This window comes from Nicotiana attenuata, chromosome 6, assembly GCF_001879085.1.
Source record: "Nicotiana attenuata strain UT chromosome 6, NIATTr2, whole genome shotgun sequence".
In the NCBI taxonomy this organism is placed as follows: domain Eukaryota; kingdom Viridiplantae; phylum Streptophyta; class Magnoliopsida; order Solanales; family Solanaceae; genus Nicotiana; species Nicotiana attenuata.
In genome coordinates, this window is record NC_031994.1 from 84474526 (window position 1) to 84618704 (window position 144179).

The following is a 144179-nucleotide window of genomic DNA, read 5'->3' on the forward strand; positions in this document are numbered from 1 at the left end:
GCGTCACAGATAGATCTCGGATGGGGGCTTTCCCAGGTTTAGATAGTACCTTGAGGCCAAGCCCATATGAGTAGGTTTTTAGAGCTTATCTTCTTTTGAGAGAGGTCCTCGAGATCAGGTACCATCTCGAGGCCTAGGATTATGCCAATGGCTCCTTGGAGCGTCTCCCTTTCTTGGTGGAGATCTTCGAGATCGGGTACCATCTCGAGGCTTAGGATTATATCAATGGCTCCTTGGAGTGTATCTTCCTTTTGACGGAGGTCCTCGAGAACGGGTACCATCTCGGGACTTGCAATGATGCCAATGGCTTCCCGGAGCCTATCTTCTTTCTGACGGTGGTCCTCGAGATCGGGTACCATCTCGAGACTTTGGTTGATGCGGCGGTCTCTGGCCCTAAAACGCCGTATGGCGGCGTCAAGTGTATGACATGGTTACGAAATGACCGAGGCGATTCTGTTGACACATTTTCCTAAGGCGAGAAATGTTTCATCCAATATTTTTAATCGACCTTTGAGGTAGGCGGATAGTCGCTGCTTTTTCCATATATAGGGTTGCCTTCCCCCTTTTGAAGATTCTGTTTATTCTGAGTAGTTATCCTCCTTTGTGGAGCTTTTTCTTCTTGTGTCAAGGCTTTTACTACTTCGATTCCGAGGGCTTTGCTCGGATTTTCTAGTTTTATCACAGTTATGGCTGCCACATCAAGGTCCGCTCGGCGGGGAGAGGGGAGTTCTGCCCTTGAAGGCCTTTTGAACCAAAATGCTTGGGGTCGTAGGAAGTATGTTTCGAAGTTTATTTCCTTAGTAGGAGAGGAGCATCTTGAGTCAGTGAGGAAAGACTGTGGATAGGGGGAAAAGGTAGTACTGTGGGTACTTTCCCCGGGAGAGAGCATTATGGATCATGCTGAGGGTTTTTTGAATGTATACACGTACCCCTTTACGCTAGGCCCTCCTGATAGGGTTGTGCTTGATTTCTGTCGGAAATACCGGGTCACCTTGGCGCAGGTTCACTCGTCATTCTGGCGGATAGTATTGACGATGAGGTTCTTTGCGGAGGAAGCAGGGCTTGAATTCATGCTCAGTCATCTTATCAGGTTGTACCGGCCTTTTCACCATAGAGGTCTGCTAACCTTACGATGCCGATCCACCGCACCTCTCGTTGTTGATGATGAAGAAGATGGAGATCGGGAGTGGATGAGCCGATTCGTCCGAGAACGGGTCGTTGATATTATCCCCGTGGAGTTTATGCCATTCCTTGAGGAATGGAATTTTACACGTAAGTGATATACTTGTGCCTTCGTAGTTTTTCATGTGGCGTAGGCAGGTTCCGTAAATGCGCCTTCCTTTACCTTTCTACAGCAATTTCATGGACGCCGTGCGAGGTTCCCGACCTGACGGACTGGGCTTGGAAGCTGGCAAATTGCTCGACTCATAACGAGAGTAAGTGGCTAGTTTTGTCTAAGGGCAAATGGGAGGCCAACACCACGGTAAGCACTGCATGATTTGCTCCTTTAAGGGCGCTTTCTTTTTACGCGTACTAACCTCATCACCCTACATCGGGGAATCCTTTGGGGAGAGACCGTGTCCTCTTGGAGGGGGAGAAGAATCGCCAACTTCTGGCCTACGGAGCAATAATAATGAGCAAAAGGGGCTTTCACAGGGTGACGGCGCTTTCAGCAAGACGAGTCCATGCCGGAGGCTCGGCGAGAATGAGTCTTCCCCCCTCAAAGGCACTTCGAGGGATGTTTGAAATTAGGAACCGCATACGCTGAGCGATCATGTCCCCATCGGGTGGGGTTCTTCCGGGATAGATGGAGCCGGACTAGTAGATTTGCGCTCAACGTTCGATGAAGCTCAGCGGCTCTATTCCGAGGTGAGTTTTTTGCCATCCGTGTTGGTTTTATAGTCTTGTAGTTTTTATTCTCTTGTCGAGTTTCTCTTTCATAGGCTTTTGACAAGCTCAAGTCCGAGTTGCTTCGTCGTGAGGCCATGCTGTGAAAAGCCTTGGAAGGGGAGAAGTCCCTTAGGCTTCTTTGTGATGAGAGAGAAGGCGAGTTGGCGCACTTGCGGTGCGAGGCGAGTCGAAGCCTGAACTATGAAACCTACCTCGAGGAACAGGTACTTATTGCTCTAGATGTGGCGCATGTTACCTTTCTATTCCTAAGGCTGACGTTTCATTTATTTTAGCTGCAGAAGAAGACTGGAGACCTTGAACGCCTTAGGAGTGAAGTTGGCCAAGCCAAACGTGAGTATGATGAGTTAAAGGCTCGGGCGGACGCTCATACTATAGCCATAAAAAGGTGCTCTGGCTAAAGCTTCCGCCCTCGAGGTTCGACTTCGCTTAGCTCGCGAGAATAATTTGGTCGAAACAGATATGATTACGGAGCTTGAGTCTGAGCTTTTAAAGATAAAAGCCGAAGTTGTGGATGCCCGGGCCGAAGCCGTAATGAGCCAAACTAAGGCTGATAAGAAAGTGGCGGTCTGTTTGAAGGACGCTGTCGATGCTCGAGCTGAGCTGAGAAGGGTTCTCGACCGCGAGAGCAGGAGCTTGGAGTATACCCAATGCAAATCTCGAAGGGAAACCCTCGAGGAGATCAATGTTAGGGTTTTTGACCTCTCGGAAGAGGTGAAACAGGCAAAGGCGGATGAGCATGATGCTAAGTCCCTTCTGTCTGATGCCGAGGATGGCGAGAAGCAAGCCGACGGGCCGTAGTCCTCGAGGGGGGGGGGGCGTAGATTAGGCCTTTCCTTTTCTGATTTTGTATGTAGTGTTCTCAGAGAACTTTGTAAATGAAGTTGGTATTCCCTTGCATACATGTATGAAAGGAAGCATCGTATTTTTGTTTTTCACGCATTTCTTTTGCCTTGATATTTGTTAGTTGTTAGCCGGATGAATTAGTCTTTGGTTTGAAAGGAATTCTTAGATCCACAGTATGGCCCTGGAGCTCATTGGGCTAGCCCGTAGGCTCTTACGCGCTTCGATCGGAACGACCCTTTAATATAAGCTGGCATTTGAGCTCTTATGCTTTTGCCCTTAGGCATATTTAGTTAACTGTTTTGGGTTCAGTCTCCGAGCCGGGTTTCGACTCGAGCTCATTTGACCCTCAAGTTTTTGAGTTTAAAGCCGGCCCTTAGGCTCTTACGTGTTTTGGTCGGTACGACCTTTTGTATGGGTTGGCGACAGTGGCTCTTACGCTTTAGGTCGGTACGACCTTTCATGTGAGCTGGCGATAGTGACTCTTACGCTTTGGGTCGATGTGACCTCTAATATAGGCTTTATTTTTCCCTCGATAAGGATTTTCTTTGGAATTGTGTTTGCCTGACTCTTCGACGGTTCGATAAAACCTTGATTGTGAGTCGTTATATGGCGATGATCGAGCACCTCAGGAGGTTTGGCTCGGTGGCTGAGTATCTCGAAGCCTGTATTTAAGAGCTGACATGGTTGGTGGTCTAAGTTCAGGTGAAGTTTTGAAGAATGACAAATGCACTCAGTCATGGAATAGGTCCATCATGTGAGACACAGTGTTTATCAACCTATACATGTGAGATGCACGTGAAGGAGATAAGTCTCAAGGATAAAGCAGCAATATCTCCTGAACTGATCGAAAAGGTTGCATATTGGATAAGGAGAGGAAGTCTCCTTATGTGAAGAGAACACAATCCGGATCAAGGATAGGGTTGGAGTTTGTATTGTTCAAGGACTCAATTTCGATGGAAGATCAGCAATTAAGTCTCAATCAAACTCTGATTACTAACTCTTTAAATAACAGTGATTGTTCTCTTTTACAGGAAATTGCACAAACACAGAAGTTAAACTAAATTGAAAGCAAAAGAGCGAGGCAATTTTGCAAGCAATTTATGTGAGATTCAAGTGTGTTCCTGAAGCTACTTGGACAAGATAGAAGAACAAATTCCATTGTGTTTATTCTTATTCTTGTTCAATTGTAGTAGGTGGTTTAAAGTTGTACCTTTCCAGCTTTTGTAGAAGCAATTGTAATAGGTACTTTGAGTATTCAAGTTATAGGCTAACTTGAAGGTGTCACAACAGTTGAGGTTGTGTGCCACACTGGGATTAAATCCTTAGGTTTACAAGAGTTTTGTAAATGTTGTTTCGGCTCAGTGATTTTAGTGGAAGTTTGGGAAAATCCTACTGAGTAGTAGTTCGTGGTTTTTTCACCTTTTGAGCTAGGTGTTTTCCACGTAAAAATTTCTGTGTTCTTTATTTTATGCACTCTTAATTCCGCAAACAGTAGTAGTAAGTACACCTAGAAGAACCAGGTTCTTCTAGAGCGAAAATTGGGTACCACACAAATCACCCCCTCCCTCTTGTGTGGTATTGACGTTTAGAACATCTATTGGTATCAGAGCAGGTTATCCTTGAAGAGGCTAACACCTTAGGAGAAGACATGAGTGCACCACCTGGGAACTGGGAAGGGCAATCCACTGCTAGGCCTCCACTTTTCAATGGTCAGTACTATTCTTGGTGGAAGAACAGGATGAGAGATCATATCATAGGGGAAGACTATGAACTCTGGGACATAGTCGCTGATGGTCCCCTAGCAACCACAAAGAAGAATGCTAAAGGAGTTGATGTGCCAAAGACAAGGGCTGACTGCACTGCTGAAGACCTGAGGAAGTGGGAGAAAAATGCTAAGGCCAAGAAATGGCTTGTGTGTGGACTAGGTCCAGATGAGTACAGTAGGATCCAAAGCTGTACTACTACTAAGGAGATATGGGACACTTTGCAAGTGCCCCTTGAAGGAACACCTCAAGTGAAAAGATCAAGAGGAACATTGTTGTATTCTTAATATGTGAATTTTACTATGAAGGAAGGAGAAACTATCCAGGAGATGTATACTAGGTTCACAACACTGACAAATGAACTTATGTCTCTTGGAAGGGTTATTCTTGAAGAAGACAAGGTTGAGAAAATTCTGACAAGGGTTCTGCCAGTCACATGGGAAAGCAAAATCACTGTTATTCAGGAATCCAAGAATATTGCTACTCTCAGACTGGATGAACTGATTGGAAATCTGACTGCTTATGAAATGAGAAGGCAAACCATGAAGATGGATACACCCAAGAAGGAGAGAAGCTTAGCTCTCAGAATTTTTGAAGGTTTAGATCTGGAAGATGATGAGATGGCTATGATCACTAGGGATTTCAAAAAGTACCTGATGAGAGGAAAGGGTTCTTCAAGAGGTACAACCTTCAAACAAGCAAGAGCTCCTAAGAAACAGACCAATGAGGGTTGCTACAAGTGTGGTAAGACTTATCACATGATCAAAAACTGCCCTCAATGGGAAATTGAGTGGAAGAAAGAAAGAGCTGAACGAAGGAACAGGAAGAAGGAACAGGTTCAACCTAAAAGAAACAAAGGTTCAACTAAGGCTATGGTTGCTGCTTGGGGAGAAACCTGAGATGAAGACTTAGAAGGTGAAGCTGAAGAAGAGCAAGCACTGATGGCCATCGGAGAATCAAATGATGAACAAGAGGTAAGTATTCTTCATCTCAAAGACAAGATTAAATTCTTGTCTAAAGAAAGGTTGGCTAAGCTATTACTAGACTTCATTGATGAGTCTGAGATAATTAATAATGAGAAGGAAGTTCTGTCTAGGGAATGTGTGATCCTAAAAGAAAAATGCAAAAGTTTAGAGTCTAGGGCAAATGAGAGTGATAACAAAAATGCTGAGTTGAAGAACCAGGTTCTTGAACTTGACAACAGTGTCCTAGAACTTAGGTCTGAAAACTTAAAACTGAAATTAGGAACAGGAAAGAAGAAAGCTGATCACACATATCTCACTCTAGAAGAAAATTTGGGAAAAATGAAAGAAGAATTGTATAAGAAAGATGAATTCATCAAAGTCTTAAAGGAAGATCTAGGAAAGGTGAAACATGAACTAGACAGAACTTGCAAGTGGAACAAGGCTTCTGATGCACTTTCCTGGCTGCAAGAGCATCACAGTAGCAACAAAAGAGGACTTGGCTATGGGACTCAAGTCTCAAAATGGGATCCTAAAAGCAAGTACCTCACTCCTTGAAAATAAAATCTGCACACACTGTGGTAAAACTGGCCATTACAAATATGAATGTAATGCAAAAGAAAAAGTCAGTCAAAAGAACAAAGCCTTTGTTCAAGAAAAAAGTAAGCTGCCTGGATGGGCAAGAAGGAATTTGATTCACCCTTTTGCTTATAGAAAGGGACCCAAACTAGTTTGGGTTCCTAAGACTAACCCCTGATTTCCTTTTGCAGGTCCAAGTGAAAGGGAGGAGCCAAATATGGTATATGGATAGTGGCTGCTCAAAACATATGACTGGGGACAAGGACTAGTACCTTTCACTTGAGGACTTAAAATGAGGTAATGTCTCCTTTGGTAATGGAAACAAAGGTGAGATCATTGGGGTTGGAAAGGTAGGCAAAACAGATTCTCATTCCATAGAGAATGTCTACCTGATAGATGGCCTGAAATATAGCCTAATAAGTGTGTCGCAATTGTGTGACAGAGGTAACCTTGTGGCTTTTACCTCCACCAAATGCTTTGTGATTAACCTTACCACTGACAAGATTGTTTTGCAGGGAAAAAGAGTTAACAATATTAACATTGTAGATTTGTCCACTCTTTCAGAAAATGAACTCACTTGTTTAAGTGTGTTGGTTAATAATCCCCTCCTGTGGCACAAAAGACTTGGTCATACAAGTCTAAATTAGCTTAACAAATTAGTCTCTAAAGACTTGGTGACAGGGTTACCTAATATCAAGTTCAAGGGAAGACAAAGTTTGTGAGGCATGTGTAAGGGGGAAGCAGGTAAGGTCATCCTTCAAAAGAAAGAAAATGGTAAGTACAACCAAGTCGTTGGAACTGGTCCATATGGATCTATGTGGTCCAATGAGAACCATGAGCAGAGGTGGAAAGAAATATGTAATGGTGCTAGTCGATGATTACTCTAGATTTACCTGGGTTCTATTTCTAACCTCCAAAGATGAAGCACTTGACATGTTTTCTGCATTTGTTAGAAAAACTCAGAAGCAATTAGGAAATCGACTTGCCTCCATTAGGTCTGATCATGGAACTGAATTTGAAAATTCCAAGTTTTCTGAGTTCTGTGATGAAAATGGTATAGATCATAATTTCTCTGCCCCTAGGACCCCTCAGCAAAATGGAGTAGTTGAAAGAAAGAATAGAACTTTTGAGGATATGGCTAGAACCATGCTACTTTCTAGTAAATTGCCTCACAGCTTCTGGGCAGAGGCTGTAAACACTGCATGTTACATAATAAATAGATGCATGACCAGACCTCTAGTAGAGAAGACTCACTATGAGTTACTTAAAGGGAGAAAACCAAACATATCCCATCTTAGGGCATTTGGTTGCAAGTGCTATGTGCACAATAATGGGAAAGACTCCCTAGGAAAGTTTGATCCCAGAAGTGATGAGGGAGTATTCTTGGGATATTCTTCACATAGCAAAGCATATAAAGTGTTTAACAAAAGAACTTTGTGTGTAGAAGAAAGTGTGCATGTAGTATTTGATGAAACTAACATTCTTTCTGAGAGACAGGAACATGAAGATGAAGCCATTGGATTGGCAAAAGACTTGACTGAAGCATCAGCTCAGGTCAAAGTGGCACCAACAGAAGGAACAGGTGATGGAACAGGTTCTTCCATACAGGGAAACCTGACAGGGGGAAGAAATCAAAGAGGAATTGAAATAAACTCCTTGAAGGAACCTGTTCATGATCCTGTTCCTCAGCAAATGGCAGAAACATCTAGCAGAAGCCATTTTGTAGTGAAACCTCACAAGTATCAAAGTTCTCATCCCATTGAGAACATTCTCACTGATCCAACATCTAGAGTTAAAACCAGATCACAATTAAAGAATATGTGTGCTTTTGATGCTTTTCTATCTATCATTGAACCTACAAATATTGTTGAGGCTTTGCAGGATGCAGAATGGGTGAATGCAATGCAGGATGAGCTTAACCAGTTTGAAAGGAGTCAAGTCTGGCACCTAGTACCAAGACCCAAGGACAGATCAGTCATTGGTACAAAATGGGTCTTCAGGAACAAACTTGATGAAGATGGAACAGTTACAAGGAACAAGGCAAGATTGGTGGTCCAAGGTTACAGCCAGGAGGAGGGCATAGACTATGATGAGACTTTTGCTCCAGTTGCAAGACTAGAGGCAATGAGGCTTCTCATAGCCTTTGCAGCACATATGGAATTGACTCTTCATCAGATGGATGTCAAAAGTACCTTCCTAAATGGCTACCTAAAAGAAGAAGTGTTTGTGAAACAACCTCCAGGGTTTGAGAGTAAGGAATGTCCTGAGCATGTGTACAAGCTGGACAAGGATCTCTATGGACTCAAGCAGGCCCCAAGAGCATGGTATGAACGACTATCAAAATTCCTACTGGAGCATGGTTACAAGAGAGGTAAAATAGATAGTACCTTATTCTTAAGGGAAAAGGTAAGGATCTCCTTGTTGTGCAAATTTATGTTGATGACATAATCTTTGGGGCCACCACTGACAAGCTAAGTAAGGACTTTGCAAAATTAATGGTGAGTGAGTTTGAAATGAGCATGATGGGTGAGCTTAATTTCTTCTTAGGCTTACAAATTAAACAAAGTCCAAATGGAACCATGATCCATCAGCAGAAGTATACAAAAGAGCTAATCAAAAAGTTTAAAATGGAGGATTCTAAAGAAATAGACACACCCATTGCAACTGCCACTAAATTAGATGTTGATGAACCTGGTTCATCAGTTGATCAAAAGTTGTATAGGGGTATGATTGGTTCACTCTTGTATCTCACTGCTAACAGACTTGACATTGTTTTCAGTGTAGGACTTTGTGCTCGTTTTCAGGCAAATCCAAAAGAGTCTCACTTGACTGCTGTCAAGAGAATACTGAGATATTTGAAAGGAACCACTGATCTGTACCTTTGGTATCCTAAAGGTAGTAATTTTGATCTAGTAGGATATGCTGATGCTGATTATGCAGGTTTCCTAGTGGATAGGAAGAGCACCTCAGGTATGGCACACTTCCTTGATTCATGTCCTGTGTCATGGGCTACTAAAAAGCAAAACTCTGTGGCCCTATCTACTGCTGAAGCTGAGTATGCTGCTGCTGCTTCTTGTTGTGCTCAATTACTATGGATCAAACAACAGTTGGTAGACTTTGGAATAGAAGTGGGATGTATTCCAATATTCTATGATAACACTAGTGCTATAAGTATGACAAAGAACCCTGTTCATCATAAGAGGACTAAGCACATAGATGTTAGACACCACTTCTTAAGAGATAACTATGAGAAAGGATTAATTTCAATAGAATTCTGTGCTACTGATAAACAAATAGCTGACATCTTCACTAAAGCACTGAGTAGAGAAAACCTTGAGAGGAACGGGTTGGAATTAGGGCTGATTAAGATCACCTAAAAGGTCCAATTCAGAATGCAATAAAAAAAAATCTTTTTTTTGGTTAGGAGTTTCAAATTTGTGTAAATATCTAGATTAATTCTTACTCAGTCTCATACTTTAATCAGTATACTCCTGTGACATGTGTATATATGACTCACTGATCTCTTACAAAGTTTTTTTTTTCTATTATGACATTTGAGGCATGTTCAAGAGAGTTCTACTTGAAGAACCTGGTTCATCAGTATATGCTTATGAGAAAGTTCAGGTATGTTTTCTATACTTTGCACAATTAGAAAGATTAATTTTTCAATCATGAGCAGAAGTCCTACATTCATCAAACTCCAAAAAATTCTATCCGTTGAGCATTGAACCAGTTTCATTCTCCTAGAACTCTAAATAAAACGGGATTTTTTCCTAAAATCTAGCGTCGCTTATTAATCACTAAGAGACCAGAATTTAAAAGTGATTAGACTTCTAATTGACTCCTGCAAAAAGCTGCCGTTACTGCAATTACTTATAATTATCTTTAAATACTCACCACACCCCTCTTCATTATTTCATAACCGTAAAAAACCCCTTTCTAGTTCTGATTATCTTCTTCTCTCCAAAATTCCAAAATTTCCAAATTCTTCAAGAAACAATTCACCATGTCTAACCCCCAAGATAATCCTGGCATTCCCCCACCTGTATCTCCATCGAATACATCCTCATCTACTCCTCCTAGTGAAAACCCAAAACCTAAGTTTCGTAGGCAAAAAATGCTAGCTAGAAAATCTGTAGCTTCTGGTTCTCTGAGAAAAGCTATAAATGATAAATTGCGGGCTAGCCAGAAGAAGGAAAGTTCTGCTGAAGAATCTGACTCCAGCTCTGAGTCTGAAGCTTTTATCTCTGCCAGCGAAGGTGACGAACATGGTTCTTTTGACACTGACAAGAATCAAGAAACCCTTGGTGAGGTAAATACTTGTTTGGTATTTTTTGATGTAGTTGAAAAAATAGATAATAGGTTTGTTTTGGTTGGTTCTGTGAAAGATGTAAAGGGGGCTGAGTCAAGTAGGAAGGGTAGTAAAAAGAAAGAAAAGGTTCTTGCTATTGTGGGGGTGTGGAGGAGAGTGGCAACAACTCAGGGGGAAATAGTTCTGGGGAGGCGGCTGAAGGGCTATTAAATTTAAGCAAGCATCAAGATGAAACTGGTGCATCTAGGGAAGAAACACTGGCAGATATGCTGAAGAAAGTTGGGGCCAGTTATGATCCAAAGAAGCGCAAGGCTGCCTCACAAAAGGCTCCAACTACTTCTAAGCCACCCAAGAAAAGCAAAATATCATCTCCAAAATCTAGTGTACCTTCAGTACCTAAGGGAAGAGCTACCAGGAGCAGGGTGAAGCAAAGTCAAGCAGAATTGCAGAAAGCTCTGGAAGAGAGCAGGAAGAAAAAGAGAGAAAAAGGAAAGGCTAAGGTTATGGAGAGTGTTGAGATTGCAGAAGAAGAAGAAGAAGAGATGGACCTGGTCCATCAAGAAAGAGGAACAACTGAGGAGGTTCCTACTCCTAAACCAAAAAGATCCAAGACTTCTTCCAAGAAGTCTTCCTCTGAACCTGTATCTGTTGAACCCTCCTTAGCCAAAAGAACCAGATCTGCAGTGAAAGGGAAAAAAGTAAAAATTACTGAAGAAGAAAAAGAATGGAGTGGAGAAGAAGAAGAGGAGGAGTCTGAGAAAGAACAAGATAGACTTGCCATTTTTGGCAAGAGAAAAATTTTGAAAGGCAGGTTGTGGAAAGACCTGGAGGAGCCAGGAATGAGAAGATTGGTGGATACTCTAGCTGCACAAGGGTGGAAGGACATGGTCCTTGAAATGGATGGCAGACTGGCTAGAAATGAATTGATAGAGTTTATGGCCAATGCCACTGTGAAAAATGGGGTAGTCTCCAGCATGGTGAAGGGTGTAAAAGTAGAGTTTGATGCAACCAAGTTGGGTGAGATTCTGGACATACCTAGTGAAGGGTATGATGATTATACTAGGCAGAGGTGGCCTTGTCTGGATTCTCTCCCTACTGCTCTTTAAATCACTAGAAATTTTTGTGATGCTGCAAATGCTGAAGATGTACCTGAAGCCAGATTTGTTCAAAAGAGTGAGATGAGACATGTGCACAAGGTCTTATTTGAATTCGTGAATAAGTGCATGCTGCCTAGATAGGAGAGGAGGCATACTGCCAACTATATGGACCTGGTGCTTATGGAATGCCTTGAGAATGGAAAGCAGATAAATTGGCCTGCTTTTATTGTCAAACTACTGGACATGGTCATTAATGGATCCAAGGCACATGCAACTCCATATGGGTTCATACTTACAACGGTGCTGGACATGCTAAGGGTGCCTTTGAAGAAATGGGAGATGGCATCAAGCAAGGAGCACTTTGGTGTTAGGACCTTATTGGCTTGTGACTATTCTGTTAATGCCACCCCAGTTGAACCTGGTTCATCTATGAAGACACCAGTGAATAGCAAAGTTAGGGCTTTGGTTCTAGAGTGTGGAACTAAGGATGCTGAAATTGCTAGGCTTCAGGCTCGCGTTGCTGATTTGGAAGCTGAAAGAGATGGGCTTCGAGCTGAGCTAGCAAAAGAAAAGGAGAAAAGTGAAGGAATGCTTCAGAATATGCTCAACCTTCTCCAAACCCAGCCCTCTAGTTCTTATTTTTTGAACCTATCTAGAAACCCCAATGACCCAGATTCGGGACTTTTTCTGTTTTTGTTGCTCATGTTTGGAAGTTTGTCTTTCTCTTTGTGGCCTGTTTGTGAAAACATATCCTAATCAATGACAATTTGCCTTTTCTCTTGTTCTATGAAGATTCTGATCTTAATAGTTAATTTTGTTTGTTGGTTATTGATTAATTGAACCATGTTTTCACTTGCAGTTGCCCAGTGGCTAAGAGTAATTATTAACATCTGAGACTCACAATATTTGCAACTTTTTGATGATGCCAAAAGGGGAAAGAGATATTGTGCTTTACTTGTTATTCTGACTAATGTGATATTTATAACCTGATTAAACTTGGTCCTTGATGATAAGTTAAACTTTCTAAGTTAAAGTGTTGATGATTAAGCTAAGTTTCACAGGTTTTCTGATCAGTAAAAGCACAGAGTTTGTCATCATCAAAAAGGGGGAATTTGGTGGTCTAAGTTCAGGTGAAGTTTTGAAGAATAACAAATGCACTCAGTCATGGAACAGGTCCATCATGTGAGACACAGTGTTTATCAACCTATACATGTGAGATGCAAATGAAGGAGATAAGTCTCAAGGATAAAGCAGCAATATCTCCTGAACTGATCGAAAAGGTTGCATATTAGATAAGGAGAGGAAATCTCCTTATGTGAAGAGAACACAATCCGGATCAAGGATAGGGTTGGAGTTTGTATTGTTCAAGGACTCAACTTCGATGGAAGATCAACAATTAAGTCTCAATCAAACTCTAACTACTAACTCTTTAAATAACAGTGATTGTTCTCTTTTACAGGAAATTGCACAAACGCAGAAGTTAAACTAAATTGAAAGCAAAAGAGCGAGGCAATTTTGCAAGCAATTTATGTGAGATTCAAGTGTGCATTCCTAAAGCTACTTGGACAACATAGAAGAACAAATTCCATTGTGTTTATTCTTATTCTAGTTCAATTGTAGTAGGTGGTTTAAAATTGTACCTTTCCAGCTTTTGTAGAAGCAATTGTAATAGGTACTTTGAGTATTCAAGTTATAGGCTAACTTGAAGGTGTCGCAACAGTTGAGGCTGTGTGCCACACTGGGATTAGAGTTTAATCCTTAGGTTTACAAGAGTTTTGCAAATGCTGTTTTGGCTCAGTGATTTTAGTGGAAGTTTGGGAAAATCCTACTGAGTAGTAGGTCGTGGTTTTTTCACCTTTTGAGCCAGGTATTTTCCACGTAAAAATCTCTGTGTTCTTTATTTTATGCACTCTTAATTCCGCAAACAGTAGTAGTAAGTACACCTAGAAGAACCAGGTTCTTCTAGAGCGAAAATTGGGTACCACACAAATCACCCCCCCCCCCCTCTTGTGTGGTATTGACGTTTAGAACATCAATGTTCGAAGCTCTTTTGCCTATGTCGAGGGTAGCCTGGTTAACCGGTTCTTTTTGAAGTATATTCGAAGTAATTGAAGGCCTGTGATTTTATAGCGACGGTTGGGCATCCCCGAGTCGCGTTAGTTTGGCTGGTACAACCATGTGACCGTGGTCATTATGTTTGGTCGGAGCCTTTCAGTCCCTGAGTGAAGTAGTTTCGGCGTCTATATCGAGGGTATGCCTGTCTAGGGGTTTTACAAGTTCAATATATAGCCTTAACTTTAAGATCGGGTCTATGCCTTTAGTAAGGTCTTACAAGTTTTACATGCCTTTGAGGTCTTACAGTTATTGTCACTTGGTACAAGTGTGGTTCATGCCTTGCTTGAGGTCTTACAGATTTTACATGCCTTTGAGGTCTTACAGTTATTGTTGTTGCCTTATGTAGGTCTTACGAGACCGAGGCTGGCCGCATGTGGTCTTATGGCCTCGGGTTTTGGTAAGTCGATTGGGGGTGGTGATTTGGCGACAATCCTCGAGCCATCAAGGGTTTTTTGGCTCGGAAGCCATTACTTGTAAACTTGGTGTTGCCTCACTGAGGGCTTACGATTTCGGAGTTTTCCGACCCGGAGGTCATGTGGCCTTGAGTTTTTCGACGCCAGTCCCCGAGTGTTCGGGACTTTTTGGCTCTGGAGTTGTTCTGTGATCTTTGTGTTGCCTCATCGAGGGCTTACGAATTTGGAGTTCCGGCCTGGAGGTCGTACTGTTTCAAGTTGTTGATGCCAGTCCCCGAGTGGTAGGGGCATTTTTGATGGAGGAGCCATTTTTGCAAAAAATACCGAGCTTTGAAATGCAAAATGATTTTAGAAAGTATTCTTTGATTACTTGGTACAAGTATACGTGTCTTGGCTGTTAAGGGCTCAGTTATTCTATGCGGGCACGGTTTGTTCGACCGTTTGGCCCGGTATATTGTTTTCCTATGGAGACCCTCTTCAGCGCATCTTGGCTTCTTCGACTAAGTGACCTTCCAGGGGGATGCCCCCCCCCCCCCCCAGTATTCGAGGTTGATTGCAGAGAAGCCTCGAATACTTGCTGAGTTTTCCTTAGGTAGCATATAGATGTTGCCTCTTTAAAAACCTTTCCGGTAAAACCCTTCTTGGGATAAAAACCCGATCGAAGGAAAAGAGTGCAACGCATGCTTTTGAAACCTAAAGGCCTTCGAGTTGGGAAGCGCTTCAGCTGTTTCGATCGGATTCCCGCACTTAGGTTAGTGTAAGATGTAATTGAAAAAGGGAGGCGATCATACCTTAGTACTGATGGCGCTTCGGCCCCCGATTTGTCCCGATCGTTTGTCACGAGGACGCGGTACGGTCCTTTGCTTCGTTCGGTTCGGACTTAGCCAAGGGTGTAGCTTGTTTCCGCTATTTCACTATTTGCTTATCCTTTGGTTCTTTCGAAGGTGGGGGTACTGGTGTCGGTGCTACGTTGTGTACTGCGAACATTTCTCGTGCCACATGTTGTTCCTCGTAGACGGTTTTTATCCCATCCTTTGTTGGGAACATCATCATTTGATGAAGGGTTGATGGTACTATTCTCATGCAGTGTATCCATGGCCTTCTGAGCAAGGCATTATATCTCATGTCTCCTTCGATGATATGGAATTTGGCATTTTGGGTTGTGCGGCCACGTTGACTGGGAGGGTGATTCCCCTTTTGTTGTTTCGCTCGCCATGTTGAATCTGTTGAGGACTCGAGAGGTGGGCACGATTTGGTCAAGCAGCCCGAGCTGCTCTACCACCCTTGGCCTGATAATGTTGGCTGAACTACCTGGATCCACAAGTACACGTTTAATTTGAAATGTATTTACAAGGAAAGAGATTACCAGTGCGTCGTCGTGAGGTTTAGACAAGGTCTCGATGTCCTTATCGCTGAATGTGAGAGCATCCTCGGGTATGTAACCCCGACTCCGCTTTTCTCTGGTGATGGATATTTTTGTTCTTCTGATCATCGGTTCCTGTGGGGCATCAATTCCTCCCAAGATCATATGGGTGACATGCTGTGGCTCACTTGTTTCGTTCTTCTTGATCGCCTCTCTTTCCCGAAATTGGTTTTTGGCTCGATCACTGAGGAATTCTCGGAGGTGACCTTTGCTTAGTAGTCGGGATACTTCTTCCCGGAGCTGATGGCAATCTTCGGTTCTGTGGCCGTGCGTGTTGTGGAATTCACACACTAAGTTATGGTTCCTTTGTGAAGGGTCTGATTGTACAGGCCTTGGCCACCTGGTGTCTCTGATTTTACTGATGGCGAATACGATGTCCGAAACATCGACATTGAAGTTGTATTCCGACAAGCGGGGTGCCTCTACCGACCCTGCGCGCCTATCGAACCCGGCTCTATGGACGAGTCCCCGAGGGTTCTGCCCTCAGCCCGTTCTTTGATCATTCCGGGGTATGCCGCGCCTCGGGGCGTTCCTCCTGTCTTCAGTGTATGGCTGGAACCTTTCTTTGTTTGGCTTCGGCTCCTTCTCCAGGAGCATGCTTGGATATACCGAGCCCGATGGGGCTCCTAGTTGGTCGTCTTCGACCCTGATCTTTGATTGGTATCGGTTGTGGACATCCGACCAAGTCATGGCCGGGTATTCGACTAGGTTCTGTTTCAGCTATTTCGAAGCCACCGAGCTTCGTTCATTCAGACCTTGAGTGAAGGCCTGCACTGCCCAGTCGTCGGAGACCGGTGGTAGTTCTATCCGTTCCATTTGAAAGTGAGATTTGAACTCTAGAAGCATTTCATTCTCCCTTTGCTTGATCTTGAAGACGTCAGATTTCCTTGTTGGTACTTTGATGGCACTAGCATGTGCCTTTGTGAAAGAATCCGCCAGCATGGCAAATGAATCTATCGAGTTTGGGGCTAGATTGTGACACCACATCATTGCCCCCTTAGAAAGCGTTTCTCTAAACTTCTTCAGTAGGACGGACTCGATCTCGTCGTCCTTTAGGTCGTTGCCCTTCACTGCACAAGTGTAAGCAGTAACATGCTTATTGGGGTTTGAGGTTATGTTGTACTTCAGAAGGTCTGGCATTCTGAACTTCTTCGGTATGGGTTTCGGAGCCGCTTCCTGTGGGAATGGATTTTGCACGAACTTCTTTGAATCCACACCTTTCAGGATCGGGGGTGCGCCAAGAATCTGGTCGACCCTGGAATTGTAGGTCTCGATCTTTTTGTCGTTGGCTTCTATCTTCTTCTCGCCCGACTCGATCCTCTTTGTGAGGTCCTCTAGCATCTTTATGATGGCGGGGTCGACTGCCGACCCGTGTTGCTTGACCTCTCTGGTACCTACTCGGCTAGGGGAGTCGTCTCCGGTGCTACCGTGCTAGGAGTTTTTTGGTGACTTTGCAGCTGAGGGATTGCCAGCTATTGTGCCTGTAACATTTCAAAAATAACATGAAGGCTAACCTCTCATTCTCCCCTAGCTGGGGTTTTTTGAGCTTCTTATTGATCTTCTTGGTGTACGCTCATGTTGGTGTGGGAGCTTATTTCGACGTGTTGAGCGTTGCGTGAGACCACGTCCAGAGGAATTGGTTCTGGTGCATTCTCAGGGTTTTATGGTGGCACACCAACACTTGGGGCGTCAACACCATTTCCCCATGGTCTTCAAGGTCGATGTTATCACGTGCGTTTACTGAGTTAGACATTTTGACCTGAAATCAAAGATCTTGGACAAGAAAAAGTGTGAAAGATAACTTGCGTTACGTAGTTAAACCAACAAGAAAATAATCACTATTATTTTTAGCCCTATGGTGGGCGCCAAATGTTTACCGTGAAAATGGTAATTACAATTAAATTTGATTTTTTGGATACGTGATCTATTTTTATGCTGGTTGTTAAGAAATGGATGCTAAGTAAAAGATTAGAAATCAAGGTTACAGCTTAGAGAGGGTATGATAATTGAACTAAACAGTTAGAGATCGGGGCCTCGAGTTTGCTTATCCGGGGCCTCGAGGTCGAGTCTTATACTCTGCCGTGGGCAGTCAATGGAGGGATTAACAATTATGATAGATTCAATGATGGCTCTTTATGGCCAATAATAAGCAATAAATGGAGAATAATAAATAGAACACAATGAATGTAAGCAATAAATGGAAGTAAAGAGCTTAAGAGAATATATTAGAGAATAGAGAGAATATTCTTGTGTATTTTGTATTGAGCAACATATCCTGTGCAAGTGACAAGGATTCTCCTTTATATATGAGGGGGAACATAGTACAAAAGCATTAATTACAAAGATATGGGGCAGGTATAGCCACTTAACACCCTGATATGGGTCAGAGCTAGCCCTCTAGACTTTGTCAGCCCTAGTCGTGCACCTAGGGAACTTCTCACTTTTCTACCATAACCGTCGACTTGCGCTGCCTCGAGTTGGACACCGATGGCCCCTCGGGATAAATCTCGACCGTAGTCTCGAGCCTTTGGGAAGCTTGCTTACGAGGCGTTGTAATGGCCGAAAATCGGACCCTCTGATTTTACCACATACAATTTCTTATTGAGGTCTTATATGACATATATGAATAACTTCCTTTGTTATTAAGTGCCTTCTAGTTCACGAAAGGCAAATCATTCTAAGAATGTTGTGTTCGTTCCCTAAGGTTGGGCCTGACATTCATCTTAATATGAATCAGATGTTACATGAGCGGGTGAAGCATATTAAAGTTAGATATTATTTTACCATATCAAAGGGGATTACTGATGTGAAGGAAGTGGATACACATGAGAATCCAAATGATATGATGACCAAAATCAGTCCCGGCTAATAAGTTAGGGAATTTCCTAGACTTGATAGGTGTGTGATGTACTCAGTGGAGCCATTACGAGGGTTGAGAGCAAGGCAGAGAGACGTGATCTATTGATAAAGAGAATTCAAGATGCAAGGGAAGATTTATTGTTTAAGTCTTGAATTTATCTTTTTATATTTTTAGAAAACCCATTATCCCTACAGGTAGAGCCTAGGTTTGACGGGACAAGTATGGTGAAGGTAAAGTAATGATGTGTGGCTCGATTTACTTTCCCTTATGAGTTTAGAGATGCACATTGACAAGCAGAAGCTTGTAGCGGGGCTTCATTTGTTATAAATATTTTAATAACGTGGGTGACACACAGTTAATCTCAAAAATTAATACGTGGATCATGATAATGGGTCACATGAAATTTAGTTCGATGAGAGACTCTAGTGATTCTCAGAAATAGACCCGTGGATTATTGAGTGCACGAACAATGTCCCACATTTGCTGTTGAAACGATTGGGCTCTTACATATAAGGTGTAGGGATCACTTAATGGTCGGAGGGCTTTTGGGAAAAGTCACACGGCTTGGCCATAAAGCGGACAATATCACACCATATTAAGAGTATCTTTGGGTTGATTAAACACAAAGATTTTTATGGAGTAATATTATGAGAGGTAATGAAATGCATCCTCTTTTTAATTTCATAATATTGTATTTTAATATAGAAGGGATTAAATATAAGGATTGACGCAACCATAACGAAATTCATGCCATTTCACCGCATCTTTTTTCAGATTTGTGTTAGTTTGAGAGCCCTTATAAATTACTAAAGAACTTGGTTCTTTACCGTACTCCTTAGACGTAAAATAAATTAAGCAATAAAGTATAAAATAACGATTTTACGTAGAAAATCACCCGACTCAAAACGTGCAAAAACCACGACCTACTGTGTAAGATTTTCAACTTCAGCTCCACTAAAACAATGAGCCAAAATTTATCGATTACATGACTGTAACTCAATAATCTCCAGTACTTCTACTACGACTATTTGATTTACAAGTAACTCTAACCTGTAAAGCAAATACTCACTCCAACTCACTAATTATTTGTGACACTTTGATTATAACTCGATTTCCTAAAACACGTTCACTAGACTGACTCAAGAAGAACACAAAAGTAGTACTCGACTAGAGTGTGTAAAATGTAATTCGTCAGTTGATGTGTAAAAGGATAGGTTCGACAATCCAGATGGATAGTATTTAAATGTCTGGACTCCAAGATCTTCTAGGAGTTTTATGTGTAGTCAGCTTCTCGTTTGATAGGACTCCTACTGTTCCAAGGACTCCACTAGTCTTGAGAGTCTTGTCTCTCACTTATTTGTGCGTATCTTCTTGGGCAACAACCCTTATCATGTGAAACAACCTTCTTCCACCAAACTTGGACCTAGGTAACTTTGAGATAAAGTTAATGTCTTGCACAAACATACAATCATCAACCATGAGGAGCTGGTCCTTCACCATGAGGAGCTGGTTTTTAGAGTAGCTAAGCAACTATGTTGAGGACCTGGTTCTTCGAATATTTCATCAGAAAAAACTTTTTTAATCATCAAAAACTCAATACTCAACAAATTTTCCCTTTTTAATTATGACAAACTTTTTATATACTAGAACTAGGTAATCACACCAAATCATGATCAACAGGCATATCATACCACAGGTAGACATACCCACACAACACCCTTAACTCTATCTTCCCCCTTTTGAAATCATCGAAAAATACCAAAAGATGTTAGACATATTAAGCATAGTTAATGCAAGATTCAAAGCCATACAGCCTACAGTACAAGCTCAAGAATTATCAAAGAAAATAGACTAAGCTGACGATCTAACCAAGTACGAAGCATCAAAACATTATAAGAGAAGTCATGTAGCAGTGCCAAAACTAAGCCCATGGCCTTGTCCTAAACCATTAGAACAAAATAAACTAAAACTGCTGCAACATACTCAGACCAGAATAGAAAAAGACAGAAACTAAAGCATCACTGGGATAACAAAAGAAACTCGGGACTCTGGGGAAGGAACAAGTTCATGGGTGAGAGGTAGAGGGGGCCAATTCTTTCACAAGGGTGGAAATCTTTTGGGCATGAGCTTCCCTATCCCTTGTGATCTCTTCCCTAAGATTCTTGGTTTCGTTTCTCAACTCATCATTGTCTTCTCAAGGCTTGGCATTCCCCTCAACAACCAACTCCAACCTCTTAGTGAGCTCTGCTGCCCTGCTACTTCCAAGTAGAATAGCAAAACTTGTTGGTCCTCTAGCCTTGATCTCCTCATAGCCACACTGCTTGAGCGTAACAGCATCCAAGAGATCATTATGATTTCCATACTTAAGCTCATGCTAGGAAATGTTGAGCTTGTCAAACAACTCAGTCAACATGAAGTCATAAGGCATAGCATGCTTAGGGTTGGAAGTGTATGCAGCTCTTGCCATATGCTGAATCATCAGGCTAGGGAGATTGATAGTTCTACCAGTGTCAAGCAGTTCCATCATAGCCATGTCCAACATGGTAGCCTCATGCCTTATCTTAGACCTATGCAGAATGCATGAATTGACAAAGTGAAACAACAGCTTATGGATGGGGTCATATCAGTCTTGTACACCTTCTGGGGAGCATCCAGTTCAAACTTTTGAGAGAACTTCCTTGTGACCACAATTCCTGTATCCAAAGCTCCTTGGCATCAAAATCCACCTCAAATCCCCTTACCTTACTCTTGACCACCTTTCTATCAAACTGGAAGTTTGCATAGAACTCCACCACAGTAGGCACACACACATGAGGGAAAGCCTTGACAAACATGTGTTTCCATCCCTGTAGCTTAAGTTTTTCAACCAGTTGAGCCATCCCTTTTTTCGCCAGTGTTTGCAATAATCTTCCATAAGAACTTTTCTATTCCTGAACTCAATGAGTTTATCAACCATAGCTGGCACACTCTTTCTCTTTATTCCTCTACTAGCCTTTGCAGATGGGGTAGCAGTTTTTGTAGCTTTGACAACCTTTCTCTTTTGTGTTGATGACCTTTCTGGCAGAGTAGAATTAGACTCATCTTCTCCATCCAACTCAACTACAGGTTCTACAACTGAAACTTGCTTCCTTGACTTCTTGACACCTATGGACTCCTTAATGATTGTTCATCAACAACCTTCCTTTTACTCCTTGTGAGAGGAGTCCTGGTATGAGGAGCCACGTCTTTCCTTGCAGGGATGGCAGACTTTGTTGCTTTCATATGAGTATTCATGGGTTTCTTCCCCACTTCATACAAGGGCAAGTTATTTTCATCTTTACTGACCTCCTCATGTCTAGTGAAAGGAGTTAACACGAACCAAGGTTCTTCAGTCATTTTCTCTCTACTTGCTTCTTCTGAAGGGGCTATGACAGTGCTCCCAATAGCCATAGATCCTTCTATTCCCCACTCGTATTCTCATTATCTTCCTCACTTTCTTCATCCTCTCCTTCACTCTCACTTGCCTTTTCTTGATCCCCACCTTCACTCTCAGTCTCACCCTCTTCTTAACTGTTTTTTCCTTCTTCTATATAGTCATCCACTTGTTCATTTATCCTATCTTCTGTCTCACTCTCCTCTTCACCAAAATCCCCCTCCTTCTCACTCTTTTTCTCTTCATTAACAATGTCCTGAGTAGGATGTCGCTCATGACTGCCCATTACCCCTTCTTCATTTTCACCTCTATTATCATCCTCATCCTCCGTCCAACTAAAAGAAAGACCATCAGATGCCTCATTTTGTGCTGGTTCTTTACTGCCTTCCCCCTAAACCATAGGCATAATAGTAGTGGTATCTACCCCTTTCTTCAGTAATGCTACATTCTTTTCTACAGTGGGTTCCTCAACTTGTGGTTTATCACTTGTGGAGGGGCTAGTATCTAAGGTTGCAACATATATAGCAAATACCAAAATATCTAATTTTGAGGGGGGAGTTTTACCTAACTTGTAATAACTGGGACTGATTCCCCCTGAACCACAGCTTCATTAACCACTATATCTACTTTAGCAGCAGCATCAGGCACTACCCTATCACTCTTAACAGATTTTCTTGGAGTAGCCTTGATCTTGGTTGACTTGTTTTTTGAAGTAGTCCCAGATGCATTAGTTGTTGGCTTTGGAAGTGAAGGCCCGGTGAAGGTGGGGATGCTGAGAGCAGCAAGAACATGGGATGATGGTGTAGGTATAGTGGAAGATATCGATGGAGAAGGAGCAGGTGTGAGTGTGGGTTCACTTGAAGGTTTGACAATTTTCTTTGATTTGGGCTTCATGTTCTTGGATTTGGCTTTACTCTTGGATGATGATTTTGATTTAGAAGAGGTTTGGCTAGATTTAGGCATGGCGATAAGAGAGGAAAATCTATGAAGGGAAGAGAGAATTATTTCTTGATTCTTGCTTAAGGTTTGAGAGAAACAGTAATGTCTGAGAAACTGATCACGAGGGGTTTTTAAAGGCGTTACTCCTAATTTGGCAGGAAGAGAGAGAGACCAAATTTGAGTTCTAACAGGACTCTAATAATGGTTATTTTGACTATTAGAATTTCAGGAGTAATTAAACTTTAATTGCTCTAAGATTCCCCCTTATTCTTTGACAGGATGACAACTGGAAGTGATGTTAACATGATTAGAAAGTCTGAGCTCAGCAGTAATTTAGGATATTAAGTCCCAATGAATTAAGACAAGATGGTACGTACCTGAGTCAAAGAACCAACTCCTTAGTAACATCTTACTTATTTATACAATAAAGCTTCAGCACTACAGGTTTGTATCATACAACATAATTATCAGCTAGATTTTTTAGGCAAGTGTGTGTGCTTAATACAAGCACAAGACTAAATCAAATACATTGTACTTGACTATCTACTTCTAATTATATCTTTTCTAGCCAATCATTAGGGTGCAAATAGTTGGATATATTGATTAGTCCTAGTTCCAGTCTATTTCTTTCAAAGTGGTTCCTACTCAGAGCTTTAGTAAAGATATCTGCAATTTGATCTTCAGTTTTACAGAAGTTAATTGAGATGTTCCCTTTTTCAATATTGTCTCTGAGAAAGTGGTGTCTAATATCAATGTGCTTGGTTCTCTTGTGCTGACATGGATTTTTAGCAATGTTTACGGCACTAGTGTTGTCACAGAAAATAGGAACACAATCAACAAAAATACCATAGTCTCTTAGCTGTTGTCTTATCCACAACAATTGAGCACAGCAAGATGCTACTACCACATATTCAGCCTCAATTGTGGATAAAGCCGCTGAGTTCTACTTCTTTTTCCCCAAGAAACGAGAAAAAGACCCTACAAAATGTGTTGTTCCTGAAGTGCTTTTCCTGTCAACATGAAAACCTACATAGTCAGCATCTGCATAACCAACTAGATCAAAGCTATACCCTTTAGGATACCACAAGCATAGATGAGGAGTTCATTTTAGATATCTAAGTATCCTCTTGACAACCTTCAAATGAGACTCTTTACGATTTGCCTAAAATATTGTACACAGTCCCACAGTAAATACAATATCAAACCTGCTTGTTGCGAGATACAACAATGACCCGATCATTTCTTTATATAGCTTTTGTTCAACACTTTTCCCTTCTTCATCAAGGTCCAGCTTTGTTGTAATGGAAATGGGAGTGTATATGGACTTAGAGGAGTCCATGTTGAATTTCTTCAGCAGTTCCTTGATATATTTTTGTTGTTGTATCATGGTTCCAATAGGTATTTGCTTGATTTGCAACCCTAGGAAGAAGTTCAATTCACCCATCATGCCCATTTCATACTCATTCCCCATCATCTCAGCAAATTTCTTGCACATTGCTTCTAGATCCAAAGATAATGTCATCCACATATACTTGTACAATCAGAATATTCTTGCATTTGCTCCTCAGAAACTGAGTGTTGTCCATATTTCCTCTAACAAAGTTGTTAGTTAAGAGGAATTTTGAGAGTCTTTCATACCAAGTTCTTGGAGCCTGTTTCAATCCATACAGGGCTTTGTCTAACTTGAACACATAGTCAGAAAATTCTTCACTCTCAAACCTAGGAGGTTGTTTAACAAACACTTCCTCCTTCAGATAGCCGTTCAAGAATGCACTTTTTACATCCATCTTATACAAGGTGAACTCTATGTGCAGCAAAAGCTATTAGCATTCTTATAGCTTCCATTCTGGCTACGGGTGCAAAAGTCTAATCATAGTCAATGCATTCTTCTTGATTGTATCCCCGAACCACCAGTTTGGCCTTGTTCCTTGTGGTATTTTCTTCATGTTCTTAGGTTCAACCTGTGAGAGGAATATTGTGTGTGCACATAGATTTCTCAGAGATGAACTGGTTTGCACTCCTGCATTAGGATCACAGATGATATTCTCAAGAGGATGTGAGCTTTGATATTTCCATGGCCTAATCTGCATTCCCAGAGGTTGTTCACCTAAGGAGTGACCCAAAAGAACAGTTTCAGTAAGTATAGCTTCATCAGTCTGGTTAGTGGTCAGAGTAGTTCCCAAGTGTGTTATAGAACTCAAGGAATTTAGAATTTTTAAACTCAGTTCCATGGTTTGTTCTTATACTTAACACATTACAACCCAGTTTCTGTCAGATCATTCTGACAGAAACACAGAAAACATCAAAAGTTTCATCTTTACATCCAAAAAACAGAGTCCATGTATACCTGGAAAAGTCATCTATAATGACATAAACATACTTCTTACCTCCTCTGCTCCTTACTCTCATTGATCCACATGGTCCATGTGAAGGAGTTTCAGAGGTATGGAGGTGCTGAAAACCTTTTTAGATTTAAAAGGTGACTTTACATGTTTCCCTCTAACACAGGCATAACAAACCTTGTCTGAGGAGAACTCAATTTTTAGTAAGCCAAGGACTAAGTCCTTTGCTGCCACCTTGTTGAGTTGAGAAAGACTGCCATGACCTAGTCTTCTATGCCATAACAGTGGATCATCCTCCAGTACACTTAAGCATGTGTGCTCACTCTAAAGAAGATACATAATGGATAACTTGTAAACATTGTTATGTCTCTTACCTTTTAACACAACTTCATCAGTATCAAGCTTAGTGATAGTGCAAATTTCAGAATTGAATTTTACTTTATTTTCTTTATCACACATTTGAGAGATGCTAAGAAGATTGTGTTTGAGGCCTACGACATAATGAACATCTTCTATAGCATGAAAGAATGACTTATCGACCTTACCAATACATGTTATCTAGCCCTTTTTCCTATTTCCAAATGACACACTCCCTCCTTGGAAGGCTGTCAGTGAGAGGATGTTTTTCTTTTCTTCAGTCATATGAGCATCCACTGTCTAGATACCAGTCTTTATTGTTCCCTCTCACTTTAGCCTGCACCAAAAATCAGAGAAGCTTGGGTCCCTTTTGATTTGAAAAGGGATGAATCAGATCTCTTCTTGCCCAGAAGGGAAGAGGATTAATAGATATTTTCTTGTTAACCTTAATCCACCTAGTATGGACAAAAGGCTTGGCTTTTGGTTCCTATCCCTTCTTCACATTTTTAGCAAGGCCAAAGGTATTTTTTTAAACTGAGCATGAATTAAGGCAGGACAAGTATCTCTAAAGTGTCCTACCTTTCCACAATGAGTGCACATTTCCTTATCAGAAATTCCTACATACTTTGTATCAAATTCGGGAATATGATTTTTGTAACCAATTCCTGATTTGTTAGTGCAGCATAGAGACTTATGGAATCATCCTCCTTTTCTTCTTCTCTATCACTTCCGTTATCCTCATATGCTGCTAAAAAGGCCTGCTTCATTGCTTCAGTAAATCATTTACTAGGATTTTTCCTTTGTTGGAACCATTTTCTCTCATCTTCTCCCATTTCTCCTTTTCAACTCGTTCTTTCCTCCACTCAATTTCCCACATTGGGCAGTCCTTGACCATGTGGTCTAGCTTGATGCACTTGTAGGAACCCATCATAATACCGCCGGTCTCTCTCTTAGATGCATTTTTGGAGTTCTTCATGAACTTCTTGAACTTAGAAAACATTGCTAGGTCTGGATCATCACTGTCAGATTAATCTTCCTCAAACTCTTTAAGGACCAAGGCCTTAGCCCTCTTTGGTTCTTCCTTACACAGTTCTATCTTTCTCATTTCATGAGTCTTTAAGTTTCCAACCAACTCATCAAGTGAGATCTTGTCCAGCTCCTTGGCTTACTGAATAGTTGTGACTTTTGACTCCGATGAAGCTGGAAGGATCCTTAGAACTTTGCTAACCAACTCTTCTGAGCTAAACACATTTCCAAGTGACTTCAGTTCGTTAGTTATTATGGTAAACCTAGTCATCATCTCCTGGATGGGCTCAGACTCCTTCATGGAGAAGAGCTCATAGTTTCTCATAAGTAGTTCTCTCCTTGATCTCTTCAATCGGTTTGTTCCTTTATGAGCAGTTTGGAGTGCATCTCAGATCTCCTTTGCATTAGAGCAAGCAGATATTCTGTTGTACTCATCAGGACCAAGTCCATACATAAGGATTTTCTTAGTCTTTGTATTCTTCTTTATCATTCTGAAAACTGCTACCATAAATTCAGTGGGGTCCTTAGGAATTGTTTCATTTTGTGCATTTTGTTTAGTAGGAGTTAATGGACCTTGGTTTCACTATGGTCCATAGTTCATACTTTTCAGCTGTCAGGAAATCTTTCATTTTTGCTTTTCACCAACTGTAATATTTTCCATTGAACATGGGTGTTCTGGTAGTTGATTGTCCTTCATTAATTCCGGGTTGAGAACTCATTTTGCTTCAAAGATCTCTCTAGGTGTTAGCCGTGTGAGAGAGAGAACCCGCTCTGATACCAATTGTTAGGTTGAGTGCCCTTATAAATTACTAAAGAACTTGGTTCTATACCGTACTCCTTAGACGTGAAATAAAATAAGCAATAAAGTAAAAACAACAATTTTACGTGGAAAATCACCTGGCTCAAAAGGTGCAAAATCCACGACCTACTGTGTAGGATTTTCAACTTCAACTCCACTAGAACAATGAGCCAAAATGTATCGATTATAAGACTGTAACTCAATATTCTCCAGTACTCCTACTACGACTATTTGATTTACAAGTTACTCTAACCTATAAAGCAAACACTCACTCCAACTCGCTAATTGTTTGTGACACTTTGATTACAACTCGATTTCCTAAAACACATTTACTAGACTGACTCAAGAAGAACACAACACGGGTGCTCGACTAGAGTGTGTAAAATGTAGTTCTTCAGTTGATGTGTAAAAGAATAGTTTCAACAGTCCAGATGGATAGTATTTAAATCCATGGACTCCAGGATCTTCTAGGAGTCCTATGCGTAGTCAACTTCTTGTTTGATAGGACTCCTACTGTTCCAAGGACTCCACCAGTCTTGGGACTCTTGTCTCTCACTTATTTATGCGTATTTTCTTGGCCAACAACCCTTATCATGTGAAGCATCCTTCTTCCACCAAACTCAGACCTGAGTAACTTTGAGATTAAGTTACTGTCTTGCACAGACGTATAATCATCTGCCATGAGGAGCTAGTCCTTCAGCCCGAGGAGCTAGTTCTTAGAGCAGTTAAGCAACTATGTTGAGGACTTGGTTCTTCGAAAATTTCATCAGAACAAACTTTGTTAATCACTAAAATCTCAATACTCAACAATTTGCTTCTACCTTTTAACTGATACTATCAATCTTGGTTCTTCCCGTAGTCTGAGCAAACTTTTGCATAAAAGTTAAAACAATCCAATTAATTGACAGTCATGAAGTCATGATTCCAATGATATGCAAATACAAGAAGAAATAGATGTATAACTTCCTTTTTTTAACGAGTACCCTTGCCATTCTTATAAGGAGAGTACATGATTAATATTTAAAAAGTTGAAATCTTCTAATTAATGCTAAGTATAGCTGACATTAAATTAGCATCCCATTATACGCTTCTTGGTCTTAGGCTTCTCCACAACAGTGCCATCATTTCCAGCAAGTGCGCGATACTTATCCTTTCTTGTAAAAGTAGTACATTCATAACTAAGGGTTGCAGCAATGACCCTTTGTATGTAATTAGCCACTTCATGACTTGATTTTCGGCCAGAGTTGCAAGTTATCTCATAGGGCAACTTGTTCAAGAATGTAACTTCATAAGCCGGGCTAGGGTTCATGAAAAAGTAAAACGGGTCCATCCCTTTCCATCCTCTCGCCGTCGTACCATGAAACATGCTCATCTTATTCACCATGGCCACTGGCACGAGCTCATCGGTTAACTCAGCAAACAAGGCCGAAAACCTAAGAAGAAACGGTTCCCTACACGTAGTCCCCTCGGGGCAAATTGCAAGATCGCCTTCTTGTAGGAGTTTCTTGATCATGGAAGCATCCAAATCTCGATCACGATTCAGTCTAACCGTCTTAACCGGTGAAATGATCTCAGAGAGTCGTGAAACGGAGTATGTAACAGCTGGAATAGGTCGGCCAAGGGCGGTGGAGAGAAAGATAGGGTCAAGAAGAGTCCTGTGGGAACAAATAAAGAGGACACCCGATTTGTTATCGGATTTCCTCACAGGAGGTGTAGGGATACCCTTAACGGTTACACGAACGCCTAGTGCCCAAAATGCGTAGTAGACAATTGGCATAGGGAGGAGTGATCCAGCAGCAATGCGCAAGCAAGCAAGGATGAAACCAACGGGGATCCATAGAATGATGAGCAATGCCATGATTGGTGTTGGCTTTTGAACTAATCGGCCGTCGTGGAAAATGATGGGCTTGGGAAGTTTGTCTGTGGTTACTGCCTTAACTTTTGGCTTTAGTGGCACAATGTACCCCTCCTGCATTTTAAACTTTGTTACTTCATTGAGTTCCAACTTATATAATCCAAGATTATAATATTCACATAATAGAATACGAACATGAAGTTTTTCATTGATCTTATAAAACAGGTTTGTCGTCTTCCTTCTATATTTTGGTGCATATTCAAATGTCATACTTCCTATATTCCAATTTACGTGAAATGTTTGACTAGTCGCAAAATTTAAGAAGGAAATGAAAGACTTTTGAAACTCGCAGCTTTAAAGATGTTATAATATTTATGTTCGTTAAAGGAAAAACTTAAAAGTGTGAGGTTAAATATTACTATCAAACATAGAAATGTGAGTATTATTTTTAGAACGGACTAATTCGGAAATAGTGTCACCTAAATTGGAAGAAACGTTCATACATTTACTTCAACGTCAGATAGAATATACAACGTTTGTTGGACTATGCTGTGGTTCATCATAGAATTTTCATCATGTTGAACTACTTTGAGAGAGAGAGAGAGAGAGATTAATATGAGTAGTTAATGATGAATAAATATGGTAAATTAAGAACCTAACCTTGCACAAAGCCAAGAAAGGAATATCAGTATGACGATCACCCAATCCAATCTCAGGTTGAGTCTCTCCAAAAGTCTTTTTAAGAGCATCAGCTTTATTCTTCCCAACAAGGACTCCTGGCTTCTGAACAAAACCAGTAGCCCTACCTTTATAAATTCCAATTTCAGTCCCTAAAACTATATCAGTTCCTAAGAAATCTTTTAAGAATGCTTCCACCATAACCCTCGGATTAGCGGTCAAAACGTAACGTTTTCCACACGAAGAGAACACTTTCCAGGACTCGGGATGAAGATCCCCATAATAGAATTTTGGTAGCACTGCACGTGCTACCGATTCTATATCAGATACCTTCATTCCTACAAACGTCGTGAAAATAAGAACTTGGATTCCTACAGACTCCGAGACGAAATAGTACAGGAGTCCAGCCAGTGGCGAAGCCAAGATAAGGAAAAGTAACCTTAAAACCCCTCCAACTTCAAAAGCAACTAAGGCAAAATAAGGGAAAGAGCTTCGGCCTCGAAGCAAAGTTCCGTCCATGTCCGCCACCACCGTGTCCTTTTCGCGCCCTATCGATGCACATTTATCGACAGTTGGAAACGTTGTTATCGCCATTTTTGACAGCTTCTAAAGTTAACAACTATAGCAGTTTCCTCTTTCTTTTAGTTACTGCTTGAAGTTAATTTTGTCCAAAGTTTGAGAATATATAATATATAGATTAAGAAAGATGACAAATAAGGAAAACATAGGGAAGATTGTCACTAAGATAAATGTCCAAAATGGTTGGCGTTAATTAAAGAGGTTAAAGCTATTGGAATTTGCCTGAAATTGTCATTTTCTTGTTTCTCTAGATGGGAAAAAGCATAATTCTTCTTAGTTCGAATCGCCATTGCTTGTCTTTGTGCATTCACCTCGATCTCAATATATTTTCTTACTTTTTCACTCATAATAATGTATGTTACGTGCAGTTTATGTCTTTGAATTCCATTAATTAAATTCTAATTAGTGGTCAGCAAATACATATTGGATTTCACAAAACATATTGTCTTTGTTTAATATCATATTAAAATGCTTCTTTGTTCAAACCGCCAATTTCTAAACACAGCTTGAAGTACTTATAGATGGATTATTGTTAGAAAACAAAACTTCAAATGATAGTGTAGATGGATGGCAGAATATAATATACAAGACCAGAAAAATTATAATTTGCTCCACCTTCAGTTTTGAAATTATTTTGGTTCTCACAGTTCAAACAATTGCTGGTTTTAATCTTGTGGCTGTTGATAGAGTAGATGGATGGCAGAATTTTCTTGTGCTAATGTTTCGAAAGATATGAAAAGGGACATGGACCATTGTTAGCCAGATATAAAACAGCCATTGTCATAGGCGATACCAATTAGCTGAGATCAAGTTTTGGTCATGATACTACCGCTTAATTTGGGTTCAATGTTTGTTAGGTGTCTTTTAGTCTTGTTAAAGATTTATATGACATTTGAAAATGCAGAGAACTTCGAATTATAGAGAAACTAAATTCTTATAATTTTTTCTACAATCGTGGTGTCAGGGTTAGCTTGCTCGCACCTCAACTAATTTCACGGGATACTTATTACCTCCCACTAGCAATAGGTACCAGGTAACATTGTCCATTAAAGCTTGAAACTGAAAATGTGAAGAACATCGAATGATAGAGAAACAAATCTTTCATAATAACTTTTTTTATAACCGTGGTGCTGGGTCAGCTTGCGCACGTAGGCCTCCGCATCGGTCGAATCGGATCGGATTTAGGCATTGTCAGATTACTATTTCGGATTTCCTAAATGTAATCCGCATTCGAATTGAATTAGACTCGGATCGATTCGGATTTTGCTGTTCAGGTCGGATAATTATATTGGTTTTCAGTTTGGATTGTGAGCCTTATCAGACCTTCAAAACCATGTGATCTTGAGCTCCTTAATAGCAAAAAAAATGTTATTGACACACCAGACTGATAAACATAATAATTGCTGCGCATATCATCTGCATTTTTCAGATGATAAACATGCATAAACAATCTTAACTGGTGCAAAAACATCATCAACATATAGTCAATAGGTTGAAGTCCATAGTAAAAACTTAATATTAATAGTTGCTTGCAGCCCATAACAGTTGCTGCCCATAATAGAAACCAATGTCTAGATAATAGATAGTTCCACCATTTAGCAGTACCCTAGGCCAGCTTTTATATGTATATACATATACTTCGGATTTCGGATCGGATTGGCTTAAAATTTTGCCAAACCGCACCTGCACGTATATCCAAAAAATTTAAATCCTGTTCCCATATCTGAACCATATAACCGAAATTCTGACTATCAGAATAGCATAAATCAGTTCGGATTCTCGAATATATCCGAATTGAGCACAACCCTAATTCCACGGGGTACTTGCTACCCCACACCATGTAACTTTGTCCACCAAGCTTGGACAACTAGTTTTTTATAATATTGGATCGAGACTAGCATAAATGGAGCAACATGGACAGTGAGAACTCATATTGCCGACTCCAATTTGCTTGGATTTGAGGCCTAGCTATTGTAATTGTACCCTTGGCAGGGCTGGCTTCTATTTCGAACTATAAGCTGGATAATCATGCCTGAAAATTCAATTTGTAAGTTAGTTGGATAAGGTAGATGATGATGGCAGGATCTGTTTTTTTGCTAAAAAAAACTTCTGACATAAGTGACTCTTAATCTCTAACATGCACGCAGAATAAAGAAACGTTGGTGTATGCGTGATCGATATAGTTGTGTACCAGTAGAGCAGTGCTGGATGCAATTAAGATTTAGTCCTCTGTTTTCCATCTCTCAATTACAACCTGTAATTGCTGAGTTCTCCTCCTAACCTGTGAAACAAAGATTGTCAGTAAGTCGGCACCAATTAGATATTTAGCTGCACTCAAAAGAAAAATATGTAATTGTCTGTAACTTTGCTGCTTCTTTCTGTATGCTCTTTCACAAGTTGATGCTTTCAAAAGTTAAAACAGTATCGTATTACATACTTCATCTTAGTCATTTATGTAGAGAAAATGTAACAACATTTTTTGTTGAAGATTTAGAAGTTGCCTTCTTTCCTTCCCTCTAATGGCCCCACCAGCAATCCCCAAAAAGTGGAAAAGAATGAAATTAATCAAAGTGGTGTTGATATTTGGGAAAACGATCTGACTTGCCCCTGTCGTTTGTGATTTGATTTAAATATATCCTTAGTTAACCTATCTGCTCATACATTCCCTCGCCGTTACAAATCGGCGCATTTACGCCCGTCACCAATGGCCCTCCAAAATGGGCTGACGGGGCTAATTTGTCATTGATATTTTACCACATCGGAGTCCACGTGGCTTCCACATAGACAAGATTTACAAAACCCATATCTTTTCTTCCTCCCCCACTTCCTCCCCTTCCCCCTCCAGCCCTTCTTCCACCACCACCTACCTCACCACTATCACCACCACCATAATATACATAGGGATGATCATTGTTAAAGAAATGGACCTTGGGCTTAACTCAACCCCAAAAACTAGTTCATGAGATGAGGAATGTCCAAATTATATTAAGGAAACCACCCATTCCTTAAAGCACCAATGTGGGACTCTTTACACTACCCCTCACGCCCAGGGCTGGACATCCGGAGCGTGGGCAACTTAATATGGGGGCCCAACATTGGGAAACGAGAATTTGGATGGGTCTTGCTCTGATACGCTGTTAAAGAAATGGACCTTGGGCCTAACTTAACCCCAAAAGCTAGCTCATGAGGTGAGGATTGCCCAAGTCATCTTAAGGAGATCACTCATCCCTTAAAGCACCAATGTGGAGCTCTTCACAATCATCATCCATCCCCTCCGTCTATTCTTCATGAGATACACTGCCACAATAATTAACACCAGCATCCTCCTTGCCCTTACTAGTTACGATCACACTACTACCACCTCCATTAACACACGAAAATAAATACCCCAATGAATGCCCAAACAACATGTCCTACCAAAAACATCCTTTGCATAAAGATACCATTTTTTTAATTAAAGGTAGTGCCCGAACTAGCTTGCGCACATTTCGACTAATTCCACCGGGTACCTACTACCTCCCACTAGCACATGTACCGGGTAATTCTATCCACCAAAGCTTAGACATATAAGAGAAATACCATATCACGAAAAATTAAAATAAAATAAAATAAATTGGTGGAAGAATTCAAAGATCTGTCTCTCAACATAAAATTACATTAGCAAAAGGGTGTTGTATCCACCTCACCATAAGATCCATCCACATCAAGGAAAGGGGGTCAAATCCATCAATTTGTGTAGGGATCTCTTAGTAAGAATTTGATGGTTGATTTTGTGGTGCATGAATGCGGGTTTCTATTTTCACGACAAGCTCGTTCTTTTTACAGATAATTGTTGGGTTTTCTGTAGAAGTAGATGAACTAAAAAATATAATTGGGGGACATATCTTGTGAATGGGTGTGAAAGAGTAAGGATTGCGGTGTAACGTGAGGATCATGGTTTTAGGTGGCGTTTGTTGAATAGGGTAAGAGAGGGGATGATGATAGAGGAGGGAGATGAGGAAGGGCTAGTGATGATGGAGGGGGGAGGAAATGGTGGTAGCGGTCGTAACAATAGTAAAGGGGAGGAGGAAGAGGAGCGGTAGGAGAGGGGAGGATAGTGGGACAAGGGGATAAATGGAAATTGTTTCCACCGTGTAAAAATTATTCCCACATGGAAGCCACGTGGTATGTCATCAGATCCATGTCAACCCCCACTAGTCCACCTAGGAGGGTCACTAGTGACAGGGACATAAATTATTGGAACAACAGTTGTAACTAGTTGTTTATCCCTTTGGATTAGTTCTTAGCTGTCATGCTTATCCTTAGATTAGATATAGATTTAGAGTTATCCTTTTAGTTCATACTTATCATTCAGTTAGTTAGCTCTAGATAGTGTTTTGATTTGAATAAGTCTCCTAATTCAAGGAGTACTCTTAGGAAGACTTGTATTTAAACTGAGCTTAGCATTCAATACAGATACAGTTTTCCATCATATTCTTGAGTGTTTTTATGGTATCTGAGCCCATACAACTCTAATGAGCACGATCCAATATTTTTTTTCTTTTCCACACCAAACCCTCCAATGACGAAAGATGGAAACACTACCAGAGTTGTCAATGCCGACAACACTACCGGCACCACAACCATCATCCAATTCAACCCCGCTTCCCAACTACTTATCAAACTTAGTGGCAGTCACAATTTTGCCACTTGGAAAGCTCAGTTCTCCATGCTTATGCACGGCCATGACCTCTATGGTCACCTTGATGGGTCTACCCTGATTCCCACACCGACCACTACTTTTGGCACCAATACAACTCCTAATCCTGCTTATACGCTTTGGTTCCGTCAGGATCAACTCATCCAGAACGCTCTTATGGCATCTGTTGACCCTACCATTGCTTTCACAGTTGCTGCTGCCAACACATCCAAACATGGTTGGGACTCCTTGCACACTGCTTATGCAAACAAGTCCCAGACTCGGATCTTCAGCCTTCGTGACCAACTTGCACGAATCACAAAAGACAACATTCCTATTACTGAGTACCTTCAGCGCATTCGGTCCCTCTCTGATGAACTTGCCACTACAGGTGCTCCGGTCACTAACTCTGAACTTATCGTCAAGATTCTTAGTGGACTTGGCCCTGAGTTTCGTGAGATATCGGCTGCCATACGAGCACGTGACACCACCGTCACCTATGAGGAATTTTATGAAAAATTGCTCGATCACGAGCTCTTTATCTAACATGAGGAAGCTAAGAAAACTCTTAGTCCTATCACAGCGGCAGTTGCTACTCACAACAAACAGAACAACAATGCCAACAATCGCAACAATCGCCGCCAATCCTACAACAACTCTCAACCATGGCGACAGAATACTCGCTCCAATACATCCATCTAGTGGCAACCCCAAAACAATAACCCAATGGGTGTTGTTCGTTGCCAATTATGCAACAAGATTGGCCATACTGCAAATGTATGTCGATCCAAGTCACATAATCATTTTGAGGCCAAAGCCAATTATATCACAGGCTTCACACTACTGCTAACCCGTGGATAGTGGACTCTGGTGCCACACACCATGTCACAACCGAACCTCATAACCTACAACCATACCACGGCAACCAGGATGTCTCCATGGGTGATGGTAACAAAATTCCCATCTCACATATTGGTTCTACTCAGTTAAATGCATCAAATAATGTTTTTAAGCTAACTCACACTCTATGTGCTCCAGCTATCAAACGTAATCTTATTTCTGTTTCTAAATTTTGTCAGGACAATCTAACATCTGTTTATTCTTTCCTTTTTCTTTTCTTGTGAAGGATCTGAAAACGCGGACACCGTTGGCACGAGGCCGGACCAAAGATGGACTGTATGAGTGGCCCACTTCACATCCACAAGCTCACATATCTACCACTTCAACTTCCCTGACCACTTGGTACCAAAGATTGGGTCACCCGCATTCTACAGTTCTTGCATATGTCTTGAATAAATTCTCGCTCCCATTTGTTGAGCGAGACAAGTTTCTTTATTGTAATTCTTGTCTGTCTAATAAAGCCCATCGGCATCCGTTTCACACATTAACTCTAGAAAGCTCTAAACCTCTTCAAATTATTTCAGTGATTTATGGGGACCCTCTCCTGTGTTATCTCTTGATAAAAAATTATATTACTGCATTTTTGTTGATCAATACACAAGATACACTTGGCTCTACACACTTAAAAATAAATCTGAAGTTAGAGAAATTTTTCAAAAATTCCATCCTTTGATAGAAAAACATTTTGATACCAAAATTCTATTGCTTTATACTGATGGTGGAGGAGAGTATAAAAGTCTTGACCCTTATCTCTCGCTTCACGGTATCGAACACCTTTCCACCCCACCCTATATGCCTCAAAGAGCTGCTCTTGCTGAGCGCAGGCATCGTCACATTATTGAAACTGCACGAACACTCTTACATAGGCGTCTCTCCCATCACCTTTTTGGTCATTTGCTTGGCACCATGCGGTCTATCTCATTAACCGACTCCCACCACACTTTTAAATAATAATTCTCCTTTTGAAAAATTATTTGGTAGAACACCTGATTATGCTTCTCTAAGAATTTTGGGTGTTTATGTTATCCATGGCTTAAACCATACTCTAAAAATAAACTTGAACCAAAATCTACCCCATGTGTTTATCTCGGTTTTTCATTGTCCCATCACTGCCACCAATGCTTTGATCCAATCTCATCAAAAAATTATTTATCCCGTGATGTACATTTTGTTGAAAATAACTTTCCTTTCAAAGATTTGTTCTCTAATATTACAATTCAAAAAAGGCACCTGGAATGGACAACTAGTGCAATTGCTAATACACCCAATCTCACCCCTAATGTCTCTAATATTTCAGATTTGCCCCACCACATTGAAATACAAATTCTAGTGGCAGAACCCCAATCCCAAACGACATCTCCTTCCCCAAACCAAATTGACCCACCACTACAATCCTCCATTTCCGGCGTGCCAGCGGCAGAAGCAGATTCGGACTCTTCAAAGACTTCTACTCCAGGTAATCCTCTCTCCTCCTTCTATAATTCCCATTGCCCAGGAATCTCATTGTCCATGCCCATCTTCTCTGAAGCCTTCGAGCACTGCCCGTCAACCGCCAAACCCCAACACACCTATAAATTCACCATCTTCTACATCTAAAACTTCACAAATCTCTCCACCACTTCTAGTGTATCGAAAACCCCAATCCAAAACCATGGCACCTCCTCCTACTGTCTCTATTCGAGCCGGCGGTAACCAAGCGGCACCACCAGTCGAACCCATACTTTCCTGCTGCCCTTCCCCTCCCAATCGTATTATCACTCGTTCACAGAATAACATTCAAAAACCAAAGCAAATTTTTGACTACCTTGCTCATTTAGAAACCTCACTTGTACCACATACCTTCAAACAACCGAGAAACACCCTGAGTGGAGAAAAGCTATGGAATCAGAATTTGATGCTTTGCTGAATAACCGTACTTGGGAACTAGTTCCAAATGATCCTTCTAAAAATGTTGTTTCATGTAAGTGGCTTTTCAGGATTAAGAGGAAAGCAGACGGTTCGGTTGATCGCTACAAAGCGAGACTAGTTGCCAAAGGATTTACTCAGAGGCCGGGTGTTGATTTTCACTCGACTTTCAGTCCGGTAGTCAAACCCACCACTGTCCGAATCATTCTTGTTGTTGCTCTCCGGTTTCACTGGCCCCTTCGTCAGCTTGACGTCACCAATGCATTTCTTCAAGGTGATCTTGAAGAGGAGGTTTACATGATGCAACCTCCGGGGTTTACTTGTGCCAACAACTCGACTCATATCTGTAAGTTGCGCAAGGCAATTTATGGCCTGAAGCAAGCACCTCGGGCTTGGTACAATGCACTCAAAAGGTCATCTTCTGTACATGGGATTTGTCAAGACTGAATCGGACCACTCTCTATTCGTTAGGATCAGCAACGCTGGTTTCATGTTCATTCTGGTATATATTGACGACATCATCGTCACCGGCAGCAATCCTATCACTGTGAATGAGGTTATAGCTTCCCTTGCTTTTTTTTTTTTTGAGATGGTAACAGATCCAATATATTAATAAATCATCAGCACAAATTTTGTACTGGAACCAAGATTACATCAAGAGGAGCTAGGACAAAACAAAAATTAAACTTCCTTTTTCTTCTTACAAGGAGCCTAAGACTTCTATGATTGAATCATGGTCATCTATATATTCTGCTTTACAACAAAAACTAAAAAGAAGAATGCAATTCATTTTGATCTTCTGTACAGGGCTACTTATATCTTCAAAACACCTTGCATTCCTCTCCTTCCAAATTGTCCACCAAATGGTTGCTGGGACAATTTTCCATCTATCTTTGTTAGATGTAGAGCTCCCCCCGTGTTCCAGCTAGACAAAAGTTCATAGGTTCTTCCTGGCATTGTCCATCGGATGCCCCTGATGTTAATGAACAACTCCCACAGTTGTCTTGTCATTCTACAATGTAGAAATAGATGGCTAATTGTCTCTGCATCTTGGCCACACAAATAACATCTAGAGCAGATTGATAAACCTCTTTTCATGAGGTTTTCTTGAGTGAGTACTGCTTCTTTAGCCACCAACCAAGTAAAGCATGCCACTTTATATGGTATTTTGACTTTCCAGATATGCTTCCAAGGCCATAGGCTGAGTTGAGATCCTACCCGATTCAGATTTTTATAGGCTGATCCTACTGTAAACCTCCCGCTGCTATGTTTCTGCCATACTAAAGTGTCTTCCCCTTCTTGTAATCCTCTGCATTGCTCCAAAGTATTGTAAAATTCAGTTATTGTTGTTAGTTCCCAGTCTTGTAACAATCTTCTGAATGTCAAGTTCCATCCTTCAATACCCCATACCTCCTTAACTGTTGCCCCTTGTTGCTGATTCAAAGTAAAAATATCAGGGAACAAATTCTTCAAACTTCCAATTCCTAACCAGTTGTCCTCCCAAAATAACGTTTTCCTTCCATCCCTCACATTAAGACTTAAGTCATGAAAAAGGTTTGGCCATAAGTTCCGGATTGATCTCCATAGACTAATTCCATAAGGGTTCTTCACCTCTTTGGTCATCCAAAACCCTTCTTTTCCATATTTTGCCTTTATCACCTTGCCCCATAGTGTTTGTTCTTCCTTAGGAAACCTCCATAACCACTTCATCAACAGACATTTGTTCTGCTTCCTAAGGTTTTTGATTCCTAATCCACCTTCTCGTTTACTAATAGTCAGCTTCTTCCAGTTAACTAGGTGAAATCCTTTTTTTTCTTTATTTCCATGCCATAAAAAGTTCCTTCTCAGAGTTTCCAATCTATTTTCTACACTTGCAGGTAGAGGAAATAAAGACATCATGTAGGTAGGGAGAGCATCTAGCACAGAGTTAATAAGTACTAGTCTACCTCCCAAAGAGATATACTGTGTTTTCCATCTAGCTAGCTTTTTCTCACATCTTTCCAAAACTCCATTCCAAATTTCTTTGGATTTGCTTTTTGCTCCCAAAGGCATTCCCAGATAGATAGTTGGAGTTGTGCCTATTTCTCCTCCCAAGATGTTTGCCAGCATCTGAATATTAGGCACCTCATTAACTGGGAAAATCTGACTTTTTCTCCAGTTAATGTGAAGACCAGAGACAGCTTCAAAGAGGATGAGGATAATCCTGAGGTACTTTACTTGACTCTCTTCTGTTCCACAAAAAATAAGGGTATCATCTGCATATTGTAAGCGAGTTATTTCTAACCTCTCATCTTGATTATTTGCTACGTTGAATCCCTTAATCCACCCATTATAGTGAGCAGTCTTCAACATATTGTTCAAACCTTCCATAGCTAGTATGAAAAGGAAAGGTGAAAGGGGGTCACCTTGTCTCAAGCCCCTTTGAGAAGGGAAAAACCCTACTGGAGATCCATTAATCAAAATAGAGAACCTAACAGTACTAATGCAAAATTTCATCTAACTGATCCACTTCCTTCCAAACCCCATCTTGTGGAGAATTCCTAGGAGGAAATTCCAGTTGACATGATCATACGCTTTCTCGATATCTAGCTTGCACATTATTCCTGGCTCCTTCTCCTTAATCCTAGAGTGTATACATTCATTAGCAATCAATACAGCATCTGTGATTTGTCTCCCTTTAATGAAAGTCATCTGGTGTGAGTCAACTAGTTTGTGCATCACTTTCTTAAGTCTTTCAGTGAGAATTTTAGAAATCAACTTGTATATGCTTCCTATTAAGCTAATAGGCTTGAAATCTCTTAGCTCCTTTGCTCCATTCTTTTTAGGAATCAGAGTCACATAGGTTGCATTAAAGCTTTTCTCAAACATCTCCTGAGAATGGAAGTTCTGAATAGTTGCCATGATGTCTGTCTTCACCACCTCCCAGCATTTGATGAAGAATCCCATAGTGTACCCATCTGGTCCAGGGGCTTTGTCTATTGCACACAATTTCAAACAGTGTAAGACCTCTTCTTCTTCAAAATGATTCTGCAAAGCTTGTTGTTCTTCTTCGGAGATTGTAGGGCAATTGGTCATGCTGCAGGTAGGTCTCCAACCCTCAGTCTCTGAATACAACTTAAGATAAAAGTCAGTAATCTCTTTTTTAATAGCTTCAGGCTCTTCAATGATCTGCCCTTCCACTATCAGGTTGTCAATAGTATTGTTCCTCTTGTGCGCATTAGCGATTTTTTGGAAAAACTTAGTGTTCTTGTCTCCTGTTTGAGCCATAATACTCTGGATCTTTGCCTCCATGCTATTTCTTCCTTTATGGCATACTCTTCAAATTCCATGAAGAGTCTAGCTTTCTTGGCTCTTTCCTCCTGATTTAGGTCCCTTTGTTGCTGAATAGCATCCAGTTTAGTTATTTGATTCAGTATAACAGCTTTCTCCCTCTCCAGATTGCCATAGCTACTAAGACTCCACTCTTTCAGCTTTCCTTTAAGAGCTTTAAGTTTGCAGGCAAGGATATAGTCGGGTCTTCCTTCTATCTCAAGAGAAGTCCACCAATCTTGAACTCTGGCAGTGAAACCTGCAGTCTCCAGCCACCAATTTTCAAACTTGAAATAGGATTTAGTTTGCTCCCAATTCCCACATTGCAAGACTAAAGGGGTGTGATCTGAGCAAACTCTAGGAAGAATCTCCTGCCTGATGTTCCTGAAACACTCACTCCATTCCACTGATATGAGAAATCTATCAATTCTAGAGGATGTCTCTTGTGTGCTCCCGCTGGCCCATGTGTAATTTCCCCCTTCCATCTGAGGGTCAATCAGCTCCATATCCTCAATAAAATCTGAAAATTCTATCATTGCTCTAGTGAATCTAGTGCAATTTCTTTTTTCAGAGGGAAATCTAATTATGTTGAAATCTCCGGCAACCACCCAGGGTCCAAGAAAGAGACCCCTTACAGCCCCAATCTCCCACCACACTTTCTGCCTTTCTATATCACAATTTGGAGCATATACCCCTGTCATATGCCAGCTAAAATCTTGGGTTTGTGACTCAAACCTGCAGGTTAGAGAATAAGAGCCTGTAGTTATCACCTCCCCCTTCCATACTCTACTATCCCATAACATTAAGATACCCCCTCTAGTACCACTAGCCTCCAATTGCATAAACCTAATTCCCCTGTTACCCCATAGTTGGTAAACCACCTCTTCTATATCTCCTTCTAATTTTGTCTCCTGGAAGCAGAAAATATCGGCTTTCCATTTGGTAATCAGACTACCCACCACCCTCCTCTTCTTTCTACGGTTCAATCCCCTCACATTCCAAGAAATAATCTTGATATTCATGGATCCACAATTAAGGTTTCTTTCCCCCTGTTCCTTGCCCCAGTGCTTTTGAATTTCATGTCAGAGATCAAACCTTTGAGCTCATTATTGCATTTTCTCTTGGGAATCTCCATGTTACTGACTTCTGCTTGTTGTCTCTTATTTTGCCTGCATCTGTCAATTTTCATGAATAGGGCCAAAGCTTCCTTTTCGCATCCTTGAAATTCAACTCCAAATTGCTTGCTAAGTTTCAAAATGTTTTGATGGACCCATAAAGATGCATCCATCTCCCCCTCTATCTCCTCTTCTTGCACATGTATCTTTAAAGGTTCTGCCTCCTCAACAGACCAAAGATTAGTCTCTGTTGTATCAAACATTTGCATGTTGCTTCTATCTTCCCCCGCCTCAAATTGAGTGGCCTCACCTTCAATGTTGGTCATAGCATCTTCAAAATCATCAGCCTCTTCGTGAATGACCATCTGATTAAGTGACTGAAGTTGAGATGGAGCAGTTTCTCTCTCTTCGTTTACTGATTCTGCAGAGGTTGGAGAAATATCAGGAGTATAAGTGTTTGCCTCTATTTCCACCAATATTGGGTCTAATGTATTAGAGGAAGGCATAATGTTCTGGGCTATTAGTAAAATTTGGGCCTCATTAAATAAAAATGAGCCCAAATTTTTAACTTGCTCCTTGACTTTTTTTAAGTGTTGTTGGGCTGGTCCATGACCCATATTCTTCCTGGCCTTATTCTCAGGCCCACATACACCCTTTCCCAGATCACTTATACAATTTAAAATGGGCACAGTAATAGAGGTTCCCATGTGCCCTTCCCTATCTAAAGTACAGCTGTGGCTATCACCTCTGTCAGAATAGGGCTCTTTTGCCCACTGGTTTGAACCAAACCCCCTCCCTTCATCTTCTCCGGCTGAAACCCTCGTCGGCGATTCACACCAAATGGGGATAGTAAAATCTAAACCCTTATCTGATATCGTCACCTCCTTTGGAACATCACCCCCATCTCCTTTGATTTTGATTCTCGCCCATTTCAAATGATTTTTAAGAGAAGTTTCCTCCTCTGTTTCCAGCCAACCTCCACAGTGATCTCCGATGGCTCTGAAAATTTTTTCAGTCCAGAAGTGCAACGGCAGACCCATGGCTCTAATCCATGTCCATTCTCTTTTTTTCTGGAAGGAGCAGCAGCCGGCAGTCGACGACCACCATTCTAGAAGGATTTTTGCTTGCTTCCATCTCCATTCTCCTTGAAGAATGTGTTCCGCCATGTGTTTGTTTGGAAACTGGAAGAGAAATCTGGATTCACCCATCTCGTACACATCGATTCCAAAAGCATTTTTCCAGGAACTTACCGACCACCTTCGAATATCAGTGAGAGTACGTTTCTCAGCCAGTCCTACGTCGAAGCTACCAACAACACATCTGCCCAATAGACCTTCATCATCATTTACAGCACCACCAGAAATCGAAATTTTGTTGTTAGGGCCCTTTGTAATATGAACTTCATTGGACTCCTTCGTCTGCCATTTGCTGGCTTTGACAGACTCTGTATATGAATATTTGGGATCTATCTTCCTGGCCCCATTTGTCATAAAGGCTCCTCTATCTGCATTAATGAATCTCCTGATCTTTAATGCAATATCATGCCATCCCGAATTTAATGCAACTTCAGGAATAATAGTTACGGATCTTTTGTCGCCTTGGACTGAAACAATGCTTATAAATCTTCCAAACTTGTTGTTCTTCCGGGAGCCAAAAAGGATTGAATATTGCTCTTTGAATTTCCATTTCCTTACATGTGTACCAGCATCTCTGGAAGCCTCCTGAAGAACAAAACATAGCCATTCCATGGATTTCCAGCTGAAGGTTGCTCTACGCATCAGATTACGGCTCCTTTCCACCCATTCGAACCAAGTTTCTGCCCTAGACTTGAGTCTTGTGACATCATAAGATTTAAAACCTGCAGCAAAATAAATCCTATTTTCCCCCATACAGAAACAAAAGAAGTTTTAGGATTAATCACTGATGAAACAATTTTGTATATAAATTGAGTCAAAGCACTACTTTGCAGGGAGCAGAGAGAGAGAGAATGCAAATGGAGAGCAAAAGAATTCCATTGAACTCATGCTCCTTTTTTTGGGGTGTTTTTTAAAGAGGAAATATTTTTTTTATTTGATTTAACCCTCCCCTCCCCTCCTCATCCCTCTTCCCAGGGGCCAATAGAGACTTATGCCCACTTTCCCTCCTTGATGCGAACTCGAAACCTCTTGGTTGAAAGTGGAGCGCTCTCACCACTAGAGAAACCTCTCTTGTTGGTCCACGTGTATTATTTTCTGCTTCTGACAGAAATTATCTCCTCAGATTCTTCATCCGCTACAGAAAAACATTTGCAAACCTCTTCTTCGATGGTTCTTAAGCGTCTTACTTCAGAGCGACGCAAGTCTTTTAATGAGAAGGAGTTAACAAATCCTCCAACTTCAAATCATCTCAAGTCGTTCAATGATAAAGAGTTTGCAAATCCTCTGAGTGTGAAGAGAAGCAGTTCAGTGCACTTAGCCTACTATCCGTTAGCTGATTTGCAGAATGCAACTGGTAACTTTGCAAGTTCTCGCCTTCTTGGTGAGGGATCAATTGGTCGAGTATACAGGGCAAAATATCCAGATGGCAGGGTAAGCTTGACCTGATTTACAATACTGCTTAGTTTTATGGTATATTTGTTGGCAATTGGTTCATGCATTGGTCATGTATCCTCCATTATACATCATGAGAGATAGGATACATAGATTAGTCGAGAGCTAATTCTGTTGAGAACATGACCAATTCATGAGTAGTTGAAGATCTATAGTACTCCCTCAGTTTCAATTTAGATGATGTAGTTTAACTTGGCACAAAGTTTAAGAAAAAAAGTAGACTTTTGAAACATGTGGTCCTAAAAACTCAAGGGGCAAATGCTTTGTGGGGCCATGACTTTTATGTGTCTATAAAAGCTTCTCATTAAGGGTAAAACTGGTAATATAAAAAGCTTAAAGTTAAATTGTTTTCAATTATAGAATGTGTCATTTTTTTGGAACGGACTAATAAGGAAAGTGTATCATTTAAATTGAAACGAAGGGAGTAATATTTAAGCTTTTCTCTCAGCTTTGAAGGGCTCATACTGATGAAATACATAACATCATGTACATTCTTTTTCACCCAGCTTTGACATTCAAAAAAATTGTTCTCTATGGTCATTTCAAGTGAAAATTCTGTCTCAAGACTCCTTTTAAAAAATTGAAACAAAGACGTAATCCCTTGTCTTTATAATTCTTGAAACCCTTATGGTAGTCCTTATGGCTAATCACACAAATGATCTTCTACTGATGCATGGGAGCTATAGTAAATTGACTTCCATTTATTGTGAGTGCATAATGCTTGAACCCGCTACGTCGTCCTTATCAATCATTACATAGATGATCGTGTTCTGCTACATGTTAACCGTAGTAAACTGACTTAAAATTCCTGGTTTGAGAAATAACCTTTCTGTAGCTAACATTTGACCTATTCTTTGTTTCCTCATAACACGATAGAGAGGTTCTGTTTCAAAAAGAACGAATTTCTTCCAGACCTTTAGTAGATTACTTGCATGATAAAGTTTGTTCGGGAATATGCTTAGAGGTACTGGAAGCATAATTGTTGACCGCAGAAATTATTCTATAATGATAGATGGATGAGAGGTCACTTCCTGTCATCAAATTACTTTTTGAATTTCTTGTATCAAGCATGGGAATTTTACATACTGGATTTCTGTTTTTGGAACCTTTAAGCACTACTCCATTTAACATTGCAATTTCATTAGTTGCTTTTTTCTTCTTTTGTCAGCTTACTATTTCTACGTCCCTCGAGAGACAGGTTATCTAGCTTTTCTATTCCTTGTAGCAGATAATTGCAATGTGAAAGTGTAATGTAGATGTCTCATGCTTCATAATACTTTAACCTGCAAAATACTTCTGGTGCTACTTATTGCTTGGGTACCATTTCTAGGGAGGTTCAGCTGATGTTTATATAGTCTAGAAGTATTCATTTAGATTTATACTGTATGATAACATAAGGGAGAAACCTTACTTTTGATTTATCAGGTTCTGGCGGTAAAGAAAATAGACTCCTCTTTTTTCCAAGATGGGCAGTGCACAGAATTGGCAGACATTGCTTCCAAAGTTTCCAAGCTTCACCACCCAAATATTGCTGAAGTGCTTGGTTATTGTTCAGAACAGGGACAGAATATGTTAATCTATGAGTATTTTAGGAATGGTTCACTTCATGAATTCCTACATGTGTCAGATGACTTCAGCAAACCGCTTACATGGAATACAAGAGTCAGAATCACTCTAGGTGCCGCTCGTGCTATTGAGTAAGTCAAACTCTTTCTGTTGTTTCTCTTGCGGTTCCGTTAATGCTGGTGTTGGTAATCAGTATGATTGGCACAGATTAACTGCAATGTCTTTAATGTTGACTGACAATTTAAGGTTTCCACCCACTGGGTGCAAATAATTTCTGAGGGCCATCGGACTGGGTAAAACCTGAATTAACCGTGGTGCACTTGCGGGAAACTCCTTGCCGAGAGCTTGTGCACCCCCGGGATTAGTCGGGACTCTTAGAGACTCGGACACCCGGTGCAAATCAAAAAACAAAAAAAATATTTAAGGTTTCCACTGTAACTGATAATCCATCAAGTACGACATGCTCTTGATTTATATGAAACACTTTCTGAACCATTCTCTTCTCATATTTCAGTTACAGTTATAACACAAGCTGGTAATTAAGGATTTTTAGTTGTGTATAAACTGACCAAAAACTGCATGATTGACTGTTCATTAAGTACATCACATCAAAATTTAGATTTAACTATTAAAACCTAAATGTGGCATGTTAATACACTAACTCAAATTTAGAATTAAACCCTGATAAAATGTGGTTCTCCTAATTGATCCTATGACATGATTTTAATTTGTGTATAGGTACCTGCATGAGGTTTGTTCTCCATCCTGTCTCCACAGGAATATAAAAACTTCGAACATCTTGCTAGACGCTGAACTGAATCCTCGTCTCTGTGAGTGTGGCTTGGAAATGTTTCATGAGGTATGTGATAATAGACCTTTGAAACAGGAACCTGCTAACTTGCAAATGTCACCACTTGAAACAGGAAAAGGATAAAGTTCTTTCATAAAAGAAAAGCGGGTCATGTAACTTTTTAAATCACATTATATGTAGTCTATTGAAATGCCATACTGATGCTCTCAGTACCTAGGCTTAATCCGGATTGGTCCACGTTTGCTAACTTATGCTTTCGATATTTCACTTGGTGTTTTGGTGTCTACTAGAGAAACATCATGCTTAAATAATGTTATTTAACTTTTTCGTTTCTTGTACTTTTGTAATTTCAGCGTGCAAGTAGAAACTTGGATGCTGGATACACTGCTCCAGAATGCACAAAACCTTCTGCTTATACTTTGAAGAGTGATGTTTACAGCTTCGGAGTTGTCATGTTGGAATTATTGACAGGGCGAAAGCCTTTTGACAGGTGCATGATATCCCTTGCATGTGTTAGCTTTATGGTTATCCATCAAAACATTTATCTAACCTATTCCAGATCGATTTTCCAGTTCAAAGCCAAGATTAGAGCAGTATCTGGTCCAATGGGCATCGCCCCAACTACATGATCTAGATGCCTTGGAAAAAATGGCTGATCCTGCTCTGCGTGGACTTTATCCTCCTAAATCCCTCTCTCGATTTGCCGATGTTACTGCTTTGTGTGTGCAGGTTAGTTTCTTTAATTGAGAGAGTTCAACCTAGTATCTTTCTAGTTAGTTATAACCAATATATAGCCCAAAAAAGAAAAAAGATTTTGATTAATTTGTGATGACTAATGTTGTCAGTCGGAGCCAGAATTCCGACCACACATGTCTGAGGTGGTGCAGGCACTAGTCCGTTTAGTGCAAAGATCGAGCTTGAGCCAGAGAGAGGATCTAAGTGCATCTCGGCGGATAGATGATGACTACTGATACTGAGAAAACCAGTTCTCGGCCAAAAGTGAAGGAGCCACACTTCCTTACCAAGTGGGGAAGAGGATAAGTGTACTTATGTTTCTTTACGTTACAAGGATGAGGCAAACCAGGGACACTCTAGAATAGGGACCAATCCCCCCGACCCCCCCTTCCCCTCCAAAAAAACAAATTCCCAATCTATTCAGACATACAAAAAAGTGGCAACATTTTTTGCTTATATCGTCTTCTCCTTTACGAAAATATAGTGTTAAGAGCATAGTGGATTTACCCATCAAAGGACCGAAGACTCTTGTACGTGAGGTGCGTACTTTGAATATCCAAACCGCTTTACAGTATACTATTCTTGATTTCGTATAATTCTTTTGAAGTTTAGTTCAATGATCGGTTTGTCATGGCACATCCCTTCAATAGCAGTCTCTTATCTTGAACTGACAGGCATGTAATTGTGGCTAACTTAATACGCCCTCTGCGTCATGTTATGTTGCGGGTTCGCAGTACAAGGGGCAAACTGCTTAATTTTCTGTGTAAGTTCAGACCTAGAATCTTCAATCTTTTTCAACTGCTTTTTGCGGTGATGCAAGAGGGAAAAGTCTGTAATTTTCTGCTTCAAATGTGAAAGAAAAATTAAGGAGAAGGAACCAAAGGTTCTCGTGAAATCTCTTCAAAGAATCTCGTTGGAGCAATCAATTCTTAAGAATGGATTTGTCTTGTTCAAAATTCTAGGATCAACACAAGAATGCAGCAGTTGTTAACTAGTATTATTCAAGATGTTAAATACAAACAATTTTCATCAATGTCCTTGGTGAATTTACAGAAGCTCTCTTGTTCCTTCAGCATCAAGTATGATCTAAGTAAAAGCTAAATATTTGCCAACTAAAAAGCATTGTTACCAGATTATATCACTTATCCTTGTTACCTGTGAGGAAATCACAAAGCTACACAGAAAATTCATATTTTGCAAAAATACACTCAGCTACTCGCCCTGAGCTGTGTTTGTGCACTCCCTTCTCCTTGGCTGACTCGACAAACATGCGCCGATCAGTTGCGATTTCTTGGCAAGCATGTAAACGCAAAGAAAGCAGAGTCCTGCATAAAGAGTAATATAACAGTACCAAATTAGAACAAATTACTGATATTTTCAACATTAGATCAGGGAAAAAGAGTACACACTCTCCTACTACAACTCGCCATCGATCACACAAGTTTTTCGCATACTGTGAGGGAAACTGTATAATAGAAGTAGAGGAAATAGGAGAAGACTTGACTTTACCGGCATATGCAATGGTAACACCTGACGCTATCCTTCCCAAAACTGATAGCACATAAAGAATAACCACAACCTGGAAAGGTATGTAGGATCATTAATAACATTACACCAATCCATTTTCTACATTAATTATATCTGGCTGAACCTATAACTTTCGTCACGAGCATAAATTTATATTCTATGATAATAATCTTAAAAACTAACAAGTAGACGAGAAGCATAAATATATACTATCAGAAAAAACAGGCGAAGCAGTGTGGAACCTTAAGGAACAAGCGCTTATCATGGCCCGTAGCAGCAACACGGAGAACAGACTCAGCGGCGCCGATAGTATTAGCGAGGCAGGCGAAGACGCAGTTTGCAGTGTCCTGAGAGATCTGCCACTCTATCGGATCCACAGGAACAGAGATGTTCATCTGGCGAAATAGGAGGCCGAGAATTGCAAGAGAGCAAAGGAGTACAATAAAGACGTCGGAGATGAGAGAGACGATACTGGAATTCCGATAAGCACAGTGGTAGTAAACGAGACTGCCGCAGATTATTAGTATGAAGGGCACCGGAGCCGCCACTTCCTTCTTCTTACTAGGGTTCTCATTCCTTGCTGTAGTAACCTCCTCGTTAGCGTTCAATTCCATTTCCATGGCGTACGCGCTTATTCTTCGTTAGCCAATATGGACGATTTATTTGAATGGGTCAAATTCCGAACGCTTCTTTTTTTTTTAATTCTTCAAAACTAACTCCTGTATTACGGTTGCGACTACTTTATTCCAAGTGTTGTATTCAAACAGAACCTTCTTCAGGAAAAAACTGTCAATATATGGATTTATACCCCTACAAAAATGTTGGTGGACTATAAAATGTTCTACTCGTTTCCATAGAAAGTCGTTACGAAATCAGGAGCCAACATGTCCTTTCCGTTTTTACTAGGGCGGTGCATAATTTGGTATTATTGGAGGGCGGTGCATAATTTGGTAAATACCAAATTATCCTATCGAAATCGAAAATTTTAGTGTTTGATATTCGATATTTTGGTATTCGGTATTTTAGAATGAAATATCGATCCCGTACCGAAATATATATTATATTACATAATCCACATTATTAATTATAACATAAGTATAAAAATCTAAAATTTTACTTTCCTTTATTTTTTAAGTTCATCAATTAACTGTAAGCAAGTAACAAGACATTTCTAATGATCAAATTTATTCCTTTTATGTACAGTTTTCTCTCTCTGGGTTGATATTGGCTAGTTTTGAACGAAAATTTTGTCAATAAACGTTTTTAGTTTTGTACTTTCAAGTACTTTAATTAAAAATATTACAGTCTATGACTCTATGCACTAGTTAGTATTCAACCGAAGTTACCGAACCGAATAAATCGAAACCGAAAGGAGAAAATCGAACCATACCGAATTAAATTAGGTACGGTATTGGTATAGCATTCTAAGAAACCGATTACCGAAAATACCAAACCGGAATGTCTAAATATCATACCGTATCAACCGACGAACACCCTAATTTTTACCCCGCTCTGTTTTTATATTGCCAATACCTTTCTACCTATTAGGCGCATTAGTATTATTCTTGTATTATCCTATTATGTAAATTTCTATATTAGCTGTTATTTCCTTTGCTCCGGCTATCTTATTATTTTGTTGTCATTTTTTTTTTCTAAAGTATTTCCAACATAGCCTCTTCATTATTATTTTTTTCTCAAACTTGCTTTGTTTTTCTTTGAACTGAGAGTCTATCGGGAACAATCTCTAGCTCAGACAAGGTAGGGGTAAGATGGGTAAGATCTGCGTACAAATTATCTCTAGCTCAGACAAGGTAGGGGTAAGATGGGTAAGATCTGCTACAAATTATCCTTCTTAGACCCCACTTGTAAACCCTACTTGTAAAATTACACTGGATATTGTTGTTGAATACTTGTCTTCTTTTCTCAAGATCTAAAACTATTCTAGTTTACTTATTGCGGAATTATTATAATTCCATTTTTACTCTTTTTCATTTTTATTTTTAACCGAGCCAAAAGGAAAGATGGATTAGGTTTTTTTAGTTTCCATGTGAAGAAACAGGCTTTGAAACGATAAAATTAAAATATCGGTCCCACAATGACAAAATATTCATAGATTATCTGATGTTGAAGAATTGAGGGTTGTAATTGGCATAATCATAAGACTTGCAAGAAACGAACACAAGTATTGGCATTAGAAAAATTAGGAAAGCCCAAAATTGTTAGGCGACACAAATATTTACCCACACGAAACTTAACCACTACAGGTTTCGCCCAGAGACTAACGCAGCCCCCTCACCCTCAGCCAACTGATCAACGATATTATATATACTGACCATGGATAGACTTAGAATGTTGGCACCACAGACAAGCAAATGCCAGGTTTCTTTCCTAGGTTTGGTTAAAAAGCAACAGCAAAACTATCATCATGCTTTGGGGGAGGGGCGAAGGAGCTATTAGACCACGTGGAACGCATTGCTTAATGTCTTTTCAACTAGAAAACCACCATCACTAAGCAGTTGATGAAGAATGTCCACCCTATTATACAGCCAATACAGAGGAAAAAAAGAGGATAGTGGTTTTTCTAGCAACTCGAGAGTGTTCCTGATCGCCTGCTAACAAGGAAATAAGATGATAGAGGGGTCTCTCTGCAGCTTGCCGTCATTTATATCTAGCTTCTTCATCTTTTCTTCACACCAGAATAACTGCTCCTTACTAATTCTTTCCATTCTTAGGACCCTATTCATGACTTTAACATCAATTAGACCAAGCAACAAGTCCACATCCCCTGGCACGGTAGGCCATGATTTCTTCTTCAAGTTTTTCTTTCTCTTCCTTAGTTCCTTCAGTTTCACCTTTTTCTGCATTTGAGAGACTCAGAAGTTATTCACAAAGAAGATCGACAAAGCAACATCCAATTGTCTCAAAGTAGCCCTTGCTAGCCAAAACAGAGTGAATGAGCAAAAATACATTATAACCTACTAGTGAAAATAGAAAATGGATATCAATTTAACGATATCAGTTCAACATTCAATAGATAGGAATCAGAGGAAACGTAGGATTTTCCAAGCCAGACTTCTGACACTGTAAAGAAACTATGGGTTTGTGGCCCAAGACATCCTCCTGTTTTATTAATTAGCAATCTTTCAGAAGATAACCTTTTACTTTCATATTAATTTATGGTTCAGAAATTCTGTTAGGAGAAAAGCAAGAAAAACTTTCCTCTTGACCTCTTCGCAAGAGCTGAACTAGAATGAATACAACAGCAAAGAGTCAAGAAAAGGCTTCTGACAGAAAAAATATATATATAATTGATGATATGGACTTTGTTCTTCCTCTTCATCACAATTTGAGAGACGTAATCACATGCCGTATCCCAGAAACTGCTGCTTCAGTTCCTTGCGCAAAATATGTAAAGAATCCACAGGTAAGAGAGATGGGAAGAGAGAGAATTAAGTCGAGAAATTTGACTAGACAGATTCGAATGCAAAACCTCATTGACTGATGGTGTTACCCATCTTTTCATCTCAAGTGTACAATGTCGGAAACAAGTTCAAAGCCTTCCCTAAATCTGCTCCAATTTGGATATTTTTCTGAGTGGGTCTCAACCATTTTAAGCAATCACACTTATTTTCTATATTTCCTTTATTTTCTGGAGTATTAAAAGGAAAATATCTTGAAATTCTTCTAACACAAACATTAACAATATTTCCTCATAAAATGTACAGTGACAAAAGTAAGGTACAGAGCATAGGATAGTCAAACAGAGAATATCAAACCAATGCCTCACCTTTTCAAGAGAACATTGAATCTGATGAAGGGGCGTTGACATCTGGTTCTGGCTTCCGAAAAGATTGCGTACACTGCCAGACTTCTTGTCCATCTTCAAAAATAAACGAAAAGTGAAGATTGAGCTTTCAATCACTTCAAGTAGATCTGGAGCAAGAACTGGCAACTCATCATCTTCCAATTTCTGTTGATCAGAACCTAAATATGAGAGATTAGATTTGTTAGCCAGATCAAGAGGAAATCAACTTTACAAACTCCAATAGATCAATATGCATTAAACTTCAAATATGACGCAAACTTTTGCAAAATGCATATTTTTAACAAGTCCAAGTCTTTCGCACTAAAAGAAAAAAAATGTCTTTTACCATTAGGAAAATCAAATAAAAACATTAATAGGAAATCAAACATTATCAGATATCAGTACTACCTTGGACTTTAGGAACCTGAAGTAGCATTGGCAATGTTTTTCTCATGCGAGCATAAATTTCAGGCCTCATACCAGGTTCAAAAGGTTCATTTTCAATAAACCGTTGTAACAAGACCAAGAACTGCTGAAATTGCTGGGCGCTGTGATTGTAGGAAATTGGACTCTCAGGTTGGCAAGAGATTTTCTGACTCAATTGTGTGTGTTGACAGTGAAGAACTTCCCAGGTCAAGCACAACTGAGCTACATAAGCGGTTTCAAGATCTTGATAAAGCTCGGCCACAGGCTGGTGCAAGTGCTCAGTTTCATCTTGAGATTCATCCATTTTTTTCAAGGATAGGCACCGAAAGGGGGAGACAAGCTTTTTAGATGCAGATCTTGGAGAAGAGGTAGTTGGAATATGAGAACCTGGAAAATCTTAAACTTTAATAACCACTAAGAAATTTTGTACTCTTGAAGCTGCAAATTAGCTCTCTTTTAGAGATGTTAGCAGACGATAAGAAAACTACAATAGTTACACTTATTAAAGTGCTGTTGAAGCCAGAGTATAGACCACAGACAAATGAGAATTATAATCTACATAAACTAGCATGCAAAGAAACACAACTAACAACCACGTAAGGAAAATTTCCACACAAAAAATCAACTAGAGGGAGAATTAAAATAGAAACGGTGAGTCAAGTGCTCAGTATAAACATCACTACAGTCTGTTTTTTTGAGGCCCGCCTTTAAAGAATGACTGTTTCAGCTCTGTATGTCTTTAACATGATAATTTGTTGTGATTTCACAATATTAAAACGTTTTTTTTTAAATAGTTGCTTCAGAACACTTGTTGAGTTAGGCTTAAAATTCAAAATAACAAAAAGGAAATAATCAATTTACTGGTTCTATTGAAAGGAACGATGCATTGGCAACAGCCTCTCTGCCCTATCGGGGTAGGGGTAAGGTCTGCGTACACATTACCCTTCCCAGACCCCACTTTGTGGGATTTCACTGGGTAGTTGTTGTTGTTGATGTATTGGCAAATTGAAGTGAACTTGTCAATTCAGTCTTCCATCAGAGCAAGTAGAGTATTTGGTGGGAATGGTCCATTGAGTGTTCTCTGGAAAATTGTATTTTATAAATGACCCATTCTTTTACTGTTATGGCAATAATTAGCCACTTTGGTTTGAGTTCTAAAACACAAATATTTCAGCAAGATGGCAGCTTCACACTTGTTTTTCTCCATATCACTATCATATCTCAGTATATTAAAGTCAATGAAGGGTTATTCTAATGTCCTTCTGAAGCTTGTGCAAGTCGAAGAAGTCTATTGTCCAGCACTGTAGCTGAATCTTGGGAGGTTGAACACTGAGGACTCTATGCACGTCTTGGTCCTCTTCCCCGTTACTTAAAAGTGATCCATCGGTACAAGACAGCAAATTCTATATAATCCGTGTACTATAGAAGTTCCAAAGGAATCCATCAGAGGAATGTTCCCAAATAAAATTGTTTATTCTTGAATATCCCTACTTTTTCCCCATATTAACACCGATAATTAGCGAGGTTATCCTTTCTTATTGTATTTTTCAATTGACTAGCAAGAATTGTAAATTCATAATTTAAGGAAAATATTTCTTCGATATTATCTAATATTACTTGATTATTTAACAAATTGTAAAGATGGTTCCAGTGTTACATTTGGAGCCAATAGTGCAAATCAAGGCAACCAAATTTCATTTATCGGGAAGGAAAGCAACATATAGTCTGGAACTATTACCAAATTCACGCAGCTGCTGAGCATGCAGGCGGTCGTAAAACAGCATTTGTTCAGAGTATTTATCATAGACGGCATTGAACCCTGACCAAAACTGCCGTCCTTCTGCTTCAACATCCCTCCAATCACCGGGATTCATGTTAACCTGTTCTTCTTCATCATCTGCTTCTTCATCTTCTGGAGCTGACTCCTCAGGAATCAACACCATAAAACTATTTCTCCTCAGTTCCTTCAACCTCCTTTTTACCTCATTGGTGATAAAGTCATCATCGTCGTCTTCTGGTTCAGCACTAGTGGTATCAACATAAGCTGATTTGCCCACATTACCATTCTCATTCGTTTGGTCTCCTGGCAGTGGAACAGGCTTATCCTCTGCATCAGTCTCTGGTTCTGGTTTATGGGCCTTTCTGAACTTCTTCACTTTAAAGAAATCCATTATCAAACAAACAACTTCCTTATCAATGTCTAGGCAATAATTATTCTTTTATTTGTTCCCTTAAATAGACATACGAAGATGCGACCTCTAGTTAATCATTCGCGGTGGCTTCCAGCACAACTGTCAGAACTCAATCAGATCCATAATCTAATTTAGGCCCATTTTGAATCTGTGTATCCTCAGATTCCACACCATGATCTAGCTTCCGGTGTGAAATGCCCAATAAACTCCCAACAAACATTCAGCATCTGCACATTTTTGCAATTAGAAAAACTGAAATTAATACTTCAGACTCAAAGAATCAACTTAAAAATATAATTAGCAAATCTAAAAATGCAATCGACTTATATTTGAAATTTTGGGCGAAATCACGAGAAAAAAAACTTTTTTTTTGCTGATTTAAAGAGGGCGATAGAACTTAAAAGGAAAGATTCCAGAGGTCGAAACACATAAAGTAAGATCACTTACAGATTAAGGTGGAGTACACTCAGGAAGCTAAGCCATTCGTAAGTACAGGGGAAACCCTAGAATCGTAGTTAACGAAAAGGAATTTGATGAGTTAAAGGGGTTTAGGGTTCAAAAAAAAAAAGGTAACAAAACAATGGGTTGAATGAGTGCGGTTTTACTGGTATACATTAGTGTGATTTAGGGAAGCAGATTGCCATAAATGTAGTAATGTTTCATCGATATTGTGCTGTTCGTTACGCGTTACGATGCTGAGAAAAGGAAAAATATAGAAAAAAAGGTGAGAGAAAGGACAAAAAGGCAAAGTATTTGATTCTCCTTTTGGACAAACTAACAGTCCAACAGTTTTTTGTACTAATGCAAAATTAATGAAGTATGATGAAGACGAAATGAAAGAGATTTAAGCAAAGAGATTACTTTCTCTCTCTTTTGGTCCAACGGGGAAGTGCGATTTGGGGGGGAGGTTGGGGGGTGGGAGGGGGTTGTCACGAGTTACGAGAGAAACAGTGTGCATGGGGCTAAGGGCTTTTCGTACAGAAAAATGAGAATATTGTCAGAATATCTGACTCGCATCGCTGCTGCCCGAAAAAAGGCCGCGAAAATACGAAAAGTTTTGACTTCACTTGGCTTCATATGCGTAATCCGCCCCAAAAGTTACAAATAATGTTGATTCAACTACCTTTTCTTCTTCTTTATTATGCGAAATCCCCCTACTTAGTAATGGTATTGTAATACTAGCTCGTTTACGGAGCCATGATTTCAACTTTATAGGTTTTAAATTTTGGTATATGACTTTAAGTGATAGTAATTGAATTTTAAATTTGATATTTTATATATTTAATAAAAAATTTAATACAAATATATTGTTTGAGCAAAAGCTATTGGATTAGGTCGAACATATAATTGGACTTCTAGCTCCGCCCGGGTTGTTAATAGAGATTAGGATACTAGTTTTAGTATTAATATGGAATTACATTTATTCACCCTTTGATTATTGATAGTAATTTGTTTGACCAAAAAGTGTTGAGCCTTTTAGTTAAACTAATTAATGATGATATAGAGGATAAATCCTAGCCAGGAATAATTAACTCCATATCTAAATATATTGAATAAAAGGATGAAACATAACGAATCTTGTAGCTCGATTCAAGATTATTAAAAGACTTCAAGCATGATAATAAACTTACATCTTTAGAGTATCGTCCTGTAATGTAAAAGCAAAGAAGAAAAAGAAGGAACGCCATTGATGATTATGAGATCTATCTCTCTTGACTGGATAATCAAATTGTTACAAGAGTTTATCTTTCCTATCTAAAGCCTTTCATGGTTTTCTTTTGTTGTTCTCCTTTCTTTTTTGGTGAGAGAAAAAAAAAACCATTTCTTGTCTTCTCCTCTAATATATATATTGTCAGTATTTCCTTTTAACCATCGGTCCTTAACCAGAGGGTCTTCATCACTTGACTATATTTCCCGTCGTCTCCCTCAACTACCATGACATCTTCTTCACCACACAGGCTTCTTGAGGGCACGACCTCGGCGGTGGCCGAGGTATTCGTCGTTATTACGCCTAGTGGGTATGACCACGGCTTAGTTAACCTCTTATCGTTCCTGTTAATGCTAATCCACGTGTGGTCACATTTTGGCCTATACAGTTAGTCCCTCCGCCCTTTGGGGTCGCCTATCGGCGAGCTCGAGAGGCGGACCCTGTTGATTTCAAAATGAAAAAAATCTGAACGCTTTATGCGAAGGGCGAGAACCTTATGGCAAGGCAGCGATGTGGTGCTTTGAGACTCGCGTCGGACCGTTACGTCAGTTCAAGATCGGACCGTCACGTCAGTTCAGGGTGTCATCAATATTCCCCATGCGTCATTATGGCGCACGTTTTCCAGCTATTATGTCGTTTCCCGTGCCCTTTCCGTTTTCTAACCAGCGGCTCTTAGTTTTCCCGCTTAGGGCATTATATCCCTATAAATAAGGGGGGAGCTCCTCATTCGAATGTTACGTTTTTTCAATTGCTTAAGAGAGAATTTCAGAAGTCTTCTCCTCTTTCCTTAATCTCTCACATCTCTGCTTCCGCTAGAATTTGTGGTGATCATCGTCTTTCTCATTCATCATTTTTGCTTCTTTCGACCAAAGAAAACAAATGGCCAGCACTTCTTCCTACTCCGATAACGTTTTAGGTGCTCCGATGCCGGAGACTGACGCATCCCTTCTACAAGAGAGAGCGGAGGTGGTGGAAGATGAGGGATTTCCGACGGCGGATGAGGTGGTTCCCCGCCCGGGGAAGGCGAGGACCGATTTTAACAGCCCTTCCGGGAATGAACCGGAGCACGTACCTTCCACGATAGATGATGCGGCGATCACCGTGTTCAAAGCCAAATGGGGAATCCCCGACCATATGGAAATGGTGTCGGCAGTTAAGGATATAGTGCATTTACATCGCCCGGGCTACTGCGCGTTTTACGCGTACCCCTTTGTCGTCGGGTACACGCTTCCCCTTCCTTCTTTGGTGGCTGATTTCTGCCGTTTTTATGAGGTGTGCCCGGCCCAACTCTCCCCTATGCGTATAAGCTCTTCCTCATGCTCATCAAGTACGCAGAGCCGGCCGGCCGAGGAATTTCTCTAGGGCATATGCTCCACCTCTTCGCCCCCATTTTCTTCGGGGCACGATAATTCACATGCGCCATCGAGGAACCAGGAGCTTAGTAGTGAAGATGGATGACAAGACCAACCGCCGCTTTTGGGAAAACTACTTTTACGTTCAAATGGAGAATGTCGTATCGAACCCGGCGGGGTTTTCTGAGATGTGGAATTTTGCTCGTAAGTTCTCCTTTTTGTTTAATTTGTGCAATTTTTCTTAAGATTGGATATTAGGTGTCCTCCCTTAAACGACTTCGCTGAGGATTTGCTTGTCTTTGTAGCCGAGAGACTACCTCCCCCGCTAGTTGCCGATATCCGTGAGTGGGTGAGCACAATTCTGCCCCACACGGTGGAGATTCGCGAGTGGGCGTCCTTCCATGAGAAGTTTGGGCGCAAGCCACTTATCGGTGAATTGGTTCGTTGTGGTACCGCTTTGTTCTTTACTTCACAGTTTTTTTATCTCGTCGTCATGTTATCAAATCCCTATTTACTGACAGGTCGGAGAGGAGCGAGAAGAACGAGGGCTCCTCCGCTCGCGTTCCTTCAACCGGTGCTCTCTACCCAACCCGCACCAAGAGCTATTGCAGGCGAAGGCATGGAGAATCCGGCCGCCCGTCGGACCACACCCACGGTCAAGGCCGTACGCTTGGAGGTTACTCCTCAGCTGGAGACTTCGGTTCCCACAATCCGTTCGACAGGGGAACCTTCTCGCGTCGGTAGTGGAGAGGGCCCATCGAAGAGGCGAAGGGTAGTATTGGACGGGGCTTCTTTAGCCGAGACGCCTTCAAGGGGCGACCTTGCGTCAACGACCCCCGTAGTCGGCGATGGTGTCAACCTGGTTGCGGAGGCGATGTCTGTTGCGAGCATTCGGGAGCCTATTGTGACGGAGGGACGGAGCTCTGAGGCTGTCGTTGTTGTTTCGAGCAGGCCATCGTCATCCCGGCCGAACCACACCCCTTCTTCGGCCAATGAGAGGGAGAAAGGCGTCATGGTTGAGGATTATGAATCCGAGTCCGACATTGATCTTGAGGACATGAGGATGCTCGAGGAGAGTTTTACTCGAACTATGGTAAGGGCGGAAGGCCCTTCTCGAATACTCGAAATTTCATCGTACCTCAACCTATTGCAAGACACGGTCGATTTGGTGCCACAGTTCGATCTTCTATGCTCCGCAGCCGAGAGCGAATCTCTTCAGGAGGTTGATTATGAGTTGTTACGTGGTGTGGCCGCGATGGCCTTAAGGGTGAGTTCCCTTTTGCTTTGTTCGCTTTATGGCCTTTGTTTTGATATTGACTCTTTCTTCCCTCTTCCTTTCAGACTTATATGTTAGAGGTCGAGAGTGCTCGTAGGGCAGAGACGCGGGCCGAGATTTTTCTGAAAATGGCCGAGAAGTATCGGTAGTATCGCAACAGATGCCGTGAGATGCACGAGCAGCTCCGAGCGAGCGCTAGTACCTAGTCCATCAAGGAGGAGTTGGAGAAAAGAGATCAGGAGCTGATGCGGTCTATCCGCAGATGTAGTGAGCTCGAGAAGCTGCTCCATTCCAAAGACGAGGAGCTCGATGTGGGCAAAGGGGTTGCCTCGGAGTGCGAGGACCTTCAGACGAAGGTGTTATCTTTACAAGCCGAACCTGAGCAAAATGCTACCAAAGTCGAAGCCTTGAGCGCAGAATGGATGGGGAAGTTGGCCGAGCTGGAAAAGAAAGTAGCCGAGATGGAAAGTGCCGAGGATGCTCGGGTGTTGGCTTTAGCGAGAGCGGCGGCGCTAGAGGACATTATCCGCGTCCTCAAATTTGAGCAGGAGTCTGAGAGGGCGACGACCACGCTGAGGGAGGCGTAGCTCGAGGAGCGCATTGGTAAAATTGACCGGGAGGCTTCGAGCCTAGGAGACCGGGTCGTGGCTCTCGAGGCCGAGAAGGCGCAATTGTTGGCCCAGGTCGAACCTGCCTCTGCGCTGTCCCCCGCCGCTTGTATGAACTATGGGTCCATGCTGAGGCCCAGCGTGACATATACAAGGGTTTGTGGGAGCGCGGCGAGTGTCCTGAGGCCGCCTTCGAAGATGCTCGGGCGAAGGCATGCGAGGCTCGTGTTTTCTGTGGCTACGACCCTGCGACACCGGAGGTGGGTGAGGGCGTTGAGGTTGAGGATGGGCTTCCTTCTGATGATGATGATGCTGGGGAGAACGGCGGTGGAGATGACGATGAGTGAAGCTTTGTTGCAACTTCTGTACTTAGTTTTATTTTTTTATTGCTGTTGTTTATTTTCATCTTTTCCTTAAGGGCCTATTCCGGGTAGGGGTGGGCATTCGGTATTTCGATTCGGTATTTAAGAATTTCGGTTCGGTATTCGGTTTATCAATTGTGTATACCAAATACCGTACCAAAATATTTTGGTACGGTTCGGTATTTATTATTTTGGTTCGGTACGGTTTCGGTACGGTTTAAACCAAATTTATGTTATAGGCTTCTGCATATTCAAATCTGTAGTTCTTCAGGTTGAAAAGATATAAAGACAACACCAAAAATAGATTGCAGATAACAAATATGTAAAAGAGAAAGGGCAAAAAGTACGAAACAAAATCATTAATTTGTTAATTATGAATCTGTAAAATATATTTTTGCTACAGAGAGATTCAAGTTTGAAGCAAAATAATCTTTTCTCATGTTCCACATAACACAAGCATAGTCTTGTCTTGCACTCTTACTCCAAAGATAGAGAAGCACAATATAATTTTCTAGAGAAATATGGTACTATGCAACCAATATTTTGGTAATCTTGCCAAATCGACCATTCCGAGACTTTCTTTTTATTTTTAAATTCCTATTACATAGGAGATTGGGAAATGAAAAGGAACAAGGAAGAGATGAGACTTTGACTGATTCATCTCTTTGTCTCAGATTTTCGTCAATATCATTAAACTGTATAAACTTGAATCCGATGTTTTCTCATTTTGTCAAGTTTTAATAGACCGTGAGATTAAGAATATAAAGAGAAATGTGAAAGCCGAAGTGAGAATCATGAATTACAAATCGCAGTATGGAAAACTGTTAGCAATCTGGGGGAGGGGATGAAGAAAAGAGATAAGTTATTGGGCTAAAAAAAATTTTAAAAAAGGTTGGGCTTGGACTAAACTATTTCGGTATTTCGGTAAATATCAAAAACCCAATACCGTATACCGAACCGAAATACCGAAATACCGAAATTTCTGTACCGAAATACCGAAAAAACCGAAACCGAAATACCAAATTAATTCGGTTCGGTTCGGAATTCAGTTTTTCGGATTTTATGCCCACCCCTAGTTCCGGCCTTTTGTAAGATGCGGCTGTTGCACGTGTACATTTGAATAAAATAGTTGCTTCGCCTTCGTTTGTGTGTCTTTTGACCTTTCTCTTTCTCTCCCATTTTTTTTGTACTTTCTTTCTTGGCGAGATCTTTGGATTTCTCCGTGATGAGTCCCTAATATCTTAATTGGGAATCCGAATGAGGGCGGATCTAGTTTGCTAGATTCGAGCGAGGTTGGATCTTGTTGTGTGGGTTTGAATGAAGTCACTTCGGACCTGCGGGTTCGGGCGAGGTTGACTTCTGATTTCTTAACTTGTGCGGAATCAACCTTGATTTGTATATTCGAACGAGGTCGAATTCAGACTTGCCAACTTGGTCGAAGTCAGTTTGACTCGTACAATCGAGCGAGGTTAGATTTAAAGTTGCCAACTTGGGCGAAGTCAGTTTGACTTGTATATTCGAGCGATGCCGAAATTAGAGTTGCCAACTTGGGCGAAGTCAAATTTTTGTGGCGAGTTCGGCGATGGTCGATGGCCGTAAGGGTGTTAATTCGAGCAAGATCGAATTATAACCCGCTGTAAATTCGAACGATGTCGAACTTTTCTTTCATTTGGCGATGAGCGATGGATGTGAGGATGTTAATCCAGCGAGGTCGAAATAGTAACCTGTTGTAAATTCGAACGAGGTCGAACTTTTCTTTCATTTGGTGATGGCTGATGGCCGTAGGGGTGTTAGTTCGAGCGAGGTTGAAACTATAACCCGCTGTAAATTCGAACGAGATCGAACTTTCCTTTCATTTGGCGATGGCTGATGGCCTTAGGGGTGTTTGTTCGAGCGAGGTCGAAACTGTAACCCGTTGTATTACTTTTGTTGGAGAACATTACTTGTCGCCGTATTGTTTATGTGCGCGTCGGGTTGAGTCCCGGTTTATTTAATTTTGCTGCCATTGGAGATTAGTAGGCGTCGGGATGAGTCCTAGTTCATTTAACTTTGCTTTCATTGGAGATTACTGTGCGTCAGGATGAGTCCCAGTTCATTTAACTTTGCTTTCATTGGAGATTACTGTGCGTTTCATGGGCCTATCGCTCAGCCCCTGGTTCCGTAGATTGTTTCTTAACAATGTCGACTTGTTCTGAGCCATTTCTGTTATTCGTAGTACGGTACGGCTTAGAGGGCTTTGTTCGGTCTTTCCTTCGCGTACCTGTGAGGATGCTCGTGTTCCTGTTCTAAACCAAAAAAGAGAGTGATAAGTTAAACCCAAACAAAAATTATGTTACCTTGGCTTGGTAAGTCGGTGAAAGGGGGGAAGGCGCTGTAGGGTCGCTTGTTTCGCGCCGTGCTCGAATGGCGGTTTCTGATTTGGCCGCCGTGTTTGGCTTTGTCCTTGTTCGCGTCTGGGTTTCTCGTGGGTTGGACTTACCTTGCTCGTTGGGATATTAAGACCGAGCCCCAATTCGGTCCCGTCCGACATGCACAAGCAATAAGGGAAACATGTCATACTATCTTCGTAACCTACATAGCGCTTGTGGATACGAGAATAAGGCAGGATATGCCGGTTATTTCAAAAAATCACACAGTAGACTATCGTCCCTTCCTAAGAGGTGGGAGTACAGGCCGGCATACAAGGTGAATACGTCAAATAGGATTGCAGTCGTGCTAAGTGCGTGGCGACTGTGATCCTACTTTAAACACGCATATGAAGTACCAAACCCATCGGTACAGATGAGGCGTGGTTTTTGCATAGACACCGGACATAATTTCGATTCGTGAGATTTGACCCAGATTGGTTTGGTTACTCTCAAAAGCTTATCTATCACTTTTTCGATTCGGTGTTTATATTGATATGGTGAGGTTAGGACACCACCTTTGGAAGTGATATGTGGCTGGTTTTAGATCTAAAGGAAAATAAATTTGGCTAAGAAGTCCCCACAGACGACGCCAAATTGTTTGACCAAAAAGTGTTGAGCCTTTTAGTTAAACTAATTAATGATGAAATAGAGGATAAATCCTAGCGAGGAATAATTAACTCCAGATCTAAATATATTGAATAAAAGGATGAAACATAACGAATCTTGTAGCTCAATTCAAGATTATTAAAAGACTTCAAGCATGATAATAAACTTACATCTCTCCAGTATCGTCATGTAATGTAAAAGCAAAGAAGAAAAAGAAGGAACACCATTGATGATTATGAGATCTATCTCTCTTGACTGGATAATCAAATTGTTACAAGGGTTTATCTTTCCTATCTAAATCCTTTCATGGTTTTCTTCTGTTGTTCTCCTTTCTTTTTTGGTGAGGGAAAACCCCCCCTTTCCTGTCTTCTCCTCTCATATATATATTGTCAGTATTTTCTTTTGTCCATCGGTCCTTAACCATAGGGTCTTCATCACTTGACTATACTTCCCGTCATCTCTCTTAACTACCATGACATCTTCTTCACAGGCTTCTTGAGGGCACGACCTCGACGGTGGCCGAGGTATTCATCGTTATTACTCCTAGTGGGTATGACCACGACTTAGTTAACCTCTTATCATTCCTGTTAATGCTAATCCACGTGTGGTCAGATTTTGACCCATACATAATTAATATCAATATAATTTTATATTAAAATCTTGATTTATCTATATCATATAAAAGGTGGAATTATAACTCTGTTTATTATATTTTTGTTTTATACCAAACAACTCCTAAAAGTTCCCTCTACCACGTTGAAATACAGTTTGTTACCTAAATTTCTTTCAACGCTCTAGATTGGCCTTTTATACCTTAGACATGTTTGATTTAATTAGAACGAATGGAGAGTTTCTCCTCTCTCTATTCATAATCAGTTTGTAATGGTAAACCTAATGGTAAGAATTACTATTGGAGGAGGATTTTTGCAGTGGACTCGTTGTTGGCATATGTTATGTATTTGTCCAATATCTAGTAAATTTGTTTGCCTACCTATTCTGAAGATTAAAATTGAGTACCAGGAACACCGAATTTATGTACTTGTTAACAACAACGGAAGTTTTTGCAGAATCTATTCCAATCAATTGTCCGAATCCGACTTCGTCTCTCTTGAAAACGAAATTCTTGTTCAGTTCACGAACTAAATTCCTTATTTTTGTTTATCATAGTGTGTTTCTTACTTTAGGGAGAATCACTTCTTAGCCCAATTCTCTGTTGAGGAAGAAAAATATATAAAGGAGAGAGAGGTTTCAAGAAAAATCTGCCACTCACACAAACTGATCACACATTCCCATTATTTTTAGACGTGCAACCGTTTTTTTCTTTTATTTATCTGTGCTTTAACTTCCCTAAGTAACCTCTTTAAGGTTTTATCTCCTCTAAATGGGTAGGGTCGGTCCATATTGGCACCCGCGACCCAAACCCAATATCCAACATTTTCCACTTCGCACATGATGGGCTAGACCCAAACTAGTGCCCCATGTGAATAACACACGTAATTCATATTGGTAAATAGTTCGTGCGACCTGCGAGCATTAAGAGATACAATATTCTTACACCCTTTAAGGTTGTTTAATAACTCTATGTAGAAATCCAATCACATGCGGTATTATTACTCGTGATACTCCAGACATTGTTGGCTACTCTAGTGGCTAGTTATCCGATCCCTCATCCTCGAAGAGAGGTGAACTCGAGTTCATATATAACAATGTATTCACAATTACACTCAATACATCATGGTAGGTGTAATGGTCGACCTATGAATACAAATTAAATTACAAAAAAAATGGTTGTCTTCCCTTTCTATTCGAATATTTCCATTCCAAATCAACTGCTTTCCTAGACATGCAGTGTATTAGTGACATGCTAAAGTAGCAACACTGATTGGCACTTCAAGAGATAGTAAAAGGTCAAGGATATTCCAATAAAAGTTAATATAACTTCTCTGGGATCTCACACAATGAAGAAGCAGGGATTCATTCTTCCATTATCCCATTGGTATATAGTACACGTGGTATGAAACACATGTTACGGTGTTCTCACCTTATATTGGCGCGTGTGTCTTATTCTTTTAATCATTCAATACCGTACATATCTTGGTCTAGACACCTTCAAATGTCTAACCTGAGTTTCTCACTTCAATAATCCTCAGATTTAACTTTTTGGGGAAACTCGAAGCTGGCTTACAAAACAAGTTATAACCGAATGGTAAAATTCGTAAGTATGACTAGTTGTCAATACCGACCGTTAAAAGTAAATATAACTTCGCATTATCCAAGGTTCTATAAGGTCTCATCTCTTCACGATTCTTAACGCAAGAGGTGATTGCTCGTGTGAGAGAGCCAATCTCGCGACTTGTTCGACACACTTTATCAATAAAACTTCATCACATGCATACAAGATATAAGCATAATTTCAAGAGTCAAATATTGATGAGCATATTATAATAATAAATTCATTGTACAATACATAAATATATTCATATCCTTCGCAAACCAAGAGCCACAGCATGTTTCTCAAACAGGTCTCTAGCTATCGCCTTTGTAAAAGGATCAGCTATCATGTTTCGCATAGGAATGTACTGTAAATTTATCTCTCTACTTGCTACTATGTCTCTCACAAAGTTATACTTGATGTCAATGTGTTTGGTTTTGTTATGATACTTAGGATCTTTTGTGTATGCAATAGTCGCTTGACTATCACAATAAAGAGTCATGATACCCTGAGGAGATAGGTAAATTTGTCTGCGCCATCGTGGATCTTATCATATCCAACAATGTTCTATTCCTTCTTTCTGCTACACCATTTTGTTGAGGTGTATAAGGAATAGTTAACTATCTGGTGATGCCCTTTTCGTTACACAATTCTTCAAACTGATTTGATAGATGTTCACGCCCTCTATCAGTTCTTAAGGTCTTAATCCTTTTATCTAATTGATTATCAACTTCATTTAAATATTTCTTAAAGCATTCTAGTGCGTCAGATTTATGAGAAATCAAATAGACATAACCAAAGTGCGTGAAATCATCAATAAATGTAATAAAATATAAAGCATCAGACCTAGCCCTCACATTCATTGGACCACATATATCATAATGGATTAATTGCAATGGAAAACCAGCTCTCTTAGCCTTTCCAAATGGATTACGTGTTATCTTTCCGGCAAGACAATTTTCACAAGTTGGCATTTCAATTTAGAGAAAGAACCAAAATGTCCTTCCTTAGCCAATCCATTCATTCGATCTTGTCCTATGTGACCTAATCTTGCATGCCATGTGATAACATCAACACCATTATTACTAGAATAACATGCCACAACACAACGGTCAACATAATAGTTATACGTAGAAGGATTACAATTTAACACAATAAAACCATCATAACGATGTCCAATCATAAAAAACATTGTCTAGAGTAATTCTAAGACCATTGCGACTAAAGTTCAAATTGAAATCTAAATCTAGAAGAACAGACACAGAGACTAAGTTTCATCAAATCTCTGGAACATATAGGACGTCATGCAACATCAAAGATCGGCCACCACGCATGTCCATTCTGCAAGTGCCTATCCCTTTGACTTTAAGCTTTGCATTATTTCCCACATATACATGCTTTAATCCAGGTGAAACTCGACGAAACTCTATAAACGCTTCTCTATCACGGCTCACATAGTCGGTGACCCCTGAGTCTATAATCCACACGGGATAAGATTCAGTTAGTAAAATAGTGCTAGAAACATATATAGCACTAAGAGATGCATTTTGAAATGCTACCTTTTCCGGCTCAGTGCACTCACGAGCAAAATGTCCTGGAACTTGGCAATTATAGCACTTCATCTTACTCTTGTCTTTCTTCTTATAGAACCGTTTTTCTTTCTCTGAATTTGGCTTGTTATCTTGGAGGATCCTTCTCCGATCTCCTTACCCTTTCCGTCATTTTCCCAGTTTCTCTTGCACTTGAAACTTGCTCTTTTTGTACCACTTGATTCTGCCACAGGCATTAGATACAGCTTTAGCAGCACCAAGCCGCTCGTCTTCAAGATCCACATGACGGGCAACATCAGCAAAAGTTTTGATGCTATCATGGTGGATCAAGTTAACCTTCAGATGTTCTTAATTATTGGGAAGAGACCGAATCACTACCTGAACCTGCTGCTCATCAGAGAGAACATGGCCAGCACTTTTAAGTTGAGCAATCATATTTGACATCACCCTTAGATGTTGCTTTACACTGTGATCATGACACTTTTTGTACGTGTCAAACTTAATAGTCAGCTATCGAAGGCGAGTCACAATTGTACCCCCATGTGCCTCTCTTAAATGTGCCCACATAGCTTGAGCAGTAGGATATTGCTCACATTCGTGGATGAGATCATCGGCAACTAAACTTACAATAATTTCACGTGCAGTGGAATCTTTCTTTTTTCAAATATTGTAAGTTTCCAAATCCCTCCTGTGTTGGGCAGTGTTACCCTCATCTGGGTAAGTCATAACATGGTTAATACTTACAAGAGAATCTTTCTCTTCTAGTATATACCACATCTTACAACTCCAGCTGTCGTAATTTTCAACATTCAGTTTGTTACCCTTGTTCAAGTCAGCAATGATACTTTTCGATGCCATATCTGTTGTTAGAGACAATATTACAAGTTTAACTCATCAATAATATAGCAGTCAATTATGCATATGATGACACACTCAAACAAATTAATTATAATATTAATTTACATTTAGTATAGAATCGAAAGATCACTACGTTTCCATTCATCATCTACATCTAAATATTTTGATTAATATTAAAATCACTTCTTAATGTGTACTTTATATCAAGTCTCAATCCATTACAAAATAAAATAATAAATAATATACGTAACTGGTGAGACAAACAACATAATTTAAATTTCATTAAAATAAAATATATAATAATAATTTACATGTTTTCTAGGACATCCATATACAAATCGAATACTAACTCATGCACATATACGCTAAAAGGTGCACTAGGCCAAATATCATGATAAATCTCGGTTAAAACTTCACCCCAAGGCTCTAGAAGAGAGTCCGCTAAAATAGCTAATGTTTCCCAATCCGCAATCTCTATGTAATCAGACAATTCAGCTCATTTTAACTGAAAAACGTGTACATGTTCGGGAATGGAAGCATCAACGCCCGTTTTAAATTCCTTAAACTCCCTTGTAACGACCCAGCCGATCATTTTGAGAGTATGAGCCCCGATCCCATATTTATTGCTTCATCTGCTTTATTTTATGCTTACATGACTTGCCGGGGTGCTTGGTGTTGGGTTCGGGAGAGTTTCGGAGTGAAACGAGACATATAGTCCCTAAGTATGACGTTTGAGTTGTAAGAGTTGACCGTGATTTGACCAGTGTGAAGACGACTCCGGAATGGAGTTCCGTCGGTTCCAATAGCTCCGTATGGTGATTTTGGCATTAGGAGTGCGTCCGGTTGTTGATTTGAAGGTTCGTATGTCATTTCGGCGTTATTTGGCGAAAGTTGGAAATTTGGGGATTTTTGGAAAAGTTTGACCGGGAGTGGACTTTTTGATATCGAGGTCGGATTCCGATTCCAGAAGTCGGAGTAGGGAATTGCTTCACTAGTTTTGTGCTCGAACTTAGCGTGCCCGCTCCCGAGGGCACATCTTTCTTCGGGACCTCCAGGGGACCAAGACCGAAAAAAATCCTCCAGTGCGGCCATATCCATGCCGTCTAAGAATGTGTTGAGGGTATCGTCTAGGCCCTGCGCCACCTCGTTTGACTTCTCTTTTCCTGCTTGGGACTCTTCGAGCATGGACTCGGTATAGGATGGTATCTCCGCGATGTAAATGACATCGGTTGCCTCCTTCGGAACAAGAGCGGCTTTCTAGGAGGCTGCAACCTCCGTCTCTCCCTCTGGTTCCCGAGTTAGAGGGGGGTCGACCTCATGGTCCACTTTCTCCGTCGCCGCCTGCTCTCCCTCATTAAGGGCCGACCCATGATCAAGGAAAAGGTCATCATTTTCGTGCTCGTCCCGGTATAGAGCATCGGGGTCCGGTACCCTAGACTTGGTGCTCTTCTTGGGCTTCCGGACTTGGATAGTCACCCTCTTCTTCTTCTTCGCCTTGAAGTCCGAGGAACCCGAGGATTTTCTCCTCTTCTTCTTCTTCTCCTCCTCCTCCGTCGCGGCAGTCCCGGGTTACCCCAAAATGGAGGGCTCGACAAGCGAGGACAGATCCTCGTCCTCATCCAACGGCCTAAGTTTAGAGGCCTTAGGCAAACCCGTAAGAAAAGAGGAAGAGTTAGCACTGTGCAAGTTAAGGGCATAATTATCCAGGGAAGAAACTCACCATGAGAACGACCTCCTATTTGCCCTTCAAAATCTTGCGCGATGCGCGCTCGGAGTACGACATCTACTTGCAGATCTCTTCGATTCACTCCTTGAATCGTGGGATTGCATCAGGAACTTGGGCAACAACTGCACAACCACAAATAAGGGTGATGAGAGAAAGAATAAAAAGAAAGGAATACTCGAGGAAGACAATACTTACGGGATATGTTCCACTTTTCGGGGAACGATAGAAACTTGCGAGGGATCAGGTCTTTAGTTTTCACCCGAACAAACCTCCCCTGCCAGTCTCGGTCTCGATCCTCGTCGATGCTCGAGAAAGGAGCCTTGCTTGCTCGGTGAACGAGCTTGATCAATCCCCCTCGGAAGATTCGGGGATTGTATAGGCGGAGTAGATGGTCAAGAGTGAACCGGAGGGCTTCGGTATTGTTCACGAAATGTCGTAAGAGGATCACGATCCTCTAGAAGGACGGGTGGATTTGCCCAAGGCACACCTCGTACCTTTTGCAGAAAGCAAGGACCATGGGGTCCACCGGGGCGAGCGTGAAAGGGTAAGTGTAAACACTCAAATACCCCTTCACGTGAGTAGTAATATCGTCATTGGGCCCGGGAACGACCACGTCCTTACCCTCCCATTTACAGTCCGCTCAGACTATGGGTAGGGTTTCTTCAGTGACAGAACATATGTATCTCCATGCTCCCTCACCTCGGTCTTTTTGACTAGAGGCCTTCTCGACCTTGAAGTCGTCCCCGATAGAACAACCCCCGGGTATGAAGCTCTTCAGGGGGGGTTCCTGAGCCACTTCGGAAATGGCCACCTTGGCATCTGCGGCCCGGTGGGAAGATAAAGGAACAGCTTGTTGGGGCACTGACTTGGAGGTTTTCGCCATTATAAATCTGGGAAATATGGAGGTCTGAAGAAAAATATGAAGATTTGAAGATAGTAAGAAGGTTTGAAGGTCTGGGTTGAAGGTTCAAAGAAGATTTATGGGGATTGAAGATAAAGATATGAAGGCTCAAAGAACAATGTATGAAGATTTGGAGAAGTTAAAAGTTGTTAGAGAGTTCGAGGGTAAAGTCCATAATCGAAAACTGAAAGAAGTGAGAAAGGTTGAAGCTTTTATGGGAGAAAAGACAATCAATGCGCGACGTTTTGCATTCGAAGACAGCCAGCCGGTGACTGACATGTGTCCGAAGTCAGAACGACGCGACTGACGGGACATTTCGGTTTACCCGTCATCTCAATTGTAATGTACAGAGAAAGGGACCGAGGTTCATCTATCATTTCCCTTCGTTTCGACAAACTTACTCTCCGGAAAACGAGGGGCCTATATGTATAGGGGTAAAATCGGGGGTGATGCATACCCCGATTTCCCGGTAAAGAGAACAGAAGAAAGGCATGGAGGCACGGGATCAAAAATCGAGGCTGGGTGCCCTTCGTATGGAGACCCATGGAAAGTGTACAATGTGTTCATCATCGGGCATAATAAGGTGACGCTACCCGGACCCAGAACGAGTTCTAAAACCTCGGAAAACATAGTAAACGGTTACACACGACGGATAGAGGGCCATGATATTCGTACCTAACCGGATATCACGGTGCAGATCTCGCTCGATGTCGGTTACAGATCAATAATTAACGAAAAAAGAAGATTTTACCTTTTTAGACTTGTGCTAGGGATGAAACTCTCATACTATATAAAGTGGAAGTTTTTCTTTGTAACACACATTGTAACACGCGAGTCAAGTCAATACAAATTTATTTTATGTTTTCTAGCTACTGCAAAAGTTCTTATTTAATTGTTTTGTTCTTCATTCTCAATTGGGCTCGAACCAAGGGTCCGATCGAGGGCAAAATTAATGTTCAACCTTGGTTTGGGCTAGACCATAACATTACAACTGGTTTGATCGTTTATTTTGTCTTTAACTCGTTTATCTAATATTCTTGATTATTTGCGTTAAATCAATCCACGTATTTTAAAACCGCGTAAAAATTTAATTGTTATCCGATTTAAGGATAAACAGGTTCATCCCACGAACGATTTATAAAACACAAAATGTAGATTAATATTGTTTTCACCTAATATTTTCAGAGTATGATATTTATTGGAGTACTAATTTATTTGAATAATCTATTTATTAAGTGGTGTTTAAATAAAAAATTATATACATACTAAGATGATGTAAAACAAAGAATCTTATATTAATTGCTCAAGTTTAGATGCAATATCTCAATCGCCACCGTGTATCTTAATTTTATTTAAGTAAAACAAATGTCTTAAATTTAATAAAAACAAATAGGAGTTACATTTATCCAATTAAAAAATCTCGAAGGCCGAAATATATTACTCATTCATTTATTTTAGGAGGACAAAAAACAAAAAAAAATATCATGAATGAATCACGTTGCATTACACATGGAAGGACCAGACACGCAGATCAGTACGACAAGGATTTATACAGGTGTTGCCCCCAATTTATCAAATAGCCATTTTATTGCCACTCTCTCTCCTTCTGTATACTTTCTCCCTCCTTCCTTCTTTGTCTCGTTTCCAACTGCAATTCTATTTTACTAACTGTAGATTTCAATTTGAGGGTTTTTCCTCGATCCGATCTGGTGTTGAGATTTACTTCGTTTTCTAACAATGCCGTCGCTCTTCGGAGGTCCGATGACTACATTTGAAGATTCTGAAAAGGAAAGCGAATATGGTTACGTTAGAAAGGTACTTACTTCCCTCCTCCTTGGATCTTTGATTTACTTTCATTGTTTTTTGTTATCCAATTCATATTCAATCTTCCGACTACTTCTTTGATTGTTTCTCTCCAAATTCTACTTCAGATCCATTTAATCCGAGTATTACCTTTGATGCTTCCTTGAGCTTGATATTTGTTACTTCTTTTATCTTATTGGATGGAATTGTATATTAGTTGGATCGGTCTCACTTCGATACACATTTTTATATCATTGCAATATTTATTCGGGGCATAAATTTCTGTAAATGCTAAACTTAGTAGCAACTGTTTGGCCTTTGCTTAATTGCTTTAAAGTTTAAACCTTTCTTTGTGAAGAAGCATTTAGAGTCGATCATTGGTCAAACAGCTAGCTTGTATCTTGCTCACGAGCTAATACGACATAAAGCCACTAAACTTCTCTATCTGTCGACTCTGATTACTGCAGTTGTTATCGTCAGGTTCTTATTTAGCTTTTCTATTTTGTTCACGATGTAGATCATCATAGTAATATGGAAATATTGGTTACCAAATTTCGTTGTTGGTTTTGTGCTAATTGAATGAAATCCTTTGCCCAGCATTATTGGTTCTCCAACTTCGAAGTAAAAATTACCGTTGCTAGTACTTGGAGTTTATGTTATTGCCTGCAAATTGTGCCTTGTCCTATAGGTATCTGGACCAGTGGTCGTTGCTGATGGAATGGGTGGGGCTGCTATGTATGAACTTGTTCGTGTCGGACATGACAATCTCATTGGTGAAATTATTAGGCTGGAAGGAGATTCCGCTACAATTCAGGGTATGCTGTTGAATTTCTTTATGGACTAGCTTGATTGCCATAATGAAACTTGATTTGAAATTACAAACAAGATTTTGTTGTTGTTAAGATCTACTTCTTTTGCAGTCTATGAAGAAACAGCTGGGCTGATGGTGAATGATCCTGTTCTACGTACACACAAGGTAAATAAATAGACTACCTCTTCTCAGTTATATTTTTTTGTTGAACTGTTTGACTTCAAATTTCAGGCGAACTGATGTTTTGTTAAATTACAGCCCTTGTCAGTAGAGCTGGGTCCTGGAATCTTGGGAAACATCTTCGATGGTATTCAGGTTATCATCTGACGATGTCCTGCTATTTTTCTCTTAATTCTTTACTGAAGTCTGTCTGAGTTCAATTACTGTGTTAGAAGCTCCAGTTTAATGCTTACTTTGTTTTTGTATGTTTCTTTCATCAATAATGCAGAGGCCGCTTAAGACAATTGCAAAAAGATCTGGTGATGTCTACATCCCTCGAGGGGTATCTGTTCCAGCCCTTGACAAGGATATACTCTGGGAATTTCAACCTAAGAAATTAGGTATTTTATAGCCTTTGACTCCGTAACATGTTGGACTTTGAGTTATCCTTGTCAAAACTGTAATTTCATCATCGATGACTCTGCTACTGTAATATTTCTGGTGCCAGGCGAAGGAGATATCTTAACTGGTGGAGATCTGTATGCTGTAAGTTTGATAGGACTCAATTTCTTTTGCGGAAATTTGTTTTGGTCCTTTTCCAAAACAGTGTTCCAGTATCCTCCTTTATATTTGAATCTCTTCCTGATTTTGCAGACCGTCTTTGAGAACAGCTTAATGGAACATCATATTGCTCTTTCTCCTGATGCCATGGGAAAGATTACTTACATTGCTCCAGCTGGTCAATACTCTTTGAATGTCCGTGAATACTCATCAAACTTCATACAGCTATATATTTGCTATAACTGTGCTTGTTGGATTAATAAACAAATGTATAAATCAATGGGTCACTATTTTTTTTGCATTGCTGCATATGATATGAAGTAACTTTCTTATAAAAAAGATGTTTGTCTTTTAATCTTAAAACTTGTGGCAGTGTCAATGAAGCATGTCTAGTGCATGTGAAACTTTGCCACACATTGTGGCATGGATTAAAACTGGTACCTGAACCAAGGACTAGGTTCAGGAAAAAGACTAGATATCTATTTTTCTTTTTTTTTTCTTTGAACGTATAAAAAGAAGGGAAATAGATATCTATTCCTTTTTCTGAACCTAGGTCCTACATGCATGTTTGCTGGCCCTGATAGTTATGTTTTAGATTTATTCTTGTGGTATATATACCTATTACTTAAATTTGGTTGTGAGGATATTCATTTTCTCAATGTAATGTTTGTATTATGTTGTTCTTAATCTGGTAGTGATATATGTATGCCTTTCTTAAAAGAAGAAAAGCAATAGATGGGTGTAAGCTATGAATTGCCGATTTGCCCTATATTCTCCGTCCATTTTAAGCATAAAATAAATTATTGCAAGCAATGCATCAACTTTTTACCAGGAGATGTGATGGATTCTTCCTCTCATTGATCATGCAGGATACTGTTCTTGAGCTCGAGTTCCAAGGTGTCAAAAAACAGTTCACTATGCTTCAGGTCATTGACACTCTAGTCTCATAGGATTCTTAAATTGTCTTTTGCTCTTTCATTCTAGCAGCTTCAGCAATGAATTCTGACATTAAGTTGCCCATACCTCTAGAATTGGCCTGTGCGTACACCTAGGCCGGTTGCCTCAAAGTTAGCTGCTGATACTCCTCTTCTTACTGGACAGGTAATTAGTGGATATAATATTAAGCTCCTTTTCGGTTTCATGTATAGAATCTTGGACATTTTTGCTATAATTTCTCTTTTTCATCAGCGTGTTCTTGATGCTCTGTTCCCTTCGGTGCTTGGGGGTACTTGTGCTATACCGGGTGCATTTGGCTGTGGGAAAACAGTGATTAGTCAAGCTCTTTCCAAGGTGAGGCTCATTTTGCTTCATTTTTGACTTTCTACTTTAATCTCAGACCTAAATATAGATGTTTATCCTTGTCACGCTTCTTCCAATTCACATTTGATTCATGTTGATTAATGAATGCAGTACTCTAACTCAGACACCGTAGTCTATGTTGGTTGTGGGGAAAGAGGGAATGAAATGGCGGAGGTATGCACTCTTGACTTTATTTTGTGAGCTCTTTAGTATCATACTCGAGTTGCATAACACAAAGTAGTTAATTTCAGGTACTAATGGATTTTCCTCAATTGACGATGACATTGCCTGATGGACGTGAAGAGTCTGTCATGAAACGTACCACACTTGTTGCCAATACTTCAAATATGCCTGTGGCTGCTCGTGAGGCCTCAATCTATACAGGTTGCTACTCTTTTCACTCCTCTAACTTCCTTGATGCTTGATTTATCATTGGAGAAGCACCTTAAGTAACATTGCCATTGAACGATCTGGTCTTGTATTTTGCAAAATATAAAATCTATTCTCTCGTTGCTCTAGCTCCTATATAAACTGAAAGAAGCCAAGTACAATAAGTACATTTTACTTAGCTTGAGAATTTTAAATGCTGATATGATCTTATTCCGTCTTAACTCTTACTTCACTGAAACAATATGAAGGATAATTACATTAAATGTTCCACTCTCTGGTTTTAGTACCTTCATGTTTAATATGCACAACAACTGCTGCTTGCTTTGCATTCTGTTTTTAAGTATCAACTGGTTTGAAATAAAACAAATGTGTCTTACAAGTAACAACCTGATACTTCTTCTTTTCCTTTTTTTTTTTGATAACACAACATGGTTACTCTTGACGTTGTATAATATCATTTTTCAGGCATTACTATAGCCGAATATTTCCGAGACATGGGCTACAATGTGAGCATGATGGCAGATTCCACATCTCGTTGGGCCGAAGCTTTACGTGAAATTTCAGGTCGACTGGTGAGTATTTATTCCCTCTATTGCCATTTGCCACAAAGTCAAATAGCCTCTTCTACTGCGACAGCTCAGAACCTTTTTCTGTTTTCAGCAAAGCTTTCTGTTACTGTTTGGCTCGTATTATGTTTGGTATTGTCATACCTTAATCATTAAAGTACCCAACCAATTTACAGAGCAACATGGCAACCTATTAGCTGGCTCATGTGTAACAAAATCACATGGGAACGGCGCAGGTTTCATTTATGTTTATAAAATGGATTTTGACTACGCCATGAGTGCAATTTACCATCAGATTAAGTATTTAAGAAGTTGCCATTGTGTGATTGCTGACCTGTTGATATTGTGGTGTTCGAACTAATTCTTGACTTTCTGTAAAGCATTTTTTCTATATTGTATAGAATTGGCCTGAGGTGAATTTAAATGGGGAACATGGTCAGTAAAGATTCATATAGCCAACCCCAACTTCTTTGGAACTGAGGCGTAGTTATAGTTGTCGTTGTTGCATGACATTTAGATTCAGATAAGTTTGCTGCTAGAATTAGATAAGGGAATTAATTTAATTCCGCTTCTTGTAAGACCATGCTTTCAACATGACAAAGAGTGATTTGATCTGGTTGTTGAAGAGAGACTGCATGAAATTATAAGTTCTCTTCGCAATTGTTGGAAGGAATTCTATGGTATCTCATTTTAGCTTTTCTCCTTTTGCAATTTCTTTGTGTTGGAGTGTGGCTGGACATTTTTGGCTTTGACTCATCGGAGTTTTGTATTCGTGTGTTTTCACTGTCTTTCTTGTTAGGAATCAATTGAAGATTAATTTCCTTAGATTTTCACCCTTTTGGGGAGTTTTTTATTTTTGGAAATTATGTAGTGTTTCTCGGTTATCTTATTTTGAACTTGTGGGCAACAAAGTCGAGCTGGCGACTAAAAGGAAACTTTTTATTACTTTCTTCTTTGGCTGCTCTGTTCTCTTGTTTCATTTCTTAACAAACATTCCTTCATGCATGTTGCTTGCTGCTTGTGTAAGCATCGATTTTTAACTAAAGGGGAAACGCCTAAGACCATGCTTTCTTGGATTGTATAAAACCTGTCATACAGTATTGTTGAAAAGATTACCTTCTCAACCTGGAGCAAAGTGTTTTTGTTGTCGTCTTCTTGTAACATACGTTACACCTTTCAGGCAGAGATGCCTGCAGACAGTGGATATCCTGCTTATCTCGCTGCACGTTTGGCATCTTTCTATGAGCGTGCTGGTAAAGTTAAATGTCTTGGTGGACCTGAGAGAACTGGGAGTGTGACAATTGTTGGTGCTGTTTCTCCTCCTGGAGGAGATTTCTCAGATCCTGTTACATCTGCAACCCTGGGTATTGTTCAGGTCGGTAGAAGCACAGATCTACACTATTGGAAGTTTCTCTTAGATTTTCTCTAATATTGTTCTTTTCCAGGTCTTCTGGGGACTGGACAAGAAATTGGCACAGAGGAAACACTTTCCTTCTGTAAATTGGCTTATTTCCTATTCAAAATATTCAGGGGTATGTTGTTTAAATGTTCATGTTGATATTCTTTATACAGCAAAACTTGCTCATCATCCACCTTTTGCTTCTTCTAGTCATTGGTTACATACTGCTTCTCGCTGACTCGAGTTTCTATATCCAGGCCTTGGAGTCCTTTTATGAGAAGTTTGATTCCGATTTTATCGACATAAGGACAAAAGCCCGTGAGGTGCTGCAAAGGGAGGATGACCTAAATGAAATTGTTCAAGTATGTCCTTATGTTGCTTTCTTTTCTTACTTTTAGCATTTCTTCTCGAGTTGTATGTGTTTTAGTTGTCCTAGACTGATGATTGTTGATAGCGACAAATTATTTATGACGACTATTTACAGCCTATGTGCTTGCAGTCTTCCTTGTTCATATTCCTGAAAAATCAAACTTAGAAGTTATGTTATGTGAAAGGGAATTTATATTTGGACGGATTAAGGTGGGTTGTCTATGTGAAGGGGTCAAATAAAGAATTGTGAAAACCAGGTATTGAGGATGAAAAGAGCATAAGCCACCTTGTTTGTGGTCCTGTCTTTCCCACTGCCATCTGCAGTGGTACCTTTTCACTTAAGGCAGATAAGGCACTGAGGTAACCTCTTAAATTGGATAAAGTTACTAAGCTAGTCACCTCATATCTCTTTCTCGTCCACCCTTATTAGTAGTAGGCAACCTTTCTTTCTCACCTTTCTTCTATCGTTTTCCATATGTTACCTCAGGTCATCGACATACGCTCCACTTAAATAGATTTCACGGAAAACCAGCGAGTGCATATTGGTCTGTGAATTTTTGTCTAACATCTTTGTGAGTCTTCCTGGGTTCATGACCTCAGCAACTTTTTTGGATAATCATGATCTAATTTCGTCAAGAGGTCTACGTGTGTACTCGCTTAAAGAGAAACTGGCTACACTTAGATAAAAAAGGAAACTAATTCTGAAATTCTGCTTGAAGGCGAGGACTGTTTCCAGTTTCTTAGATACGTGATGGCTCAGTTGTTGGTATATCACTTCAACCTTGTCCTGGTATCAGGTGTCCCTTTAGGGAGTTGTCATTTCTTTGGATCTAGCCTTTCTGTTGGGTTGCCTAACACAATTAACAGTCAGTGCGTGTGCTAAAACAGCTTTTAGCCTGAGGGCAAACAAAATATTTTTTCTCAATTCCCCTGCTACCATCCAGCCATTTTCTTTTTCCCCTCAAATGTCAGTGGTCTACAGAAGATAGATACAGTTGTCATTGCATTATTGCTTTCTTTTCTTCTGCAGCTTGTTGGGAAGGATGCTTTAGCCGAAACAGATAAAATCACTTTGGAAACTGCAAAGCTTTTGAGGGAGGACTATCTTGCACAAAATGCATTTACTCCGTAAGTGTTAAAAAAAAAAAAAAAAATCTACCATGGGATGCTTGTTAATTGGGCTTGTTAATGATCTTACATTCTTGTGTCTTTGGTTGCAGGTATGACAAGTTCTGTCCTTTCTACAAATCTGTTTGGATGTTGCGCAATATTATCCATTTCTATAGCTTAGCCAATCAGGTATGATAGTCTGGCTGTGGCTGCGTGTAGGTTTTGTGTTGGAGTACCTGTTCGTCATTTATAGAGATAATGCTTTTCTATTGTCTTACTTTTATGCTGTTATTTTCATCCTCATGTTTCATTTTGTCGCCTTTAGTTAAGATAATTTGGAGATGAATAAGATTCTAACTTCTGGGAGGGAACGGTTACTTGATTAATAAATAAGAGGTACCAGGGTATTTGCCTGTGACATTTGCGGTTGTCATTTTTTGGCGCAGGCAGTCGAACGAGGAGCTGGTATGGATGGCCAGAAGATTACCTACACTCTCATTAAGCACCGTCTAGGGGATTTGTTCTATCGTTTGGTGTAAGTATCTCTCAAAAATATGCACTTTGTTAAGTGGTAATGCAGATTTTTCCAAAGTTACTAGTCTGGGCTTCCGCTTTCCGTTCCCCCTCCCCCTCTCTTGTTTTTCTCTTGCCGTTTATACCTTCATTCTTTGCAGGTCCCAAAAGTTTGAGGATCCGGCCGAAGGAGAGGATGTTCTCGTGAGCAAGTTCAAGAAGCTTCATGATGATTTGACTGCTGGTTTCCGCAACCTTGAGGATGAAACTCGATAAGTCATTTCTTTAGTAAATGTCTTCCAATTCTTGGAGGGATCCGCCTGGCTCCAAAGCAGAGTTTTTGTTGAATCAGTTGTATGCTTTTGTCCACATTAAAATGGCCGTTTGGATCGTAGGATTGGATGAGTAAACACGGGAAGGTGCTTGGCTCGGCATTTTATATTTGTTTGGTTGGTGTAACAACATTTATTTAGTAGCATGGTCATCTAGGTGAATGTTATTTAGTCAGTCCTCTCTATCATCAGACCTGAAAAATAAAGCTGATGGAAGTATGGACCTAAGCATTATCACTTGGGTATAATGTATTATTTGTTGCGTTATCAGACGTAATAATTTGTAATAAGGTTCTGAGTGCACCTGCCTGGGATATGCTGTTCTCGATTTTGATTTACAAATTCAAGTATAGAGTTGGTTGAATTGTTTGACCTCCGTGCACTTCACAATTGCTATGGTTAAAGGTTGCTAAACATGTCCATTGAAAAAAGGTTACTGTTCAATCATGATATGAGAAATCATGAACTTGCAATATCTTGATACTTTGATATGAGAATTAAAATGATAATCAAAGTGGAATATCGGGAGATCAAAGTAGTCTTGATTTCCATACCACTGACAACTATATCTGCATGTCAGGGAGAATACATCGCATTATTTGTTGGTAATACACATTTAATCTAAGCGCAACGGAAGGGGAAAAAATATTGCTGTAGTATTTTATTTCAGGAAGCCCCACTTGTGGGATTAAACTAGATTTATTGTTGTTGTTGTTTCAGAAAACGTCCTTTCAAGTATAGACAGATACAGTAGTCTCTTTGAAAAACACGTGCAAAAGTTTTCGTCAGGATTGAGTCCCATTCATCGTATAGGAGTCTGTAACATATGATCCAATTGAAGAACTGCCATGCTTGTAGGCATATGAGTCTTACTGGTCCTTGTATTTGATTTGCTTTGTTTTCCTATCTTGAGTGATTTCTGGTAATCCACCTGTCTTACCAAGAATGAAGCCATACCATGTCCCCGAGATAAAGCAGTAATGGCTGCCGCGAAATGCTGCCACAGCTAATAGTTTATTCAGGTTGATGGTAAAGAAATGAAGGCTCAAGCAGTTTTTTTAACAGTTACTTGGTCTTATTCTTCGTTTCATACTAATAAAAGGAGGAAGGGAAGTCCTTCGCATGTCTCATGTGCCAACTGAAATGAAAGGAGCGTACTCGCAAACATACGATAAGAGTTACATTTTATAATTATTCATTTTACAGAAAACATGTTCTAAAAGATCTTTTCGATAAACATTCCAGTTTTAGTTACATTCCGTATGGATTGACCAAGTTTGGTTAAATGGATTATCGTCAGAAGCTAAGAAGATACAACAACATACCCAGTATATTCACACAAGTGGGGTGTGGGAAGGATAGTATGTACGCAGTCCTTAACCCTATCTTGTGAAGATAGAGAATTTGTTTCCGAAAGACCCTGACTCAATGTAACAAAATCACAGCAGCTATGACAATAAACTACGACAAACGAAATAGTAGCAGCTATGACAATAAACTACGACAAACGAAATAGTAGCAGCTATGACAATAAACTACGACAAACGAAATAATAACAACAGATCAAAAGCTAAGAAGATAGATCTGGAAAAGCACATTTTCTGTTTCGAAGAGTTGGACCAGTTCTTGTACAAGCTAACTTCGTTCGTACTCATTCTGATGAAAAACCACTTCACCAACGCACGCATCTCAAAACCAATTCTTCCAGCAAACTAAACAAAACGCAGTGATCACCTTGTACTTAGAAGATCGGTGGATCTGCTCTTTGTTAGCTTCTCTTGTTTTTTTTTATCAATGAGAATAGCCTACATTTGCAGCTTCGTTTAAGTACATTTTCTAAGTACAGGAGTATAAGAGAACCTTGCATTAAGTCTTCAGGTTAACACATTCGTTTAATTTCAGATTGCTAGCGGCAGCAATCGGTAACACATTAAAAAAACGGTCCAATATCCCTAGTCTCCATCCACACTGGCTCAACATTTGGAGAACACCAAGCCAGACACTCAAAAATGCTGATTAAACTTTAGGTTACTTTTCTCTTACAAATTAAACGATTTAGCTTCTTGGCTATCGCCCAAGTATGGGAAGGCAAGCACAAGCAAATTGTGGACAGCCAAAATTTATTTCTAGCATTTACAACTACCAATAACATTACACTGATTAGGGCATATAGCAAGAGGGCTAGCTTGCATTCAGTTCTACCCATCATCATAAACAAGGGAAATTAGGAAAGGTGCAAATTAAAGAAATTTTTTCGACAAGCTAAGAAGTATGTACATTCAACTAGACTTGCAGCTCTGCTAGTATAACAGAAATATGGCGAGGAAGCTTGTGTATGTACAAATTCCAAAAGTTGGAAATGCTTCCTCATTACTCTGTCCAGCTACACAAACATATGTACATGAATTTTAGGCCTGCAAACACAACAAGAAACACTTAAAAGGCTTTTTTCAAAAGCAACTGCAACTTCAGAGGCCGCTCCACCTTAAAACTCACAATAGAGGCATAAGGCAAGTTTGTGGAACACAACTGCGTGTAGGACTATTAATTGAATCAAGATTGAGTTCAGCAAAAGATAACAAGATGCATTACAAAGTGTAACACACACACACACACACACACACACACACACACACACACATACACACACACCAATATGAAGGGCTAGAATTTGTATAAGGCAATTTTGACAATATCTCTAAAAAGTTCTCACCAACCTTAACAACAGTGGTGGAGAAGCAGTTACTTTAACCATTCATGCTTGCAGTTAATTTTCCTCTTTGTCAGACTGGTTCACCTTTTTGGACATACTATCATTCTCTGTCACGGCATTCTCTGTCACAGCGAAGAAAAAAGAAAAACAGAGACAATGAGAGAGCATACATGAGCAAACGATCCCCAACTGTAACAAAAATAATACTTGAATGTACAAGAGTCCCTAAGTTCATGAAGATAACACTTGCAAAAATTTTGAACATTCGAGATAGACAACCATTGCCTTATGCTTACATTGTCATGAATAAATTAACCACAGACATCGAATAAGCAAGGTTAAAACAAATTTCCACAAAAGAAACATGAGAAATGAAATATTATATCATATCTTTTGGTAAGCAATGTCACTTCATTATTTTAAGTGGAATGTATCAGATTGCTCACTCTCACAGCAGGTACTAATAGGAAAGTCTAATCTTTTTAGAGATGTATTGGGCCATTTACTTAATAAGGAAGAAAAGAAGAAAGGAATTTTACATTACTTATTAGCTAAAGTAATGTGTACATCCAATTTGAGCCCCATGGCTTTGGTCTAGTAGTAAGAGGACAACACATGATATAGGTGAGCGCAACACATGATATAGGTGCACGTCACAGGTTTGAACCTGCACAAAAGTCTAGTATAGGTTCTCATCAATCCTGCAATACTTGCAAAACTTCAATAAATAGGAGAAAATATATTTAGTTCTCCTTTCACGAATGCACATATCCTTCCCCATTAATTAAAATAAATAAATAAAAAGACTGAGTTATCTGTTCCTACCATCTAGATTTGTCGAATTCCAGATCGATGTAATCAGGTATAAAAGCCGGCGATATATGCAATTGTTGCTATTAATGCAAGGCTTTGCTAGAACAATTCATCAAAATATAAATTATGAAACACGGAGGAAAGCAAAATAATTAAGTACCATTATTAAGATAAAAAGTAGAGGAAGGCCAGCCGCGGAATGTAGCAAGAGACATAGTTTCCTCTTCGGAAAGCGTATTAGATAGCTTATGAACGAGGTCAGCTACACCATAGGAGCTGCGTCGAGGTGGGACCCAGTAAGAAGCACCAGGACAGAAAGGAAGCCAATCGGGAGCCGATCTCCGTACTATGATACGATGAATAGCGTCCTCGATCCTCTGCACCGCCACAGCCTCCGCCTCCGATGTGTCAGATGCCACGTGTCTGTCCGGCTGAGTGGATTCGCACCTACAAGCTACGAGGCGAACAGCATCGCGGCGGCTGGCTGTGGATGGGGCGGTGGTGGTTCGGATCAGATTTAGGGCTTGAGCAATGGAACGGGCCATGAGATACGAGAAATTGCAAGGCAATTGGGGAAAAGCACACTTAGATAAGGAAGGAAGTAGATCTCACTTTTGGAGAGGATGCGGATGACTCGATGAAGGAAAAGGGCTTCGGGCAATTTATCAGAATTCAGAGCTAAAGTTTGGCGGTGCGGGTGGCGGTTTACGGTTACAATCCACAGAAATTGTTTGGGCTGGGCTCATCTACATTTCTTGGCCCATATGCTTCCTCGATTTATCAATATGGAAATTTTAATGACATAATTGACAAAAAATAGGATTATTTACAGCTTGTTTGGATGGTTGTTATTTGTTTGCATTGTATGGGATTGTTACTTTAAATACAATATGTATTTTGTATTATTAAATTTATCGTTACGTAACGACGAAAAATATCATTTTATGGAACGACCGATTTGGTGTGGTCGCGTCGTTATCTTATCCTTTTCTCATCTTGCCCTATGTATTATTAAATAATCTTATTTTATTCTTTACTCTACCATTTTATATAATAATTCTACCTCGTAACTTATTTTTTCTTTATTATATTGCAATTTCTTCATATTGTTGGTGCATGACATCATGAAACGACAGCAAACAATACAATCTATCCAAACACATACATCAATACGATACAATACAATATAATATAATACAATACAATACCATACGATACATTATGAAACGATACATAACAACCATCCAAACAAGTTGTTAATGTGTTTACTTTTATTGATTGATGTTTAATTTATTGAACCATAAGTGAATATAAAAAATACTATATTGGTCAAAATCTGACCGCTGCGGTCGGCCTAACCGAGATCCCGTCCAAACAACGAGACAGTGGAAGACGACATGGTTTGCTCCAAAACCCCGCACTCACAATCCCCGCCATGACAAGGAACGATACTCAGGGAACGACGAAAGCGTACACGGTGTAAAAGTGTATTGATCCGAGTACATAGTGAGGATTTCATAACTATATATAGGGAGGAAATCTTCCATTAAAGGGGGGGGGGGGGGCTTTTTTCTCTCTCTTCCCTCTCCTCTGTAATCTTCTTAACAAAAAGAAGACAAAGTCATCTTCCATGGAGGATCAAAAACATTCATCTCCATTGATTAACAAAAGAAGAAATGAAGAATATCAATAAGATTGATCGCTCTTATTTCATCTTACGCATTATTTTTTGATTTGTTTATGGATCTGGAGGTTATTATGTTTGACTAAGATTTACCTCTTCATCTTTTCTGATTGATTTAACCAAAAAGATCTCGATAACTTTTGGTCAAACAATTTGGCGCCGTCTGTGGGGATTTCTTAGTGAAAACTTCCTAATCTCCTCCAGATCAAAAACCGGAAACATGATCACCCACCGAGAGGAGCGGTAAGTAAATCTCACACCCCAATCTGGATCATGATGCTATATACAAACAAAAGTTGCAACCAACATCATCCCCCGCATGTCGGGCAGCCCATGAACCAGTCAAAACAAGCCTAGCCCGCACAGGACAAAGGCACAAAAAAGAAGGGAAAGAGAGCTGAATACGGTTACCAAACTCAGAAAACACCAACCCCGTCAACCATCGAAGCACCAAGCAGAGCGAGTAATGCCGCTGGTCCACCTTCGTTCACCAATTCATCATATCAGGATAAGGAGAATATCATCCTACCTACCTTCTACTGGTTGCTCAAAAAAGAACGCAAGCGCAGCACGGACGAGCGAGCAAAGAAACGCCCCAACTGAAGAATGGGAAATTATTACGGAACTACCAAAATCATCCGCCAGACAAACCCAACGCCTAGGGAGTGATACCCTTCAAATGATACTTCTTCTCCCTCACCAAAAAGGTGTCCCAAGAAAGCCTTCCTGGGGACTTAAAGATCGGGCCGATGAGGGAGAACCCCCCGAGGTCAAAGCGTAATTCATCGTCCCATCCACTAATGATATCTCAAGACCGGAAAGCGAAAAGGTTAAACAAGAAAACTCCAATATGTGTGAGAAACGAGTGTGAGCAAAACAGCAGCGTTTCCTGATCTCCGATATCACACCCCCGACGCAAACAAAATCACGCAAATTGGACTCCACCTGAAAATACCCCTCCGAAAAACCGGGACTAATGACGGGTTAATAATTCGACAAAAGTTTGAGATAACATCCTTAAGGCCAAGGGCCTCCACCAAAAAGAAGAGTTCGACCTCGATCGAACAACGACGGGTTAATATTTCAACGAAAGTTCAAAATAACACCCTTAAGGCCAAAGCCCTCCGCGAAAAAGAAGAGTTCGACCTCGATCAAACAATGACGGGTTAATATTTCGACGAAAGTTAGAAATAGCACCCTTAAGGCCAAGGGCCTTCGCCAAAAAGAAGAGTTCGACATCGATCGAACAACGACGGGTTAATATTTCGACGAAAGTTCGAAATAACACCCTTAAGGTCGAGGGCCTTCGCCAAAAAGAAGAGTTCGACCTCGATCGAACAATGACGGGTTAACATTTCAACGAAAGTTCGAAATAACACCCTTAAGGCCAAGGGCCTTCGCCAAAAAGAAGAGTTCGACCTCGATCGAACAACGACGGGTTAATATTTCGACGAAAGTTTGAAATAACACCCTTAAATTTCGATGAAAGTTTGAAATAATACCCTTAACGCCAAGGGCCTTCGCCAAATAGAAGAATTTGACCTCGATCGAACAACAACGGGTTAATATTTCGACGAAAGTTCGAATAGCACCCTTAAGGCCAAGGGCCTTCGCCAAAAAGAAGAGTTCGACCTCGATCGAACAACGACGGGTTAATATTTCGATGAAAGTTCGAAATAACACCCTTAAGGCCAAGGGCCTTCACCAAAAAGAAGAGTCCGACCTCGATTAAACAACGACGGGTTAATATTTCGACGAGAGCTCGAAATGACACCCTTAAGGCCAAGAGCCTTCGCCAAAAACAAGAGTTCGACCTCGATCGGAAAACGACGGGTTAATATTTTGACGAAAGCTCAAAATAACACCCTTAAGGCGAAGTGCCTTCGCCAAAAAGAAGAGTTCGACATCGATCGAACAACGACGGGTTAATATTTCAACGAAAGTTCGAAATAACACCCTTAAGTCCAAGGGCCTCCGCCAAAAAGAAGAGTTCGACCTCGATCGAACTACGACGGGTTAATATTTCGACGAGAGCTCGAAATGACACCCTTAAGGCCAAGAGTCTTCGCCAAAAACAAGAGTTCGACCTCGATCGAACAATGACGGGATAATATTTCAACGAAAGTTCGAAATAACACCCTTAAGGCCAAGGGTCTTTGCCAAAAAGAAGAGTTCGACCTCGATCGAACAATGACGAGTTAATATTTCGACGAAAGCTCGAAATAACACCCTTAAGGCCTACGGGCTTCGCCAAAAAGAAGAGTTCGACCTCGATTGAACAATTAAGGGGTAATATTTCAATGAAAGATCGAAATAACACCCTTAAGGCCAAGGGCCTTCGCCAAAAAGAAGAGTTCGACCTCGATCGAACAACGACGGGTTAATATTTCGACGAAAGTTTGAAATAACACCCTTAAGGCCAAGGGCCTCCGCCAAAAAGAAGAGTTCGACCTCGATCGAACAACGACGGGTTAATATTTCGATGAAAGTTTGAAATAATACCCTTAACGCCAAGGGCCTTCGCCAAATAGAAGAATTTGACCTCGATCGAACAACAACGGGTTAATATTTCGACGAAAGTTCGAATAACACCCTTAAGGCCAAGGGCCTTTGTCAAAAAGAAGAGTTCGACCTCGATCGAACAACGACGGGTTAATATTTCAACGAAAGTTCGAAATAACACCCTTAAGGCCAAGGGCCTCCGCCAAAAAGAAAAGTTCGACTTCGATCGAACAACGACGAGTTAATATTTCGACGAAAGTTTGAAGAACACCCTTAAGGCCAAGGGCCTCCGCTAAAAAGAAGAGTTTGACCTCGATCGAACAACGACGGGTTAATATTTCGACGAAAGTTCGAAATAGCACCCTTAAGGCCAAGGGCCTTTGCCAAAAAAAAGAGTTCGACCTCGATCGAACAACGACGGGTTAATATTTTGATGAAAGTTCAAAATAACACCCTTAAGGCCAAGGGCCTTCACCAAAAAGAAGAGTTCGACCTTGATCGAACAACGACGGGTTAATATTTCGACGAAGAAAATTGGGACTCGTGACGGGATAATACTTCGACATAAGCTCGAAAATAAAATCCCTCCGGCTAAGGGCGCCATTAGAAAAAGAATCAGATACCATTCAGACTTTAATGGATTAGCACCTCGACACAAGGGGAGAAGCACCGTCCCATCGGCTAAAGCCATCATCAAGGCTCTACTCAACCCCAGTGACCTCGAAGTCCTCTAAGAAGCGGGAAGTCAGCACGTGAAAATCTACTTTGCATCAAAATGACGAAGAGCAAAACAGGAAAAGGAGTAGAGAAGACATGTAACAATGAAAAATTCTCCGTCAACAAAGCTACTGCGCAAACAGCCGCAAATTACCTACAGCTAAAACCAACGGAGTCCAAGGAAAAAACAATAAACAAAAAAAACAACGATAGCAGTTCTTTCACTCGGCACCATCTCCAGCGGATCCTTCCTCATCACCCGCGCCCTCATCAGCTTCCAGCGTGGCAGAGTCATATTCACAGTTAACACGAGCCTCCCGTGCCTTCGCCCGTGCTCCTTCATATGCGGCCTCAGTAACATTGCCCGCCCTCCACAAACTCTTATAGATGTCCCGCTGGGATTCAGCATGAACCCAAAGCTCGTGTAAATGAACGAGGAACAACGACGGAGGAGGATTCGACTTGAGCCAACAATTACTCCTTCTCGGCCTCAAGAGTAGCGACCCGGTCCCCTAGGGTCGATGCCTCTCGGTCGATCTCACCGACACGCTCCTCAAGCCTCGCTTCCATTAGCGCGGTCGTCGCCCTCTCCGATTCCTGCTCGGATTGGAGAACGCGGATGGTGTTCTCCAAAGCCGCCGCCCTCGCCAAAGTTGATGACCAAGCACTCTCGATATTTTCCTAACCGGCAACTTTTCTCTCCAACTCGGTCAACTTCCCCACCCACTCCGCGCTCATCGCCTCGACCCTGATAAGGTTCCGATCCATCTCAGATTGCATGGACCTCAACTTCTCCTGAAGATATTCACACTCTACGGCAACCCTTTTGCCCAACTCAAGCTCCACGAAGTTGCTCCTCGAGTACACTACTTCTGCGAATAGCCTCCATCAGTTGTTGGTCCCTCTTCTCCAATTCCTCGACAAGGGATCGAGCATCAGGGTTCTCCTTCAGCCGCTCGTGCATCTCACGGCACTTATCGCTAGCGCCGGTATTTCCCCAGCATCGTCAGGAAAATCTTGGCCCGAGTGTCAGCCCTGCGGGCACTTTCAATCTCCGCCATATACGTCTGAAAAATGAAAAGACGAGCTAAGGCTAGGCCAGCAAGAAAAACGAAAGGAACATGAAAGAAAAGTGAAACGTACCCTCAAGCCCATAGCGGCCACTTCTTGCATCAAATCAATATCAGGAACGTTCCGAAGAGCCTCGGTCTCGGCGGCGGAGCACAAGAGGTCAGACTGCGGCACCAGGTCCTCCGTATCTCCCAGAAGTTTGAAATCCGACGGAATCTCAGGAACACGGGACGGCCCTCCCGCATGAACCACCGAACGGGTAAGACCCTCCTCAAACATTCTAACAACATCGGGATCAAGATCAGACTCGGATTTGTAGTCGTCGACCACGACACCCTTTCCCCTTTCTGCGGCCGAGGAAGAAACACGACTAGGTACCGAGGATGAAGGCCCGTCCAAAGCAGTAGCAGCGGCCTCAGAAGTCTGACCCCCTATCACGGCAGGTGGCTGATTAATCACAGCGGCGAGAATCTCCGTCGATGGGGCAGACACAATAGCTGGCGCCGTCTCTATAGGCGGAACGGCATCAACTCCCACCTTAGATCCCATTAAGGGAAGGTCATCCTCTAAATATATCACGGCTGAAGGAGTCGTTTCGAACTCCACTCGCCACCTTTTTGATGGCCCCTCCCCGTCCTCGGCACGGGAAGATACCCTCGATGGGGAGGTGACCGGGGCTGAAATCTCAGGTCGAGGGGTAATCTCCGCATGTACGGCCCGTAGCCGTAGATTCAACTGAAGCAGCCATCGATGAAGGTCGGGTAGTAGACGCCGAGGCAGGACGAGGGGATGAGGCAAGTCGACGAAAAGCTAATGGAGGAGCCCTCGCTCTCCGCACTTTACCCGGCATCGACAAACATCACATAAGAAACCAAGTAAAAAGGGAAGGAGGAGGAATAGCGAACAAAGACGATATTACTCACCAGTAAGGGGCTTGCGTCCATATTTTTCATAGAAGGACAACCATGTACGGACACCCGCCGTATGAGGAAGGATGACATTCACCCACTCGCAGATACCATTAACAGGTGCAGGGGCCAGCTTCGCGGCTGTAAAAACACAATTTAGTACTACCCAAAAGAAAGCAGTCAAACATCACTCCGACAAAAAGCATAGAAACTTACGGGCGAAGTTCCATTTCTCAGGGAACCCCATAGGATCCGCCACGAGGTTTTCGGTCCGCACATAAAAGTAATTCTCGTAGAAGCGACGGTTGGCTCTGTCGTCCATCTTCACCACCAAACTCTTCGTCCCTCGGTGGCGCATGTGAATCATCATGCCACGAATGAGTTGAGGGGCGAAAATATTGAGCATATGCCCCAAAGTGATCTCACGACCAGCAAGCTCCACAAACTTGAGCAGCATGAAGAACAATTTATACAGGTACGGTGAAAGTTGCACTGGGCATACCTCATAAAAGCGGCAGAAATCTACCACCAAGAGAGGGAGAGGAAGCATGTATCCAACAATAAAGGGGTAGGTGTAGAATGCGGAATACCCTGGGCGGTCAAAATGGATTATGTCGTCCCCCACCGCCGGCAGTATTTCAACGTGGCGAGGGATTTCCCACTTAGCCTTCAATTCTCCGATCCCCTCCTCAGTTATGACGGAGGGAGCAGGTTCCTGTTCCTCCCCGGCGGGACTGTGGAAATCGCTCCACGCTTTCCCAAGGCGAGGCAAGATCTCAGCCACCGACGGGACCTCCTCATCTTCTACCACTTCTACTCCTCCAGTGGCCAGAACATCACTTTCCGACGCCGGAGTTGTGGCAGAGAGGTCTGCACGAGAAGAATCGCCATCCATTTTTATCAATTTGATAAAGCAAAGGGATAAAGAAAAGGAAAGACGAAAATTCCTGGCTAACCGGAGAAAATCAAAAATCCAAAGAATCAGGAGAAAAGAAGATTCACAAAGATCTCTTAAGTAATGGTAAAAAATATGTCAAATCGAATGGTGCAGTCCTATTTATAAGAGGCATAAATTCCCCACGAAACCCAAGAGTCGCCAATTGAAGTTGATAGGGCATGAAACGGTTCAATCCCCTGGGAATGTGTGTCATAATGGCAGGTACCCATATACAACGCTTCAAGATAAATGACGTTCCGGTTCCAAAACTGCCGTAATGGTTCAAGGATATCGAAAAGGCGTTGTCACGTTACTAGAATCTAAAGATCATACCCAAGGGGTAGGTAGTCAGATTTCTCTTAGATATGTAACAATCATAATCCGTCTACCAGGACCGACAAGAGACGCTCCCGGTAGACGGAGGGACTAACTGAATTGGTCAAAATCTGACCGCTGCGGTCGGCCTAATCGAGATCCTATCCAAATGACGAGACAGTGGAAGACGACATGGTTTGCTCCAAAACCCCGTACTCACAATCCCCGCCGTGACAAGGAACGATGAAAGCGGACGCGATGTAAAAGTGTATTAATCCGAGTACATAGTGAGGATACCATAACTATATATAGGGAGAAAATCTTCCATTAGGGGGGGGGGGAGGGCTTTTTTCTCTCTCTTCCCTCTCCTCTGTAATCTTCTTAACAAAAAGAAGACAAAGTCATCTTCCATGGAGGATGAAAAACAGTCATCTCCATCGATTAACAAAAGAAGAAATGAAGAATATCAATAAGATTGATCACCCCTATTTCATCTTACACATTATTTTCTGATTTGTTTATAGATCTGGAGGTTATTATGTTTGACTAAGATTTACCTCTTCATCTTTTCTGATTGATTTAACCAAAAAGATCTCGATAACTTTTGGTCAAACATATACCATAAAATATTTATATGATTTTTACAAAATAAGTTTGTGTACTTTTATTTTATTTTAATTTAAAACTTTGGAAAATAGAAAATGTGCCATTTTATTCTTTTATTTCGAGATTAGTCATTCAAGGATAATTATCCAATATAAAGTACGATATTATACCACAACAGTAATATAAACAATGCCTAAGTTCCACAAAAGAAAAATTCGTCCTTTTAATCTATACTATATTAAAAGCACGAAAGCCCTTAGCGAAATGTCGTTCGTCTTTTCTACTCTTTAAAAATAAAGTTTACGCTAGGCAAAATAGTCATTTAATTATTTTCCTAATATTTAGGAATACTCAATTAATTCTCTACTGTTTAGAAATAGTCATATAATTATTTTCATAAAATATTTCCCTAATTAATTATTCCTCTGATATTACAATCTAGATATAAAATTCGTATAGTAAGAAAGTTTTTCGTTCAAATCCACCGCACACTAGGAAAGGTTTTCATTCAACTCCATTTATATTTAGTCTCCTTTAGGTTTCATTGTCAAAACATGACTTGTTCGAGCAGCACATGACTACGGATTCAGGTTCTCTTTCTTTGAAAAAAATTGTATTAATAATTGAATTTTGCATGCACTTTTTTGTTTTTGGTACGAAAGATAATATTGTATTAAACTAAATTAAAAAGTTACTACAGAGAGGGGGATGCATTGGGTGCATCATGTTAGTAGCGTTTGATGGGTTGCTACTACATTGAGGATGAGGACATTAGTGATTTACAAAAAGATGAGGGTGAGTTGACCTAATGGAGTTCTCTACTATAGTAACGCTATTGGTTATGGTGGTTGCATGTCCGTCCTTGTGTACAACAAAAATTGTTGTTGGCATATCCAGGGCCCGTTTAGTTGTCTTCCTATACTTTATGGCTCCTGCTCGATCCAGTTGTAGTGTTGTGTTGGCGAAATCTGGTGGCGCGAAAAAAACAGTAGGTTTGGAGGTTGGTTCCCTACTGCAACCTTTTTTAGCTAGTTGATCATCCACCTCATTTTCCTCTCTCTAGATGTGTGTAACTGTGACACTATGCAGCTGATCCAGGAGGTTCCTGCAGTCAGAGATAAGATTAGTTGTAATGCATATTATTATTGTTTAGCAGTACCTCTGATGCATCAACGTTTATTTCCAGTGGAATCAAACATCGTGTGGTTCCCAATTGCAAACCATGATAGAGGGCTTGTAATTTTGCATTAATGTTGTTTGTGGTGTTGATGTTTCCTGCAAATTCAATAATCCAATTCCCTTCTGAATCGCGAACGAGTCCCCCTATACCTGCTTTACTAGTTGCTAGTGATGCTGCTCAATCTATATTGAGTTTGAAGAAGTTTGGTTTTGGAGGGATCCATTTTATAGGTTTTACTATGGGGTTTTGCTTTAGTTTTAAATTGGTTGCCAGGTAAGTGAATTCCAACGCTTGGTTGGTGACAAATTTAATGGATAGTTGATGTTGGGTATTATTAAAATTTTTGTCATTACAAGTAAGCCAAAAGTGCCATAGTGTATACGAAACAATAGTTTGGTTGTTGATGCGATAAGGCATGGGATGGGTTTTCACCTGCATTAGAGGTCTTAACCATTGTGAGGGTTGTGACAACCTATTGAGGTGGTTAACAACATCAATCAACCTTAGTTGTGCCCTCATAGACTGTACGTTAAGGAGAATTTAGAAATAAGTGATTAATAGACTCTCGTGTGCTATTACAAATTTTGCAACGATCATCCAATAGAATATCTATATGGTGCAAATATTTTCTGGTTGGTAGACGACTGTGCATCATAAGCCATATGAATGTTTTTATTTTAGGGGGGACAAGTATTTTTCAAAGCCATGCATATTGGGGTGTTGGCGATTGGGATACCGTTGTTAGGCAAAGTTGTAGTAGTTTAGTATATATTGATTGCACAGTAAATTTCCCTTGATGTGTTAGACCCCAATATAGTGCATCAAAAACTACTTCTACTGATACTTAAAAGCACTTATACGTTTTAGCCAAACACCTTTAATCTAAAAAAAAATTTTTTTTTGCCTCCTAAAAACTTGGCCAAACACGCTCTTAGATCAATAAGAATCTAGGCTACTTTTTCACACAAAAAGAGGTCAACTTAGCTTATCTATAATTTTAATTAACTTTGAATGATCAATTGTTTTCTGATAAAATGACATACAGACGTAGAGTTTATAAAAAAAATACTAGGTGAGATAAAATAATATTGCTTTTTTGTGTCTTATATAATATAATATTTATAACTATAAATTCTATATAACTAATTATACTAAATTTATTCAAAAAATATTGAATTCAACTATATTGTGTCAATGTAATAACATTTATTTTCATCATTTAAATACACATTGCATTTAGTTTAACCTCCTATCGCTGTTGTTCAACAATTTGTATATATTTTATATAAATTAATGCGATTCACACGTGCAACGCAAGTACACTAAAACTAGTTTTAAGTAAAATTTTAACCCACCGAATTAGTGAAGATAGAATTTAAAGAGAAGTCTAAAAAAAAGAGTGTTAGACACACATTGTGGCTTGTATTTAGAAGTTAAAAAATTAACTAATTTGTCCGAAAAATAGTTTTTAATTTTGAAACTTTAGACCAGGTAACTATTTTGTTATTTCGTTACTGATCAATGTTAAAAAGGGGTCAACTTCTAAATATAAGATTATAGAAATTGCAGAAATATGACATTCTTTGATGTGGTATTTACCTTTTGACCCCCAGCTTGCACTATGAAAAGAACTTTTAAGGTTAAAAGTTAAAAATATTGTGTATAGGACAACCAAGAGGCAACACTTGTAAAATTTGAATTTTTGCACATGAGACAAGCATGAACAAAAATTTAGAAGAATTAACTCAAATAGCCTTCTCATCCAACCTCTTAAACTAAAAATAGTCGGTGTAAGTATAGTATATGCCTACTTTATGTATTATATGTGTATAATAAATGTATAATTTATGTATATAACTAAAAAAGTAAACAACGAATATAGACGGCTATTTGCGTAAAAATCCCAAGAATTTAAGAGCATTCACTTTAATGGCTATTTATGTACTTCACCCTAATTGACTATTGGTGTAAATCAGCTGAAAACATATTGGGCCGAACCCATTAGTCTTTCAATTTTTCACTTCACCCCATCTACCAAACAGAGCGTTATACAGTAAAATAGAAAGTCAATCCTCCCGAAGACGGACAGAGAGCAACAGCAGAGCTGCTAAGGGGTTAGGGTTTCAGATCTCGGCTAAAACCTTTTGGGAAGAAATGGCGTTGAGAAACTTGTACAAGGAGATAAAAGGTATGAAGATGAAGGAGGTGCCGGCGCACCTGAAACCGATGCTATCTATCGATTACGCGAAGAATGCTGTCAAAAAGGGATTGGATAATTACCATGCTAAATACATCGAAACCAGTTCCGTTGACCCTCTCCTCCATGTCTGCTTTGGAGGCATGATTTTCTCCTACCTCGTTGCCCTTCCGGAAGAGCGACGCCACCTCGAGCACAAACAACATGGCAATCATTGATTGTCGCTTGCGATTTTCTAAGGTACGTTATAGTTCGTTGATTCTATGTTTTTTCCCTTGATGCAACTACAACTTTTCTGATTCATTTCTGTACCGGATCTGTAGGGTTTGTATTCCAGATTATAGGGATTTCGTTAGATGGTCTACGTAATCGCCTTATGTTGGGGATATTATGATCCTATAGATGATTTTTTTTGATGTTCTTATTATATAAATGCAATTGAGAAGGGCTTGTGAGGTTAAATCCTAAAAACAGGACAGTTGAAATGAAGAATTACTATCTGAGTCTTATGTGATAAAGAGGATACCTACTAAATCGAAAAAAAAGTCCAATAGAATTGTTATAAATTTGATAATATTCTATTGGAAAATTCCTTTCTTTCTGCCGCACTCTTTTCGGCCATAATGGCCCAAATGGGGTTATTAGTGTAAATTCACCCCCAAATTAGGGTTTTTGTGCTAATTTTATTCCAAAAATGCCCTTCCCGTTAGGTTTTGAATTTCTCTGCTTGATTCTCTCTCGCCCATTGCATGTTTGTCTTCCCCATACATGGAAACTATCAAGCATGCAAACCCTTTTTCCAATAAACGTATTTTTTTTTGTAGTATACGCGTATATATTCCAAATTTATTCATCAATATACATATACTTGATTGTGTATTTCGTATTGTAAGGTCTTCAAAGTCCTAATATTTAAACAACCCTAGATGGCCGAAAACAAAACCGAAGGTATATTTTATCCCTCTCCAAAGCCCCAATACTTAAACAAATCTAATACTTGATTGTTTTTTCATCTCTTACTCAGCTATGTTCTTCTAAGTGAGAGTGAATCGGTATTTCTACCATATTAATTTTTATACATAAATTTATAGTCTGACTCGAAGTTATAGATTCAACTGAACCTATCATTAGAATATTACATCTATCCATGTGCGTATCATTTCGTGTTTGACCGGACACAAGATATTCATTTATACGGGTACTTATTTAGAACCGAAGAACATATTTCGATAAAGATATTATTGTATAAGTTTTCTAATTAGTGGAGCAAATATGAAAAAAATCATAATATGAGTCTTTTGACATATTTAAGTTTGTATATTTCCATATGGTACATATGACATTGTCATTATGATCACAAAGTGGCTAAGTGCGTGAACTCACACAAGTATGATCGATGTCATATTTTTTTTGTTTACAAAAAATATGTTCTTCCAGTATTTGAAAAAAAGATTCTTAATTAGCATAATAATTTAACCACTAAAATTACTTACATTCTCGTTAGCCTAAAGAATTCTCCATTTTAGTTAGCCTAAAGTATCCTCTATCTGGTTTGGTTTGAATAGAGTTATTGTCAAAACTAATGGTGTTAGTTGAATTGCATTAATTACTTCGGTGTATTGATAACTACAATTTTTGAATTCCCATGTAGATATTGAATCCTATTTACTAACAAAATTATTCACATGCCAACCATTTAACTTCTCAATGCAGCATTTACATCTCTTATAGTCTTATTTACTCTTCCTAACTCTTATTAATTCAAGACTATTTTAGTCTTTTGAAATGATGTAAAAAATGAAAGAAAAAAGATACAGTTATAACAAAAAACACACGAGAGCTGGATGAAGATAGAAATTTGATATCATTCATAGTTAAATAGAAAATAAAAATACATATACCATAACCGGATGAACTTAAAAATAAAAGCTAAAAAAAGGAAAAAATAACACAAACAGAACCTAAAAACTAATTAATTTGATCGGATCATCAAAAGTTCCTTGTCCTTTCACTTGCACTTTGAAGACAACAAACAATTGTGCAATTTCAACCAACTCAAATTTAACGACCCAACCTCGCTTGATATCAATCTCCACCACAAAATTTTTCCAGACTTCTTTGAGCCTTCGTATTCACCAATGGCCAATCCTACAAATCAGTCTTTGCCACCATATTGAAGAAGCGCGGTGTTATTTGTTTAAGGAGAGGAGTGGTTTGTTGGATTAAAATATGGTGGCAAAGAGTGATTTGTTGGATTGTCCATTGGTGAACGAAGAAGGCTCAAAGAAGGTTGGAAAAATTTTGTGGTGGAGAATGATATCAAGCGAGGTTGGTCGTTAAATTTGAGTTGGTTGAAATTGCACCATTGTTTGTTGTCTTCAAAGTGCAAGTGAAAGGACAAGGAACTTCTGAAGATCCGGTTGAAATTAATTAGTTTTTAGGTTGTGTTTGTGTTGTTATTTCTTTTCTTTAGCTTTTATTTTTAAGTTCATCCAGTTATTGTATATGTACTTTTATTTTCTGTTGAAATATGAATGATATCAAATTTCTATCTTCATCCAGCTCTCGCGTGTTTTTTGTTATAACTGTTTTTTTCGTATCATTTCAAAAGACTAAAATAGGCTTGAAAGAGTTAGGGAGAGTAAATTAGAGATGTAAATGCTTCATTGAAAAGTTAAATTATTGGCATGTGAATAATTTTGTTAGTAAGAGCTCGTTTGGATTAGCTGATTTGAAGTAGCTGATAACCATTAGGTGCTGAAAAACACTTTTAAGTGCTGAAACTGATTTAATAAATACGCAGTTACGTGTTTGGGTACAAGTGCTGAAATAGCTAATAAGTTGTTGCAGTATTTGATAAAAAAGTACTGATAAGCTCTTTTTCTGTTAAAATGACTTAAATAACCTTAGAACTTTTTGTATTTATAAGGGTGTAATTTCTTCAAAATTTTAGATTCCAGATCGATTCAAATATAAAATATTCTATTTGTCATTTTATTTTAAATACAAATGTGCTTAGATAAGATAATTTTTCTGATAAATATAATTTATTTTATGATAAGCATAAAATCATAAGGTATAATAATTAATAAATTGACAAAAGTTTCACAGTAAAAAATAAACCTAAATAGGAAAAAATATTTGAAGAGAAACAAACATTGTCTTCATCACCACAACACTTAGAAAGCAATACACCAAAAATTTGATATGTCCTCATTTATTACATACAGTTCAAAGATTAATACACAATCATAGATGTAAATATGCAAAGGAATAGAGAACTAAAAAAGGAATATTTTAAGGATAAAATTGTAAAAATCTTGGTCAAACTTAAAGTGCTTATAAGCTAAAAATTCATAAGCTGGGGGTGACCAGCTTATAGCTTTTGACTTATTTTTGACCTATAAGCAATTGGCTTATAAGCACTCTTAACTTTACCAAACGCGTAGATAAGCCAAAAAATGCTTATAAGCTAGTTTGACCAGCTTATAAATTTAGCCAAACACCCTCTAAATATGATTCAAAATCTACACGGGGATTCAAAAATTGTATTTATCAATACAATTTTGGTAATCAAATAGTTAATACAATTCAACTAACACCATTAGTTTCGACAACTACTCTATTCAAACTTAGATAGTCGCACCAGTAATAGGTTGTTCGTTCACTCACAGGATTCTTTAGGCCAGCTAAAATGGAGAATTCTTTAGGCTAACTAGAACTAAGTAATTTTAGTGGTTAAATTATTAGGCTAATTAAGAATTTATTTTTTCCAAATACTGGAAGAACATATTTTTTTTGTAAAAGTATGACATCCATCCTACTTGTGTGAGTTCACGCACTTAGCCAGTTTGTGATCATAATGACAATGTCATATGTACCATATGAAAATATACAAACTCAAATATGTCAAAAGTCTCATATTATGATTTTTTTCATATTTGCTCCACTAATTAGAAAACTTATACAATAATATCTTTATCGAAATATTTTCTTCGGTTCTAAATAAATACTGTATAAATGAATATCTTGTGTCCGGTCAAACAAGAAATGATACGCACATGGATAGGTGTAATATTCTAATGACAGGTTCAGTTGAATCCATAACTTCAAATCAGACTATAAATTTATGTATAAAAATTGGTGTGGTAGAAATACCGACTCACTCACACTTACAAGAACATAGGTGAGTAAGAGATGAAAAACAATAGAGTATTAGGTTTGTTTAAGTATTAGGGCTTTGAAGAGGGATAATATATACCTTCGGGTTTGTTTATCGACCATCTAGGTTGTTTAAATATTAGGACTTTGAAGACCTTATTATACGAAATACACAATCAAGTATATGTATATTGATGAATAAATTTGGAATATATACGCGTATGCTACAAAAAAGATGAAAAAATACGTTTATTAAAAAGAGGGTTTGCATGCTTGATATTTTCCATGTATGGGGAAGACAAACATTCGATGGATGAGAGAGAAATTCAAAACCTAACGGGAAGGGCATTTTTGGGTGTGATTTTACATTAATATCCCCATTAATGCCAAAAAGAGTGGCAGAAAGGAATTTTCCTTTAACATATGAATGCATTTAACAACACAGATAGAGGATAAAATGAGTGCATTTAACAGCACACATGGCAAGATTAGAAATGAATGCTTTTAACAATACACACAGAGAATAAAACGAGTGAACATCATTCAAGATAGTTTAGTCATGTCTTATACACAATTTCAAATGCACTACTCCATATTCTATGATGGTTGAGGGTATTGATCGGGACGAGATATCACATAGAAAATCAAAAATTCCGCGGAATCCATGAGAGACTAAACAAATAATAGAGCACAATGAAGAAAATATCCGTACAAGCTAATACCAATTAATTTAGATTAACGTCTAGTCTTGTTTGTAGGTTTACATTAGTCCAACATTTTTCTTATTCTTGTTGAGCAATTTGTATGTTAGTGGAAAATGTAGATAACTTCTAGAAGTTAAGAGTGTTGGAATGAGACAGATCCAAAGAAGGAAAATGAATAGAGAGTTCATATAGCCAACTCCGATTAGCTTAGAACTATGGTTTTATTGTTTACTATGTACCCAATCAGATGTCTCATGCTTCAATCTACATTTCTACTTAATTCTGCAAAATACTTGTTGCTTTCCGATTGCAAAATACATTAGTCCAATGACTGCAAAATACATTAGTCCAAGATACTTCAAGTTTACTGTAGTATGCTTTTTTTATAAATATAGTGCTTCATCCTGTAGTATCCTTTTCTATAAATAAGGATCAGGGTCGTAAACTAGTGGACATACTTGTGAATCATGAGAAATTAATGTCTATACTTCTATAAGTATGTCTAGACATATGAATTGTATTGGTTGTTTTCTTAGAATAACTATATTAAGGATAATCCAAATACTTTTATCAAGTTTGTTTGGCTCAAAAGTTAACAATATACTTTGTAAGCTAGAAAACAATCAAAAGTAAGAAAAGGGTAAATCGTAATCAAATATAATAAACCTAGAGATGCAAAGATGATATTATTGTTGTAGATCTAGTATTGCAAAGTGATAATATGAACTCAATAAGATATGTTCGTTTGAGGTAGAGATAGAGAGAGAAAGCCAGAAAATGAGAGAGTTGTATTAGATCAGAATCCCCTCCTTTACAATGTGAAGGTCTCCTTTATATAATAAGAGACTTCCTCGAAAGAATCAAAAAGTTACAAAGACAGGTAACGTCTCCCTAGTGAAGACACTGAGTCCTAAACGATGTCGCTTTTGTCCCCACGTCCGAGTCGTACCCGCTACGTTAGTCGGCGTACACTCACTGGGCGTACCCACTGGCGTAGAGATGCTGATGGTCAAATTTGACCCTATACAGTTAGTCCCTCCGCTCGTTGGAGACGCATTCGGTGGGCGTCTTCGATGGGCGGAAATGCGAACCTCGGCTTAGGAGAATTTGACCTCGACCAGGGGCGGCAATATGAATGAGGTGAAATATATGACGTTGTTGAGCCACTAACGCGTGGCTTCCTTTTTGGAATGACGTCATCGCCTGTATGCATCATTATTATATTTGCCCCCGAGGCGGTTCAGAGGATGATGTGACATTTTGGTTTCCCGCGCACGTTTTGAATCATGACTCTTCTATTTCTGCGCAACTTATCCCTATAAGTAAGAGAGAGGTTCGATTCGACTTTCAAGCCTTCGGAAAGCATTTTCTGATTTACTCCTTTGTCTTTCTTTCCTGTAACCGTTATTTCGTGAGGGACTCTCCCACTTCTGTTGAAACCACACTTCCTATCGTCAGTGCTTCGTTTCTTACGTAGTATAATCATGACAAAACGTGGACAGAATAGTAAAAGGCCAAAGATAATGCCCCGTCTAGGGTTCCGCCATCTTCCGGTGGTGAAGGGGAAAAGGCGGAGAAGGCCCTTGTTCCTCTCAGTGTAGACAACGTCCTTCCGAATGAGATGCATGTTCGCAGGGATTTTCCAACTAAAAGCCCAGACCTTCCCTAGGAGCACAACGTTTTATTACAATCCCATTTAGATGATCTTCGAGAGACGCACCATATTCCGGACCACGTGGAAATGGTTCCGGCCGGGACGGACTATACCGATGTGCACCGGCCTGGATATTGCACATTCTATGAGTACCCGTTCTTGATCGGTTACAATCTTCCAATCTACCCTCTGATGGAGGAGCTTTGCCGTTTTTACAATGTGTGTCTGGCTCAGCTCACTCCTTACACCTTGAAGGTGTGCCGTATTATGACCACTTATGCGGCCAGGGCTGAGTGCAGCGTCTCGGTCCACCACCTCTTACACTTATTCAGCCCCGGTTACCTGAGGGGTACCATGCTGCAGTTAAAAAGTCGTGGCACAAGGGGCTTGGTTGTTAAAGCCGATGATAAGCCCAACCGCCGCTTTTGGCGTAAATATTTCTACATCAGGACGGAGCACCTGGTGTCGAATCCCGAAGGGTTCCCGGAAAGATGGAATCCAGAACGTAAGTATTTCTACTCGTGGAATTCAGGACTGCTTGCGCTTTTGACCATATGGCCATTGTGATTTCTTTGCTTTTCTCCCTTTTTTATTCGCAGCGAGGGCTTCTCCACCCCAGTTCACTGATGACATTAAATCATGGGTGGAAAGAATAATACCTTATGCGGAGGAATGCCGTACCTGGGCTGCATTTCTTCAACAGTACGGCCCGTCAGGTAATTCTTTGGCTACAGTTTGGGAGTTCCCTACGTTCTTGTTACCTGACTTATTCGCGTTGGCAGGTCCGAGCGCCCCTAAGAAGAAGAAAAAGAACGTCGACACCTCACCTGGGGCGGGGACTGATTCTGAAGGCGGATACATACCCTGTGGTTCGCCCAGTGATGGCGTTGCGGAGGTTCCTCAACCGCTGCCCGTGGCGGCGTCCACGAGGGGAGCGACTCCTTCAATGCCATCCCCACGGGCTGTGGAGGAGACTTCTAAGAGCGAGGAGCCGCCAGGAGTCAAGGCCAGTTTTTATGGCAGATGCCATCCGTTCCGGGAGGTCGGCTCCCAAGGGGGCGGTTCTCGACGCCAGCCCAACACGCATTCCGGAGAGCGGCTCATCCGCTGCCTTTGAAATATTTACGCCAAAAGCGGCGGTTGTATCATGACAACTCTCTCATTTTCTGACTTTCTCTCTCTATCTCTACCTCAAACGAACATATCTTATTGAGTTCATATTATCACTTTACAATACTAGATCTACAACAATAATATCATCTTTGCATCTCTAGGTTTATTATATTTAATTACGATTTACCTTTTTCTTACTTTTGATTGTTTTCTAGCTTAAAAAGTATATTGTTAACTTTTGAGCCAAATAAAATTATTCGTGTGAATTGTGAAATATGTTTCGAGATGTTGCTTGCTTTGGAGCATGTGTATTGTTGAACCTCGAGAACTAGCTCAGCTCGTATATTGAAAAATTGCTACTTCCTCTAAAAAGGGAAAGAAAATGAAAATGAAGAGAGATTTGAAAATTGTGCTTTATCTGTTCGCTAGGTAAATGTCGGGAGCTCCTATTAACTGAGCTGGTATGTTTACACATATACGTACCCCATATTGTAACAAATTATTTTGTCTTTGTTGACAGATTCCTTGGGAGACTGAGTGGATGGTCTAGTGAAGGACAAACATCTGTTTCTGTTGGTTGCTTTACCCTTTTGCCAATGTAATTGGTGTACCCAATGATATAACTCATTTTATTTTATAAAATACATGGCTTATTAATTTAATAAAATATAACCAAGTACTTTTCCCCTTGGCTTGTGGACAGTAGAACATGTGCGTTACTTTTTTTTTTTGGTTTCTCGCCCGGTGTCCGGTACCCGCATTTGAGCCCGACTATATCCGGATTCGCGCTGCGTAGGGCCCCTTTCGGGAAAGGGCTCCCTACCAAGAATTTTTTCATACTCAGGGCTCGAACCCGAGACCTCTGGTTAAGGAAAGAGCCCGCATTTGAGCGCGACTATATTCGCATTCGCGCCGCGTAGGGCCCCTTTCGGGGAAGGGCTCCCTACCAAGAATTTTTCCATACCCAGGACTTGAACCCGAGACCTCTGGTTAAGGGAAGAGCAGTCCCATCCAGTGGACCACATCCAGTGGTGGTAACATGCGCGTTACCTAAATAGAGGCAGAATTTGCTTATGCGCGTGTTGTTATACGAGTCAATGTTTTTCCTTCACCCATTTACAGATATGTCTCTTTCTCTAAGGTAACAATGTTTGGAGTAAAAGCAACTGCCGCTGCTCGGCTAAAGACGGGTAAGAGGCTTTGACCCAAGCCTAGGCCTCGTAGAAATTGCCTTAGCTACTTATATATGATTAATCGAAGAGGGTATATAATACATAACTACAGCGAAACAATGAAAGGTAGTACAACTATTTACAATATACTACTCAAGTGAAAGTATGACGTACATAAACTATGAAACTAAGCTAGCTTACAAGGTCCTAACCATCGTCAAGTATTTGTTTCATCAAAGCTCCTCCGCTTGATGTCCAGAGTCTTTATCTCCAAAGGAGAATGTTCTTTTTACCTTATTCTTTGTTTTCTGCACTGCCTCCCCAGCTAATTTTGCAGCTGATTTGGCGGAATCTTCCATTGCCTCTTTACTCTTGTCAAGGCTCTTTATCACTGCTTCTTTCACCTTTTCACCTGCTCCTTCTTCCTCCTTGCCTTGTGCTTCTTGGCTATCTCGGAAACTGCGTATTATTCTCACAAGTCAGTCGCAAACAAATTCTAACTTGGGAAAAAGGAAACAATAGAGGGGTGTTGTAGACTTGAAATAAATAGGTAAATACAAGTATTTGATAAATTGATCGAAATATACATGAGTGAATATTTAGGGTTGTGATAACTTACTCAAGAGTTGGAGGGGAGAAGTAGGCCTTGCCTTGTTTGACGAGTGAGTTGAGTTTGCTCCAGTAACTGGTTGAAGTTTGAGGAAGAGTAGTGGGGAAAGAAAACATTCTCTTGACCGTCTCTATAATAGGAGTTTTCTGGGCCTTGGCCTCCATGTGGAGTTGTTCTTGAAGCTGCTGCGCTGCTTCTTCTTCTTGTCCTCCTCCAACGGTGCCAATAGCAGCTGCTGCAGTAGTGGAGTTGTGGGAGGACATGATAAACAACAATAAGAGAAGGAACAAGGAGGAGTAGGTCCTAAAATGAAGATGGCTGCTTTCCATATCGTTGCCAAATGAGCTTTGAGGCTTTTGGATAGATCACAGAAATTAATAATTTGTTCAATAGTAGGTGCTAATTATACTGCCGTTGGGGCTTCTCAGAAGTTGCTACTATTTTATTGTTGGCCGACACGTTTTCACAAAGAGAAATGTGGCACATCATACGTGGACACCTTTTTTGGCTACCACTTGGCAGAGATTTTGGGCTGTCATGTGGCACTTGAGAAAAGACATGAACAAATTAGTAGAATGCCTGTACAATTTTGGATTAGTTACCTCCTATAACAAATGTTGATATCTTATTTATTTTAAATAAATATTTTTTTAAAAAATTATATTTTATAGCTATCTTTTGATTTTTTATAGTCAAATATCTATTTATGGTCACATCCTACCCTTAAGTCATAAAATAAGCTTTGTATTATTTTTCTCTCTCATATACCCTCAAATTTCTCCTATCTCCTATCCCATATCTATCTAGGTATTACTGTTTCAAAATTCTAGCAGACGGCTGCTGCATTAGCTTTCTTTGTGTTTCTTCTGCGTTTAGTTTCACTCCAATTTTACTGTTGATAGCTTCCCTACTCACACTTGCGAAAAATCTTTGTTCTCCTAACCAGTCAATAAGCAAAAATCTGGGTGAACTGTTGGGAGATGACTGCTTGTAAAGAGACTAAGCAACCTACGAATCTAATCGTTTCAAAAACTGAAACTCAAGCTCTAATCTTTTCTAATATCTGCTATTCTTATTTCTCATGTTTCCTTCTTTAACCACTAAAATTGTCATCATTTACAGACAATTGCTCTTGAAAAAGCAATGGAAGAAGGAAAGATTTTGACAGATATTTTTTCGCTGTAATGGAATTTGTATTTTCTGTTAATATATTTTAATATATTTCATATATTTCAATGTATCTCGTTGTATTTCATTGTATTCATTGTCTTTTTTCATTGTATTTCAATGTATCTCGCTGTATTCTATGTATTTCATTGTATTCATTATCTTTTTTTCCATTGTAGTTCAATGTATCCCGCTGTATTCTATGTATTTCATTGTATTCACTGTCTGATTATATTCAATGAATGTATTCATATGTTTTATTTAATTAATATAATTTATGTATTCAGATGTATTATATAATTTCTCTGAAGATTGCTATGTTTTTGGGGTGTTTTTCAATTGAGAATCTTTTTTATAACTGAAAATACAAAATTTGTGTGTTATAATTGAGTTTGTTGAGTTATATTAAGAGTCTATTATGTTAATTGATTCACTTTCCGTTTAAAAACAGTGTACTTCCCTGTTTCACGCCGTGAATACAGTCGAATAGAATAATCTGTCCAGCTGTAATTCCATATTTCACGCCATGAATACAGTCGAATACACTCGAATACAAAAATCTGTCTAGCTGTAATCCCATGTTTCACGCCTAAAAATGCTACTCTATTCATGAATACAGTAGCTTAAATACTTTGAATACACTCTAAAAAGTCTGAAAACATAGCTATAGAAAGTAATATAGTAAATGATAGCTATAACTAGCTAATAACCACTAAAATATAGTGGTTTCTGAAAGTTTCTCTATAATTTTCAGGAATTTCTTGAGTTTCTAATAAAAAGTTATTTTGACTTAAATATAGGAGTAAGACGTCAAAACATTTTACTCTTTTAATTCCCATTTCCCAACGATGCCACAGTTTTATATGCACAAGCATTGTTATATATGCCATCTACTTTTGCGGTTGAATTTTGTTAGACTGTAGAATGGACTAGGGGTGTTAATGATTCGGTTCGGACGGTTATTTTATAAAATTTGCATCATACCAATTTTTCGGTTATTCTATTATGTATAACCAAAATTAGACTTTTCGAAACCGTCCCAATCATGTCGGTTTCACTTCGGTATCAGTACGACGGTTAATTTTTGATATTTTTTTAAATATCATGTGTAAAACTCACTAGTAGAAGTAAAATGCAATAACATATGTTCTTTTACAGGAGTTACCAAAACTTTCTAGACATTTTTACTATTTAAAGGGTGATGAATTAAAAAAACATGAAAGATGGCTAGAGTATAAATCCATCAACTATTTGACAGCAACGTAAAAAAAATCAAGTAAAAGCAAAGAAAATATAAATCACACAAGGGAAAGATATTAACCAAGTCGGGACTCAAGAATAAAGTTTATATTAAATATGCAAAAAGATAAATCTAAATTGTATGAAAGGAAACATATTCAATACATTGTAGCTTTCTACTCATAATCGCTAGAACACTTTGTGTCTTGCTAATAAAGATACTTGAAATAACTTAGTTTAAGTATAAGTAGCATAATAGATTTTATGAATTAGTATTTTGAGTTTAATTACTTGTTGGCTTGTAACAATTTTCATAATTCTAAGACCCAATGAAAAATTTAATGTTTATTCGTTTTAGACTTGCTATATAAATATATTTTTCACATATAAAATTTATTCGGTAAGGTTCGGTATTTTTTCGATTTATTTTTATAAAATAGAAAACTTACCCTAATTATCGGTACGGTTACAGATTTATATAAAAACCTACGATTTCTTTAAAAGAAACCTAAAAATCGATTCGGTGCGGTACGGTTCGATCGGTTTAGTCGGTTTTCAAATATCCATTGACACCCCCTAGATAATTTGCATGACTATTATTACCATACATAATTAAATTTAAATCCACGTAACGAACGTTGTGTTTTCAAAAAAATAAAATCTGTAACCATTTTGCTCCACTCCGAAAAACAAAAAGAGATTCTTACTTATCTATATTAATTTTGAAACTTATTTATCCTTATTATGAGATTTTAACTTAATTACAAGTCAATATATAAATTACTAATTTTGTACAAAATATGTGTAAGACTCTAATCTTCCATACTTTCTCTCCCTCTTCCTACCCAAAACTAAAACTATAAAGGCGTAATGGCTTCCTGACCACTTAAACTTATAAGGCTTTTGAAAGCCGATACACGAACTTTGGATTTTCCCATTTGAACACTCCAACTTGAAAAAATGGGTAATAATAAACACATCCACCAGAGCGTGTATATCAATTACGCAGACATGTACAACCCATCATGCTAAGCTATTTATTACTTGCCATGTGTTATTTGTGGGTCCCATTTTTAAATACAAAATCAGAAAAAAAAAGTTACAAATACAAAAAGAAAAAAAAAACAACAACGCCTGAAACATACTAGGTGTTCGACAATTCCACCGTGGGAATCGTCCCCTCCGACGAGCAGCAGAACTCCGGCGAGGCAAAAATGAACGCGCAAGGTGTTCCAGGTATCCAAATTGGAAAAGAAAGGTACCAAAATGTTCGCTTTGATGAGGAGAATGCTCCTACACTTCTAATTTCATATGGATACCAACCAATTCCTCCAATTTCACAATTCAAAAGCTCTGGCAGTCCGATTGAGCAAGGTGTTCGACGAAATGCCCCTATCAATTCTGGGCCAATTGGAGACCAATTTCCAATTGGAATCCCTTCTACTACACCCATGGTCCATGGATCCTCTATGCAAAGATTCAGCTCAATCCATTCAAGAAATCAACCATCACCACCAAGTTGAAAACTCAGAACTTCACCAGTTAGCCGGGCATGGTGGTCTAGGGATAATTGGATCCCAAAACCAATGCCAATCCATTTCTGCACCCCAGGTGAGTATTCCCAACCCATCACAACCAATTTTATATGGGTCAATCGCGTCGAATATTAAAAAAGGTCCTTCAGAACACTATTCACCAACACTGCTCGACCAAATGTCAACCCCCAATCCAGCCCAATTCAAAGGAATTTATTGATGGGAGATCCTTCCTTAGCATCTATGGAGATCACTTGCCAAGTTTCTCAGCAATCCATTGCAGGAATTGAATCTGCTCAAAAAATTGGAATAGTCTTGCAATCCATTGCGGGAAGATGAAAAAATTGGAAAAGTTTTTTTTTTCTTTTTCATTTTTCATTTTTATTTATATTTATTCTAATTCTAATTTTTTTAAGTAAAAACAATACTATTCAGTATTCACGTGTCTTGGCAGCGTGATTTGCACACAGTTTAGCCATGTCAGCTGTAGTGCTTCCACATAGGCATGGTCAATGGTCAAAAGTATTTATTATTATCCATTTTGTCAAGTTGGAGTGTTCAAATGGGAAAATCCAAAGTTCGTGTATCGGCTTTCAAAAGCCTTACAACTTTAAGTGGCCAGGAAGCCATTACGCCAACTATAAATTAACAGAAGAATATTTGGCAACTTTTTCCTCAACGTCAGGCATACTTTTACGAGAACAAAGAGATTTGGCATCAAGCAATTATATTATGTTTTCTCTTGTTTTTTTCTTGTTTTTTCTATGTTAAACAAAGCACGAGTTATCACATTTGAACGAGGGAAGATCGTTAATTTCTTTTAGCCTTTTGGAATCAATAAACAAAATAGTATTAATCAGAAGCGATCGAATTGGAAACTATGTTAATCCATTAGAAAACTTAGAAATTTTGAATTCGAAAATCAAAATTTTGCAAAATTATTTTATATTTGGATTGGGTGTTGTTGCAAATGATTGAGAATATCCTTTGGAGTTTATATCTCAATTTTGAGACAATTTAGTGAAGATTCGAGGTGGTTTTGGTTGAAATTTTATCTTAAACTCGAAAAAAAAGACACAAACAAATTGTATATATTTTGTATGTCGAGTGTAGAATCAGTATACAAAATATCTACAACTTACATAATTGTATATAAGTTGTATATAAATTGTATGTAAATTGTAGTTTTTGATCGAATTATGTACAAAAAAGTATATTAAAGTTATAGATAAATTATACATTTTGACCGAATTTATATATATTTATAAATAATTTAGTTACTTTATGTAAATATGAACACTTAGATAAAATGGGTAAATATATTTAAAATCTCATATATACACACAAAAAAAAAAATCATTCATGGGGCTCCCCCTCCCATTGTGCATCACGTTTTGAAGTTTTGAACAACTCACTTCTCACCATTTAATTTGCTTCAACACTCCCTTTTACAAACTTAGATGGCTCGGGTACATGACACGGAAAGATATTGATGCTCCGGTGAGGAGGTGTGAGAGGCTGGCATTGGAGGGCCAATGGAGAGGTAGAGGCATGCTGAAGAAGTATTGGGGAGAGGTGATTAGGCAAGATATGGCGTTGCTCCAACTTACTAAGGACATGACCATGTGTAGGAAGGGTTGGAGGTTGAGAATAAAGGTTAAGCGTTAGTTAGCCGAATGTTGTCCTTGTTTGTAACAGTAGCTTTGATACACCACTTGGTGTTTTTCGTGTTTTTCGATTTCTGTTACTACTTGCTGTTGTTTTTTGTTTTGGTTTTCTGATTGCATTACCTACTGCTAGTTTTGTATTTTCGCTTCGGTTGTCAGATTGATTTGCTTGTTATTGTCCCCCTCTTCCCTCCCCCTCTTTTTCCCTTCCTAAGCTAAGGGTTTACCAGAAACAACCTCTCTTCCTTCTTAAAGGTAAGGTCTGTGTACACTCTACCCTCCACAGACCCCGCTTGTGAGATTACACTGTGTTGTTATTTACTCCCTTTTACAAACCAGGCCACTTTCGTCCTTGCCTATTAGCGATGTAGGATCTCACAAATTTTGGCCATATGTGCAATATTCATTATATTGCATACCCCTGACAGTGAGTTGATAGGCCAAGCTAGGGTTGTAACGATATAGTTGTACTCTGTTGGATTTAATATTAGTATTAATATTAATATTTTGTTATTAAAACGGATATTTAATAACATTTCTGTTAATATTTACTATTAACAAATAAATTTGGTCCAAAAAATTAATCAATCAATCATTTGACCAAATACGAAGCCGAAGCCGAGCGAGAGCAATCATATAATCAAAGCAAAATCTAGTCTGTTTACAGGACTCAATTTCATCTATTCTGCCCTCCTAAACTAGAAACTTACAGGTACTATCACAACTTGGTTGGCTCTATTTTCCTCAAGAAGACCAGAAACATACCTTGACAATTCTTTAGGTCCAATACTAAGGCCAAACTACCAGCTTCTATGTCTTTTACTATACAAAGCACCACATCTCTAGCTGATACAAGTGGGACTGATATTTACATTACATGCATTTGTCATGTAAAGCATTTAGCATTTCGGAATCTCCTGCCCATTCTCCTATCACTGAATCACAAGCTCCACAAGAAACAACTCTCCATCAAATCTCAATCCAGAGGATTCGGCAGGCTGAAGCGAACCATCTACCATACCACCAAAGATATAGAAGTTACGACCTGAAGGATCCACACAAGCTCGGTGAAATGATCTGCCACCAGGGTTATCACCTTTGGACTTGAGCCGTCTCCACAGTTTAGTCTTTGATCGCTCCAAGTTTGAAGGAGTCCCAGACTGCATCATGGATGTCACTAAGCCGATATCCAACACCCAAAAGTCATCTTTTCTGTGTCTGTAGGAATCTTCTCCTCCGTGGATTAATAGTCGGCCACCTATGATGAGATTGGCTGAGTGACCAACTCTTGGCAAGGCCAATCCTTGGGGTATATTTTGCAAGTCAAATAGTAACTGTACCCATCTCCAGTGACCTTCAGATGTATCAAAAAGCCATACATCATTTAGCACCTCATATCCCAAACCCCTCCCTCCAAACAAAATTGTTTGGTTTCCTCCAACATGGGTCAATGTATGCCCAGAGCGAGATGGTGGAGACGGATGAGTCACAATTTCCTGCCACACTCCAAGATGAAGATTCTCGGACAGTTCTAATACCCATGTATCTCCTAGTCGCAGGCCATTCAAACCAATCCCTCCTTGAATCAGCATCCTCCTTTTATCAATGCTACATGCAGCATGAGCGCCTCTTGGCGGAGGCACAATGGAACCGACATCAAGTAGCCTCCAGGACAATGTGATACCAAATGTATCATGTACCGCTACCTGGCCGACCCATGTATCATTTTGGCGGGCGCCATGATCATTTATTCCTCCAAAAAGGACTAGACAATCACCAATCACAACACATGAATGACCAAAGCGGCCACTTGGGATCCCTGATTCAATCTTGTTCCACTTCAATATTCTCTTGAAGTCATTGCCAACATAAGCTACCCATGTATCGTCCAGATGTTTTCCTAAAGTATAGAACAAATAACACCACTTCAGGAAGAAATATTACTGATATGAAGCCATGATTATCTACAGACAAACATCAGATAGCCAATTACTGCATATGAACCAACGATAATCTACATAACTAATTTTATAATATGTATGCTATTCAGTGTTTAGATGTTTGCTGACATCTGAATTTAAGTTTTCGCGCTAAGCGAAGTTGTGAAAGACGTCTTATTGTGATCCATGTCTAATGTTAGTTCATTTCTCCCCTTAAGCTAACTCTTTCACGATCTTTTCAAAATTTCTCTCAGTAAATTGAAGTTCATCTCAGTTAGCTTTTAATTAGAAAATTCAGCAGAATTTATATATCTATCCCAAGAACATATAAAAGTTTTAGAACATCTCCAAAGCTTGCATGTGGTGCTTCATGTGTAAAGTAAAGCCAAGACACTGATCGCATGAATTTCATTCAACCTGGTCCATTAACTAGCCAAAACAAGAGTATCCTTCCCAGCTTATCCGAAAACCTAAATAAATACTATAAATATCTCAGCTCTATTAATGTAAGAAGCAGATATCCAGTAGCAATAGCAATACCGAAAAAGCTCCATGACATTAGTCAGCAGTACCCTGATTTGTTTTCTTCAAATGGAACAGCCTATGAAGAACTGAAATGAGAGAAAAAATCTAAGCTTGAACTAATCAAGAGAAAAATACCTTACTAGATCACTATAAAAAGCCGAGCTAGTAAAAGAAAACAACTAATCAAGAGATAGGGAAGGAGTTAGAGTATCAAGTACGGATTCGGAAGACCTCAATAGCTTTCGCTTAGACCAGTATTTGTATTATGAAATTTATTAAATATGTATAATTTAATTGCAAACCTAGTAAGTAAGGCCATCTATAGATTCGGTGGCAATTTAGAACCCGTAAACTTCATATTCTGATTCCGCCTCGGTCATAAGAAATATCCTTACTAGATCACCATAAAATGCTGAGCTAGTAAATGAATACAAGCACAATGACTTACACAAAGTCGAAGTATATGCCCCATCTGAGCATTAATCAATAAAACCATGAGAACAAGCAAAAATGATAGTAAAAGGAGGAATTAACTGAGTTTACCAAAATCTTTTAACACCCATGTGACTTTCAGCAGAGGAACCAAAATAATTGCAAATGCAGTACAAAGATTATTGAACATAGGAACAATTTCAGAGTTATGAAAAGTTTAGTCAAGAAATCAAAATCCATTAATGAGAATACTGACTAACCTCCCTCACAACCCCCACCAAAGAGAACTAAACAGCCAGAGACAAAATTGAGAGAATGAGAAGCTCTAGGCCGAGGAAGCAGCATCTCTTCATCTCCTCCTTGTGGATGTGTAGTCAAGAGTCTGTTACAGTAGACAGAATCTAATCGGTAGATTTGCTGGTACAGCTTCTTCCATGGAAATTGCTGTTGTTTATTACTGTCAGTAGCAAAGGATCTGAGTGCATCAATGGAAGATTGACCCCAATCTCTACGGCAAAGAGATTCCCAAAAAGGGTCAGAGTAAGTGAGAGACCTGAATTTCTTACAAGTCATAGCAAAGCAAAAGATTGAGTCCAAAGGTAAGAGTAGTAATATGGAGAAAAGATGGTCTTGGGCTATTCTTGTAATTGGAGATGATCCATTGATAGAAGGATTGCTGCAGCTGCTGGTTGTAGCCATGGGAGATGAGAGTGAAGAGCACACGCTGCTGCTTATTTGTTGGGATATTTTGCCTCTGAGTTTTTACCTTCTTGTGTTGTAGGCGGAGACCTCTGTTTTTTGCTCTGTCTTTGGGTTTTTTTTTTTTAACCATAATTCAACTTTCATTTTTACTACACCAGACGCAGAGCAGAGCAATAACTTTTCTTGGTTTATCTGCCATTATTAACAGCCTGTTTGGATGGTTGTTTTATACTGTTTCATAATATATCCTACAGTATTGTATTTACTGTATTATTTTGACGTGTACAATATTTCATGCATCAACAATATGAATAATAAACTTATAATATTATAAAAAATATTACTATTATATAAAAAGATAGGATAATAAAAAAAATAAGATTATTTAATAATAGAAAAGGACAAATGAGAGAAAAAATAAGGAGACAATGCGACCACACCAAATTGATCGTTTTATAAAGTGACACTTTTTCTCGTTACATAACCACCAATTTAAAGTAACAATACAATACATACAATATAATAGGGAACAACAGTCCAAACAAGCGGTAACTATCATTTTTTTTACTCAGTAACGTTTTTTTGGTTTGTTTGTTGGTTGGTTTTAGTGGACCCTGGGACAAGAAGTGTCAGTGAGGATATTTGTCATTTTGTGTTTTGCTGGAAAAATCCTTTTTTATCCTCATCATCTTGGTACTAGGCAGTCCAATAAGGAGGGCCTAGTTTAAAGTTCACAAATCAAATGGCGTTAACATGCATTCTCTCCCAATTCCACACTCTACGGTCGCTTTCGAAATAATATATTCTTATCCAACACTTAGGCTTTAGTTTTAACGAGTCAAAGTTGGATAATATTGAAAACAAAAAAACATTGCATCCACAGTTCCTTCTCACTTATTGAATTGCTTTATTGTTATTGATTTTATATCTATTTTTCTATTTTATATTTTTTGACCAAAAAGTATTGAGCCTTTTAGTTAAACCAATTAATGATGAGACGAGAGATGAATCTTAGTTAAATATAATTAATTCTAGATCTAATATTAAGGGGTATCGCCTATATGGATAATGACTAGAGGTAGTGAATATCTTATATGAGTTCAATGATTATCAATGAATGTAACAATAATATGAACATGCAATAAATGTAATAAATGCAATAAATGTAATAAGAGGGAGTTTATCACCCAAAGATAATGTGACTTGGATAATTCTCCCACCTGACAGCAATGTGGAGGCATGGGAATCAAAAATGGATAATGGATCCTTGGATCTAACAAATGGAAAGTGAATAATATATCTTGGGTTCAGTAGTCAGTGAACAAGACAATAGTTGTATATTATTCTTTTTCAACTCTTTACAAAAAGTGTTCTTATCAGAGGTCCAGATCCCCCTTTTTGTTCTCTATCTCTTCCTATTTATAAGGGATATTTTCCAAAAACCCTAAAAAGTACAAAATAAGGAATATCCAAAGAAATATTCCTTATGTCCATATCTGAATCTATCCAACCGTTATTTCTTCATCTCAGCTGCCCGTCCTTGGCATCAGCCCTCTCGAGAGCAGCCTCCTGCTATTACACTGCGGTCGACCCCGTCCTTGGTCTCGCTTATCCATTACTGCCAAGTCGCCAAATTTAGACCAATACAGTTAGTCCCTACGCTTGTTGAGGTCGTGGTCCGCACGCCCTCGATAAGCGGACCTAATTCGCCTCCGTTTAGGAAAAATTTGGTTGTGTTGAATAAGTCGGGTCGGTCGAGGTGGAGAGAACGACGCAACCAGTGAAGTTGTGGTTGGTGTGGCTACCGTGGGGTGATGTTATGGCCATGCGCGTCATCATTACGCATCTTCCCGAGACAACGTCTGTGTGTCTGACGCTTTGGTTTTGGTGCCATTGACAATCCTTTGCTTCGATTCTCGCGCCACCCAGCCTCATAAATAGATGGGGGTTTATTTTTCAGAAGTTTTCACCATCCTTACTTTGCATGAGCACTATTCTTCTTTGATCTTCTTTGCCAGTTTCTGCTCTTGATTTTGCTTTTCCGATTCCATTCCTCTCCTACTTACCTAGTTGCTATCTTCTTCTTCGGGTTTGGTAGAATACATTTCATTGTCGAAATATGTCACAAACTCTTCGCATTCATGATGAAGTTTCCGATGCCACTCCGTTATCGGTGGCTCCTCCTCCCGGTGGTGAGGAATTTATGGCTGAAGAGGATGAGAGCTTTCCTACCGCGGAGGAGATAGTTCCCAGGAACCCTTTATCTAGAAATGATTTTCCAAGGATCCTGCTCCCGCTCTCGCTCAGGTGATCTCCGAGACTGGACCGCCTCATATAGCCGACCTTCGATCCAAATATCGCATCCCTCCCCATGTCGAGATAGTTCCGGCCGGTGGCGACATCGTGGAGGTCCATCGACCTGGGTATTGTGCCTTCTATGTCTACCCGTTCTTGATCGGTTATACTCTTCCTCTTCTTTCGCTAGCGGAGGAATTTTGCCGGTTTTACAACGTTTGCGCGGCGCAACTCTCTCCTTACTTGTATAAAGCTTTTATGATGTTGACGAAGTACGCGGAATTGGCTGGTTGTGAGGTTGATGTTCGCCATCTGCTGCACTTGTTTTCACCAAGCTTTTATAGAGGTACTATGATACACCTACGACATCGTGGGACCAGAGGGTTGGTAGTCGGAATGGATGACAGAACGAATCGGAAGTCCTGGCATAAGTACTTCTTTATCAAGACCGAACACTTGGTGGCGGACCCGACTGGGTTTCCTGAGCAGTGGAATCATAATCGTAAGTGTCTTTGTCATACGCTCGTTGTCTTCTTTTGTCCTTTCGTTTTCAACTCACTTGCGATTTCTTTGTTTTTCAGCTGAAAGGCGTGCACCCTCCCCAGTCTTCGACATTGAAGATTGGGTAGCTCGCGTGTTGCCTCACATGGCGGGGATTCGTGATTGGGCGGTTTTCCACAAGCGCTTCGGGCTGAAGGTCACGTCTAGTAAGTGTTAATTTTGCTTCAGCTCTCCGTTATTTGCCATTGCTCGTTGATACGACCTCCTTTTGGTGACAGGTCGACGAATTTCCATGAAGAAGGCTCCAGTACCGGCATTTCGCCAAGCTATCGCACCGCGGGGATGCAATTCGCTTTGGCCGAGTCCGTTCGCGGAGGTCGTACTCAAGCTTCGTCAAAGAGGGATCCCGCTCCTCAGAATGTTGCTGTGCGGGATGAGATATCTTCCCGGCCTTTTTACCATTTTGTAGACGAGTCGTCCAATGGAGAGGAGTTGCCATCGAGAAAGAGGCGAAGGATGGAGCTTGGGAAGACCGTCGTCACTGGTATTGAACCAGAGAAACACATTGCTCCGGAAGCGGCGCTTGCACTTGCATCAGACGTAGGGGCCGTTTTTATGGCGGATGACCTCTGGGGCCGAGGAGGTGCATGAAGGCGGGGAGCTTGTAAGGACCGCAAAAGGTGGCGCGTCGTCGGCGGCCGGGGGAGATAGATCGGCACCTGCGGGGGATGACGGTTCTGGTTCGGATATCGACCCTGAAGAGGTACAGGCCTTCTTGGAGAGGAACACTCGCGTGGAGATAAGGACGGAGGGTCCCAACCGACACGTAATCATCCCCGTGGGTTATGACCTTTTGGCCAACTCGGAATGGGCTGTGCCGTCCTTTGCCCCCTTGTGCGCGGCTTCTGAGAACACGGCGCTGCAGGCGATGAGCGATGCTGAGTTGTCGCTGAGTATATCTGGCATGGCTCTACGAGTAAGTGCTTTTTACTGTTAGGATTTGTTTCGCACGTGTAATCTGCTCATACTGACTTTTTTTTTTGCGTGGCAGACTCTTATCATGGGGATTGAGCGTGACTGGCGGGAGGAGCGGAGGACGGCCCTCTTTAAAAAGGTGACCTCCAAGTACAAGGAGTACCGTACTAAGCACCGAATGCTGGCCGATGTCTTTACCCAGGATAGCGAGTTTCAGTTCTTTCCTGACGGGCTTAAACAGAAAGACCAGGAGTTGGCGAAGAAAGATGAAGAGTTAAAGGGGAGGGATGATGAGTTAATGAGATCCATCGGTCGATACAGCAAGCTTGAGGCATCTCTAAAGGCCAAGGAGGAAGAGCTCGAGGTGAGCAAAGGGGTGATGGCTGAGAATGCCGATCTTCATGCGCGAGTGGCATTTTTAACTGCCGAACTTGGGCAGAGGGAGGCGAATGCTGTTGATCTGCGGGGCGAGTTGAGCGCCAAGATCAAAGAATTGGCTCGTACTGAGAAAGGCAGAGTGGCCGCTGTGGCTGAAGCGGCAGCCTTAGAAGATGCTCTCCGCATTTGCAGGTCCGAACGGGAGAACGAGGCGGAGACATCGACACTTATGGTGGCGAGGTTAGAGGAGCGGATCCAGGATTTGGAGGCAGAGTTATCCGGATTGAACGAGCAGGTCGTTACCTTAAAGGCTGAGGAGGTGCGACGGCAGTCACAACTGTTACACCTCATGTTTTCATACATTAAAGTTTCGTCGTAAGTTAATCGACGTAAGCTGGGGAATGAGATTATTTCGAGATTATAAGTATTACGCTATTTCAAACAAGTGATAAAGTTTATTCGAAAGGCATATTGATTTTTATGGCATTCCGAGAAAATCTTATTAATGTATTTCTTATGCATTTATACATGTACATTGAACCATGACCATATGGCGTTATATACTCGTATATATGTATATTATATGTATATGGGATATGAGAAACGGTTACAACATTATATACGCACCACCACTTGATCAGCTGGTATACGTTGATGATTTTGCCCACAGTGACCGAGATGATATGATAGGATGCCCTCAGAGGCCTGATAATGTTATGAAACATGTACCTATGCACGGCATGACATTCATACGCATATACATGACACTATAATAATTTCATGAATTATAGAGTTATCCAGACTTACAGGTTGAGTCATTTACTCTATATTTCTTCCATGTCTGTTATGTACTTATTTATGTGCCTTACATACTCGGTACATTATTCGTACTGACGTCCCTTTTGCCTAGAGATGCTGTGTTTCATGACCGCAGGTCCCGATAGACAGGCCGAGAGTCCTCCAGGTAGGCTATCAGCTCAGCGGAAGATGTTGGTGCACTCCATTTACTTTGGAGTTGCTTGTTTGGTCAGTATGATTTAGACGCGTATTGTTTGGTATGGCGGGGCCCTGTCCCGACCTTTATGTTAAGTGTGTACTCTTAGAGGCTTGTAGATAGATGTCATGTACGTAAAAGATTGTATGGCCTTGTCGGCCTATGTTCAGTGTACAAGTGGTTATTTTGGTCTTAGAGGCCCATATATCTTATGTATAAGTTGGTATTAAATGTTGTATTCTACCTATTTCACGGCAGCCTCTCCGGCTCAGTTATCTATGATAGTATGATACGAAAAGATACGTTATGTTGGTACTCGATTGAGTAAGGTGCCGGGTGACCGTCGCGGCCCATCAGTTTGGGTCGTGACAAAAGTGGTATTAGAGAAGTTCTGTCCTAGGGAGTCTACAACTCGTGTCTAGTAGAGTCTTGTTTATGGGTGTGTCGTGCACCACACTTATAAGCAGGAGGCTACAGGACATTTAGGATTGTCACTCTTTCTTCTTACTCTAGATCGTGTGGTAGAGCTCAGTTGTAAGAACTCAATTTCCTAAACTCTATCTTATTCGTAATATAACGACACCTACATTCAGAAAGACGGTCGGTAAGAGATATAGTTGTGTGAGTGTTGAGTCAGAGGAACTCGATTTTGCATCATGCTTATGATGAGTAAATATGAGGTCTTCAGCAGACCATGTGGGTACTAAAAGGTGTAAGGTTCATGATAAGGAGTTTTAAGGCAAGAATACTTATCCACTTTTACGATAAAAATGAATAACAGAAGGTAGACACAAGTTTCAGCAAGTAAAAGAAGCAAGGTGAAGAAGGGTACGAGGCACCCAGTTAATGAAGATTATCAGTATTACAGTTCCGGCAGAAAAATATAAGCATTGTGAGTTACCCTCAACAGTAATAGAGGTATGTATAATTGGCCACACCCATCTCAGTTATACCCTATTGGGGGCTAACATGTATAGATTAAGAAAAGGAAGGGATATCAGGATCCGGCTGGGGTTAGAGTAACCCAAAATGGTGGATGGATTATTTGCATTAGTTGACGTTTCCGAAGGATATTGTAAAAGTGCTAATAAATCTCCTTGTGAGACATTCAGATGGTGCACTCTAAAATAGTACAGCTAGATATGAGTACTACAAAGATAGACACTGGAAGCCTTGAAGGGATAAATATCACCTTAGTGTGGCTAGCATCCCTAGTAGAGCGAGAACGTTAAGCAACCCGAAGAGCCACTGGATGGAGCAAAGGGGAGCTAAAAGCAAAAGAATGTCTTGTTCGAGTTTTCAGAATAAAGTGATATGCATAAATGTTAGCGGAAAATAAGAAAAAAGTTAATGAAGCATTATGAGTAAGATATGATACATGGATGACAACGGTAGATCAAAAGATGACAGTATTATAGAGTCTATAGTCAAGTGAAGGAAAGATGAGAGGTGACAGGTCTTGAGACAACAAAAGAGTATAGGCCATAATGTCATATCTTGACTTTGAGAAATAAGTTCGTGACTCCAACGCAACTACCGGAAGGAAAAGTTAGACCCCAGAATAATAAAAATCAGTATGGGCCGGTGAACAAGATAAACTAAACGTGAATTAGGGATTGAGTGATTGGATAATAGTCGGCATCATGAGAGTTTCAGATTTCATTCCGGCAACAATAGAATAGACAACAGAAGAAGATTCATGAGAAATTCAGAGAATGGTCCAACAACACAATAATTATTGCACTTCTTTGTAGTATAAGAACTGCAGGAAGGGATGAGAAAATAAATTGATTTGATGGATGAATCATCATTTTACAGAAGATAGAACTGGCGTAAATAGGTGTATTGTTTTTAAAAAAAATTAAATTTGAGTATGAATAGTTATTACCATATAAATTTAGATTGTTACGCAATGAATTAAAGTTAAGATGAGACAGAGTTCATTGGCAGCGGGGGCGGATGCACCTTTGTGCAAGCAATGTCATCCGACACCGCTTCTCAGGAAAATTTAATTAAATAGATATTTTATTAAATTTATAATATTATATAAATACGCCGTTATAAAAACAAAACGAACGTTATTGCCCAGAAGTGCGTCTTCAATTCTAAGAAGCTAAGTTTGAACGGTAGTGTTGACCAAAAAAAAAGTTTGAACGGTAGGTAAGGGGTTCGAAGCTCAGCAGCTCGTATACGTTTTGCTACTTCTTTTTCTTTCCTTTTCTTTTTCTTGAAGATAACATTTTTTACACTCTTTTTGGATCATTGTTCCCCATCGTTTTATAATGTATTGTATTGTATTGTATCGTATCGTTTTATAAAATACAATTTTTGGATAGATTGTATTGTTTGTTAATGTTAAATAATATTTTGCTGTTTGGTTTGACTGTATCGTACTGTACTGTAACTGATAAATTTACTAAAATGCTCTCGATTATTTAAATATATCAAAATTATGCATAAAAATAATTTTAAAAAATAAAACAGAAGAAGGCAAAACACCTTAAGAAAGCAGAACAAAGGAGCGAGACAGAATAGGGCAAACAAAGGAGCACAACCAATTAAAATTGAGTTAAAAATAAATTAGGAGAAAAAATAAAATCGAAGGCGGCAAAATACCTTTAACATTGACGGTAGAAGTTCTGGAAACAAAGTAGGTTATAGCTTGGAGATTTGGAGTTAAAATAGAAAAAAAGGTAAAGGGTAAAATAGAATCGCGGAGTAATAAGTTAGGGCATAATTGGAAAGAAAAATAGGAAACCAAATTGTTTGTTTTAAAAAAAGGGGACTTTTCATTATTCTGGAACAATGGATTTAACAATACAATACGACCAATTTTAATGAAACAATTAAAACAAACATTGTTTTGGCATAACAATACAATACGTTACAACGGGGAACAACCATCCAAACAAGCTGTTAAGCTCTAGATGGTTGTTACCCATTGTATCGTATTGTATTGTTATCCCAAAACAACATTTGTTTTGATTGTTTCATTAAAATTGGTTGTACTGTATTGTTAAATCCATTGTTCCAGAACAATGAAAAGTCCCATTTTTCGAAATAACTGATTTGGTGTGGTGGGATTGTTTCCTATTTTTCTTTTCAATTATACCCTAACTTATTACTCCATAATTCTATGTTACCCTTTAACTTTTTTTCTATTTTAACTCCAAATCTCCAAGCTATAACCTACTTTATTTGTTTTCAAAACTTCTGCCGCCAACGTTAAAGGTATTTTGCCGCCTTCTGTTTGATTTTTTTCTCCTAATTTGCTTTTAACTCGATTCCAATTAGTGTGTTCCTTTGTTTTGCCTTCTTCTGTCTCGCTCCTTTGTTATGTTTTCTTAAGGTGTTTTGCTTCTTCTGTTTTGTTTTTTAAAATTATTTTTGTGTATAATTTTTGATAAATTTAATTTTTAAACAATTGAGGGTATTTTAGTAAACTTATCAGTTACAGACAGTACGATACAGTCAAACCAAACAGTAAAATATTATTCAACAATAACAAACAATACAATCTATCCAAACATTATATTCATAAAACGATATAATACAATACGATACAATACAATACATTATAAAACGATAAGGAACAATGATCCAAACAGAGTGTTACCTTGGAAGAAAGAATCAATGAGGCGAATCACATCTACGCAGTGAAAGAAATTTTAAGTTCCTTAAAATTTATTTAAATATGAGTGATTGTGTGATGCCTTATATAAAAAAAGATATAGTACTATGACGCTTTATCAATAATTTTCAAAAAGTAAAAGCTCGTCGATAAAAGTTATAATATTGTTATATATTGCGTTTATTGATATAAATTGAACGTTTTTTTTCCTAATATAGCATCACTGTTATATTTGTTTATTCATTCACTTTTTACAATTGCCGACACTACTTACGAAAAATTCTGCGTACGCCCCTGATTGAAAGACACTTTTTATAATTTAAGCATGTCCTCTACGTGAGTGATGTTTACTCTATAGAACAAAAGATGATATCATATGTATTGAAACACACACAAAATATTGTATTTCCATTTAATGCACCATTACGTTGCAAAGGAAAAAATATCACAGAATATTATGGATGCATTGCATTGCATGAAAGTAATATAAATTAATATACAATTCAATGATAGTGAAGTTGAAAAGAGTCTGTAACAGTGTTATATTTTGTGACTTAGAGCAAATACTACTGCTACTTTTAAGATGAGGTAATTAAGAAACATACACACTCAATTCGTCTATGTGTTTTATACATAATCAAGAAATTTTATCAAATGATACTATATATGATAATTAGGAAACAAAAGAGAGTAGTATGTAGTTATCATTACTAAGAATATTGAACATATTACAAGATTGAATTGAAAGCTTGATATTTATGTGTAGTTTTTTTAATATCTGATATTTGAGTCAGATTTTGGAATAGTCTATTGACAAGCTACAAGAATATTTATATAATTAGGTGGTAAAAATATTAATAATTAAAAGAAGTTTAGTAAGATCATAACTAAAAAAATAATTCAAGACAAGAAGGAGCTTTAAGACCTATAATAATTGACGAAAAGGTAATACCATTTTTTCGTTTGTGTATATATTGCCTTTTACTAATTCAATTATTGACAAATTTTCAATAGGGGAAAAGATTCAAGAAACTTTTCAATAATCATGTCGACATTTTTCAATACTTCTAATATATGCAGGTTCAGACAATATTAAATTATCGTAATCTCGATTAAAAAATTTTTACAATATAACGATTCACATTGATCATTCACAGAAACTTGTACTTTATTTTTTCAAGAATAATTATTTACTCAAATTTATATTTAAATAATATTAATATTATTTTATTAAATTATGTACTACATGAATCGGCATATAAATAAAATGTATATGCCGAGAACAATAATCATCTTGATGATATCTAATTATATATTTTGACCTTAGCGTACAACGATCCACATTGATCTTTCACAGAAAAACTCGTACTTTATATTTTTAAGTATAATTATTTAGTCAAAATTTTACGATAATAATATTACTATTATTTTACCCAATTGTGTAGTATATGACTCAGTACAAACGTGCAACGCACATACCGAGAAACTAGTATTATTAAAAATAGGAAGTCCTTTTAAGAAAGTTAAATTACTTTACGCCCTCCTAGCCTAAAAAATCTAATTACCTGATTTATTAAAAAAAGAAAAATATTTGCTTCAAAAAAACTTACGAACCGATGTGTTCTTTCATAAGAGCGTTACTCATCCATATGAAAGGATGCTTTGTTTGAATTCGTTCAATCACAACGTACTTCATTATTTATAATAGCGTTTTGATTTTGTTATTCATATATTATCCTTATAGTTTTAATTAACTTTCTGTAGTGAAAAGGGACCTTTGCTATATCGACATTGCCCTTTTACTTAAAAAGTAACTTATGATGAACTTTATGTCTTTTTCTCTACATTCTATACCTTCATGCAATGAAAGTTGAGATTCTCCTTAGTTCCGATACAGAACCAAAAAACTTTTAAATTTCAATTTAGTTGACAAACAAAGAACAAAAAAATTGCTAAAGTTGTTTCGGTTTGACGAGTGATTTACAATTTAAAAAAAAATACATATGTGTACTTCGTCATGCTACTACCTTAAAGATTTTCAATAATACATAAGTTAGAATTACATAAATATTTGTTATAATTTTTGGACAGAGGGATTATTTCGGAAATGGTTTGGTCTTTCTTCATATTTGTATTGTTGAGATTTGAAACAACGCAATTATTAGGTCTTTTCCAAAAACATCTTTCGGTCAACTTTGCCAATTCATCATTCTTCTTAAAGTACTTGGTGAGTTTTTCCATTCATTTCTTTCTATTGGGTCACGTTTTTATTGTAGAATAAATCAAAGTGTGACTAGACATTGTGTTCAACCATTCCTACTTACATTTCTGTTGCATCATGCATGATTTACTCCATTGAGGCACGTGAGAATCCACGTTGAAGGAAGCGAGTTTAGTTATATCCGCTTCACAAAAAAATATTTCTCTTTTGTAAATTATATTAAAATGGACAGATATTTTTGCTAATGAACCCGCTTGACAAATGCGAATTAAAGTTGTGGATGTGATAATTTTGAATCCAATTCTGTGCTTTAAAGCCTTAAATATCTCGTTTTAGACTTCCTCGATTTTGCGTGCGCAGTTCGGGTATTTTTCAGGAAAGTTTTTATGTTAAAAACTTATAAAAATAAGTATGAAATTTTTGCTTTGAAATCCATTTGAGTTGACTTGGGTCAACTTTTTGAGCAAACGGGCCCGGATTCGTATTTTGACTGTCTCGGTGGCTCCATATCGTGATTTGGAACTTGGGCGTATGCTTGGAATCGAATACGGAAGTCCCTAGCCCGAGTTATCGCACTTTGGTGAAATTTAAAAGTTTAAAAGCCTAATGACTTTGAAAGTTTGACCAAAATTTGGCTTTATTGATATCGGGTCCATATTTTGGTTCTGAAACCTGGTATAGGTCTATTAATATATTTATGACTTGTCTATCAAATTTGGTGAGAAATAGAGTTGGTGTGACGTGATTCGGACGTCTGGTTGCTAAAATAGAAGTTCCAAAGTTTCCTTGAAAATTTTATATGATTTGGTGTTCAATTCGTAGTTCTAGGTGTTATTCTAGCGATCTGATCGCGCAAGCAAGTTCGTATAATGTTATTGTACTTGTGTGCATGTTTGGTTTGGAGCCCCGAGGGCTCGGTTGAGTTTCGGATAGGCTACGGAGTGAATTGAACTTAGAAAACATAGCTGATACATTTTAGTTTCTGGTGTCTGCTGCAGATCTCGCATTTGCGAGATCTGGATCACATTTGCGAAGAAACCATCGCATTTGTGGGCCTGGGCATGGCAGGGGGTACTCGCATTTGCGAGGTAAAAGTTCATATTTGCGAACTTGCCCGTTCCGCTTTTGCGAAGGCAGAGTCGCATTTGCGACTCAGCACTGTCGGGATGATCTTTGCATTTGCAAAGAATGGTATGTATTTGCGAGGGCATCAGGGTTCACATTCGCGACCACTTGATCACAACTGCGATCACTGGGATTTCGGAAGGAGTTCGCAATTGCTATCTCTTTCTCGCAATTGCGAGGTTCGCAATTGCAAACATGATATCGCAGTTGCGATATCTGCAACTGTGTAAAACTTGAGTTAGACGAGACTTTTGTTCATTCTTCAAATTTTCAAACTAGAAAACTCTAGAGGCGATTTTCACAAGAACCCATCTTCCCCAAATCACTGGTAATTCTAATCCATTTTCTTTCATTCTTTAATTACATTTCCTAAGATTTCAACCTAAAATCTTGAGTTTTCATGGTCGAAATTGGGGGTTTGGGTAGAATTAGGGATTTTATGTGAAATTGGGATTTAGATCTCAAATTGAGATCGGATTCCAAAATAAATTACATAAGCGGGCTCGAGGGTGAATGTGTAATTGGGTTTTGATCCCAGTTTCGAGTTTGGACCAAGCAGGCCCGGGAGTTGAATTTTGTTAAATTTTTCAATAATGACCTAAATTGAATCTTTTGCAATCGTGGGTGATTCCTAAGGCTTGTTTGGTTGGTAATTTGCTAGATATTTTGGTTCAGATGCTTGTTTGAAAGGCAAAGTTGTGGTTGAACTTTGAGTGATCTTTGGAGCGAGGTAAGCGTTGAATTTAACCTTGACTTGAGGGAATCAGGAACTCTCGGACTTTATGCTATGTGAATTTCATGTGAGCGGCGTATATGCAAGGTGACGAGTGCTTATACGCTGCCGAATTATATGTTTTCCCTGATTTTCCGCTTTTACTTAATTATTTCCTTCCTTGTCTTAACTGTTATATGCTCTAGATGCTTTCCATGCTTAGCTGCTACCTGTTAATCAATGTCTTCTCCTGTTAATGATGTTAGATCTTTTCATAGTTTCATGATTCCCTGCTATTTGCTTAAATTGACTTACTTGCACCTTCTAATTGTCAATTACTGGACTGATCTCACTGTGTAGTATTACTTATGTGAATTCCTGTGTTGTACAAGGTTTGCCTTTCTGGTTCAGATTAGTACTTATTGATCGTAAAGGTTTTCGTATTTGAATTATTAATTTGACTATGCACATTGAGTATTTGGTACTGATGGTGGGATCGGGTTGCAACTGCAACGGGTGGAAAAGGGTGGATTGATGTGATGGAATAAGGGTGAATTTGTACTGTACAGTAGGATTGAGTTGCACACCGTAATAGGTAGAATAATGGTGGATTAGTATGTTCTGAAATAAGGGTGAATTATGATACCGATATTGATATATGGTGGGATCGAGTTGCGCGCCGCAACATATACATATATATATATATATATATATATACATATATATACATATACATATTATCTCTTTTGTTGATGTTATTACGGTGAAATAAGGTAGGATTTTGTGTTGTACGATGGGATCGAGTTGTGCGCCGCAATAACTTGTGTGTTTCTATTTCTTGAGCTGTGTTGGTTTTCGGTGTTCTCCTTTCAAATGCTAAGGATTGGTAATTCTGGACGACACAAGCTTATTTCTTGAGGCTGTAGTTATTATTTTCAGTTGACTGTTTTATCCTATTCTATATTTCCATTTTATGTCAATATTATATACTGCGTACCGGTTGTAGTGTAGGTGACCTGCCTTAGCCTCGTCACTACTTCGTCGAGGTTAGGCTCGGCACTTACAGAGTACATATGGTTGGTTGTACTCATACTACACTCTGCACTTCTTGTGCAGATTTTGGAGTTGGTCCCAGCAGCGGTTATCAGTGAGGTCGGATTGGACATCGTACGGAGACTTGAGGTACAGCTGCTCAGCGCTCGCAGCTTCCGGAGTCCCCTTCTCTTCTTTTTATATAGCTGTGTACCTTCTTTTCAGACAACATTATGTTATTTCAGACCCTTGTATGTTAATTTCTAGCAGCTGGTGCACTTGTGACACCGGGTTCAGGGATGTATTAAACGTTTGGCTGTTTTAACTTCTGCATTATTACCTTGGTTTATTGCTGTAGTTTCGGTTCTTTTCTCATTAACTAATACTAAACTGTTAAAAATGGATAGAATGTTCTAACGCTGGCTTGCCTAGCAAGTGAACTGTTAGGCGCGATCATGGTCCCGACTGTGGGAATTCCGGATCGTGATAAGTTGGTATCAGAGCACTAGGTTACATAGGTCTCACAAGTCACATGCAAACTTAGTAGAGTCTGGAGGATTGGTACGGATACGTCGGTACTTATCTTCCAGAGGCTATGGAGTTAGGAACAATTTTACTTCTATTCTTCTCTATCGTGCAATTTTATTCTATCATTGCTGATTGAACCCTACTATTTTGTTCTCTCGAAGATGGCGAGAACACGCACCGCATCTTCAGCTGGACAGTAGTCGGAGCCCCCAGCAGCAGCTCCTACGAGGGGCAAAGGTCGAGGCCGAGGTCGCGCCAGAGGCCAAGGCAGGGGCAGAGCTCAGCCCAGAGCTCGAGCAGCACCAGCGGTGGAGCCTCAGGTGGAGTTTGATGAGGAGGTTCCAGCCAAAACTGTGCCCGTTGGACCAGCTCAGGTCCCAGAGGGGTTCATCTCCACCCTAGTGCTTCAGAACACTTTGGCCCGTTTGGTGGGCTTTATGGATAGTGTGGCCCATGCCGGTATATTTCCCGTGGCACCAGCCGTCTCTCAGGATGGGGGAGGAGCACAGACTTCTGCTACTCACACTCTGGAGCAGATGGTTCCCCAGTATCAAACTCCAGCAGCCCCACCAGTTGGGGTAGTTCGGCCAGTTGTTGCGGCACATGCCAGTGATGGACATGCCATATCTTCTGAGGGCTTATTGGGATTGGACAAGTTTACCAAGATCTTCCCAGATCACTTCAGTGGAGCACCTTCTAAGGACCCACAGGATTATCTTGACCGCTGCCATGAGGTGCTGCGGAACATGGGTATAGTTGAGACCAATGGGGTCGATTTTGCTGTGTTTCAAATGACGGGTTCCGCCAAGAGATGGTGGAAGGATTATGTATCTACTAGACCAGCAAGACGCTTCCCTAAAGCAAGCAATGTGAGCAAAGTTAAGCTTAAAGGACTATGTGTGCCAGTTACACTAAGTGCCACCCTCGCGAGTAAGGAATTTCTTTATCCTTGGTACAGAAGGATTACCGCAAGGCAAGTAAGGGTCATCGATAATGTGAGAAGACGCCAATGATGAATAGGTAAAACATCTATAGGTATATCGTAGTAGCGCTAAATATTAGTACTTCCCGAAGGGGGGAATATGGAGTGGTGTGGCATTAAGTCAGAATTAAGTGATTCTAGAAATTATGGAATGGTAAAGGAAGAATGCGATAAAATGAAAAAGGGATGAGATTGAACTTGTTCAAAGCCTACAGATATGCTACGATACCAGAGCATTATGCAAACACGGCGTAAAGGAAAGGAAGTAAGGGTTCCTTCCCGAGATGTTATTGATTAATAAGGAGCCAGTGCGAGAGGTAAGTTAAGACAAAGGAAATAACCCAAAAAAAGATTACGCGGAATATTGATACGAGAATGGGCCAACAACTAGTTAGTAATTGATTTAGGAAGAGCCTAGTTATGACTAGACAGGAGGTTACGGACGAATCAGCAGATCGTGCAAGATAAGCATAGTAAAACCCAATATAGTGAATTCAGCCTCGCAGTAATGTCATTGTAATACTTGAGATATATCATATAGGAGTCGGGATAGTTAAAGGTACCGTATGAATATTACAGGAAAAAAAGAGGGTGCCACTAGGAAGACAATCAAAATATTAGTTCAGAGGCAACCTTACAAGCACAAGGGCGTGGAGATAAGTAACTACGAATAATTATAGGCAAGGAAGGACATCAAAAGGTCCGTAATAAGCTCACAGCTTTACAAGAGTCAGAGGGTCCTCCCTAAATACTACAATGAAATACTAGCTGAGAAGGAACAAAAGGAATTATTCGATCAATGATCTGGAGTTAGTCACGTTATGGACGCACTTAAGAGTTTGGAGTTTTATACATGCAGCATATACAGCGGTGGAAGATTCTGGTATAAGTTAAAAGAAAGAATTGAGCCCAGGTCATAGATCGAATTGTTAAAGGATTATATCATGGATATTCCATAGCGCCCATGAAAGGCTAAACATAATAACTAATACCATGAGCCGCAGATAGGAAGATAGCTTAAGCGTACATGAAGACTGATTATAAGGAAGAAGAAACTAAAGAGTTTAATCAACTAAGTAAATCAGAAGTCGGATTACTGGATCCGGAAAATTATAGGAATCGTGATTGAGAACATAGCAACAATCACTCTTAACGTAAGAGGTACAAGATAAATAGTACAGTAGCCATATTCTATAACGGCTCTGCGATAAATCCAGTTAGAAAAGTACGAGCTTCATAAGAAGTCAGTATGAAGCTCCCACCGGATTGTGTATGCAGCTGAGATGCAAGTATTATAATAGAGCTTCGAATAGTGGATGTGAATGAGGGAGGGGGGTCATGAAAAATATAGGAGATGTGATGCAAGATTTTAAGATAAGTAAGGTAAAGGTAAACAACGTGCGAAATACTCAAATGCAGAAGGTTGTGAACAGTTCATACATCGGATAGACGACTATAAGCGCAGGGGATTCTATATCCAGGAATGATAGCGGCGCCGTCAGTGCCATGTCTTCCAGCCTATGGTATCTAGGTATCGAGAACCCTGATTAAGAGAGTGAAGAGAAGTTAGAGACGATGTGATGTCTCGCTTGATGTTTTCAAATAACACAAGGAAATCTGTGATGCAAGCAAGTTGAAGGAAGATTGCGAGTAGTATAAATAGATATGTATAGGTCCCAAGCTAAAGTATGGTAAAGCAACAAGGTTTTAGGAAGATAGGAGTAAGGATAAGAAAGGGCAAGTGAGAAAGTGACGAGAATGAATAAGTCCTCAGGATTAAGCTCATAAAAACAAGAAGAGCAGATGGTTTCTCTAAGTTATACAAAGCTCACTATAGCCTGAATGAACCCAAAGGAGTCTAAGACTAATAGCATTTAGAAAAGATGGAATGTTGCTCTGGTAATAGAATAAGGGTGTAATTGTGATAGATAAAGGGTGATGTTGGGCCTTCGATTGAGCAATGACTTAAGGAGGATTTCATGAATTGCACAGTATTAAAATACCCATGTAAGGTGAGTCATATTGGGATGCTATAAAATACGGTTATGGAAGTATAGTACCGCCCCTAGATGGATCAATCTAATTAATCCAGATGTCCCCGATTAGACGTAAGCCCTAGCGGCAGTGTTACATAAGCGATCAAGTTATCAGTGGTAGATGATAAATCAACATTAAGGTGAATCAACAATGAATGGACAAAATTCACAAAGAAAATTAGGTCGTCATTCTTAAAATGAACGGTAACGAGGAAGCATTAAAGGACATAGATTTATACATATAAGCAACGAACGTAACCTGGAGTTTGGTAGCAGACCTCAGTAACAATAAATCGAAGTAAGAGTTATGGCACCAAATTCACATGGATGGCTAAACGGTCCTATGCGATAAGATATAGCAATATTCGTGAATTCAACAAAGTATTGAGCGAAGAACTTCAGTATACTCATAGATCCCCAGAAGGACATCTTATCAAGCTTGTATATGAAGCCTAGAGATTGGGCACACTTAAAAGGTCAGAGTCGTACAGGCTGCATGATGGAAGGTGGCAACAGTTACGAGATTGGAAGGATTTCGACTACAAGTCGTGGTGTGATAAGGAGGCCTAAGGGGGGAATGCCATGGACTTTGGATTTATTCACAGAACAGTTGCCTAGATGGCAAGGAGAGTACTAAAGTATTCGGAAGACATAAGTCATGAAAATGATAAATACATCAATCAACATTCGAGGACGAATGTACCAAAGGGGGGAATAATGTTACACCTCATTTTTTCGTACGTTAAAGTTTCGTCGTAAGTTAATCGACGTAAGCTGGGGAATGAGATTATTTCGAGATTATAAGTATTACGCTATCTGAAACAAGTGATAAAGTTTATCCGAAAGGCATATTGATTTTTATGGCATTTCGAGAAAACCTTATTAACGTATTTCTTATGCATTTCATGCATTTATACATGCACATTGACCCATGACCAGATGGATTTATATACGCGTATATATGTATATTATATGTATATGGGATATGGGAAAAGGTTACGGCGTTATATACGCACCACCACCTGATCAGCTGGTATACGTTGATGATTTTGCCCACAATGGCCGAGATGATATGATGGGATGCCCTCGAGGCCTGATAATGTCATCATACATGTACCTATGCACGACATGACATTCATATGCATATGCATGATACTATAATTATTTCATGAATTACAGAGTTATCCAGACTTACAAGTTGAGTCATTTACTCTACATTTCTTCCATGTCTGTTATGTACTTGTTTATGTGCCTTACATACTCGGTACATTATTTGTACTAACGTCCTTTTTGCTTGGGGACGCTGCATTTCATTCCTGCAGGTACCGATAGACAGGTCGAGAGTCCTCCAAGTAGGCTATCAGCTCAGCGGAAGATGTTGGTGCGCTCCATTTACTCCAGAGTTGCTTGTTTGGTCAGTATGATTTAGACGCGTATTGTTTGGTTGGCGAGGCCCTGTCCCGACCTTTATGTTAAGTGTGTACTCTTAGAGGCTTGTAGACAGATGCCATGTACATAAAAGATTGTATGACCTTGTCGGCCTATGTTCAGTGTATATGTCTTATGTATAAATTGGTATTACATGTTGTGTTCTACCTATTTCATGGCAGCCTCTCTGGCTCAGTTATCTATGATAGTATGATACGAAAAGATACGTTATGTTGGTACTCGGTTGAGTAAGGTACCGGGTGCCTGTCGCGGCCCATCGGTTTGGGTCGTGACAACACCCGTCCACGTCTCACACTTCTGCCGATCCTGGCGTGCCGCGGGAGTTGTATGAGATGTGGATTCACGCCGAGGCTCAGCTCAACGTATATAAGTCTTTGAAAGCCGACGGGAATATTTTCGAAGCAGAACTTGAGGGCGTCCGTGTTAAGGCACGTGCAACCCGAGAAGCTTGCGGCTATGCCCCTGGTACGCCTGATGGGGATGATGTTGATGGTGATGCGAATAGGCTTCCCTCCGATTCTTGGTATGATGATGAGTATGCCGATGGGGATGATGCGGCGTAAAGGCGTCATGCTTAGTTTTTTGTTTTGTTTTGCTATTTTTGTGAGGGCGTCTTTGAGCCCTTTGTAAAAAGTATTGTAACTTGACAGTTGTAATGGAACAACCCCCCTTTTTGCTATGTGTTTCTTGATTGTTGTTCTCCCTTTTTTTTGTTAAATGGGGAAGTCCCTGAGTTTTTGATAAGATTGATGTCCGACGCGGTCGAACATTGAAGACTTCGAGCAGAGTCGCATGCAAGATAATTCGAGGTCGAATGTGAAACGATTCGAGCAAGGTCGAATGTTAAATAATTCGAGCGAGGTCGAATGTAAGATAATTCGAGCGAGGTTGAATGTTAAATAATTCGAGCGAGGTCGAATGTAAGATAATTCGAGCAAGGCCGAATGTAAAATAATTCGAGCAAGGTCGAATGTAAAACGATTCGAGCAAGGTCGAATGTAAAACGATTCGAACGAGGTCGAATGTAAAATAATTCGAGCAAGGTCGAATGTAAAGTATTTCGAGCAAGGTCGAATGTAAAATGATTCGAGCGAGGTCGAATGAAAAGTGTGAAAACACTTAGTGGAGAGTAAAAATGCTGCTTTAGTTCATTCATTGGAGAATATTACATGTGTCCTCCATTTCATGCATATATTGGAGAGACTTGGTGGAGAGTAAAAATGCTGCTTTATTTCATTTATTGGAGAATATTACATGTGTCCTCCGTTTCATGCATACATTGGAGAAGTTTCCATGTATCCATTCCCTTCATCGTTCGGCCTGGAGAAGCAGTCGGCAGGCGGGGCGATGAATTATACTTGAACTTCGAGATATCCCCTTTGTCACCTCATTAAAAACCTCACCGAGAAAACCCAACTGGGATAAAACCCGAATGAGGGAAAAAGAGTAAAACGCGGAGGGCGTTTGTTTTCAGAAGTTGAAGTATTTGAGATGGGCGACATTCCAATTGTTTTGTAGTAGTTTTCCCTCCATTGTTTCTAGATGAAAAGATCCTTTGTTTGCTGCTGCCGTGATTTTGTATGGCCTGTCCCAATTGGTTCCTAGTTTGCCTTCTCTTGAATCTTTGCTTGCTTGTGTTTTAGCCTTGAGTACATAGTCTCTGACTTTGAGTGGTCGTACTTTGGATTTTTTGTTGTAGTACCGTTCTGCTTGTTGTTTTTGGGCTACCATTTAAGTAAGCCATGTCTCTTCGCTCCTCTACTTCGTCGAGGTCCTGTTTTCTATTTTCGTCATTTCTTGGCCCGCTTTTGTTGGAGTATCTCAAGCTGGGTTCACCGACATCAACTGGTATCATGGCGTCAGTCCCGTAGATTAGTGAGTATGGCATTTCTTCTATGCTTGTTTTTGGCGTGGTGCGGTATGCCCACAGTACCTTTGGGAGTAATTCCGGCAATAGTCCCTTGGCATCTTCAATTTTTTTCTTCAAGATATTCAGTATTATTTTGTTGGAGGATTCGGCCTGACTGTTACTGGCATGGTGATATGGTGTGGAGAGTATTTGCTTGATGTGTCATTTTACGAAGAACTCGGCGGTCTTCTTTCCGGTGAATTGGGGTCCATTGTCATAGCTGATTTCTTTGGGGATGCCGAAGCGGCATATGATGTTTCTCCATATGAATGTGATAACTTCGTGTTCACGTATTTGGGTGAACGCATGATCACGCCCAACTCTAGTCCTAAAAAGGATAAGCGGTCGCTGCAAATATAATCTGGTCTAAAAGTACGGAGTCGAATCCCACAGAGAACTAAGGTTTCACTATAACTGTTCAATATCACTCGGAAGATAAGCTCGACAATTCCTAAGTTATAATATTAAGATTTTTAATTCTAACTAATTAACTAACAAATTAAAAAAGTAAACTAAAAACTAGGGATACTAAGGGTTGGAGAAAAGATTAGGAGGTCTAGAGTTATGATTTCCCCAATTGTCGGAATCCTTCCCGCTACGTCTTCTATAATTTTGCCTAAGTATTCTCTACCGATCGTGAGCACTCTGAGTGTCATAGCTCTCTCTCGAGCAACTAACACAATTTACTAGATGTATTCTCTCGAACTACACTAGCTATCACTAATTCACCGCTATATATGATCGCACCAAGGAGTCGTTATCTCTAATCCCGCCTTTAAGCCCTCCATATTGATCTCTCACATACGTTAGGAGTGATATTATTCAACAACTATGTAAATATGTACTCTCTCTCGAGTAGTACACACTAAATAGGCACAGTCAATTGATGGCCATTCAATCAACAATAACAAACACGTAGTTGAACAAGTAGAGAAATCCAACGGCTTAATTATATAAAAATATAATAAGAATTCATCCTAAAAAAGATTCTATCAAAACTCTAGATAATAAATTAGCTATTCATATTAGTATGCAAAAATACAATACTAGAATTCATAACCAATAATGGAAATAGGAAGAAGGAAGTGAGAAACTTTGTAGAAGAATTCTCCGCCTTGCTCCTAGTGTGTTCTTGCCTCCTTAGGTCGAATCCCCGGTCTCCTTAGCCTCCTTAGGTCTAAATTATGTCAAAAGTATGTCAAAGGTCCTCAAAATACCGTTTTTCCATGTATATATACCAATTAGGGTTGGTCCCAAACAATTACACCTTCTCCTATGCGAAAGAGGACACTTTTCCCGGACAGGACATCCGCGGCCGCCGACCTGACCGCGGATTATGCATAGTGTTCTGTCTGCGGCCGCGGACCTGACCCCGGACTGTTGGTGGAAAAACGTAAAATATAAAAGTTTTATACCTTTGAATTATCTTTCCAACCATGTATTGTGGAGATCAAATGGAGTTCTGAGCGAAAAGTTATGTGCATTTTACTAGACAGTGCGCAATATGCCTACTCGATTCTTCGTTCGTTCTCTATCATCCGTTGATCACCGAACACGATCCCGGCTTAATTACTTGGGCTTTTACTCAGACTTCAAAGCTACAGATCACTTGAAATTATTCCATAACATCTACATAGCTCGGAATCACTCCTACAAGACATAAAACACACAATTTGTGCAAAACACTAGCGATTAAAGTGCAAACTCAACTAAAGTGAAGTAAATTAGAGTGTAATAATCGACTAAAATAAGCAATTGTAGCCTATCATCAACACCCCACACTTAAACCATTTCTCGTCCTCGAGCAATCTAACTACACTTTATATAGACACGACCTTTTTAAACAATTCTCCTAACTCATCACACCAAGAATATTTAAAATAGACTAAGCACAAAAGCGTAACATCTTCACCTCAAGATTTGACTTACAAGTACCACGCATTATTCACAACTCACCCACTTACTAGAGGTCACTGACATTACATTTCCTTCATGAATCACGTGCCCTCACACAACAAAAGAGAGTAGTTCCACACAATAAAATTTAAGAACACTTAGGAACTCAAGATAGAAAGAATTAACTCACTCTCAGAAATAACATTCATATGCCACAAAAGATGCACCACAGGCTTGCCCGTAGTGTACTACTCTACTAATCGAGCTCATTCAGTCTAGGATTAAGTAGGGCTTTATTTGATTGTGATGTAGGCTGCGGGACGGGTAGAATACATTTAGATGAGTGACTACACCTCCCTAAGCACTTTAATACATATACTTAAACATTCAAACCCCATACTTGTGTCAAACCAAACTCCACCTTCACATCAATGTATATTACCCTATACTTCTTTAAGCACAATTACATCAAGAGTCACCACTTATCAAGGAATATTTTTTTTCCCAGCAATACAACTATTTTTCTTTTTCAATTCAAGTGGCTCTTACTTTTTCAAAACAGTGCACTTTTCTCCTTATTTCATTAGTTCAACTCAAAAGCCAAAACAACTACCCCACACTTTAACTTTTACAAAGTTCACAACAATTCAAGTGCTCATGAGAGGTGAAACAGTTCAAATAGATGGTTAATTCAAACAATTGGGTAAGGCTTGTAATGCGGTTGCCAAAGAAACACGATTACAGGCTCAAATGGGTTAACTACGATACATAACAGTTAGGCGGGTAAAATATACATATCTGGCTCAACAAAGAAATGCCTATATCACTTCCAAGACTGACCAAAACTACTATTTCTCTTTGCAAACACACGGGGCAAGTTCTAGGCATCAAATGCAATGCACTGAATAACACCCAAACCTCACACACACATGGTACATAACTCACTCAGGATTGGATTCATCAAGACACTCTAGTCAAAGCAGTTAAGCAAAGTTAAGATCATACAATTTAAGGTACTTATACAATAGTCAAAAACTGAGCCTAAGCGTCACGACCAAAGTACTCACTATTCTCAAGGCATAACAAAGTCAAGAGATATTGCTTCAATCCAAAACACAACACAATGGCTCCTATTCCTAAAAAAGTAAAAAAGAAACTAACTACACTCGGTTCAAACAACACCATTGGAAAAGAACCGCGGCACAAAGAAAAACCAAGGGGCGAATTGCTACACTACCTAACAAAATAAAATCTTTTCGTCCTTTTTCTTTAGACTTAAATCCCTCAAGAAAATTTTCTAATAGATCCATCGTCGGGAAAATTCCAATCTTTTAAAAAAAAAATATTATTCAATTAAACTAACACAGCTAAAGTAGCATAGAAAGTCACCCAGACAATCTCCTCACCCCACACTTAAAAAATTGTGCATTGTCCCCAATGCACACCCATACATACAAGAGGGTAAAAGAAACTCCCTGGTAGGCCAAAGGCCGAAGCACTAGCAGCTCATGGGTACTCAGACTTCTCCCAGGCTTGGTCCTTCGTGCGGGTACCTCACACTTAGTTCTAACCATCTGGTTTACTGTTGCATCCTTCCAATAGCTTTACTATCCATGCTCCTAGAAAATAAAAAAGCGACACTACAAACATAATACAATTAAAAAAAATAGTAAAGCTGGGTTGCCTCCCAACAAGCGCTTGATTTAACGTCGCGGCACGACGCGAATCACTTTTTGCCTCCACTTCGAGCTTATGAATTGAACCCCCAATTTTGCATCAAGTTTTCGGCTATGCTCCAGGGGTGGAGGAACAAATCTAATTTGCCCAAGAAACCATTGTAATATTCTAAACTTCTTGGCTTTTAGATGAGGTATGTAGTCCTGTCTTTCTGGCAAGAAAAATTCCAGAATGTAGACACCTTGTTCCTCATTCCTTTACTTCTCAATCGGATCGGATGACTCTATTTCAATATTGTCAACCAAGCACAACGTAGAAAAATGTTTGGAGTGAGGCCCAATGCGCACAAACACATGAACTTCAGGACTTTCAACTTTCTCAACATTAATGATACTAGAGTGAACAAAATTTATATCCTCAATGTCCTTGGCTGAATCTAGTCTCACTTCTTCAACATTGACTTCCTCAAATTGTAGTTGGCTAGGTTGTTGATGTTCTACTCTTTTCTCCTCAATTAGCACCTCAAATTCACGCTCTTGTTGGCTCATATCCCCAAAATTGGCTTGTTGAGCATTAAAGCTTCAACCACTTAATTCGCTTGTGCCTCCAAGTTGCGAATAGTTGCCTCTTGCCTTTTTATCTGCAGTTGTTTTTCATTATTTTGTTCCAGAAGGCACTTTAACATATCCTTGATCTCCTTCAGGTCTGCTCCCCAGGTTCTTTGTTCCTGTTAACTTCACAAGAAAAGGTAAAACCATCATAGTAAGGGGTTAGGGGAAGATAAGAAATATAAGCACAACCATGAAAGTGACCATTTTGACCACCACACACATTCCACAAATAAGATTAAGTTGGTGCACGGAAATATTTTGATAATATTGCCATGGGCGGTTTTCTTCACAATATGCATAAGGAGGATTAAAAGTAGAATTCTCAACATCAAAACTCTCATAAGTCCAAGATGCCATGTTTTAAAAATCAACAAGTAAAACAAAAATAAAAAATAAGAAAATCAAATACAAAAATAAAAATAAAAATAAAAGTTCAAACTTGAAACCTAGCAATATATATAGCTATAACTACATCGTTAGTTCCCCGTCTACGGCGCCAAAATTTGATCACGCCCAACTCTAGTCCTAAAAAGGATAAGCGGTCACTGCAAATATAATCCGGTCTAAAAGTCCGGAGTCGAATCCCACAGAGAACTAAGGTTTCACTATAACTGTTAAATATCACTCGGAAGACAAGCTCGAAATTCCTAAGTTATAATATTAAGATTTTTATGTCTAACTAATTAACTAACAAATTAAAGAAGTAAATTAAAAACTAGGGATAGTAAGGGTTGGAGAAAAGATTAGGAGGTCTAGAGTTATGATTTTCCCAATTGTCGGAATCCTTCCCGCTACATCTTCTATAATTACGCCTAAGTATTCTCTACCGATCGTGAGTACTCTGAGTTCATAGCTCTCTCTCGAGCAACTACCACAATTTACCAGATGTATTCTCTCGAACTACACTAGCTAGCACTAATTCACCGCTCACTATGATCACACCAAGGTTTCGTTATCTCTAATCCCGCCTTTAAACCCTCCGCATTGATCTCTCACATACGTTAGGAGTGATGTTATTCAACAACTATCCAAATATGTACTCTCTCTCGAGTAGTACACACTAAATAGGCACAGTCAATTGATGGCCATTCAATCAACAACAACAAACACGTAGTTGAACAAGTAGAGAAATCCAACGGCTTAATTATATAAAAATATGATAAGAATTCATCCTAAAAAAGATTCTATCAAAACTTTAGATGACAAATTAGCTATTCATAATAGTATGCAAAAATACAATACTAGAATTCGTAACCAATAATGGAAATAGGAAGAAGGAAGTGAGAAACTTTGTAGAAAAATTCTCCGCCTTGCTCTTAGTGTGTTCTTGCCTCCTTAGTCGAATCCCCGGTCTTCTTAGCCTCCTTAGGTCTAAATTATGTCAAAGGTCCTCAAAATACCGTTTTTCCATGTATATATACCAAAGTAGGGTTGGGCCCAAATAATTACACCTTCTCCTATGCGAAAAAGGACACTTTTCCCGGACAGGACGTCCGCGACTGCCGACCTGACCGCGGATTTTGCATAGTGTTCTGTCCGCGACCGCGCATTCGACCGCGGACCTGACCCCGGACTGTTTGGAGTTTGGAAAAACGTAAAACATAAAATTTGTATCCCTTCGAACTAGCTTTCCAACCATATATTGTGGAGATCAAATGGAGTTTTGAGCGAAAAGTTATGTGCATTTTACTAGATAGTGCACACTATGCCTACTCGATTCTTCATTCGTTTTCTATCATCCGTTGATCTCCGAACACGATCCCAGCTTAATTCCTTGGGATTTTACTCAGACTTCAAAGCTCAAAATCACTTGAATTCATTCCATAACATCTACTTAGCTCGGAATCACTCCTACAAGGCATAAAACACACAATTAGTGCAAAACACTAGCGATTAGAGTGCAAACTCAACTAAAGTGCAGTAAATTAGAGTGTAATAATCGACTAAAATACGCAATTATAGCTTATCATCAACGCACCTGCCTCTACCCATTTGGATAAATAGTCAGTTAAAACCAAAAGAAAACGTATATTACCTCGCCCTGCTGGGAGAGATCCGGCGATGTTCATTTCCCATTTGATGAACGGCCATGGCGATGTAACAGAATGGAGGTGCTCGCCCACTTGGTGTATCATAGGGGCATATTTTCTCGCACTATTCGCACTTCTTGACATAATCGGCGACTTCCTTCTTCATTGTGGGCCAATAATATCCTGCTCGAATGAGGCATCTGACGAGGGCCCGATTGCCGGTATAGGCACCGCAATGGCCTTCATGTACTTCCTCGAGTACGCACCTCGTTTGATTCGGCCCTAAGCATTTTGCCAAGGGGCCTCCAAACGTTCTTTTGTATAACTCGTGATTTATGAGGTTGTACCTGGCCACCTGCATTTGAAGCTTTTTGGCTTCTTTTTTGTCCGTTAGGAGTGATCCTTCCTGCAAATATGTTATAATACGATTGTGCCATTCCCAAGTCAAATTTACAGAGTGTACCTCGAGTTGGTCTATCGATGAATGGATGAGGGTGACTACATTTTCCTTCGTGATGTTTTTGGTGGCCGCTGCTAACTTGGCGAGACTGTCTGCCTCGATGTTTTGTGCTCGAGGTATTTGGTCGAGTCGACATTCATTGAATTCTGGTAGCAGTTTATGAATTTCTGCCTGGTACCTTTGTAGCCTCTGCTCTTTGATTTGGAAAGTCCCTATGACTTGGTTGACGATGAGTTGAAAGTCGCATCTTAGGACGACTCATCGTGCTCCGTATTTGAGAGCTAGCACTAATCCTGCAATTACGGCCTCATACTCGGCCTCATTTTTAGTCATATCGGGGCACCGTATGAACTGGCGAATGACTTCGCCTGTTGGGACCTCGAGTACGAGTCCCTGATTAGGTCGCAGCGGACTCAACCTTTGGAAGAGTGGGCTCTAGTACTTTTACCCAATAGTGGTATCGGGGTCAATTTCCACAGGGAGCTAGGAAGGGAGTTGGATATTTGTTTAGCCTAGAAATGCGAGTTTGCTTCTAATTGATCTTCTATCATTTTTGGGTTTTTTTGTGATTATCAACTACAATTTAACAATTACTAATTATAACTAAATTATGCTAAAATATTAAGTCTAGGTTGTATGCAAGATAGAGAAAAGCACTAGGGTCGTGGCATTTACCTAGGTGGTCAACTAACGGGTAGATATTCCTAATACGAGAATGATGATTATGGGGCTTATGATATAACCGTTGCACGATAACACTCACTCTCACACCTCTCGGTAGAAAGAATGATTTTGCCCAATTGACTCTCTCGAGACCAATTGGGTAGGCTAACAAACCAAGCAACTTAGGGTTCAAGTTGGGTAGTTACTCTCTCGAGGTTTTACCCGTTAATTGGGACTACCATTTTCATGGGTCCATCCCAATTCCTTGTTGGGTTAATTTTGGAGTCATAGACACTCTTTCTCAAGAAGAGTCAAGACCCACAAAGCAAGATTTAGTGTTTGCAACCACCAAATCCAAGTGAAAACATAAAAATAACCCAAATATCAAACACCCAACATCATTCAAGCATTAAACAATCATACCCATTAATTACCCACACTAGGGTTGAGCCACAACCCTAGCTTATGGGTTTAGCTAGCCATAATAACAACAGAAGTTGAAGGAGAAATAGATAAAATGAACATATTAATTAACTAGAAGGTAAATCTACAAGAATCCACGTTAAACAAGATGAAAATGCCCAAAATAGGCTAAAACTTTTGTCTCACGAGTGCAGCAGCTCTCCTGTATCTAATTCCTGCCCTAAAAATGGCAAATATTCTATTTATACTAAGTTAAGAAAAACCGGACAAAAATACCCCTGCGGGGTCCGTGCGGTCCGCACGAAGTTGACACGCGGCCGCACTGGGTTGCTTGACTTCTGAGACTTGCCTTCTGAAGATGTTGACGCGGACCGCACAATGATGAAGTGCGGCCGCATGATGACTGGCGCGGACCGCGTGAACTTGTAGTGCGGCCGCATGAGTGGCTTGTGATGGTCTCTGAACTTTTGTGGTGCGGACCGCGTGAACTTGTAGTGCGGCCGCATTGGCTGGCACTGAGAATGCCAACTCTCTGAACTCCAGTGGTGCGGCCGCATGACATGATGGTGCGGTCCGCACCAAGTTCTGAATATCCTTGCTTTCATGATCTTTGACACTTGAGGAGGTTTCACTCCGTTTCGAGCCGATTTTTGACTTTCGTCATCTTGTTGCTCAAACCTGCAATC

The 144179-nt window shown here is 39.7% G+C and overlaps 8 protein-coding genes, 2 long non-coding RNA genes and 1 pseudogene across 10 annotated transcripts; 4 read left to right on the forward strand and 7 right to left on the reverse strand.

The window, feature by feature from the left end:
- LOC109228354 (glycerol-3-phosphate 2-O-acyltransferase 6-like) lies at nt 28223–30280 on the reverse strand. The gene is made up of 2 exons (XM_019393505.1): nt 29669–30280; nt 28223–29122 (listed from the first exon to the last, which is right to left on the reverse strand). The coding sequence occupies exons 1-2, from the start codon at nt 30278–30280 to the stop codon at nt 28223–28225; spliced, it is 1512 nt and encodes a 503-aa protein (XP_019249050.1).
- LOC109228355 lies at nt 31723–32548 on the reverse strand. Its single transcript, XR_002068370.1, has 2 exons — nt 32457–32548; nt 31723–32297 (listed from the first exon to the last, which is right to left on the reverse strand). It is a non-coding gene; the product is annotated as an uncharacterized LOC109228355 (long non-coding RNA).
- LOC109228051 lies at nt 34827–36125 on the forward strand (annotated as a pseudogene).
- Nucleotides 44308–48510, forward strand: LOC109227347 (protein STRUBBELIG-RECEPTOR FAMILY 5-like). Its single transcript, XM_019392473.1, has 6 exons — nt 44308–44739; nt 46186–46457; nt 47065–47185; nt 47491–47627; nt 47710–47866; nt 47983–48510. The coding sequence occupies exons 1-6, from the start codon at nt 44320–44322 to the stop codon at nt 48106–48108; spliced, it is 1233 nt and encodes a 410-aa protein (XP_019248018.1). The 5' UTR covers nt 44308–44319; the 3' UTR covers nt 48109–48510.
- LOC109227348 (reticulon-like protein B22) lies at nt 48853–50220 on the reverse strand. Its single transcript, XM_019392474.1, has 3 exons — nt 49642–50220; nt 49382–49451; nt 48853–49197 (listed from the first exon to the last, which is right to left on the reverse strand). Exons 1-3 carry the CDS (start codon nt 50017–50019, stop codon nt 49085–49087), a joined length of 561 nt encoding a protein of 186 aa, XP_019248019.1. The 5' UTR covers nt 50020–50220; the 3' UTR covers nt 48853–49084.
- Nucleotides 51719–56733, reverse strand: LOC109227349. Its single transcript, XM_019392475.1, has 5 exons — nt 56270–56733; nt 55369–56049; nt 53613–54017; nt 53187–53383; nt 51719–52257 (listed from the first exon to the last, which is right to left on the reverse strand). The coding sequence occupies exons 2-5, from the start codon at nt 55799–55801 to the stop codon at nt 52012–52014; spliced, it is 1281 nt and encodes a 426-aa protein (XP_019248020.1). The 5' UTR covers nt 55802–56049; nt 56270–56733; the 3' UTR covers nt 51719–52011.
- On the forward strand, nt 72950–81073 carry LOC109227350 (V-type proton ATPase catalytic subunit A). Its single transcript, XM_019392476.1, has 20 exons — nt 72950–73204; nt 73881–74007; nt 74113–74168; nt 74262–74318; nt 74452–74563; nt 74671–74708; nt 74817–74918; nt 75593–75649; nt 75753–75824; nt 75912–76013; nt 76134–76196; nt 76274–76406; nt 76878–76984; nt 78159–78353; nt 78424–78510; nt 78635–78739; nt 79777–79874; nt 79967–80045; nt 80303–80391; nt 80531–81073. Exons 1-20 carry the CDS (start codon nt 73127–73129, stop codon nt 80643–80645), a joined length of 1872 nt encoding a protein of 623 aa, XP_019248021.1. The 5' UTR covers nt 72950–73126; the 3' UTR covers nt 80646–81073.
- On the reverse strand, nt 82700–84902 carry LOC109227351. Its single transcript, XM_019392477.1, has 3 exons — nt 84388–84902; nt 83419–83536; nt 82700–83115 (listed from the first exon to the last, which is right to left on the reverse strand). The coding sequence occupies exons 1-2, from the start codon at nt 84770–84772 to the stop codon at nt 83469–83471; spliced, it is 453 nt and encodes a 150-aa protein (XP_019248022.1). The 5' UTR covers nt 84773–84902; the 3' UTR covers nt 82700–83115; nt 83419–83468.
- On the forward strand, nt 96182–104680 carry LOC109227354. Its single transcript, XR_002068258.1, has 2 exons — nt 96182–96584; nt 104497–104680. It is a non-coding gene; the product is annotated as an uncharacterized LOC109227354 (long non-coding RNA).
- Nucleotides 105195–106151, reverse strand: LOC109227352. Its single transcript, XM_019392478.1, has 2 exons — nt 105768–106151; nt 105195–105607 (listed from the first exon to the last, which is right to left on the reverse strand). The coding sequence occupies exons 1-2, from the start codon at nt 106085–106087 to the stop codon at nt 105382–105384; spliced, it is 546 nt and encodes a 181-aa protein (XP_019248023.1). The 5' UTR covers nt 106088–106151; the 3' UTR covers nt 105195–105381.
- Nucleotides 111972–115148, reverse strand: LOC109227355 (F-box/kelch-repeat protein At1g51550). The gene is made up of 2 exons (XM_019392479.1): nt 114524–115148; nt 111972–113266 (listed from the first exon to the last, which is right to left on the reverse strand). Exons 1-2 carry the CDS (start codon nt 114960–114962, stop codon nt 112299–112301), a joined length of 1407 nt encoding a protein of 468 aa, XP_019248024.1. The 5' UTR covers nt 114963–115148; the 3' UTR covers nt 111972–112298.

Coding starts and splice junctions, on each gene's coding strand:
- LOC109228354 (XM_019393505.1), bottom strand. CDS start 30,280: ATGGCGATAACAACGTTTCCAACTGTCGATAAATGTGCATCGATAGGG. Junction 29,123..29,668: donor CTTTCTTGGCTTTGTGCAAG/GTTAGGTTCTTA, acceptor TTTAAAATGCAG/GAGGGGTACATTGTGCCACT.
- LOC109227347 (XM_019392473.1), top strand. CDS start 44,320: ATGCGAACTCGAAACCTCTTGGTTGAAAGTGGAGCGCTCTCACCACTA. Junction 47,186..47,490: donor GCTTGGAAATGTTTCATGAG/GTATGTGATAAT, acceptor TTGTAATTTCAG/CGTGCAAGTAGAAACTTGGA. Junction 47,628..47,709: donor GGGCGAAAGCCTTTTGACAG/GTGCATGATATC, acceptor TCGATTTTCCAG/TTCAAAGCCAAGATTAGAGC.
- LOC109227348 (XM_019392474.1), bottom strand. CDS start 50,019: ATGGAAATGGAATTGAACGCTAACGAGGAGGTTACTACAGCAAGGAAT. Junction 49,452..49,641: donor ATAAGCGCTTGTTCCTTAAG/GTTCCACACTGC, acceptor ATACCTTTCCAG/GTTGTGGTTATTCTTTATGT. Junction 49,198..49,381: donor TGTTACCATTGCATATGCCG/GTAAAGTCAAGT, acceptor CTCTTTATGCAG/GACTCTGCTTTCTTTGCGTT.
- LOC109227349 (XM_019392475.1), bottom strand. CDS start 55,801: ATGGATTTCTTTAAAGTGAAGAAGTTCAGAAAGGCCCATAAACCAGAA. Junction 54,018..55,368: donor TCAGCAGCTGCGTGAATTTG/GTAATAGTTCCA, acceptor AAGATTTTCCAG/GTTCTCATATTCCAACTACC. Junction 52,258..53,186: donor TTCAATGTTCTCTTGAAAAG/GTGAGGCATTGG, acceptor TCTCAAATGCAG/AAAAAGGTGAAACTGAAGGA.
- LOC109227350 (XM_019392476.1), top strand. CDS start 73,127: ATGCCGTCGCTCTTCGGAGGTCCGATGACTACATTTGAAGATTCTGAA. Junction 75,825..75,911: donor CTCCTCTTCTTACTGGACAG/GTAATTAGTGGA, acceptor CTTTTTCATCAG/CGTGTTCTTGATGCTCTGTT. Junction 76,407..76,877: donor TGAGGCCTCAATCTATACAG/GTTGCTACTCTT, acceptor ATCATTTTTCAG/GCATTACTATAGCCGAATAT.
- LOC109227351 (XM_019392477.1), bottom strand. CDS start 84,772: ATGGCCCGTTCCATTGCTCAAGCCCTAAATCTGATCCGAACCACCACC. Junction 83,537..84,387: donor TACTTTTTATCTTAATAATG/GTACTTAATTAT, acceptor TCGCTGTGACAG/AGAATGCCGTGACAGAGAAT.
- LOC109227352 (XM_019392478.1), bottom strand. CDS start 106,087: ATGGAAAGCAGCCATCTTCATTTTAGGACCTACTCCTCCTTGTTCCTT. Junction 105,608..105,767: donor TTCTCCCCTCCAACTCTTGA/GTAAGTTATCAC, acceptor AATAATACGCAG/TTTCCGAGATAGCCAAGAAG.
- LOC109227355 (XM_019392479.1), bottom strand. CDS start 114,962: ATGGCTACAACCAGCAGCTGCAGCAATCCTTCTATCAATGGATCATCT. Junction 113,267..114,523: donor TGGTGGGGGTTGTGAGGGAG/GTTAGTCAGTAT, acceptor TCTATACTTTAG/GAAAACATCTGGACGATACA.